Source organism: Phocoena sinus, chromosome 1, assembly GCF_008692025.1.
Source record: "Phocoena sinus isolate mPhoSin1 chromosome 1, mPhoSin1.pri, whole genome shotgun sequence".
Taxonomy (NCBI): Eukaryota; Metazoa; Chordata; class Mammalia; order Artiodactyla; family Phocoenidae; genus Phocoena; species Phocoena sinus.
The window spans coordinates 21,003,245-21,108,327 of NC_045763.1; the positions used below are offsets into that span (position 1 = coordinate 21,003,245).

The 105,083-nt window shown below is 46.5% G+C and overlaps 2 protein-coding genes across 8 annotated transcripts; both read left to right on the forward strand.

Moving 5' to 3' along the window:
• The first annotated feature begins 8,272 nt into the window (after nucleotides 1-8,272).
• Nucleotides 8,273-77,825, forward strand: ARID1A (AT-rich interaction domain 1A). 2 transcript variants are annotated; one of them, XM_032612956.1, is made up of 20 exons: nucleotides 8,273-9,784; nucleotides 34,771-34,983; nucleotides 36,288-36,740; nucleotides 37,745-37,861; nucleotides 60,604-60,844; nucleotides 61,158-61,247; nucleotides 61,796-61,963; nucleotides 62,680-62,992; nucleotides 64,589-64,734; nucleotides 64,822-64,931; nucleotides 66,116-66,325; nucleotides 69,001-69,208; nucleotides 70,692-70,824; nucleotides 70,999-71,174; nucleotides 71,489-71,639; nucleotides 71,726-71,872; nucleotides 71,957-72,053; nucleotides 72,529-73,414; nucleotides 73,780-73,910; nucleotides 75,639-77,825. In XM_032612956.1, exons 1-20 carry the CDS (start codon nucleotides 8,648-8,650, stop codon nucleotides 77,367-77,369), a joined length of 6,858 nt encoding a protein of 2,285 aa, XP_032468847.1. In that variant the 5' UTR covers nucleotides 8,273-8,647; the 3' UTR covers nucleotides 77,370-77,825. The 2 variants fall into 2 exon arrangements, with proteins under 2 accessions (XP_032468847.1, XP_032468856.1); XM_032612965.1 differs by having other exon boundaries at nucleotides 71,002-71,174; nucleotides 75,639-77,769.
• Nucleotides 77,826-85,355: 7,530 nt separating this feature from the next.
• Nucleotides 85,356-98,594, forward strand: PIGV (phosphatidylinositol glycan anchor biosynthesis class V). 6 transcript variants are annotated; one of them, XM_032650758.1, is made up of 5 exons: nucleotides 85,356-85,414; nucleotides 86,422-86,511; nucleotides 88,645-88,779; nucleotides 91,944-93,065; nucleotides 94,568-98,594. In XM_032650758.1, exons 3-5 carry the CDS (start codon nucleotides 88,702-88,704, stop codon nucleotides 94,847-94,849), a joined length of 1,482 nt encoding a protein of 493 aa, XP_032506649.1. In that variant the 5' UTR covers nucleotides 85,356-85,414; nucleotides 86,422-86,511; nucleotides 88,645-88,701; the 3' UTR covers nucleotides 94,850-98,594. The 6 variants fall into 6 exon arrangements, with proteins under 6 accessions (XP_032506649.1, XP_032506660.1, XP_032506641.1 ...); XM_032650769.1 differs by having other exon boundaries at nucleotides 85,390-85,414; nucleotides 86,427-86,511; XM_032650750.1 differs by lacking the exon at nucleotides 85,356-85,414 and adding an exon at nucleotides 85,429-85,875.
• The last annotated feature ends 6,489 nt before the right edge of the window (nucleotides 98,595-105,083 follow it).

Genomic DNA, 105,083 nt, shown 5'->3' on the forward strand with positions numbered 1-105,083 from the left:
AGTCTTGACTTAGAATGAAAGCCTGGACCTTTGTCTCAAATATTGAGATACTATCAAATTGTAGGCTCTTTGCCTTGAATATTAGGTAGGTTATCCTCCTTTAACTCTTGTCTTCTGTTTCTTCATCCTCCACCCCCAATCACTCCCAAGACGAACATCTCTAACAGAGTTTTCAATGTCTTTGTAGTACTTCATTCCTGTAAATTCCTTCTTCTCCATGTTTTTGTTCTGTTTTATGTAGTTTGGAAAACGACAGTGTAGAATATGTTTGGTATAACCCTAGTCCTGGCCAGCATTTTTCATCCCTTTTAAAAAAATATATATTATATATATATAAATATATATATATATACACACACACACACGGGTGTGTGTGTGTGTGTTCTGCGGTTGAAAGTATAGAACTAAAAACTTTATTTATTTATTTATTTAGGCCACACCTTGCAGCATGAAGGATCTTAGCTCCCCGACCAGGGACCAAACCTTTGCCCCCTGCAGTGGAAGCATAGAGTCTTAACCACTGGACCACCAGGGAATTCCCTAGAAGTAAAAACTTTAAATAAAATAGAGGGCTTCCCTGATGGCGCAGTGGTTAAGAATGGCCTGACAATTCAGGGGACATGGGTTTGATCCCTGGTCCGGGAAGATCCCACATGCTGTGGAGCAGCTAAGCCTGTGCACCACGACTACTGAGCCTGCGTTCTAGAGCCCGTGAGCCATAACTACTGAAGCCCACACGCCTAGAGCCCGTGCTCCACAACAAGAGAAGCCACTGCAATGAGAAGCCCGCGCACTGCAACGAAGAGTAGTCCCCACTCGCAGCAACCAGAGAAAGCCCGCGCACGGCGACGAAGACCCAATGCAGCCAAAAATAGATAAATAAATTAAAAATAAAAAAGAAAATGTTTCTTGTATTGTTCCTGTTAAGCATTTCTCATATTTTGGCATCACACACCAAAACATGATGTCAGAGGTGTGGGGTGGGGGGGGGAGCAGGTAGGGGTGAGGGAAAGATCAGGTTAGATAGTACAATGTGTGCAGTGGTGAAGAATTTACTAAATTTAATTAATCTTCAATTAGCAGATCACTGAGGATATGAATCACTCACTGGCAGTCAAAAGGTGATGTCAGTGAATGGTTATGGCTCAGCATGACTGCTTCTGTTTGCTCCTGTATTTACTCCTAGCACTATTGCTACTGCAGGGCTCTCCTATGAATTTTTTTTTTTTTTTTTTTTTGCGGTACGTGGGCCTCTCCTATGAATTTTATTGTGGGACTTTAGAAATGTCTACTGCCAAGGATAGCATTAATAAGTATTCCAGTTGATAGAGCAAGGAACAAGTTTCTTAATGAAGTTTATAAATATGGCTTTGGACTGATCTTATTGGCAATAGTCATACTATTAATTTCTAGTTGAAAGAATAAGATGCTCACAGGAGTACTGAGCCTAAGTAGAAGACTCATTTTGGTGGAAATTGGGTTAGAACAGCACATGCAACTCAAGGATTGCTGAAGAAGGGCAGGTGCATAAAGTTGCTTCATCATGAAAGGTGACTATTCAACGTGGAGACTGAGCGCCCTTGGTTAAATTTATAAAACAGTTTCTGCCTAAACTCTCTGTAATAGTTACCAATTGTGCTAATAATGGATTACAAAAGTCCTCAGTAGCCAATCAGGTTGTGATCTCCTTACTTCTAAGCATCTTCCTAGAGACTATCTTATGAAGGTTATGTAGTATCTCAATCTTCCTATGATTGCATCTTGGAAACACTGGCTGCTAGTTCATAAAAAACCAGAGAGTATGTACAGAGTCAACTAGAATCCTTCTTTTCTAGATACTTTGGACTTCCAACTTTAGCTGGGCTAAAGTGGAACAACATGAGCCATGAACTCCAGGCTTTTCTGGACAGAGTGCCATATTTTTAAGTAACCGTGATTGACGGTTATGGGAAAAAAAATACTTAAATGGGCTCTTGGACTTTGTTCTGAGGTCAAAAGGGACCACATTAAAAAATGTGTATTCTATATCCTGATCTTGGTGTTTGGGGCAAAAATAGTGCCTGATGTTGTGTGATATTGTGTATTCTTTTGTTTGAACATAGTCTGTAGATGGACTCTATTGGTGAAAACACACCGTGGTGGAGAGGAATGTGTGTGTGTGTGTGTGTGTGTGTGTTTCAGTGCTGTTTTTATTTATTTTTATTTTTTATTTTTTTTGCAGTACGCGGGCCTCTCACTGTTGTGGCCTCTCCCGTTGCGGAGCACAGGCTCCTATGTGCAGGCTCAGCGGCCATGGCTCACGGGCCCAGCCGCTCCACGGCATGTGGGATCTTGCCGGACCGGGGCACGAACCCGTGTCCCCCGCATGGGCAGGCGGACTCTCAACCACTGTGCCACCAGGGAAGCCCTCAGTGCTGTTTTTAAATGGCCTGTTGGGTAGGCTTGATGAAATGTGTTAGGTTATTTCACCTTTGTCTCCTGTTCTCTCCCTCCACAGTAAGACTGGAAGAACAACACACTTATACCCAAGCCTCCAGTAGTCTCTTTGGAAGGGTAGGCCAATTAGAACCAAACTGCTGGTCCCCACCCCCAGCCACTCTGGTAGGTTCTGAATCCAGTTTCAGTGTTGTTAAATTTCAGGGCAGAAAGTGATAATTTGGAAGAGTGCCAAAACCCACTGTAATTTTTCCTGGCAGCTTTCCCTTGGTGTCATTGGTAAGTTCTGCCTTTCACTGGAGTACCGCACCACTACTACTACAGTACCTCTCAGCAGACATTTTCATTTGGTCCACTTTTATCTTTGGAAGAAGCCGTTTTTCAGTAGGGATAGACGGATTTACACTCTATTAAAGCTAGTCAGAATGCATTCCCTTAAGGGTCATTCACTTCCTGCCTTATGCTTAATAAGTTCCCTTGGATTTTCCTTGATGCTTACATAAAAAGCCTGGGATGATCATGCTGGAGTATTCTCTTGAGGCGGCTGTGTTGCACACTTGCTGTTTTAGGCTCCTATCCTGTTTCACAGGACTGCATGCCTACCTCCCTCCATTTTGTCAGTGCTCACTGGGTTTTTCCTTCTCTTTCCACCTCTCTTCTACAGACTTGTGTTGGAGCAAAAGACTCCATTCCAGATCCGTTCCAGAGTTACTATGAGAAACTTCCCCACTCTCTGACTTTTTTTTCCTATCTCAGTAAAATGGCAGTGTAAGAAAGCTCTATGCAATCAGGGCTGAAAGAAATACCCAGCTAGAATATTTGATTTTCCTTCTGATTTTCTTCTCTACTCTCAACTTTCAAAAATTTCCCCTACAATCATTTTACATGTGTGAAATTCTCTAGATTGGTTTTAAAGAATAAAGCAGAACAAATGCAGCCTGGATTGGTTTACTATGGGAAGTCAAAGAAAACAGACTTTTACTGTTCCTGAGCAATACCTTCAATATTAAGATTGGTGACCTTAACTTTCCTTCGTAGTGTTGTTAGTGTTTAGCTCTCCAGATCCAAAAACAGCTTTGTGTAATACGTACCAAACACAAAATTGTCGTGTCTCTTCTGATGGACTGTAAAGTGGCTTTCAAGCTTCTTTGTAAGTAGGTTTTTCATATCTGCACTATTTTTGTGTCAGTTGGTGAACACAAACCTTCAGTGAGGCTCAGCAGAAATGCCCAAATTCCTGATCTGCCCAGTGGTTTTATAAAACTCCAGTATGGGTTGGTTTGTTTGTCTATAAAATATTATTAATAGTTTTACTCTATCTTCCACAAAAGAATCGTCAACAAGCTCACCAATGAGATAAGTGGTTAAGGAAAATGTATATATTAGCGTGTGAGAGAGCTTGTGCTTTTTCCGTCATGTTAGATTGACTCTGGGTGCTTGCTTTGTTTGAAACCCACCACAAACCAAACTAGCCTGGACCTTTATTTATTTTATTTTATTTTAGATTTCAGTTTTGGGGTAGGTGATGGTGAGGGTAATTCTTATTTTATATTGGTACAAAAAAAGCAAGTTGACTTATACCTAAGGGTTTTTTTGCAGAGCTACTCTTCTGGTGAAAAAAAAAAAGCCTCATTCAGAAATTAACATTTCTCAAAATGTGTTCCTTATTCTGAAATGTAAATTCCTTCAAATTGTTTATTTTAAAACTCTGAGATGAATGGAAGAAGGATCTAGACAAGGAGTTGTTGAGCGCCCACCATGCTTGATACCTCTGGGGTTGCTCCTTTGGAATTCTAGGTGCTGGGCAAGCGCAATTTTACCTGGGCTGTTGAGCGCCATTCGGACTCCATTCCATTTTTCTCCGTGGCGATCCAGTTCGTATCTTACAGCTCCCGCCTGGAAGCCGGTAATGTAATGAATTGCCTTGACTCTTGCTTCAATCCACTTTCCTCGCTTAATATGCAGTCCAAAGTTTTGCAGCTCGCTGTCAGATGGTACTGCTAGACTTTCACACTGCTCCCAAAGCCTACGCTGGGGCTGTTTCAGAACACAGAGTTACAAACTTTAAGAAACAGACAGCTCCAGACGGAAGTCCACGCCAGGCTTTGAGCTCTGCTTCTGGCTTCCGTCAACTGACATAGTTGCCCTTTTGCTCAAACTCGCAGCTCCAGTTCGCACTCGGGAGAGCTCCGCTGGGTATCTGCTCGCTTCGGCGCGGCGGGGACGCGTGTGAGGCTACGAGCTGGCGCTCCACGTATTTCGCCGCGCCTTAGTTCAGAACCGAGGCAAACCTTCACTTGGGTCCCTGGGCTTAAACGTCTTCCTTCAAAAAGAGTGGGGAAAGGAAGGAGCCGGGCCCGATCTTTTGTTTGTTTGTTGAATTTTGTATTTCGGACACTTGGGAAGCAAATTGCCAGAGAGGAAGGGCTGTCCTCCCTGCAAACGTTTCCCTCTCTTAGCAAACCCTCCAGGCCTCGGTTCCACATTTTGCAGTTGACTGCGTGGATTTTAATAGGCTGTTCCCTTATTCTCGGGCCCAATCCATGCACACTGTGTAGCCAGATAAAATGAGAGCACATTTTCTGCCATTTTCAGTCGGTTTGTCCTGGCAGCCCTGCCCCCTTCCTTGGCTGCGGCAGCCGCGGGAGTTAATGCTGCGCGCAGAAAACTCCGCCTGATCCTCCGGGCCGGAGATCCAGTCCACGTTTGCCAGGTGCCGTGCGGTAGGGGACGGCGATAAGAACTCTCTTGTGACGGAGCGAGCGAGACTTTAGTCCGGTTTCCATGTCAACGATACAGTCCATATTTGCCATCAGGCTGTTGGTGGCAAAGGAGCTTTCGTGCGGATAGCGCTGTCCTAGTCCTAGTTCTCCAATCGGCGCCGGGATTCCTGAGCTGCCTAGGTGTGGGGTTAAAAGGCAGGGGCCGTGGAGGAGAAAACTCCACCAGCGGGAGGACCCACAGCTCCAAACCCGGGTCTCGGAGCTCGGGCCAGCCACGTGCCCTGTTCCTCCCCTCCCCCCCTTTCCCGCAGCCATTACCCCTAGGGAAAGCTGATGGGCCAGTTTCTAAGAAAGTTCCCGTCAACTCGGGATAGTGATGTGGGGCTCTAAGGGTAGGGGTGGAAGAGGACCCTGAAGGATTTGAGATTAAAAAAAAAAAAAGTGGGAAAGGAGAAATCCGACATTACTACCTCCTCCAACCCAGGTGGAGAGATTTTTTGCGCACTTTATTGCTAGACAAAAATGGTGGCTGTTTTCAAAACAGCCTGCCCACGTGTCGGACAGGGATTTTGGCACTTTCCAAATTTCACAGCCATTGAAGAAAGGGGATGAGGGCTTCCTCTGGAGACAAATTCATTCTGGCTTCCAGATTTTCACTGGGCTCCAGGTTTCTCATTATCCTCCACCTCTGAGGGAAATGGCAGGGTAATTGCATGTAAAAAATTCCTCATTTGTGTGCAGGACTCAGGACTGTTTGCCAGCTCAGAGGCAGTAGATTAAATGGCCAAGCTCCATTTAAGAGGCAGCCTATAATCTGGTTTCTAGGACTGAATGCACTGGGCGAGTTGTTGCCCCTGAGGACTGTGAGTGAAAGGAGGGCACTGGTCCATTCCAGTCAGTCAGATCCTGGTAGGCCGGTTTGGTTCTTGGCTTGGGGGGAAAGAAAACACCAGTAGGAAGTTTTTGCTTTTTTAGTGTAAGATGCTCTTAGGTTTTCTTGGGGGTAAGAATGAGTTCAGGTTTTCGGAATTATTCACAGTGACCAGTGGCATGGCCAAAACTCCAGGGGCCTGCAGAATCTGGAAGTTCTAAGGTAATGGTTCTGTGGCCATGAAGTCTCCATTTACAGACTCTAAGGGGGAAAAAGGCCCTGGTGTCTAGTGACTAGCTGGCTTGGCCTCTCCCAAGGCAGCCTTGGGCTTGGTGAGGAGCTGGAATCCCCTCTGGCTTTTGTAGCCTGTCATGTCAGAGCATTCCAAGTCAGCCAGAGGAGGAAAAGGCTGCTGCTGGGGTTCAGTGGGGCCTGTGGATCTAGAATTTTCTATGTATGCCTGTAGCTCAATCAGCATCTCTTAGAATGTAATGGTAAACTTTGATGATTCTTTACAGTGTAGGACAGAAAACAAATTTGGGTTGCATCTGTTTTCTAAGTGACCTCTTAGACTGCACCTTTTCTCTCTTTAAGGCGAAAATAGTTTCCTCCATTTGGTCATCCCTCTTCTGCAGTGGTTTCTTTGAACACTTAGGTTCCTCCAGTCCCTGAAGCCTCTTCTGTGATCTGTTTACAGTTTTACAGGTACTGTCTTTGGAGACTGGGGCTCTTGATCATTGTGGGCAAAGGTGGTGCTTGTGTTCTCCCGCTAGAAGGCTGTCATATGCCCTCAAAGTAGCTTCAGTGGTGACTATTTTAAGTCAGTGTTGAGATGACCAGCTTTGATCTCAAACCCATTCTGATGTTCTGATCACATTGTTGAATATGGCACAACTTGACCACTGTTTTTTTTTTTTTAATTAATTAAAAAATTTTTGTCTGCATTGGGTCTTTGTTGCCGTGCACGGGCTTTCTCTAGTTGCCATGAGTGGGGGCTACTCTTTGTTGCGGTGCGCGGGCTTCTCATTGCTGTGGCTTCTCCTGTTGTGGAGCACGGGTTCTAGGCACGCGGGCTTCAGTAGTTGTGGCTCACGGGTGTAGTTGCTCTGCGGATGTGGGATCTTGCCCGGTCAGGGCTCAAACCTGTGTCCCCTGCATTGGCAGGCGGATTCTTAACCACTGTGCCACCAGGGAAGCCCGTGACCACTGTTTTTTGTTTGTTTTTAATGCTAAGTAGTTAGGGGCAGCTGTGGGGACTCTGCTGCTTTTTAAAGCCACCCTCCTCTGCTCTGACTTTAAGTGACAGGGCAGTCCCCTACACTCTGTCTTGATTCTGTAAAATGGAGATAATAGACCTCATGCCCCCAGGGCCTGTGAGGACTGGCTAATGAGGGCAGAGGAGTGGGAAAACGGAAAGTCTAAAACAATGATCTGTCATTCCATGCAGCTTGCAAAGGGGATAAACTGTAAGACTCAGCTGGTTCTTTGGAGCGGGTTTGTAAAAGGTTTTGAAGAAGAAAAGTGCTGTAGAGGTGCTAAGTAGCAGCCAAGAGACCAGGCCCGCTGCCAGGGGGTCAGGCCTGGGCCGAGGCGGCCGCGGTCTCGGGCTCAGGCCAATTTTGCAGCCCCAAGTAAACTTCACGGTTGCCCGCTCCCCTACGCGCGGCCTGGAGGGGACCGACCTGGGTAGGAACGCCAGGAGGGAGGCGGCGCAGGCTCCGGAGAGGCGCGAGCTCCGGGCCGGGTTTTCCCCGAAGCCTTCGGCGGCGGCGCTGCCGAGCGAAAGCGGCAGAGGGCCTGCCGCCGCCGCGGCTGGTTCTCTCCCCTCCTCCTTTGTGAAGGGACGGGAGCGAGTCCGTTCCACGGCCTGCGCCCGCTCCGCGCTCCGCTCCGGGTTTGCCAGGCGGCCGCGACGGCGCTGGGTAAAATGGCAGTGCTGAGCCTCGTGTCGGAGTGAGGGGGACTCGGAGGAGAGTGGGGCGCTCTAGCCGCTCAGTCCGGCCGCCCGCCCGCTCGCCCGCCCGCTGCCGCGCAGCAACCTCAGCCCGCGCCGCGGCCGGGGAGGGGAGGCAGGGCGCCCGGCCCGGCCTACGCTCCGACTCTATCTCCCGGCGCCTGGGCTGCTGCCGCGCGCCCTCCAGCCCGCCCGTCCCGGGTCCCCCTCCCCCCGCTCCCTCCCTCCCTCCCCGCCCCCTCCCCCTCGCTTGCCTCCCTCCCTCCCTCCCTCCTCCTTTCTCCGGCAGCAGAAAGCGGAGAGTCACAGCGGGGCCAGGCCCTGGGGAGCGGAGCCTCCGCCGCCCCCCTCATTCCCAGGCAAGGGCTTGGGGGGAATGAGCCGGGAGAGCCGGGTCCCGAGCCTACAGAGCCGGGAGCAGCTGAGCCGCCGGCGCCTCGGCCGCCGCCGCCTCCTCCTCCTCCGCCGCCGCCAGCCCGGAGCCTGAGCCGGCGGGGCGGGGGGGAGAGGAGCGAGCGAGCGCAGCGCAGCAGCGGAGCCCCGCGAGGCCCGCCCGGGCGAGTGGGGAGGGCAGCCCGGGGGATTCGGCCCCGGGGCGGGGTGGGAGGGGGAAAGAAGACGAAGACAGGGCCGGGTCTCTCTGCGGACGAGACAGCGGGGATCATGGCCGCGCAGGTCGCCCCCGCCGCCGCCAGCAGCCTGGGCAACCCGCCGCCGCCGCCCTCGGAGCTGAAGAAAGCGGAGCAGCAGCAGCGGGAGGAGGCGGGGGGCGAGGCGGCGGCGGTAGCGGCCGAGCGCGGGGAAATGAAGGCAGCCGCCGGGCAGGAAAGCGAGGGCCCCGCCGTGGGGCCGCCGCAGCCACTGGGAAAAGAGCTGCAGGACGGGGCTGAGAGCAATGGGGGTGGCGGCGGCGGCGGAGCCGGCGGCGGTGGCGGGCCCGGCGCGGAGCCGGACCTGAAGAACTCGAACGGGAACGCGGGCCCTAGGCCCGCCCTGAACAATAACCTCACGGAGCCGCCCGGCGGCGGTGGTGGCGGCAGCAGCGACGGGGTGGGGGCGCCTCCTCACTCAGCCGCGGCCGCCTTGCCGCCCCCAGCCTACGGCTTCGGGCAACCCTACGGCCGGAGCCCGTCTGCCGTCGCCGCCGCGGCGGCCGCCGTCTTCCACCAACAACATGGCGGACAACAAAGCCCTGGCCTGGCAGCGCTGCAGAGCGGCGGCGGCGGCGGGGGCCTGGAGCCCTACGCGGGGCCCCAGCAGAACTCGCACGACCACGGCTTCCCCAACCACCAGTACAACTCCTACTACCCCAACCGCAGCGCCTACCCCCCGCCCCCCCAGGCCTACGCGCTGAGCTCCCCGAGAGGTGGCACTCCGGGGTCCGGCGCGGCGGCGGCCGCCGGCTCCAAGCCGCCTCCCTCCTCCAGCGCCTCCGCCTCCTCGTCGTCTTCGTCCTTCGCTCAGCAGCGCTTCGGGGCCATGGGGGGAGGCGGCCCCACAGCGGCCGGAGGGGGAACCCCCCAGCCCACCGCCACCCCCACCCTCAACCAACTGCTCACGTCGCCCAGCTCGGCCCGGGGCTACCAGGGCTACCCCGGGGGCGACTACGGCGGCGGGCCCCAGGACGGGGGCGCTGGCAAGGGCCCGGCGGACATGGCCTCGCAGTGCTGGGGGGCTGCTGCTGCGGCGGCGGCGGCGGCGGCGGCCGCCTCGGGAGGAGCCCAACAAAGGAGCCACCACGCGCCCATGAGCCCCGGGAGCAGCGGCGGCGGGGGTCAGCCGCTCGCCCGGACCCCGCAGGTACACGGCTGAGTGGGGAGGGGCCTGGGGCGAGCGGGGTCATGGGAGTGGGGGGGCGGCGGCGGGGAGCAGGCCACAGCCGTGGGCTACCCCCAGTCCGGGGCCCCCACTGCTGGGGAGCTGCCATTGTCTCGCTCTTCCCTCTTAAAATGGCTGCCTGTCTGCCTTACTCTCTTTCCCTCCTTCAGCCTTTGTGTGGGGCTTTCCCTGAGGTGTCTGCTCCCCTTCTCCCTCTACCCTGGTGCCTTCCAGCTCTGGGAGTCTCCCAGGGGGTGCGAAGCAGAGTGTGCGGGAAAGGGCCCGGCCCGGGGTGACGGGGTGCTGGGGGGTCAGGTTAGGGGTATAGGCAGTGCTAGGAGGTCTGGAGTTGAGTGAACAGTTATTTGCTCACCTGCCGCTCCTCTCTGCTCCTCCCCCCACCGCCCACCTTCTTCTAGGCCGGTCCCCATCTGTGTTTTCAAGGAGGGGCCCCTCGGGCTCGGGGGGACCTCGAGGGAGGGCAGGGGCCTGCTTGGGAGCAGCTAGAGGCCGGCTGCGGTCCACCCAGGGCAGCCCGGGCCGTCTCCTGTCTTAGTCTCCGTCGGCCCTGTGGCCTGGGCTTCTCCCTGGAAGTGCTGGTAAACAGCTGAGTGATTGGAGTAGTAAGTGCAGATTGCTTTGGTTTGGGATTTGAATTATGGAGGTAAAATCCTTCTGTCAAAGCCAGGAGACAGTTGGTCTTAGGTTGACATCCTATCTGTGATCTGATTGGCTCCCCATCTCCTGCTCTTGGCCATTTATAATTGCCTCTGATGTAATGGTACAACAATCCTGATGAGCTCATAAACTTTTACACTCTGCTTTTCTACCAGTGATAACCCAAACCATCGCTGCCACTATCTGCCTTTTATTCCAGAGCTGAAATTGGCTGTGACCTTGAGGAGGGAGGTTTAAGCAGCAATACTGTATCAGCAGGAGCAGAGTCCCAGACAGGCTGCCCTTGTTACATTGTGCCCGAAACAAAAGAGGAGGCAGTGGCATTTTGCTTGTACCTTGGATTTATTTTGCTTGTTATGTTTTATGCAGACTGAAATAGATTCTGTGTTGTCAGAACAGTAGCTGAGTTTTTCTCTACAATGGGTTTGCTGTTTGTTTTGGTTTTGTGACTTTCCTGATGGTATAAATGACTTCTTTGATGGCTCTGTAGATGCGTTTGTCTTGAGTAATTTTGACCCTGTTCGCTTTGCAGAACTGATATTATTTTACTGACCTTTTTATTGAGTGGCAAATGTGGGAACTTTATCAGAGGGGGTAGGAAAAAACTTTGAGAACTGAAAGCTTTCTGAAAGAGAATTTCATATTTAGGTGTACTGTTTTAAGGAAGGCTGGCCTCATTATTTGTTTACATGTTAACACTTTCTTTTGTTAATTGAACTTGGGGAGAGCAGATCAATTTAAAGGGAAGGACATCTTTTTTGATCTTGAGAGGGGCTGTTTCTTAAAGGCTTGGCTTGGTGAAATTTATCATTTGTTCCTGGAAATATCAAAAAGCCTAGTTTTCTATTTTGTCATCATTCATTTTACAGCTTTGAAATAGAGGTCAACCAGTTTTTTTCTTTGCATTTTAAGTTCCATTTATTTCTGTCTTCCAAGATAACAAAGATATGACCTACAATGATACTTAAGACTTGCTTAGAAATTACAAGTTTTAGGTGTGTTTTTATGTATTCTGTTTTATTTTGCCCTTCCTCTTCATCATGTTCTGTCTTCAGTGCTTTGGCCAGGAATATTGGGTATTCTTTGGAGTCATCTATCTTTTCAAAGCAGAAAAAAGTCTTCCTTCATGTCTGCCCCTCTCCCAGCAGTACCCAGTTGTACCTTTGTCCTATGAGATTTTGTTCACATTTTGTTCACTTCGGCGGCCTAATTAGATGTATTCCCTCCCCATCTTAGAACTGCTTTTCTACTCTTACGTTGAGCTGGGAATTTTGAAAATATTTATGTCAGGTAGCAGGTTTAGAGGTCTGTGCCTTGACTCTGTGTCTTCCATGATGTTATACATCTGGGCAAGAAATAGGGGAATTTTAAATTAGATTCCTAGTGTCTGGAGGAGAAATTTTGTCTTAGAACATCTTCTCTCTGGGTCATTCTATAGTTTATCTCTTTTCCCTCATTTTTTCCCTTTTGAGGGTGAGGGGGAAAGGAGGCTAAGAAATTTACTATTCTTAAACCATCAGATGAAATAATTTGGGGTAAGTCAAGGCTCATTTAAAAACAAAAATTAATTTGAATTCTTTCAGCTTGGGGATATTCAAGCAAATTCTTTTTTTTTTTTTTTTTTTTTTGGTAAAACCAATTTTTGCCGTATAGTAATTTCTGTTTTTCAGTCATTAAATATTTGAGCACTTTCTATGTACTAGGCACTATGGTCTGTGCTGGATAAATGGTAGGAAAGTAGATACAGTCCCTGTTTGGAAGCTTGTCTGTGCTGCCTTTGTGCAAATTTTCTTATTCCCTTTTAACATTAACAGGCCTAGCACTTCACACAACATAGATTCCTGTAGGATTTCAGTTCAGTTACCTGTTCTCCTGAGACCCAGAGCATGGGCTGGTGAGCATTCACTTGTAGAGGAGACAGTGCAACTTCCAGTTTTGTGGGTTGCTTCATGTGTGTCATCTAGATGAAGGTTGTAGGTAGGTAGATTTCGTTCTGAATTCCTTTTTGCTACTTAAGGTTAAACTACTTGTCAGACCACGATGCCCTATTCTTAAGCATTCTTAAATAATAAGATCTTGGTTTGTTCTCTTCTTTCCCTAACTCAGTCGTGAATTAAGAGTTTTTTGCAAGTGTTTCACTTTGTTATAAGGCAGAAACTAACACACCATTGTAAAGCAATTATACTCTAATAAAGATGTTGGAAGAAAAAGTTTTTGCAGGGACTTGATTAACACAGCTAAGGTGGTAATGTTCATTTGACTGAATCTTAGGTATGTGTGTGTATTGTGGCTCTGTCTTTTCACAGGAGCTGGTTGGATCCCATCAAACAAACTTTTCCTTTATGCCTTTCCATAAGTAGTATTGTATCTCAAGGTGTTGAATCCTGCTACTGATGAAATACTTTTCAGTCACCTATGTTCTTGAACCTCGTGTAAAGCTTTTTTTTTTTTTAGCTGTAGTACCTTGAGCTGGTAGACTACGCTCATCAAAGTAAAAAATCCAATAGAATATGTAGTCCAGGATCAAGGTGGATTTGATTGTAGAAGCTTGGCTGTTAGTTCCTGCTATGGAAATATCAAATGATATTTCCGACTCCTGGGAAACAAATACAGGAATCCTGGGCTTATGGGAATGCCTACTGGCAGAAATTCTGGGCTGGCTGAAACACAGGACTCTTGGAGCTCTCTCAAGTAGGAGGGATCAGGAAAACCACACTGAGACGGCACTTAGTTGTGAGGGCTTCATGTTTCTCTGCTTTCCATGAGAGAACTGGGCTGATGAAGGTTGGGATGATGGTGAGAGAAGAGAGAAAGCAGTCAGGACCAAGGCTGGCTTCTTTGTATTGGGCCCTGTGGGGATTTTTTAAGGTTCCTTCCCTTGTGTGTGGCACAGAGTAACCATGACAAGTGGCACCTGCTGTAACAAGATGATTTGGATTGCATTAAATATTCATATGTTAGATTGACTCCTGTAGGGTGTGAAGTCTACAGTCACCCTTTTGCAAAGTTAGCGAACCTTATTGTGTGTATGTACGTATGTATGTATATATTTATGGCTGCGTTGGTCTGCGTACGGGCTTTCTCTAGTTGCGGCAAGCAGGGGCTGCACTTCCTTGCGGTGTGTGGGCTTCTCATTTCGGTGGCTTCTCTTGCTGTGGAGCACACGCTCTAGGTGCTTGGGCTTCAGTAGTTGCAGCACGCGGGCTCTAGAGCGCAGGCTTGGTAGTTCTGGCTCACAGGCTTAGTTGCCCCATGGCATGTGGGATCTTCCTGGACCAGGGATTGAAGCTATGTCTCCTGCATCAGCAGGCGGATTCTTAACCACTGCGCCCCAGGGAAGTCCCAGTGAACCTTTTTTAAAACGTGGAAATAAGCTAACAAAGTAATGGTCAGGGTCTTTTCCCATTCCCATCCCCCAAAGTTTGTATTGATTGGCGTCAAATCCCAAAATTCTAGAAGCAACTGAAGCATGCAAATATGGCTAAAATATGGCATTCAAAATGAATTGGCACTAAATAGTTCTTTCCTGCCAGTGAGATGGGATGATACCTTGGTCTCTGAAATGGAGTCCTGATTCCCTTGGCTTTCATTTCTGGGTTTTTCCCTGTTTAGATAGGTCATTATCATTACTGATGTGCATCGAGTTGTGTGTGGTATAGTAGTGAGCAGTAAAGAGTGCAGGAGTCAGAAGGAAGAGGAGCTTTGGTTCCAGATGCAGCTCTGGATTAAGCTGTGTGACTTTGGGCAGGGCATTTGCCTTCTCTGTTTCATTTTCTCTTCGCTGGTAAAGCAAAGCTGGTGAACTGCATAACCTTCTCTGATGCTACACATCTGTCTGTGCTTCCATACGTGGCTTGTTAGGAGGGCAGCTTCTTCCTGTACCTTTTTCAACAGGGATCCTGAGACCATCTTTCTTTCCCTGGGCTCAAGGAACTCAAGTCTGTTTTCTCTTGAGGACTTACAGGAACAAGATCTAAATAGTTGGGTGCCACTGTGGTCTGTGGCCCTTCACAGAAAAGGCCCTACCAGATTGTTTTGCTTTGAGACTGTTAATCTGGTTGTCATTAGTCATTCCACCTGGCTGGTGGTATTAATACACTAAACAGTAATTGAAAAATTAGACTTCATTAGAGCAAGACTTGAAAAATAGTTCCTTCAGAATCTCCATGAGGGGATTTTGGCTAGATTAGGGAGGGGGTGAGGAGTGGATATTCATAAATTCAGCATTAACACTGTTTCTTTGGTGGGGGGTGGATAGGAAGGTGGGGAGAGGTAGTATTAAGCTCTCCAGACTCTTCTGGTGTTTGGGCAGTTCTAGGTCTGGTTTGGGCAGTTGGTTGTAATCTGAGTGCCTGAACTTGCCCTGTAAGTTTTGCTGAGAGAGGAGCAAAAGTTCCTGAGACTGGAACAGGAACAGGAAAAGCTAAGCGTCTCAGGGTCAGCTTCATAGGTGTATTGCCATTTCTCATACCCCTGTTGCTTTTTTAAAACTATGTTGTGTGGTTTGCAGTTGGTCCTGGAAATGCTGTTCTTTCGGCTGTTCTCCAGTATACCAGAATTTCCAATTTTTCTCCTCCTGGTTTAGTAGTTAAAAAGTGTAATTTAGGCATCTTAGAGGTGTGCTAGAAGGAAGCTTCCCTTTATGAAAGAGGGAAAAAGGTAGAGGGAAAGGTGTTTGATAATTCTTTGCTTGACACAGCAGCTTCTTCTCTCTGAAGGAGCCAAGTGTTTCAGAGCTTTGTGTAAATACTTGCTGAGCTGTCAATATGTACCCAGGAGGTTTCTATAGTAAGATGTAAACGGCTCTATAGAATGTTTGACAGGCAAATTAATAAACAGTTTTCAAGCAAAGATAATGCTAGTTTCTTCTCACATGGTGGAATAAAATAACATTGGAGAAAAAGACTTGGGGGTAGGGAAGAGAGGGTAATGCTGGGGGGTAGAGGTGGGGGTGGAGAGCATGGAGATGAGAAGAAATGATCTAAAAGAGGTTTGAAGTGAAAAGATGATGCCCTGGAAGAGAAACCTCCCTGGTTCTGGCTCCATGCTGAGTTCAGGGCACGTGGAGCCCTGTTTAAAATCAGTTGCAGTTTCAGAGTGAAAATAAACAGAAGTTTGGAAAGAAGGTCCTAATTTTCAGTTAGTGAACTAAGTGTGCTCCTAAAGCTTGCTTTATGAGACTGTGAGTTTTAAATTTAAAGCATTGTTCTTTCAGAACGTTTCTGTAGTTTGGTGAGATGTTTTTAGGGTTGGGTTTGCATTTTTGGAATACCAAAAAGGAAAAAAAGATACTACTACTTCAGTGCTGTCCTCAGCCTCTGTTCTGCTTTGGCTTGCAGGATTATAAGCCCACTCCTGCAAGGGCCAGGTTTAATTTTTTTTTAATTAATTAATTTATTAATTTATTTTTGGCTGCATTGGGTCTCCGTTGCTGCGTGCAGGCTTTCTCTAGTTGTGGTGAGAGGGGGCTACTCTTCATTGTGGTGCGCGGGCTCCTCACTGTGGTGGCTTCTCTTGTTAGGGAGCACGGGCTCTAGGCGCTCGGGCTTCAGTAGTTGTGGCACGTGGGCTCAGTAGTTGTGGCTTACGGGCTTAGTTGCACCAGGCTTAGTGGGATCTTCCTGGACCAGGGCTCGAACCCGTGTCCCCTCCTGCATTGGCAGGCGATTTTTAACCACTGTGCCACCAGGGAAGCCCGGGCTGGGTTTAATTTATATAGCTTTTACTGGACTCCTGTGCATCACTTATTTTTTGTTTGTTTGTTTTTGTTTTTGTTTGTGGTACGCGGGGGGCCTCTCACCGCTGTGGCCTCTCCCGCTGCAGAGCACAGGCTCCGGACGCGCAGGCTCAGCGGCCATGGCTCACGGACCCAGCCGCTCCGCGGCATGTGGGATCCTCCCGGACCGGGGCATGAACCCGTGTCCCCTGCATCGGCAGGCGGACTCTCAACCACTGCGCCACCAGGGAAGCCCCATCACTTATTTTTATATTAAAATTAATGCCCCAGGTTCCTGGGTCATTACAGTGTTTGCGGAGTCGCTAAGTCCTGCCTGAAGGGTTATGTGAGTAGATTCAATCTTTGTTTTTAAAATTGCCATTTTAGGATTAAAAACGTTTCTGGTTCTTCTGGTAAAACATTCTTTTTATGGAGGAGGAGGTATTTTAGAAGTGTTTTATCTGTCTGCCTATGGTACTCTCCCTTGGTAGCCTTGTGAGATGACCGGATTTACTTTCTCAAAGTCTCTTTTTAAACGTAATCCACTGACTCTGACACCAGTGTTCTTCACAAGAAGTGTTCTTTAGACCAGAGTCCTGGAAGTGCCTTTTTGACTCAGCATAGTAGTAGGGAGTATGAATGTAATTATGGCCCTGACCATAATTTTTAGTTAGGTTCAGCTAACTCACCAAAGGCTATCAGCTTGTTTTAAAACAAGATACAAAAACTTGGGTTGACACTGACATTGATTGCCCAGGCCTTTCCCCAGTATGGTGGTAGGGAGGGTATTAGAACTTCAGGCTTGTTGCTGAGAGGATGATTTCTAGCTCAGGGGGGTCTGGAGATTCAAATGGGGGTGGGATGTAGCTCTTTGTGAACATACCTACTAGATACTAGGGAGGGACTTAAAAGATAGAGGCAATATCTGCTTCAGAGGAATTTAGTTTTCTTGGGAAGCATGCTTACGTGTACACATTTGGAAAACTTGCAAAGCAGGGTTTTACAAATGGATACAGACCAAACTAAGTGTATGGGCTGAAGGAATCTGAGAATAAGGAGCAATGACATTTGGGCAGAGTAAACCTGGGACAGCTTTCCAGAGGCAGTGATTTGTGAAGTTAAATGTCCAAGAAGGCGAAAGTTAAAATATTAATTTGCTTCTTCATAATGCTACTCTGAGTTTCATGGGCTTTATAGAATTCAAGTTACACATCCATCCCCAGACCTGTAGTTGTCTCATTCTGGTGACTTTGAGAATTTGGACTGTAACCAGTTCCATGAAAGAGAGTGGTTTCAGGGTCTTAGTGGTTCCTGTGGTTATGTGGGGCCTTTAGTACAACCTGCCAAGTTCTTGGCTAGTTCAGAGGCCCTTTTGTAGTAATTTTGGGTTTGGAAGGTTGTGTCACCTTCAGAGTTGTGTGCCCTGGACAACTCTACAGTGATAGTCGTTCAACTTTGGTTAGAGAGCCTGAGTTTTTTCTTTTTCGGCAAAGTTAATTGACCTTTCTTAAAACAGGAGCCATGAGGTACCTGTCTGGACTCAGGCTGCTGCTGTTTCTGAAGGTTTGGGAGCTGTGCTCAAGCTGAGTTGCTTGGATCAGACCTTATATTGAGGGTTGTTGGGTGGGTAAGCCTGCACATACGCAGTTTGCCCATCTGTTCACAGAAATGGTCTTTAATATTGTTTTTGATTAGGTTGGCTGTGGCCAAGAAGCTCATAAATGCTGCAAACACATGCTCATTCCTTATGGGAGCCTCTGAAATGTAGTGATTTTGGTTTCTCTTTACCTTCTAGTCCATGTGTGATTGGATCACATGTGATTTCTGGCACTTTTCAAATGGTAAGTGGATGCTTAACAACTGAAGATGCTTGGAGGGTCCAGTACCAGGCTACTACAGTGCTTCCACCTGGAAGAGGAGGGTAGGTTACACTGTTCCAGTATAAGGATATGGAGTCTTGAATACAGATTCTAGTTTGGAAATATCTCTTCCACCATCTTTACCTTGCCATTCTGGCATTTTGCAAAAGTGAGTTTCCAGTAACTCAGAATTGGGCACAGTGGTTCCAGCAAGTGTGTAGGGGCTTGAGATGAACTCCTTAGTCAGTCCAGGTTTTAAGAATCCAAGTTGGGGTGAATGTTGACTTAACTGCCTTGAGTATTCTTCCCTGAACTTGCTCTTCCCCCTATTTAAATGGATGGCATTAGTATTTATTGAATTTGAAGGGACATCTGAGTGAACTTTTATTTTTGTCAGTCATTTGTGCATACTAGAAGATGGTCTTGGGACAGGTTGAGTCTGTATTTCCCAGTGGCTTCTGCATTTTCTAAGGGTGGACTGCAGTGGGAAGAAGTCTAATGCCAAGAATGCATTCCAACATGCTGCAGAGTAGGAAATTTGATCCCTAAAATGTTGACTTAGTGTTGGTTATGGTACATATTAGAAATCACTCAGTAATCCAGGACAGATTTTTGTCATCCTCCAGGAAGTTAATGTTGGTATGAAATACTAAGGGGCTTTGGGCACTGGGCTGTGCGCTCTGCAGGCCCAGAGTGCTGCTTGAATATGAAGAGGAAATGTGCCATGTGCGTTTTTTTTTCTCTTTTGCATTTGGGCTTCCTTATGGCTTCATTGCTTCTGGGTTCGTAAGTCTGCAATGTTAGGTATTAGACTTCCTCCTCCCTTGGCACTGGCACGTTCATGATTTTTTTGTGGCTCATCACCAGCAGCCAAGATTTTTGTATGCTTTTCCCTCTTAAACTTGTTAGCTTTCAGCTTGCTTGTTTATAGACGTCTCTGTTAAAAGGAACTCCCCCCTCAAGATCTAGCACCAGCATGACGGCAGCAGGGGAGTTTAGGGATTGGTGTGATATTTGAAAACCCATTTGCTGTGCGCTTAGTGTCTTTATTTTGCCTCCTGTTTTCCTTGAGGTCACAACTTGCATGAGTGCATCTGGGTCCAGCTGTTTATTCTCAACTGACTGGTGCCTGGTGTACTTTGACTTTAAGAAGAGTGTGAGTTCAGCCACGTGGTAGAGGATTAAAGGCTACATCGTGCTGGGTGCTTCCTTTAAGAGGAAACAGATATGTCTTTGGGCTCTTCTTGCCCAGTGATTTCCCCTCTCTCTTGGGTAGACCTTATTACAGCTTTCTGTTGTTCTTAGAGAACAAATCACCTGAGCAGAATGCTGGGAATTGGTTGCTCTTTGTTACTACATCTTTTCTGGTGAATACAGATGGCTTTGTCTCTTGCCTTTTGGACAAGATTCTGTTCTGGTTGGAAGGTGATGGAGTTTCATGGCATTAGTTTAGGAGTGTGAAACTCTTGATTCACATTCGGATAACCTGCCTTTCGTTTCCAGACTTCTAACTTTTTACCTGTTTAGGAATCTGGGCTGCCAAAGATATTAATAAGGATTTGGGGATCAATTCTATAGGTAGTTTGTCCACAACTTTGTCCTGGGCCAGGGGTAGGCCAGGGACCTCACTGAGTTCCCTGTTTTCAAGTGATGCTGTGTTGGGGGTGAATATTAATGATAATTACCATGTAGTTGAGTACTTGCTATGTGCCAAGCACTATGCTTGGGTCTGTCCATGAATTTCTTTATTTAATCTTCACAATCATGAGAGGTGGGTTCTAGAGTTATTCCTCCCACTTTACAGATGAGGAAGTAGAGTAAGAATGAGAAATTCGCCCTAGGACAAAAAACTAGTAAAAGGTAGGGTTTAGGTTTGAATCAAGGTTTGTCTGATTCTCCAGAGCTGTGTAACATTATAAGATACTAAGTTTGCTTCTCCAAAATAAATTATTCAAGCACTAGACCTTGTTGGGACATTATTTTTTGCAATAATCTAGAACTCTTTTTTAAAAAAACTATTTAGTTATTTAGGCTGTGCCAGGTCTTCATTGCGGCATGCGAGACCTTCAGTTGCAGCGTGCATGTGGGATCTAGTTCCCCGACCAGGGATGGAACCCGGGCCCCCTGCATTGGGAGCTCAGATTCTTAGCCACTGGACCACGAAGGAAGTCCCTAGAACTCTTAAATGGGGTGAAAGACTGAAAAGCCTTTAGTTACAGTTTGACATTATGCCTAGATTTCTGTCCCATCCATCTCTTCCATTTAGAATTTTATTTAGGTTTTTGATGAATGTCTATATGATCCCGATGGTAAGAATTGGCAGGATTTGGTCCTTAGGCCCTTTTCTCTTTGAGAGTGGGGATAGAGGTAGGATTCAGGCTCAAAGATAGAGCCCTTCACTTTGACCTAAATGAGAGTAACTTGCATTATGAAAATATTTGCAGAGTGATTTTACTTTCTAGAACTTGGAGCACTCACTGGAGAGATGAGGATTATTGTCTCAGTTTTCCACTTCAGGGAAGTGAACACGTAAAGGTTAAGTGCCTCACACAGTTTCATGTCAGAGTCAGCTCTAAAAGCGAGGTTTAAAGTTCCCTTAGGCTGTGTGACTTGAGGCAAGTCACTTCTCTGAATCTGTATCCTCAACTGTATGATAAGGAAAAATATCTACTTGCAGCTGTAGTAAACATTAAATAACATATATGTAAGTATTACTTGTTATCCAATAAAATTCGAACACAGCTCCTAGTTGGTAGAGGCCCCTGCTTGAGAGGGGGATAGAATTGTTAAAGACAAACAGCGTTAGTCTGTGCTGAATTAAAAGCTATCCCATAGTTTTTATCTGGGCCCATAGCATTTTTACCTGGGCCCTGTTTAGAAATGCAAATACTCATCCAGACGTACTGAATCCAAAACTCTGGCAGTATGTTTTAACAAAACCTCCAGGCCACTATAATGCACACTCAAGTTTGAGAACTACTGGATTTATGCTCAGCTAGGCTACAGAATATATCTGAAATACCTGAGGGGCTTCTTCCAAATTATACCAAAGGCTAATGTTCCAGATGCATCTGCCCGTCCCATGATGTTGAAAGTGTGTTATTGGTTGGAGAAAAGGTTAAAAGTGCTAGGGGTTGGGGGAGAAGAAAGAAAGTACTTTTGAGATGGATCTTCTATACAGTAATGACACACTCTGTTTGTTTATAGGACCTAGGGACTCCCTGCCCTCCATTTCTCTTTTAGCTCTTTGGTGGCGTAGCATGAGGATGGTTCTGGTTTGATGAAGGTGGAAAAGCTCATTTTAGGGTGGTGGCCTCCAAGTATGACCAGTTGATAAAACTGCCCAAAAAAGTCATTCTTGAAAATGCGCCTCAGAGGCTAGTATTTGAAACCTTAATTAAATGCCATGATATCCTTTCTGCTCGTTGATGGCCAGCTGATCTGAGAATCTGGTGGTCTCTGAGTATAGACCATTCTTAATGACTTTCCTCTGTCTCTCATCCTCCACCCCTCAGTGCCCCAGTGGCCACCTTGAGTTTTGCTGTGATTCCTTTCTTTGTGTCCCTTGTTGTGAAGTCCTAGTAAATAAACCCTCTAAGAAGACTCCTGACAAGTTACCCCATCTCTGAAGTGTATGAGGTCTCTTCGAGGAATGGACATTTGAGCCAAAACCTGTCTGTCCCTAGTTGTATGACTTAATAAGGATTGTGCTTGGCACAGAGATGGAAGTTACAGAAATGGTCAGATAATAAACATTAATAATGCAAAGACCAAGTGGAGAACCAGTGTTGTAGTTCATGGGGGCTTTCTGAAAACCTGATGTGGTTTCTCAGTCCTTCCCATTAAAAACATGTTTCCTGTACCAGACCTCTTTTCCCTCCTGCCTGAGAAGGGAAGCTGTGATCACTGTGACCTGGCTGCGATGAAGGCAGAGGCTTCCAGGAGGCAGTATGCTGACAGTTTGATCTGTGATTTGATATTTGTATGTACAGACAATACTCTGGTAGTCATATGTTCCGTGTGTGTGTTTTTGTGTTCTAGACTCACTTTATCATCCCTCTGCCATTCAGCTTTATTTTCTCTCTGTTCTTGTTTTTTTCCTTTTTCATTCTTTCCTTTGGTTTCTAACTGTTAGTAGAATGCAAAGCACATGGAGACTTCAGTAGCTTTAACACACCAGAGCTGACAAAATGTCTTAAGAGAACCGGAGAGGCAATTTATACCACTTTCAGATCAACATCGTTTCAGTGAAGATTCCTGGTATCTGCTTACCTCTGTTGGAATGGCCTGGCTAACTAGAGGCAGGACGTGTCTTTGTCTAATAAACTAAGAAACAGAAGTTTCCTAGATGATCTCTCCCTCTTCTCTTTTCTCACCTTATTGCCTTTGGTCTGGAGACTTTCTTAGCCCTCCTTAATCTGTTTTGGAGGATCTGTTGGTCTAAGACAGATTTGTAACATTCTTGTTTTTCTTTCTAGTCTGTGATTTGAATCTTCTGCTTTCCCAGTGCAGCTTTGAATTGGCTTCTTCAAAACCCCTACATAAAACCTCAAGTGACCAATATGTGGTCTCATTATGGTATTTTGGGTTAAAATAAAATGAGATTGAGATTGCCTTATTCAAGGCACACAGAATTTCCCTTTGGTAAATGTGTCTGGGTGAGTGAACACAGCAATCTCAAAAGAGTGTATGAGCCAAAACAGACTTGGGGTGGGGTACGGATAAATATTAGCTAGATTTCCATAGCTTAGCGTGACAAGTATTCATCGCAATTTGATTATACTGGCCACAGATAGCAGGAAAGACAGCTGGTAACTTTGGTCTAGTCTCACGCATTTCTCGTATAAATGATGAAGCCAGGGTCTTCAGTACACATTTGTGTGGACAGTGGTGTAGAGGAGGGGAGGTTGGTACCAATGTACTTTTGGAGCTCTGAAAAGAATAGGAGAATCTATAGTACTCTATGGCTTTTCATTCAGGGAACTGCTGACCTTAAAAAAGCCTGAGGATTTGGAAGCATCTATAATCTTAATAAGGTAGGCTGTGCACTTGGCCGTTCTTTAACGTATTTTATTGTGCCTGTTATAGTGGACATAGGGGGACCAAGGGAAAGGCTGGCATTTTTGGAAAGTGGTCCAGGGCAGCCCTAGGAATTAATGAAAGTGCCATGGCTGCTGCTTCTCAGTGTCTTTATCAAAATATAGTACTTGATTGGATTGATTACAATCAAAGCATGATGGCAAACAGATTCCCCTACTGCATGTGAATCAAGTTCCTACAGCTAAGTGATGTCACAGATACCTTTTTTAGTATAGAAGGAAAAACTTGGGCAGAATGTAAAACTGTGCACTTAGAGATTTAGAACCTTTTTATATGACCCATGCCAGACCAAGTTTGGAGTTACAGATAAAGTAAAAGGAACGGGGGAAAAGAGAGCTTTTTAAAGGAGAAGGCAAGGAGGCCTTCAAGTTTTTTGGCTAGAAGCAGGTTTTGCCTTTGCCTTTTTTGTCTATTTTTGAGCAGTTATCTGTAAAGCAATTTAACATATGGAAGAGGGAGTAGTATTTTAGAAACTAGGTCAAAAGAACTAGGTGTGATTTAGAAGTGTTGTCTTTACTGAAAAGTTGATATATACTCTCCTGGGTAAAGCTCTGTTTGAAAGGCTATATGCCCCTTGCCTCTCCATGTATCCCTTAAGTGTACCATATCAATTCCTGATAAATGACAAATAGGTAGGGAAGAAAATGTCTAAACCTACTTAGTGCTTCATTCTTAACCTACTCAGTTGGGCTGCGGTCCATCCACAATAAGGTCCTTTCCCTAGTAGAAGCACCAAAGGATGGTTTGTGGGAGGAAATACTTTTTTCTGATGTCAACCCATAACACCTCGTGTGGGTAGTCAGGTCTGTATATTGTTAAGTTTTTAATTATTAAGCATATACTGGAAGGCAAGTATACCAACCTGTTTTCCTTGTATACCATCAGGTTTTCTTGGACTTTGATCATATGCCCCATTTCTCAAGAATTTTCAGGATAAGAACTTGTTTTTTAGCTCACTTAATTGTCCGGTCCTGTTACTGAAATATTGTCTAATTTAAAGCATACAATAGTTGGGACTTGCCAGTGTAAGAAATCTTGTGGCAAAACTTCTTTTGAAAAACCTGTGAGTACCTGCCTACCATTTGGCAGTTGCTTACAGTAATGTAACAGCTACTTAAGGAGCTTCTACAGTGTATCAGGCAACAGGGTTCATAATGCCATGGAGTACTTTCTAGTAGGGAAAGATATATATAAATAATCACAAATAACTATATAATTATAATTGTATTAATGCACTGGGGAAGTACCGCCTTCAGTAAATTATTTTCCAACTATTTCATAAAGTAAATTTTGATTTATGATTACCTTGGCTAGTGGGTGACTTCGTACTGTTGAGCTCTTGGGATACGTGCCAGTCAGTTCTGATTCCCTTTCCCATCACTGCTCCAGGGTCAATTGTTACAGGAAATTCTCCATCTCAGACTGGACTTGTAATGGGCTAGAGTCCATTATTTCTCAGTGAGGCTCTTCTTTGTGTGGAGATGCATTGCAGGACATTTGGCATCCTGCTCCCCAGGTAATAAATGCCGGTAATACCACAGAATCGCTGTGATAACCTAAAAGGCACTTTCGTACATTGGTTTCCAAACACTTCTCAGGGGCTAGTATTGCCCTGGTTGAAAACCGTCGGGCTTTACTGTCAGGATTCTTGGAAGGAGCTATTGAACAAATTCCTTTGGGAGAACAGACTGAAAGTAGGTAGAGCTTGAGAACTGGACTGGTCAACCCTTTTGGTGTCTAACTTGTGTGTGTGTTTAAATTTTCTTTATTTTAAAAAAATATTTATTTATTTTTGGCTGCGTTGGGTCTTCGTTGCTGTACATGGGGGCTACTCTTCGTTGCAGTGCACCGAAGTCGTCTTATTGCGGTGGCTTCTCTTTGTTGCAGAGCACAGGCTCTAGGCACGTGGCCTCAGTAGTTGTGGCACACAGGGTTAGTTGCTCCGCGGCATGTGGGATCTTCCTGGATCAGGGCTCGAACCCATGTCCCCTGCATTGGCAGGTGAATTTTTTTTTTTTCTTTTTTGCGGTACGCGGGCCTCTCACTGTTGTGGCCTCTCCTGTTGCGGAGCACAGGCTCCGGACGCGCAAGCTCAGCGGCCATGGCTCACGGGCCTAGCCACCCTTCGGCATGTGGGATCTTCCCGGACCGGGGCACAAACCCGTGTCCCCTGCATCGGCAGGCGGACTCTCAACCGCTGCGCCACCAGGGAAGCCCGGCAGGCGGATTCTTAACCACTGCACCACCAGGGAAGTCCTGTAGTATTCTTGTTTTTTAAGTGGGTATTTTGAAACTGCTTTCAGCTCCATTCTGCTTTTTCTCCTATTGAGTATGGAGAGAGGGAAGTAATTTATTTGATTGTTAGTTAACTTCTAGTTGACCACTTTGGGTTTCTGGTCTTGAGTGTGTGGGACCAGACCTGGGTCTGGTTTCTAAGCTTTATTGCTTAGAAATTTGGAACTTGTGTAGGATGATAATAGCTAACATTTTGGGTGCTGGAGGTTATAGCAATCAAACACAGACACATACCTTGTATTCTAGCCTTGTAGCTTATACTAGTCTAGGATATAGACTTTAAACAAGATAAATAAGTAAACTTTGGTATATAGTATGCTTAGTGATATGTGCTCAGGAGCAAAGTTAATCAGGGATCAACTATTAGGAAGTGTGCAGGATTGAAATCTTAAATGGGTACCAGGGGAGGCCAAAGTGAAGGGATACTTGATGTGAGAGAGCTGTACTGATACCTGAGAGAAGAAAGAGTATTCCAGGTGGAGAGATCAGTGAATACAAAGACTCTGAGGCTGGAGCATGTCCAGCTGGTTTGAAGAACAATGTTTTGTTTCGTTTTAATGTGTTAACTTATTCAACCCTGAGGGTGCTACTGCTGCCGTCTCTATTCTGTTGATGTAGAAACTGAGGGACAGAGAAGTTGAAGGCATTGTGGAGGCAGAGCTCTTAGGACTTACTGTGTTGAACCAAAGCGTTTCCTCTCAGCATGAAAGAGGTTAGGAATTGCCAAGACCTCTAGAATTCCACTTTCTCTTTCACAGTCCCCTTTCTTTTCCTCTTTTAAAGTAGGAAAGTTTGTTTTACACACGGATGTCTACCTTCCCGGAGTTTATGTTCTAGTCTAGGATGCAGACAGTGAACAAGGTAAATAAGTAAAGCATATAGTATTGTTAGTAATAGGTGGTCAGGTGAACAAGGCAGTTGGGGATTAAGTATAAGAATTTGGGAAATCTTGGCTTTGAGAATGCTGCTTATTTGGGAATCTGAGGTCCGTTCCTAGTTTTTCTCTATTGGCCAGGCACTGCCCTCTTCAGACCATAGGTTGGCTAAGGAAGCTGAACGTGATTCTGAGTTCTAGGGTCATTCTGTGCTGGAGATGGGAGGAGATTTGGAGGGAGGCCATGCAGCCCAAATGCTCCCAGACTGGACATGAGAATTGCCCGAGGAGATTCCTGGCCCCATCCCAGAGCTGCTGATTCAGAATCTAGAGGGCGGGATTCAAGTGTGTAGCTGAAGAGGTTAGGTACAGCCTGATTAGTGCCTACCCCTCTCTCCCCAGTTGATCAGAGAACTGGGATTGAAACTCAGGCATTGTCTTAGTCTATCTAGTGTACTCTTTTCACCGTGTTGTAATGCTGTCTTACTCTTGAGATTAAAAAGTTGTAAACAGGGGGATGTTTAATTTTATCAAATGGCATTTCATTCTTGTTTAATCATTGTCTTGGGGCCTTACTGTTTTATATATTATATACCTGGGTTTTAAGTAGTACCTGAAGAATTCTTTCTCAAGAAGGTATGTGTCTTTCTTAGAGGCTTTTGTAATTCATTGGAAATTGGGAGAAATTGGTTAGCTAAGTTTGGTCTTCCGAAAAAGGGATCATCATTTTTGGAAGAGCACTTTCTCTTTGAAAGGTGGCTAATGAAAGTGCTCTGGATGAGAAGAACTTTATCATTTGTTGGGGAATTTATTACTTTAATGCTCTACTTGCTTTATTTGAAGAGCTCTTTCAGGACCCAGCGAAGAAATAAAGAAATGCCAGCCACCTGGTTGTGGTTTTTCTGTCACGCCTCTTCTGGGGGACAGCTGCGAGGTGGTTATTACGGTTGGCTCTCATAGTTTGTTTGAGTTTTGTGGAAGATTCAGTGACCTTTCCCCATTCGGTCTCTTTTTTCTACCCTTAGTGAGTTTTTTTTCTGATTTTCTGGTCTGGAAAGATGGAGCACAGTAGCCTAAATACCTCTGAGCCAGGGAGAGAGCCAGGCATCTTGTGTTGTTCTCTATCACATTAGAGACAGTGTGGGTTGGAAGGTCCTGAGTCTGTTGTCAGGTTGCAGCCCCTCCTAGGAGTTCAGTCAGCTTGATGCTTCAGGTCATGTCTTTGAAATGGGCTCTTAAGGCTGCAAAGGGGAATGTGCCCTGATCTTCAAGAATCGTTTCTGTAAACAGAATGGGGTAGATAGAACTTTTAATTGACTTTGGGTTTTTTATTTATATTCAACTTGGACACTTACGGAACGCTGAAAGAATTTTTTAAAAAACTGTCTCTTTCAGGTGGTAGTTGTAAACTAGTTGTTGGTAATTCCTCTCTCACCATAGGCATATGGCCAGTTTGTTGAGAACTGGAATGAACTAGAGCTAAAATGAAAGAATTGTTTTCAGTCTCTTGTGAAGTAGAAAAATGGGGTGTGATTCTCAGGTTATGAATGATAAGAAACATAGGCTGAGTGGGTTGATCTCCTGGGTCAGGTGTTGGTATATCTGATGAGAGATTTTTATTTTCTTATCATCAGTATAGCTTCAGGAAATCAGTGATGTCTCTGGTGAGGCCAAATAGGAAGTGAAGAATCTCTTGTTATCCTGGGTCACATAAACAGTGGGCACATGACTGTTTAAATGCAAAACAAAATGAAGGGAAGGAATCTCCTTATTTTAGGAGGCAGGGTCTGGGGATAGAACTAAATGCAGGTTTCTGGGCAGTTTTTCCTTGATTGGGGTTGGGCCCCTAGACCAGTCTTCAAAGCCATGAAGTGTACTGGAGGAGTGAGAAAAAACAGGATGAGGATACAGATGTCTGTGTGGCTGGGGAGGGGGGCACTGTGAGAATGATTTATGCTGGTCAGCTCACGTGTATCGGGGTGCAAAGGGTGGTTCTCTCTATGGAATCTACTCTGTCCTTCCTCAGATCTGAGTGTGGGGCCACGTGGAGCTTGCGGGAAGCTGAGAGCACGTTGGTTGGGAGAGGCCTTAACTTTTGTATTTATCCCTCCCTGGAATGCTCCTCAGTAGGGGAGCGTCCCATAGGGAAACTGGATCAACAGCTGCCGCCTGTCCCTGTAATCACAGGAAGCCGAGGCTGGGTGCCTTTGTATGGGAGCTCCACAGCCAGACAATAGTTTGTGCTGGCGGGGCCATGTGGCGAGTCACGTGACCTGGGGCTGTTTTCTGCCGGGGTCCTTACCCATCTGTTCTTTCGGCTCTTTCTGGGTTATCAGGCGCCAGTCCAAGTCCTCCCAGGCAGCCAGCTTCATGGCCAGAGATTCCGAGCACTAACCTTCCTGGCAGGGGTGGTGCGGCTTCCGCGTTTATGCAGATTAGCCATGTGTTTCTCACTTCAAGGCGTTCCACAGGAAAAGCCTTTTCCTGTGTTTGGCTCTCAGTGGGCGGTTCCCAGCTTACTGTACTGGGACTCAGCAAGCAGCAGGCGTGCACGAGAGGGATCACAGTACACTGGCCCCCTCCCATTCCACCTCCAGTGCTACGTCACCACAACACAACCGCTCGAGCTCTCATACTGTTGGTGTCATTCATTCGGTGCCAAGATTGCTTTAAAAAATTCCCTTGGCCCCAGTTCAAACAGGAGTACAGCTGGGATGTGTTAGATTTTAGGCAGTCTGCCCTCAATTTGAGATGAGTTATAAATAGCAGTGCCGACTTCCTTAACTACCGCTCTCTGAGGTAAAATGCAGGTTAATTACTGTGGGAATCAATTAGGTGGTTCTTTTGGTTAAAGAGCCAGGGATGCTTTTTTTAATTGTTGTTATTAAAAGTCATACAACAAATCTGGCCAGGAATAAATTGAAAGCGCAATGAGTAAGAAATAATATTCTAGGTTTCTACTAGCCTCAACTAGTTGGCATTTAGGGTGACAGGACAAGTGGTAGTCAGGACTTCTGCTTTCTGATGGACACATTTTTGGCAGCCCGGTCCATCTCTCTCCAGTCATGTTCTTGCTGGTCCTTGGGTACCAAATCTGGCTCCTTTGGTTTGCTACACGGTCACTTCCTTTCTGCATCTTTGGATTGGGACTGAAGCCTGGAACTTTCCTCAGTTGGACTTTTATTTCAAGAAAATTAAGAAGTTTCTCTTTCCTGGTGCCACTGCATGTGGTGTGGTGCATTTTGGTGAACAGTATCTCTCACTTTGAAGTTGGAGTCCCTGTCCCCGCCTTCTCTGCTCTCTTCTCCATCAGTTGTGATCAGAAGTTGGAGAATTTGAAGTCCAGTGTGTTATATCTCAGCAACCCCTTAGGTCGTTATGGCTTTCCTTGGTGCAATAAGAAGTTGTAAGGGATTCCATTAGCCCTCTGATCTGGAGGGGCTTTTAATTCCATTTGCTTAGAGCAGGGAAACTCTGTGCAAGTGGTTAGTCTGTAAGCTGTTTGTTCTGAATATATTCAAAGGGACCAGCCTGCTAGGCATCCTTGCCTTTGATGCCTAGGGAAACTGCAACTTTTGATGCATTTCATTTGGCAGGCAGTTTGTAACACGTCCAGTGATCTGGAAAGAGATAAGTGGTGAATAGAGATGGGGGTTTTCTTATGGCTCTTTTCCTCTTTTTTATTTTTATTTTTTATGAATGCAGGAGAGTATATAGCAGGGGGCCCGACTTCCCTGATCAAGGGGGCAGCATTTTCCTCTCAATTATGTGTCTTTGTGGCAGAGCCTTTGCTTTTGAAGTGTAATCACAGTAATCTACTCCTGTGGTTTCCCATTGAAGGGATTTCCTCTCTGTCTTTCCCAGAGAGGAATCTCTGGCTCTTTGGTGTTTCCCATCCTCTGCCTCTTCCTTGGTGCCTGCAGACTGCTGATACTGGTTTTTCTATCTTGTATGTAGTAGGGATTTTTCTCGGCTGAAATTGCTACTTTCCAAAAAAACTGATTAGTGAAGATTTAAGGCCCCTTCTCTGTTATGAAAGATTGGAAGATGACATTTCATCTATAACTGCAAATCACAAATCTTTCACAATGGTTTTAAATGTCAGAAGTGTGAGTTCAGTCCCTGCCTACCTCCCCTTCCGATATGAGCAGATGTTTAACTTTGACATGAGACCAGAGTAATCTGGTTGAACCGAATATATTTTAGTTGCTAGGCTGTGTATTCCGTTTATTATAACTCTTTAGTGAAGGGAAGGGGTCAGAAATCTGATGTCCAGGAAAGGGAAATGTCTTAATCTCATTTTTTAGAATAAGAATTTTTTTTTTTTTGCGGTACGCGGGCCTCTCACCGTTGTGGCCTCTCCCGTTGTGGGGCACAGGCTCCGGACGTGCAGCCTCAGCGGCCATGGCTCACAGGCCCAGCCGCTCCACGGCATGTGGGATCTTCCCGGACCGGGGCACGAACCCATGTCCCCTGCATTGGCAGGCGGACTCTCAACCACTGCGCCACCAGGGAAGCCCTAGAATAAGAATTTTTTTAACTTGCGTTTATTTTTAGTCTGCAAGGAATTTCTAAAGTAATGGAAGAATCCTTGAACCCTTTAGTAGCTGTCCTCAATTGGGAGTGCAGGCACCCTGATGTGAGACATGGGGCGGGGGTGGTGAGTAGGGGGGAGTAACTTGCCTTTAGCCTTTTGTTTTTAAGCAGTGTGTTTGTGGATGCCTGTGTGGTTTGAAGACCTCTCTGGTTATAGGAGAGGCACTTAAGGATGGCACTTAAGAGTCTCCTCAGAGCTGTGCTCATTCTTCCTTGACTGTTTGTTCTACCCTCCCCTTTGCTTTTTCAGTTCAGTCCCCATTTTTTTCTGCCCTCAAAGTCATAACCTGGTTTAGGGTTTAGGGGTGTCCCTGGCCCTTTGGCTAGGTGGTTTAATCTAGGCTTTCTTCCCATAGTATCCCCTACCCACTTGTTAAAGTAGGGCAGCCTGGCACAGTGAAGTTCCTGAGCCCTAGTTCTGCACTTGGGGTCTTTCGGGGGACTTTGAAGATAAAATACCTGATCTCCGATTGCTGAGAACTTAGTCTCGAGAGATGCAGTCAGTTAGCTGGACAACTAAGTGCTAAACCTATGATTCTGACTGATTTTACAATAGGACATTTAGAAGTGTGAAAGAACAGAATGTGCTAAAGAAGTGGGAAGTGGCTTCATGTTGAAGGGTTGGGTTTCTGCTGGTGGAAGCCATTGTGGACAGGAGGGCGTGGCAGGGTACTATTGCGTAGAGCTGGACACGTGGGAAGTCTGGCATGAGGCTGAAAAATGCGGAGAACTGGAGCACTGTGGCACATTTTAGAGCCAGGCAGAAGCACTATTTATCATTATTGATAATAGCTACTATTCATTGGGTGTTTAAGTACCAGGCACTGTGTGAAGTGTGTTATGTGCATTTTATGTTTTTTTTGTTTTTGTTTTTTGGCTGTGTTGGGTCTTTGATGGTGCACGTGGGCCTTCTCTGGTTGCGGTGAGTGGGAGCTACTCTTCGTCGCGGTGCGCAGGCTTCTCTTGTTGCGGAGCATGGGCTCTAGGCGTGCGGGCTTCAGTAGTTGTGGTACATGGGCTCTAGAGCACAGGCTCAGTAGTTGTGACGCACGGGCTTAGTTGCTCCGCAGCATGTGGGATCTTCCTGGACCAGGGCTCGAACCCGTGTCCCCTGCATTGGCAGGTGGATTCTTAACCACTGCGTCACCTGGGAAGCCCCAGTTATGTGCATTTTAGTTAAAGAATTGATGTGCTCAAGGTCAGTGACAAGAGTTAGGATTTGAACCCAAGTCTGTCGATTTATTACTTTCTTTGCTCTTTCTATTTGATACTGTACATGATGTGGTAGGTAGGAAGTTTGGGGCTGTTGTTGAGCAGGGGGAGGTGAAAATGATTTGTGAGTATTGCTCTAGAACTGTGCGATCCAATATAACCACCGGCTGCATGTGGTTATCTGAATTTAAAGTATATAAAAAGAATTCAGTTCCTAAGTCACACTAGGCATATTTCAAGTACTTAATAGTCACACAACACAGAAAATTTTATGGGGCAGTGTTTCTCTAGATCACTGGTTCTCAGCTAGTAATATATATTAGAACTAGGGAACTTCCTGGCAATCCAGTGGTTAGGACTTGGCGCTTTCACTGCCGTGGCCTGGGTTCAATCCCTGGTTGGGGAACTAAGAACTAAGATCCCACAAGCCATGCATTGCCACACACACACACACACGCACGCACAGACACACACACGAATCATCCAAGGATCTTAAGGGGTTTAGGGGGAGGGAGCCCAAGCCTTTCTAGACTCGCTAAATTGGAATCTCTAGGGAGAGGCCCAGGCATTTGTGCAGCTTCTCACATCTGATCGGTAGCTGTGGTTAATAGCTGCTGCTCTAGAAGCTCCGTAGTAACCATGGTAATGACTGCCCCTTGTGTGTTGAGGAGATCTAGACTGACAGAGATACCCAGAGTGGGCTGGTCTCTGTTCAGCAAATGTAGTCTCTTCACCTGGGGGCCACGTGGACAGCAGCTGCAGTCTAGGATAAGATGAGGATCTCCTTGTTATTTGCGGCATGATGTGTCTGTGTAAGCCCCTGAGGTCTTTGTAGGAGAGAATGGTGATGTTTTGGCTCCATTGCCAGGTGTATCTGGGGAAGACCACATGCTATTTATTACTCACTAGTTTGATTGTTGAATTTGAACTTCCTAAACAGGCCCAAAAGAATCCACGTGGCTCCAAAGTTATGATCGGGAATGTTATTGGAGCTTCTGATACAGAGGCAGGTCTGGGCAAAAATTGTTTAGTTATGATTGTTGGAAATAGCACTTTAATGATATTGACATGTAGTAGTGATTTGGGACACGGTTTTACTATGATTCTCGTAGTTTGGAAACTTGGGAGGTTTCAGTGTTTACCTTTTAAGGTGAGATTTCAGCTGCAGCCTAAAAGAGAACTTCGTTTCTGCTTTTTTTCGGTTAATATTTAGAAGAATAGTCTCTGTGGCTTTTTATCTTAGCCATTTTCCTCATGACAGCTCGACTTCTTCATTATTATAAAACACTTAGGTAGTGTGCTGCAAAAAAAAAAAAAATTAGAATAATTTATTAATTATAGAATAATAGAACCAGAAGGGAGCCTAGGTGTAATCTAGGCCAGTGGTTCTTAAAGTATGGTGGTCCCTGGACCAGCAGCATCAGTATCACCTGGGAACTGCTATAAATGCATATCTTAGGCCCACCCCTCAACCTACAGAATCGTACCCTGGGGATGGGTCCCAGCAGTGTGTGTTTTAACAAGCCCTCCGGGTGATTCTGATGCATTCTGAAGTTTGAGAACCACTGAATTCCTTAATACCTACTCCCCATCCCCAATTTAAGATTCAGTTTTCAAGTTTTACGTCAGGTGCAGGCCTACTTGGCAACTTGGGTGTATCTATTTAAGTGCTTAGAGATACTCCTTCCCTTCTCACCACCAGTAGATATAGGTAGGCATCTCTGGGAGGGGAAAGTGTGCTGGGCCTCTGTTCTACGTAGCTCCAGTAAGATAAAATTATGTCAGAAAGTGAATGAGTTGACTGATCCTGTTGCACCACAAAGAGCTGGAAGTTATGTTTGTAGCCAAATACCTATGAGCTTTGAGGTTCCATTATTGGTACCTCTGCATCTTGTTTTTTAGAGAGACATAATCTCTACCTGCCTTATACCCTCAAGCTCTTGAATATTAAAGGAGGTGAACTTTTCAGTTGAATTGTACAAGGCTCTAAATAAATTCAGGGTCACAATTCCCTCAACAACTGTAACTTAGCTATGATACCCAGTTGGAAGAAAGCATAAATTTAAGTCCTCGTGCCATAGCACAAATGGGCTCTGGATGTGCAAGGAAATAAGTTGCCACTGTTTAAAGAATAAAAACATCTAGAGGCTTGTGTATTTGAATTCCCTACCACAGTATTAAAGCATCAGTTCTGGTGTTATTTTTTTTTTTTTTTTTTTTTTTTTTTTTTTTTTTGAGTTCTGGTGTTATTGAACAGGATCATGGCAGAGTATAGCAGCACCATCCCCTCCCAACTGAAGGGCCTTTGTTCTCATTTTTCTGTACCATAGAGTACGTGTATTCATTGCTCCACACCTGGCCCGTTCCTTGGATCTCAAGTAGTACCACACTTATAAAGTAGTATATAGCCTAGAAGATGCTTTCACAAACCGGTGGTGTTTCCATTTTACATATGACAAAATCAAGGTTCTGAGGAAGGTTAAATGACTTGCTCAAGGGTTATTGGGTCTATACCATTACTTTATTTCATAGTAACTGTTTTCCTTTGTGGCATACAGACCTGTATGCCAAGGTTTGTGTTCATATTGGCTAGAGGACATCAAAGCTTCAGGTTAATGAAATGCTCTTTATTTTGTAGCCATCCAGTCCAATGGATCAGATGGGCAAGATGAGACCTCAGCCATATGGCGGGACTAACCCATACTCGCAACAACAGGGACCTCCATCAGGACCGCAGCAAGGACATGGGTACCCAGGGCAGCCATATGGGTCCCAGACCCCGCAGCGGTACCCGATGACCATGCAGGGCCGAGCGCAGAGTACCATGGGCAGCCTCTCTTATGCACAGCAGGTAGATGTTGACTCCGATTACCTCAATCCTTGTTGCTGTCCAAGATCTGGTCTTCAGCTATAGAATCAGAATGTGTCTTTGGCTTCCAAACCTCTTGAAAGGAACATAGGCCAGCTGACTCAGTTAGTTTCACTGTGCTATGTACAAGGCCAAGGTTGTGGTCACCATCGCATGTGTGTGCTTGAAGGAAAACTGCTCCCTGGCCACCTGCTATACGTATCTGTCTTCTTTGACCTGGCTGGCCTGCTTGTACCCACTGAATGGCGATCTCTGAAGGAAGTGGGAAGAAAGAAAAAGGCAGTGGCTGAGCACCAATCAATCCACTGCTACCAAGAAAAACCGCTCATACCATGTGCCCTGGGGAGAGAAGAGGCCCTTCATGTTCTCAAGGCCTTCAACATACAGCTGTCTGGTTTAAAGTGAATGTTTAGAAGGGACTGGGAGTAGCAGGAAAAGGGAAGATTGAGCAGTAAAGATGCTAACAGTGCTATTGCAGATGCTAAGATTTTACTCATCTCCTTTTATCTGACCATCCGCACCATCATCTTTTTATTGCCATTTTTTGTTTTGACAGCATTTTCTACCATTTATATGTGAGTGATATTCATACCGAAAATGGTGAGGGATAGAATATAAGACGTAACTTTACTTCTAAGACTTGAAAGCAAAGTATGCCCTTATATAAAATCACTTCTTTTTTTTCAATGAGAAAATGGAGGAGAGTTGGGAAGGATGTTATTGGTCTTTTTTTACCCCCTCCTTGCCAGATATATCCCTGGTGCCTAGAGTAGTGCCTGGTAACAAGTAAGCAAGTAGGCTGTCAGATACTTTTTGAATGAAGACTAAATGAAAAAGAGAACCAGGGTAGTTTAGTGATTGGCATACCATCTGGCTTACTAAACCCTAGGTTTTCAGTCGGCTGAGCCAGGCTGCTCTTGACTCTTCGTTGTGGCTAGGATACAGATTCCTAGCGCTTATAAAAACAGTCTAGGCCATGATAAAAAGAGTAGACTCATTGGTGAAAACAGCTGTTCTTGAACTCTTGTAAGTTGACCAGATTTTTATTAAATAGTGTAAATTTTCTGCGAATGAATGTAATCCACTTAAGAACAAACCAACTAGGAACCCAGCCTGGCTGTCCTTCCTGGCTCAGTTTAACAGGGTTGGTAGAAAAACCCTGGGCTTTCTAAATGTGAGGCTTGGCTTGCCGGCTTTGTATACCCATCTTCAGGGCATGGCTTCTGACATAATCACCTTTCTTCATCCGGAAGGGTCAGTGCTAAAAGTATCCTTTCCTTTTACAGATTCCACCTTATGGACAGCCAGGCCCCAGCGGGTATGGTCAGCAGGGCCAGGCTCCATATTACAACCAGCAAAGCCCTCACCCCCAGCAGCAGCAGCAGCCCTACTCCCAGCAGCCACCATCCCAGACCCCTCACGCCCAGCCTTCATATCAGCAGCAGCCTCAGTCTCAGCCACCGCAGCTCCAGTCCTCTCAGCCTCCGTATTCCCAGCAGCCATCCCAGCCCCCCCATCAGCAGTCCCCAACCCCGTACCCCACCCAGCAGTCTACCACCCAGCAGCACCCCCAGAGCCAGCCCCCCTACTCACAGCCGCAGGCACAGTCTCCTTACCAGCAGCCGCCACCTCAGCAGCCAGCATCCTCGACGCTTTCCCAGCAGGCTGCGTACCCTCAGCCCCAGTCTCAGCAGTCACAGCAAACTGCCTATTCTCAGCAGCGCTTCCCTCCACCACAGGTAAGAGGCCCCTTCCTCATGCCCTTCCCTACGTGTGACCGCAGACTTTGGGGGCTGGTGTCATGAGAACTTTGCCTTACAAAATTGGTTCTCTAATTGAAACTAATAAAGATATAACTGCATAAAAACCTGTAGCTCTCCATACTCATGAAATAGGGCAATGGAAAGTTGCATAGGCAGAAAAGAAATAAAGATAATGGGACTGATTTTTTTTTTTTTTTCTTTTTTTTTAACTCAGAATTCAGAACTTGAGCATCCAAGTTAGTTTGGTCTTTTTTAAAACAGTCGCTTTGGGAGGCTGTACTGTACATTCATCCAACTGCCATTCCATTCTGCTATTGCTCAAAATATTTTGGAGCCCTTCATTTGAAACTGCTGTCAGAGCTGACATCACATTCTTTAGAATAGTCTCAGTGGTAGCAAATCTCTTATTTTTTTGAGAGTGGATTTGATTTTGGGAAATAGCTAAAATTCATCTGTAGCCATGTCTATGAACAAGGTAGGTGATAAAGTCTAAATAACAACTTGGGCTTTATTCTTTAAGGAGCAGAAAGAGGAGAATGACTGAGTGATGACAGGTCCATTAAAGATTTTGTGCATTGATGGCATTGTTGGAATAAATATCTTTAAAGGAAGCAGTACTCATTTTAATGCAGAGGTCCTAGCGTGAGTTTTTTGTTGGTGTTTTTGAATCAGGTGGTCTCATTCCTTGATAGATATAACTTGTAGTTAGCTAGACTTTAGCATTTATCCCCAAGTAACAGCTTTCTGTGGGTGGTGATAAATGGTCAAGAGTGCCATCAGAGAGTCTTATGTCCACTGTTGACATTCTTAAGAGCCACAACTTGTTTTTTTCTGCCTTTGGGTAATATTGTGTGTGATTGGGCAGTCTCTCACACCTAGCTTCCCCTGTTGAAGAGAGTCCCATAGGCCTTTCATCATGAAGCAAGCTTGCCTGGTTTATCAATACCAAGCTCTCACAGCTTTTGTTTTTCTTGTTTTAGGAGTTATCTCAAGATTCATTTGGGTCTCAGGCGTCCTCAGCCCCCTCAATGACCTCCAGTAAGGGAGGGCAAGAAGATATGAACCTGAGTCTTCAGTCAAGACCTTCAAGCTTGCCTGTGAGTATTTCTGCCACCCTCTAAAAGATGATGGGGGCAGAGAGAAAAGCAAAGAAAACCAGTTTCTGATTGGATGTTTTGGTGGTATTGAGCTAAATGAATGATGAGCTATTCCTTGAATTCAGGCTCAAAATTCTGAATAGGAATTTATGGACTGACCTTATAGAATGTCTGTTTTGGTTGCCTGCCCAGGGAGGAATATGTGTGTGATCTCTGTTTAGAGATCTAAACACTGTTTTAAAGTTTTTTTGTTTGTTCATCTTACTTTGAGGGCGTAATTTTTAGGTGTTTGTCTGAGCGGTAAGCTAGGAGGTAGGATCTGGGGTGCATTCAGCATGGATTGTCACATTGAGCATGACGGAGTAAAAGCAGATTTTCTAGTTGTTGTTTTGTGTGAATAGGTGCTTTTGTCTAGTAGAGTTTTTGGTGCCCAGGTGCTTGGTTAGTGTTTATAGAATGGACTGACAGTATCCTGAGAAAGACAGTGTGGTTTGCTGATTAAGAGCTTGGGCTCTACACTCAGAGTTCCTGGGTCTGCATTTTGACTCTGCCGCTAACTCTGGATCCTTGAGCAAGTCACTTAACCTCTCCGTGCCTTAGTTTTTGCATCCGTAAAATGAAACTCTTTAAGTACCCACTTCATGGAGAGGTTAATATTAAATAAGTTTATATAAAGAGAGTACTGGTGCTTGTAGGTGCTCCATAAATGTCAGCTGTTATCATCATCATCTTAGAGGGACTATACTTGATACTCAAAGGCAGTTAACACCAACCATTAAATAGCAGGCTGGTTCTGGGAACATTTACCTTTCGTCTTAGCTCTGCCGGTACACGTAGGCAAGTCACTTAGGCTGGGCACAGGAATAAAATGGGATGTTCTGAAATCTAGTAAGACTGCAGGTAGCAAACCTTCCATTACAAATCTGGCTTCGGTTTAGGAAATGGAAATTCAGCCACAGATGCAAATAAGATTCTTTTGAAATTTTGATTCTACTTGGATTTGAAGCTTGTCTCTTCATTTATTCTGACTTTGGAGAAAATGGTTTTGGGATCTTTAAGGAATAGGTGGGAGGCAGGAACTCACTTCATCGTGAAGCCTCCATGGCTTCCCTTGAAGATCTCTGAGCCATAACCTTAGTAGGGCAAGGTCTGTGGAGTCCCTCAGCACCTGTAATTCAGGCTTCCCAGGCCAGGATGAATAGCTATTGTCAGATGGGACTTCGGAGACTGTTGACTTTCTCAGCTGAGGAATTGGGGGAGGAAGTGTCTGAATAAGGCAATCACTCTTTGTTCCCTTCTCATTAATGTCTGTTGCAATCCTTTTCTGCATCCTGAACTTCACTGGAATGTGCTTTTTAACCTGATTCAGTCAGAACTGTGTAACCACTCCCTCATCATCTACGGTCTGTAGCTGAATCTGGGTGAGGTACACAATATTGTGGCAAGAATCCAAATCGGTGGATTTCTACCAGTGCTGTAAGTTGCTCCTCATCAAAAAGTTTCTGCTTGTTTCTAGTGACCTTTTGATTGGACTGTATTTGATAGTTTTTAGTCCTGAGAAACCTAGCATACAAACATGTTGTGTGTCTTTTGAGGGTTGAGGGCCTTATACTGTTGAATCCAAGAGCTTGATTTGACCTTCTGAAGTGAAGACACTGGTAGCCTCTTGGGCCCAGGAGAGGGTTGTCCCTGGGTTAGCCTATCACAAGAAGCATTCCCAAGTTCAGGCTTCTACTGTAGATTCATACAAATGGGTCATTTGCTTTGTAGTAGAAACTCCATGTGAGAGGTGAGCAGGCTGGGTTATTGGCATCTTGTTTGTTGAATTGCTTTTTATCCCTCTGCTACTTGGACAAAGGAACAAAAGGTGGTTTACTCTTCGAAATTTTGGTTTGATGCCAGATTTGCCTAGCCAGGCTGGGGAAATAGTCACATCTGAAGAAGGGAGAAGGCTGGATTCCCTGCAAGGGGCCCACTCCTTTCTGTAGCAGGTGTGTTAAGGGAGCCCTAAGTTCGCCCGTGAATCCCTCCACTCAGCACGTGTTTGTTTGGCTCCAGAGCAGATGCTGTGCTGACTGGAGGGCAGCCCCATCAGTGTTCCACATCCCTCTTTTCAATCATTCGCCTTTCTGGCTTAGCCCTAAAGGCATTACGATTGTGACCCTTGACTTAAAGGCTCAGTATGGTTTCTGATCCTGATTATTACAAAAATTAGATTTTGAGGAGTTTTTGCTCAGCTATTAATGCCAAACCATTTAGCTACTATTATCCTGATTATGTTATCCCTCTATTAAAACCTCTCAATTATTTTTCATTAATCTTAGAATAAAATCCAAAATCCTTATTATTACAAAGGCTATTCTCCGCCCCCCTCCCCGCCCTCCCTTTCTGACTTAGTAGGTCTGGAGTGAGGTCTCAGAATTTGCATTTCTAACAAATTCTTGATGCTGCTAGACCAAGGATGGCACTTTGAGAACCTCTGCTTCATCCTTTTTTGCTCTCTGCCCTCTCAGTTTCTGTAAGGCCCCATGCCTTTTCTGCTTCCAGCCCCTTGCACACAATCTTCCCTTTGCCTAATACACTTTTCCTCCTAACTTTTCCCGTTCATATTTCAGACTACATTTTCAAGATCATTTCCTCAGAAAACTCCTTCCTAATCAAGCTTCAAAACTCAGCTTAAGGGGCTTCCCTGGTGGCGCAGTGGTTGAGAGTCCGCCTGCCAATGCAGGGGACGCGGGTTCGTGCCCCAGTCCGGGAGGATCCCATGTGCCGCGGAGCAGCTGGGCCCGTGAGCCATGGCCGCGGAGCCTGCGTGTCTGGAGCCTGTGCTCCGCAACGGGAGAGGCCACGACAGTGAGAGGCCCGCGTACGGCAAAAAAAAAAAAAAAAAAAAAAAAAAATCTCAGCGTAAATAACTTCTATGATGCCTTCACTGACTTCAGACAGTTTTTAAAATGAATTAATTAATTAGATTGTGCTGGGTCTTAGTTGCGGCAGGCAGGCTCCTTCGTTGTGGCAGGTGAACTCTTAGTTGCAGCATGCAAGTGAGATCTAGTTCCCTGACCCGGGATTGAATCTGGACCCCCTGTACTGTGCCACCAGCGAAGTCCCTAAAGGTGGTTTTTATTTTATTATTTTAAAAGCCTGCAATATTGAAGATATATGAAAAGGTATAAAAAATAATTAGTTGCCTGAGTACCCATCTTTAGAAACCAAACCTTGCTGGAACAGGTAAAAGCACCTTATATAGCCCAATGGGATCACTTCCCTACCCTTGTGCCCAGAGAAGCACTATCCTGTATCTGAGGGTTTTTTGCTCCATCTTGCTAGAGTATTTTGCTGATACTTCTACGTTGTTGGGTCTTTTCCACTAGACAGAAAGCTCTTGGAGGGTAGGCACTGTGCCCATAACACGTATCGCATTATACCCAAAACCAGTGGTTCTCTACCTTGGCTGCATGTTAGAATTACCTGGGAAGCAAATGATCTTTAAAACCAATGGCCAGGGTTCACAGAGTTCTGATTTGTTTGATATGGGGTGAGGCTTGGGCTTTGGTATGCTTAGAAGCTGTCCTGGGTGATTCTGATTTACAGCCCCTGTAGAGATCCACTAGTCCAAACTATGTCAGGTTCCTTTACTGTAATAGACCATCTTAGTGCCCATGCTTCTTGTCAGTGCTTATCTCAAGGGTAATTTCAGTTACTTATTCCAAGCTTAGTGAGGGTAGACTTGCTTTGTCTTGCTCAATGCTATCATAGTGCCTGGCATATAGTAGGTTCCAACTCATTGAACAAATAAACCTGAGCAGGTTCATTGATCATCCAAAAAGTGTATGGCTGACAGGGGACAGCGTGACCATATTACCAGATTGTTGTTTTCACTGCTAGTGCAAAGCGGTTATCACAGACTGATATGGGAATGCCCAAACTTCATTTTAGAGGATAGATTAATTTATTTGTGCTGCCTGACAGTGGCCTTAGGAAGAAATGGGGTTGGGGTTTGTCATTATCTTATAGCTACCACTTCACCTTATGTTAAGAAGGTCCTTGGGACTTCCCTGCTGGCGGTCCAGTGGTCAAGACTCAGTGCTTCCATTGCAGGGGGCACGGTTCAATCCCTGGTCAGGGGAAGTAAGATCCTGCATGCCACACGGTGCAGCCAAAAAAAATAAAAGAAAGAAAGAAGGTTCTTGTAAGGGGTGGGTGAGCAAATCTCTAGGTGTTTCATTAAGTCTTCAGTTTTCTTTATTTTGGGTCAAAATCTGTAAGGGAGTCATCTGTAAATTGGTTTCTGACTTTTGATTATAGTCATTTTTGAGAATGACTTGGAGTTGCATCTTGAAAAGCTTCTATTTAAGTGATTCATTCAAGTGTATGTGGTTTCCTTGGAGTAATGACTGCTTCCCAAATTTTTCTTACTGCAGCACATTTGTAAATTTACATGTTAGTCTTGAAAGTGTACCTGGGATAGAGTTTCCATTCAGTGGTGCAAAATGGATATAGGATTAAAAGCCTTGATCTGGTAGAGGTTAGCTGTATCACTGCTTCTCAAACTTCAGCATGCATTAGGAATCATCTGGAGATCAATTAGAACAAGATTACTGACCTCTACCCAGAGAGATTCTGATTCAGTAGTTGTGGGGTAGGACCCAAGAATTTGCATTTCTAAGAAGCTCTCAGGTGGTGCTGTAGTTCTAAAGACCATACTTGAATAACAATGAGCTTTGGTAGTCCTTTGAAAAGGGAAGAAAAAAATGACTAGACTAGGAAGCCACAGTGGCAACTTGAATAAGAGTGGTGGTGACTTACACTGTCGTTTGACTCTTGATGATCTGGAGGGAAGACTGCGGGTTGAAAATGAAGGAGGGGAGAACTTGGGAGAGACAGACTGCCTGCAGCTGTGCCCCCTGCAGTTTATTCCGAGGTTAGGGCAGCCCTTGCGTTGCCAACACACCCTGGGAGCTCTCAGCTCTGTGTCACTGATTGCTGGATCCCTTGTATAAGTTGTTCACCAAATCCTAGTCTACCTCAGAAATGGCTTTTAAATCCCTTGTCCTTCCTCGTTCGTTGCCTTTCTTTCAGGCCCCCATTATCTCTCACCAGGTGTTTTGCTACAGAGTCCTAACCTGTTTCTTTTCCTTCCAAGTCTGTCCTCAACATAATCACCAGAGTGATCATCTTAAAAAATCAAACTTGGCAAGTTACACTATTGTTCTAAAACCTCTGGGTACTTGTTGCCTATAGGTTTAAGCCCAAGTGTGACATACAAGTTCCTTTGTGATCTGGAGGATTGAGGATATTTTAAAAAGAAAAAGAAAAGTAGGTAAGTTCCCTGTCTTACCTGTAAAACCTGGCACCCTGTTTGCTGTGGTTGTCATATAGGAGGCAGAATACACATTAGACAAGGGTTGAACTTTGATGACTTCTGAGGTAATCTGAGCTCTTAAGTCGGTGAGTCTGAGTATGACATGGTTGCAACCCTCAAGGATCCTCCTCTGTTTCATTAGTAAAATAGATGGAAGAATGTGTGCCTGAATGTTACAGTGAGTGCTATCAGGGCTTGGTGAACTCAGTGATCCATTTATGTCTAAATAGTAGAGGGAAGACATCATGGCAGAAGTTTAGTTAGAATGAACTAGGTATGGATGTATTGGGGTGGTTGCAAAGGAAAGTACAGCCTGAGCAGAGGCTTGGTGGGGGTGGGATGCAGTGTGGATGACACTTAAGAGGGGCTGGTCAGGATCAGGCTTCCCGGGGTGGGGAGTAACAAACAGGATGGAAAGCTAGATCACAGGGGCTGGAGCCCTGGTAGGATAAGGGAGCCATTTGGATCTTATCTCATAGGCCTGCAGATATGTAATTAGGGCAATTACATGATGAAATTAATGTTTTACAAAAATGATCCATTGGTGTGTAGTATAGTTTGAAAAGGGGATAGTCTGCAAGCAAGGGGATAAGTTAAACTGTTGAAATAGTTCTGGTATTCAGTGGAGTTCTACCCCTCTGTCTCATTTACATAACCACCTAGTCTTAGTTGTGAGATGCACAGGAAAGAATCTAGAACTGAGAATAAGTGCATTCTACTGGCTGGAAAATTTAACCATGTTGTATACTGGGTTGGGGCGGGGGTGGGGGGATCTCATTGACGGAAATAGAAAGGTTAATAGGAAAACTCATCTTTGAGGAGAAGTTAAGTTCCATATAGTGAGATATGGAAAAACAAATGCTTAGTTACTAGTTGGAGATAGGAGACTGAAACTTGGGTAAGAGCTGAGTCTGGATAGAACTTGAGAGTTGTCTGCATAGTGGTTAATAGTTAAACCATGGAATGAAGTTAAACCATGGAATAGTTAAACCACCCAGACCATGCAGCATGGAGAGAGGAGCCAGATGGAGCCCTGGACAATGCCTGTGGTCACTGAGTAGAAGCACCCAACACGTAGCTGGAGAGATTGGAGGGGGACCAGGATCGTGTCATATTTCCATATTTCTGGAAGCCAAGGAAGGGACAAAGATGGTGTGCATCTAAAGTATTTTCAAGGAATATAAAGTTAGATTTGTCATGAAGCAGGTTACTGGAATACTTCTGAGGTAGAGAGAAAACCTAATTTCTGAGGGCTGGAGGGAAGGAAATGAGCAAGGGAAAGGTGTAAGGGTAACGAGCACCCTCGAAAGGCATGGAAAGGGAGGCAGCTGAGTCGGCCTGAATTCCTAAGCTTCATCTCAAGACCCACATGTGTATAAAGCAGATAGATACAGAATGGTGACGTTGCTGGCAGAACATTAGGAAGGTATAAACAGGCACATCTTTCAGGAGTTGCGAGAGAAGGGAATCAGGGACACTGGGTTAGCTTAAAAGGGACACTATATATCCTTGACTGAAAATGTCTCAGACACTGCCATTGAAGATCTCAACCATATTTGTTTGCTCTGGTTAGATAGGAGTGGAAGTTGTTGATGCCAGGAGTGAGGTGAACTGGAGTAGGATTTTTTTTTTTTTTTTTTTTTTTGCTATACGCGGGCCTCTCACTGTTGTGGCCTCTCCCGTTGCAGAGCACAGGCTCCGGATGCGCAGGCTCAGCAGCCATGGCTCATGGGCCCAGCCGCTCCACGGCATGTGGGATCCTCCCGGACCGGGGCACGAACCCGTGTCCCCTGCATCGGCAGGCGGACTCTCAACCACTGCACCACCAGGGAAGCCCAGGAGTAGGATTTTTAATGTCTGTTAAATTATCTAAAGATACTGTTGTATCACTTGGGTTTCCAAGCCCTTCTTTAGATTTCTGCTTAACAACAAAGTAGCTATTAGCACTCATGCTTTACTACTGTGATGTTCTCAAATCATTTGAGAGCTTGGGTTATAGTGATCTGGAAAGAGGAAATGGGAGGGAACTCTTGTAGAATCTGAATCTTAGAGGACAGGAGTGAAGCCAGGAAAGGATCTACAGCCAAAACGAATCTTCCTGGAAAGGCAGGAATTGAAATGTATTAAGTTGAATAATCACTTCTATTTTACATAAGAAGAAACTAAGGCTCGGAATTGGGATTTGAATCCAGTTTTTCTCTGATATTTTAGATGAAATATTTCCTTTAGCATCCCACCCAGCAGAGGAAAGTCATGGACAATCTGATTCTCTCTTAATGTTTAGCCAAAAGCCTGAACCCTTTGTCATTTAACATTTACTAGAATTGTCCTAAAAGAAGAGTATAAATGTATTTCCATTTCCCTTTTTTGCTCAGACCTGCCTGTGATGGAGGCATAGATGAGTTGTGAACTGAAGGCACAGGGAGGAGTGGGAGAGGGAAGATGGCCAAATCTATAGGTCAGGCCTGCTGGAGGTACTAACCAACTGGGGAATCACCTCAAACTGAAAAGTTGACAAAAGTGTTTCTTTGGTTTCCTTGTGTTGTATGGGAGCCTGCTCTGTCTGTGCCTTTTTAAAAATTTTTTAAGTCTATTTTTAAAAAATATTTATTTATTTATTTATTTGCCTGCGTTGGGTCTTCATTGCTATGCACGGGCTTTCTCTAGCTGCGGCCAGCGGGGGCTGCTCTTCGTTGTGGTGTGTGGGCTTCTCATTGCGGTGGCTTCTCTTGTTGGGGAGCACGGGCTCTAGGCCTGTGGGCTTCAAGTAGTTGAGGCACGCAGGCTCAGTAGTTGTGGTTCACGGGCTTAGTTGCTCCGTGGCATGTGGGATCTTCCCGGAACAGGGATAGGACCAGTGTCCCCTGCATTGGCAGGTGGATTCTTAACCACTGCGCCACCAGGGAAGTCCCTGTGCCTTTTTTTTAAAGCAGTGTCCTGATTAATGCTAAAACTTTAATCAGTTAGATCCTTGGTACTGGGGGAAATGTGGTCCATTATCTAGCAGCACAGATATCACCTGGGAGCTTGCAAGAAATGCAGATTCTTGGGCCCCATACTAGCTTTATTGAATCCAACACTGTTAACAAGATCTCCAGGTGATTCATGTGTCTTATGGTTCTGAAGCAAGGAGGAGTTAGACCCTGAAAGCTGAGAGTAATATTTTCAAATAAAATATCATGCCAGAGACTTTGGAATACAATAAATTTTACCGTGTCTAGTAAACCAGTTGTTTTGTGGGTGCTCTGGGGGCCCTGACTCCCTGTGCCTACAGTCCAGACACTATTATGGGGCCATCTACAGCTCCCAGCATACCTCTGCAACCTCATCTCTGGCCACTCGCGTGTGCCTTAAGCTCCTCACAAGCCGTTGTCCTTCCTGCCATTGTCCTTTTGCTTAAGGTGTGCGTGTGATCTCTGCTTCCCCCCCACCCCCAACCTTTTTTTTTTTTTTTTTTTAAGCCCAGCAAACTTCTACTTTGGCTTCAAAACCTAGCTGTGAAAATGCCTTCTCTGGGACTTCTTCCCATTTTCTTCATGTTGACGTAGCATTATGCTGGTACTTCTGCTTGAGTACTCAGGCCTGTGTCTAATACCTGTGTCAGGCAAATACTTAGTAAACCTTTGTTGACTAGCCCCTAGGTTCTTGCTACCTACCTGATCTTGGGGACCAGCTTTTTGTTGTCTAGGTTTATTGGTGAGGGGCAGGGGGGCGGAATGACAGAAATTCTCTAAAGGCTTAAAAAACTGGAATGTTTGTGAAGGATTTTAATTTTACACTGTTAGTGTTTCCTTTCATCACATTTCATGGTAAAAGGAGGCAGGACCAACGGTTTTTGCCTAGGTTTTCGATGGCTTAATTTTAAAGGGATAACAGAAATGTCACTAGCAATTTTGGTACCCAGAGAAGCTGGGCCATTCTGAGGTTGGTGACCTGTTTTCTTTATATCTGACTGAGTATCTATGCTTGCTCCCCTTGAATTGTAATCCAGGTGCTCTTAGAAAGTCTCATAAAGGAAATCCCCACCCCCTCTCACATATCTGCCCAGACTGCTCAGAGCAGCATGTACCCTGTGCAAGTAGCTGTCCCTTCTCTAGAACGCCGGTTCTCTGGCAGGACTAGCCAATCTGCTTCTCCATCTTAGTCACGCTGCTTTGGCCCTGATACTGCCTGGCGCCTGCTGGAGCCTGTGCTGCTTGCAGCAGATTACTGTATGCTTGTTCCTGGGCCCATTTCCTGTTTCTATTCTAGTTGCTGGTGGCTCAGCTCTGCTTCCTGCCTGTGTGTCTCACACAGATTCCTCTTGCTGGAACCTTTTGTTTTCTTCAGAACAACTTCATTCTGAAAACTAACTGAGCCTTAGGTCTAGTGTTATGGCTCCTGGGCGCAGTTAGCGTTACTGAGGACTGGTGGGAAGTACCCCATCCCCACCAAGCATATCACTTCGATTTGACCTTGTTTTTCAGTTTGTCCCCAGTCCTGCTACAGGAAGCTGGTGGTTCTACTTCAACCAGAAATTGGTATAAGAAGATAAACTGGGATCTTGTAGGCCAAATGTATCTTCACTTATTAGCAGTGCAGGGCTGTCAGGACTGTTGTGTCCTGGTTCTTTACCACCTGGAGTATGTAAAACATACTTCCTGCTGCTGAGGAAGACATTGGTACCCTTTCTAGCCCAAGCCCGGAGAATACTTATTTGGGCTTGGGCAGGTAATGCTATCTCAGCAGAGTAAAAGCTTAACAGAGAATATAGGGATGGAAAGGAAAGCATGTGCTGACTCAACCTTCCAACTTATGTGAGCAGTTCAACACCCCTCAGAGCTCAGAGTGGGAGGGAGAAAGTACAGGAAGGTTGTAAAAAAGGAAGAAGTGAAGGAGGTTGTCTTGGGCAAATGTATTTTAAAGTTCTAGGCTTCCCCATCTTGCCCATTTTTCCCCAGAAGACTCTGACTCAGGGAATATGCTTTGTGAATAATTCTCTTCTTTCTCCTTCACAACTACTCTCTTGGGATCATCTGACAGTACTGTGTCAGATAGAGTGATTTCTACACTGAACCTAGGCCATGCTAAACCCTAGGTATGTTTAATAGAGAAGTATTTAATATAGGGAATTGGACTTAAAAATTGTTAGGAGGATTGAGGGAGCATGCTCTAGGCTCATCCTCCAGGAATTGGGATCTAGACCTAGATTTGACCCACCACGGGAACTCCTGCTTGTGAGTCACTATCAGATTGAGGGCTCTAAATCTGCTGTCTAGGGATCAGTAAGCTGGAATCAAGAAGCAGCAGCTGCTGCTACCAGAACCAGCACCCAGTTAACTGGGAGATGAAACCAAAATGCGCCTGTAGAAACAAGTGAAGGAGACAGAAGTATGATCACTGCCATACTTTGATCTAATCTTGAGTCTGATTCTAATTAGCAGAACCTGAATTATAGCCAAAACCCATCTGCAGGGATTCTGGGAAATGTAGTTTTTAGCTTTTTAATCTCTGCAATTAGGAAAAGAGTAGAATGAAGTTAGCATGAGCTACTCCACAGAATATTCACCACACTTAACACAAACACCACCATCCCCCCTCACCCCACTCTTTACATATATGAGGAATCCAAGACCCAAAAAAGTTAAAGGACTTGACCAAGGTCATTCAGTAAATGAGAACATGGGCTTCCCTAATAGTGAAAACCCATTGCTTTTACTATTAGGACAAACTCCTATAAAGGGTGAGTAAAAAGCTCCTTTAAGGGAAGGAAGAGTGCCATATTCAGAAAACAGACTTTGGGGGCTTCCCTGGTGGCACAGTGGTTAAGAATCTGCCTGCCAATGCAGGGGCACGGTGCGAGCCCTGGTCCGGGAAGATCCCACATGCCACGGAGCAACTAAGCCCGTGCGCCACAACTACTGACCCTGTGCTCTAGAGCCCGTGAGCCACAACTACTGAGCCCGCATGCCTAGAGCCTGTGCTCCGCAGCAAAGAGAAGCCACCGCAATGAGTAGCCCGCACACCGCAACAAAGAGTAGCCCCTGCTCGCCGCAACTAGAGAAAGCCCGCGCACAGCAACGAAGACCCAACGCAGCCAAAAAAAAAAAAAAAAAAATACATTAATTAATTAAAGAAAAAAAGAAAACAGACTTTGTCTTCCATATTCTCTTCTCTTTGAGGAAAGGGAAGGAGGAGGTATGGAGAGATGTGGGGTTGAGACTTCTAGGCAAAGGTAGTGATACTGTAGCTTCTGGATTTGGGTCTCTCCTCCATAGGAAGATGTAGGAAGCATTTACTATGGAAGGAAGAAGCCTCAAAAACTAGAATTTCTTGAAATTCCTGAGTCACCGTATGGATGAACTCAGTTGCCTAGGTGACAGTAGCTTTCCTCCATCTATCTCCCCTTCTCCTTCTCTCTTGTTGGTGCTTTTATAACCTGCAGAGCTGTCTGGGAGACTACCTTGGTGAAGTACATGCCCCAGTTCTGCCATTGTCCTTCTCCAAGAAGACCAAACAAAATCCAAAAGCTAGCCCCTAGATTTGGGATTGTGAAGCTGTTTCTTGTCTGTCTGGGGAAGGTGGGTGAGGGGTAGCTTGGACTTTCTGAACAAAGTCCTCCTAGAAATGCTATATTTACAAAAACCACTAGGGCCCCCCTGCACCAGAGTGAGAATCTTGGTCCAGAGAGGAGGGCCCATGGGTGTGAACTATGTTAACATACCTGATAAAGCAAGCATGGAATCAGCTCTGTTGTCTTTTTCTCATATTTCTAAGATATTTGATGTTCTACCTGAAAGTTGTGATGAAACTGGTATGTGATCTAGTGCTGTCCCTTTGGGGGCCAGTGCTTGATCTCTTGCTCCATCTACTTCCATGGCCAGAACCTATTTCTCCTCCCTGGTGTCAGCATGGAATTGGCTGGTATTGTGATGTAATCTCTGATTGCTGTGAGGCGGAGCTCATCTCCAGGCTGTTAGCTTGCTTCCCATTGACCTTTCCCCAAGGGAACTAAGAAGCCGTGCCTTGTTGAAGGTGGGAACTAGAGGTTGAAGGTTCAGACTGAGAGCAAATCTGTCCCTTAAGGCCAGCTTTGTTGTGGGAGGAATATTGACGGTTGTTTACTGAGGTGAGTGAAGGTAGTTTCCTGATATTTGAGGGAAGGTAGGAGAGAAACCAAGTTCCAAATAAATTCACTGCATCTGTATTCAGAGGAACTGTCATCAAGAATATTCGTTCTTTTCCTTCCTCGTCTTTTGCTTTTAGGACTTGACTATGTCTTTCCCTGTGTACAGAGTTGTTGTTGTTTTTTTTTTGGTTTTAAAGGCCTTCAGGGCTGTCTTTTCTGGTTTAGGATTCTATCCATTCCCCACTCTCAGATTTCTTTGTTCCACCCCCTCCCCCCAAATCTTTGGATTTTATCTAGACCCGTAGGTCATGGTAGGGAAGACCACTGGCAAATATAAATTTAGGCCTCTAAATATCAAACCAAGGAGGCCATCCAGCCCCCTAGACCTTGGTCTACGCTGTGTTAAGCACAGTGCCAACTTTACCTTCCCTACTTGTGCACGTTACGTCCTCCTTGCTTTCTGGTCGCTGTATTTCTGAGGAGCAGCCAAATGAGGTGAAGCCTAAGGCAGTACCCCTCCCCCTTACACTTCTCAGATCTAGAATTCTGCCGTCTTTTCCTCTCCCCTTTTTCCTGTTCTCCTTACTCAAGTTCTAGGATCCAAGCTGATGATCATGGTGGAACACGGTCTGTGTGGTTGGCCTTCTTGACAGGGAATGCAAGCTTGGAGAAAGTTGGGGGTTCTTAACTTCTTTGTCTTCTGTAGCTTTACAGTGCTCATTTCCTGCTGGGGTTAGAATAGCCCTATTCCATAAATATGCACGGATCTTGACTGCTCTAACTCAGGCCCAGCTCTGACCTAGTTTCATTTTTTTTCAGATTTGAGTCTTAGCAGCTAGTGACCCTTACAACACTGTACACTTTTGGCCAAGAGGTGGTTTCTGGCTAGATGAGACATTCTCTAATGAGAAATGCCTAAGTGAGAAGAAACCTTGGCAGGGGAGGGGTATGTGTCAGAAGGCTGGTCAGGTAGGTAACATGGGTATTATACAGACGTGGTGGGGTCTGTGACAAACTAGAAAGCGAGGTTTCAATCGATCAGCACCTCTGGGAGTTCTAGGATCTATTCTTTTCACAAGTTGGGAACTTGGATTTTTTTATGTAAAACATCTGAATTATTAGAAAGGTCTCATGGGGATGTTGGGCAATGGATTAAAAGGTTCTCTGGGGCCTGTGGGTCTGCCCCTGCAGCTTGTGGATTGCCCAGGTAGCTTTGGTTCCCTTGAGCTGGTGCTTACAATTTTTCTGGGTTTAGGGGCCAGCTGTGGGAAACACCATCTATCCGTTGCCAACTCTTATTGTGTTTTTGGTGTTTGTTTTATTGGCTTGGGGAGGGGGAAGTGCAAGGGAGATGTTGAGCAGAAGCACTCAATGTGATTAAACCTCTAGCCGAGCAGATCTGTGGGAGCAGAGTATCGACCCCTGGAAAATCAATGGCTGCTGCAGTGGCCGAGCTGCTGTTTGAAGGGGCACCCACTGCAGGAATGCTGGCAGCCCAACACTCTTTCTTCTCCCCACTTTTTACCTCAGCAGCGCCCTCAGCCTCCACCCAAAGGGTCAGACCTACGTCAAGAGATTTTGCTGAGGTGGATTAGAACAGCAGGTTCTTGTTTTTTGTAATTAGATTGAAATTTCTCCAGTGATACAGAGCCCCACCTCCCGACAGCCTCCTTGCCCTACGTTCCTTCCCTGCACTGCAGTTCTATCAAGAGCTCTTATCAAGTGGCTGAGGCCCTTTCAGGATTGCACTTCTCAGTCTTAGGCAGGAGAGTCAGTTCCCTTGATGACAACACCCAAGAGTCCCTCCTTCATTGTGGAGGTCTGGAGTGGAGGTGTGCAGGGTTAGGGTGGGGGAATGACTATTAAAGGAAAGAGACTAATAGAGATTGGGTCCAAAGAGGATGCTTTTGAGTAATATTTATCAAGCATTTATAGTCTTTTGTGTGCCTGGCATTTTTCTGGTCACTAATAACATAGGAGAATATAGCTCCTAAGGCTAATGAGGAAAAAGGCAGAAAGAGCACCGTACCATCAGTCCTGAACACTGGGTCTAGAGGACCTTGAAGGGACTCTGGGCTCTGCCTGCGGAGCGAGCGTGAGGGGTCAGGGTAGTTACACTGTGATTGTGGAGGCTTTGCCCCCACAAAGCTGTTCTCATCTTTGAAGATCCCAAGGCAGAAAACAATTAGTCTGTAGTTGATACACCTATAGTGCAACTTCAAGCAACTGTTCTTCCCACCCAGTTCTCTTTGGTGGCTGGGAAATGGGCTCCCCTGTTGTGTTAGAGGAGAGCTCTGTTGCCCCATTGTTGGAGCGCGGCTGTGGGCAGGGGGTTGACGCTTGCTTGGCACATGCCCCAGAAGGGAGTAGTTTGGGAGTTGGGGCTCCTAAACAAGACCCAGTTGTCCTGCACTTTGCAACAGTGGCTGCAGGGCCGGGTGAGGAAGAAAGTGTGAAATTATCCGAGATGAGGCCGACTGGAGGCTAGGAGTGTTTTGACTTCTCTCTCTGGGCCACACCCTTATGCTTGATAATAGGATTAGGGCCCAGGAGTACCTGCAGAGAGAGATCAGACACCTACTTTCAAGGGACTTAACTTCCTGCTTATCTCCCTAGATTCTAAGTCACTCTCTCCTCCCTCCTCACCCCTGTACATTGAGTATCCTTCTAAGGACCCAGAGGAGAGGAAAAGTACTATACCCTTTAGTATAGAAAAAGTAGGTTTAAATTAAGTGAGTTATAGGTGACAGGGCTGACTTGAAATAACCATGAAAGGAAGAGTGATTTATAAGGAAGAGTGGCTAGGAAAGAGAGGAACACATAGCATTGTAGACTTGTAGAGTTGGATTATCTAGTTTTATTCTTTCCTTCTGCAGAAGAACTAAGTGATACCTAGTGAGGTTAGCCTCTTAGAGTCATGTAGCTAATCACCCGGTGTGTCTGGAGACAGACTGTTGTTGCCTCACCTTGTTTGGAGCGTGGAGCCTAGCCTTTGATAGTGGCAAACTTCCACCTTAATGGTGGAAAGAGTGCAGGCTTTGGAATCGAAAATACGGGTTTAGACCCAGTTCTTCTGTTTAACAGCTTTCTCTCCTTGGGTAAGTCATTTAACTGCTGAGCCTCTTGCTGCTTTGTTAAAATGGGGATGGTACCTACCTCAGAAGATGGTGAGAGTGAAATGTGAGACAGCCACGCACCTTAGGGTTGAACACACGATAGTCACATATTCGTGTCCGTTCTGAATCCCTTAAAGAGGGAGACACGAAGGGACTTGGCTTTTATTCCTTTTTCCAACATCCTTTGAATTTGGAGATTTGGTCTCCCAGAGCTTTCTTTATGAAATTTGTTGAGTATATTTAGGGGATTTCGTCATGGAAGTGGGCCCCTGAAAAGCATTCTGGAGACAAGAAAAGTCTGACCTTTCTCTACTGTGCATTTCCCACCAGGCAGCCAGAGGGTACCAAGAAGAAATGATTCATTATCGCCAAAATAAAAGCTTGTAGAAAAAGAGAAGTGGGAGTTTGGTGAGGGGTTTTTGGGAACTTGGGGTGGGGGGGTTAAGAAATAAGAGTTCTCTGAGCCTTTCCCAGAGCAGTTTCTTCTATTCCACACAGTGAGTGTAGTCCAGGCAGGAGATGGTGCTTGGTCCTAAGCTGCAAGGATAGTTGCCAGCCTCTGTGTCTTTTCTTTCCCCTTCCTTACCACCTGCTTAAATCCTGACTTGGAAGTAAGAGGCAGCCTCTTCTGTGTGTTGATTCGTTCTTGGCATTTCCACCAGCACCGCTACCGCTAGCCTGCTCTCAAGGGAGGGATGGCATTTAGTCTCTTGGACTAAGACCACTTATTAGAACAACAGAGCCAGCAGTCCTGTAACTCTGGAGTCCCTTCTAGCCTGGGTGGGTCAGATCGCCCATCTTTCCATTTAGCAAAGACTGAGGAGAAAAAAGAGAGAATTATTGTACTGAATATTTTTTTGTGAGTGTATGATAGAGGTAGCCTCTTCCTCCCCTGACCCTTGACAAATATGTTGCTTAAAGAAGGCGTGATGAAAAATCAGCTCTCCCCAAAATTTATTTGCCTTAAGTAGTTCTGAAGTAATTAAGTTTGTCTTTTTCCTTGAAGTTTGTTAAAACTATTGCCTCCGTTCCTACCATCTGCCTTTCATCAAAGTTAAGTTTCCCAACCTCTTCTGTGTTCTTCAGGATTTCCTCCCATTCTTCAGCCTGGGAGCAGCCTCCCACAGGGACCGTGGATCTGTTAGGTTGGGCAAGTATGTGTGTAGAATTTACCTGGGGCGGATGGTTTCCCTGCCAGTAGTCAGCACAACTTGGCAAAAGCTCTTCACAACTGAAAGAATATGAGGACTCCATCTGGGGGTTAACAAAAGCTCTATTTCTCGAGGATTCAGCCAAATTTATGAGAAAACCCTGAATCTGAGCATTGCTATGAGCTTGTTCTTTAGACTTCCTTATTGATGTTGCTTAATCTGTTCAGCAAAATGAGCTGATGTCATCCTTGTGAGTCTCTGTCAGAAGATTGTTTAACCCCCCCCCCACCCTTCTGGTATCTTTCTGCTTGAAAGTGTACTTAATCAGGCAGCCAGTTCATGTTAGAATTTGTAGCTCTTCCTGTGAGAGCACTGCAAACACCCCCAACCCCACCCCACCCCACACACACACCCAGTGAGGTGTGGACTGTGTGATTTGGGGCATGGTTTTGTTGTGGTGTGAAGAGGTGTTAGCTGCTGAGTTCTGTTTGTCAGCAGAGCCTGACAGACCCATGCTGGCACTCGCTGGGGCTGGGCAACCAATCACAGCTGGAACAGTTATCGTCATGGAATCCCTATGGGCTTCCTCTATCAGGTCACATCCCAAAATAACATTGGGCAGTATTTCAAGTGAAGAAATGAAGGCTTTCGGGGCTGTAGCCAGCCTGGAGTGTGAGATTCTGTGTGAAATAGTTGGACCTGCTCCAGCGCTTTTGATCTGCATGGTAGATGAGCAATAAGATGCATGAAACACGTTGGAAACACGTGAGGAAATTCTCCCTGGCCCTGCTGCTTCCTTGGAACTGGCAGGGCACTGAGTGGGCTGATCCTCACCTCCTATCTCTCAGCAGGATTATGCTTGGAGGAATGCAAGCCCGGGAAAAGAGGTCTTTCCACTTACAGGGCATTGCTGCAATTCTTTCAGCAGTCCTCCTAGAAGACACCTGTTAGGTGGACTCTTTTGGGAGAACTGAGAACCTGAGTCCTGAAATGCTGAAGGTCGCCCCACCAGGGAGAGAGAATAGGGGCTTGGACTGATTGAACTTTGTGTGATGTGTGTGCTGTAGAAAGCCGAACTTGTTAGGCACATTGAAGTCTGACTCAACAACCAGACATCCGGCTTTTTGTGGAACAAAAGACCTGAAAAACTGGCTTTTTGTAGGGTAGAAAGCAGAGGTGTGTCCTGTGCAAGAAAAGGACGTGGAGTTCAGAGCAATATCTGTTCATGTAGGTAGAGGAGGGAGACTTCTTTTGGAGTCTTCTGCTTTTACCACTCCCTCTCATTTCCCAATAAAAACATTTACTGTGATTAGCCGCTCAGATTGATGGGTGTGTCTTACATCTTATACTGCTGTGTGTAGGTAGTTGTATCCCTCATTCAGGGTATTGCTGCTGGTATTGCATTTTCCATATGGCCCTGACTATATGGTGCCGGTAGAGTTTCTTGCAGATGCCCCAGACTCAGATTTGTCACAGACTCAGATTTGTCCAGTCCTTTTCGTCGTATAAATGAGAAAACGGAAGCCCATCTTGTTGCTAGCTTGCCCAAGGTCACAACTGATAAGTACCAAGAGCTGGGCTTTGGTCTCCTAACTCAAGGTTATGATGCTTTTTCCTCAGTCTATATAGTATCACAGCGTAGTGGAAAGAGAAAGAACATGGGCTTTGGGGTTCAGCAGATCTGGGTTCAAAGTCTGATTTCTGCCACTTCCTGGCTGGATGGCCTGGGCACGTAACCCCGTCTCTGAGCACCCGCTTGCTCCTTTTCCACATGTTGGTGGTGGTAGTACCTGCTTCCAAGAATTGTAGAAAATTAAGTAACTCCATAAAATGCCTGACACATTGTAGATGCTCAAATGATAGTTATTGTTAGTATTAATATAAGTGATCTGTTCCTTCCTATGCTAACATTCTGGTTCTTAATATCTTTTTAAATTCCCCCCCATGCTGACCAGTTGCCCTCTGATGAAAATGACAGTTTGAGAGACTGGCTTCAAACCAACCAAATGAGAGAGATAAGAAGATTAATGCTGATTCTTCCCCTACGGTTACTCTGTGCCCGGGCATCCCAGCCCAGGTGGACTGCTGTTGACAGTGGTTTACTTAGTACTTTTTCTCTGCGAAGCTCAGGGCACTTTACCAAAACTGACAGCTCTCCTCAGAATGCCTCTGTGAAGGAAGCCACCACATTGCCACCACAGGTGCCTCCAGGGTGCTGAGAGCCCAACCCCAGGGGCTGCCAGTGGTTTTTTTCAGGCTCCTGGGATCCCTCAGGTGGGCTAGGACGTTTGCTTGTGTATCTGTGGAGAGCCTGGTTTTTAACAGATGTGTGGCTGAAAGAGCATCTGTAGGCCCCGCCCTGACCCCATAGCAGCGGTTGTTGGGTTGGTGGGGTTTTTTCCTTTTTATTTTTTTTATTGATATATATTTGATATACAATATTATATTAGTTTCAGGTGTACAGTATAACGATTCAGTATTTGTATATATTGTGAAATGAGTAACACAATGAGTCTAGGTAACATCGTCACCTGTATAGTTACAGAATATTTTTTTCTTGTGATGAGAACTTTTAAAGTGTTTCAGATATACAGTTTTATTAACTTTAGTCACCATACTGTACATTACACCCCCATGGCTTATTTATTTTATAACAGGAAGTTTGTACCTTTTAACCCCCTTGTCTGATTTCTCCCCCACCACCTCTGGCCACCACCAGTCTTCTCTGTGAGCTTGGTTTTTGTTCTGTTTTGTTTTAGATTCCACATGTAAGTGAGATCATACAGTACTTATCTTTCTCTGTTTGACTTATTTCACTTAGCATAGTGCACTCAAGGTTCATCCATGCTGTCACAAATGGCAAGATTTCATCCTTTTTTATGACTGAATAATAATATTCCTGTGTGTGTGTGTGTGTGTGTGTGTGTGTGTGTACACCACATTTTGTTTATCCATTCATCTGTCATTGGACATTTAGGTTGCTTTCATGCCTTGGCTATCATAAATAATGCTACAGTGTACATGGGGGTGCATCTATCTTTTCAAGTTAGTGTTTTGGTTTTCTTTGGATAAATACCCAGAAGTGGAATTGCTGAATCATGTGGTAGTTCCTTTTTTTTTTTTTTTTTTTTTTTTTTTTGAGGGACCTCCATACTGTTTTCCATAGTGGCTGCACCAATTTATATTCCCACCAGCAGTGCACGAGGGTTCCCTTTTTTCCACATCCTTGCCAATACTTGTTTCTTTTCGTCTTTTTGTTAACAGCCATCCTAACAGACGTGAGGCTTATTGTGGTTTTGAATTGCATTTTCCTGATGGTTAGTGATGTTGAACATCCTCTTTTTTTTTCCTCCTCAGTTCCTCAGAAGGTCTCCAAGGATATACACCAGATGGAATAGGGATTCCTCTATTGAAGGCAGCAGAAAGAGAGCAAAGGGGACTTTTAAGTTTACCTATACTGTCTCAACTGTTTTTACCATGAGAATGTTCATGTTTTACTTGTTTAATCAAAGACAGAAATGTTTAAAACATTTAATTTTTCAAGACCATTTGAAGAGTTCTTGTCTTATGGATAGACCTTCAATTCCTGTTCTGTTCCAAAGTATGCTGATTTCTTTTTCCTCTAAGCAAGTAGCTCTTATTAGTAGAAGCTGGTGGTTTGGTAAGGAATGGAGAGACAGTAGGAGGGAATGCTGAGGAAAGCTACTGGTCCCTAAAACAGAGCATTGGGCTGTGGTTTCTGTTATAAACCAGGGCTTAACAAGTGGCTTTCAAGGCCTTTTCTGGCCTACACAGTTGGCTCCTCTTGTCATCTTGCTGCCTCTTTGAGTTTACTCTCCTTGGTTCAGAAGCTCGGTGTCCCTGGTACAGCTTAGCCCTTAACGTGGGAAAGGAATCCTCCTCTCTTGGGATGAATCTAGGGCTCTTCATAGCTCCAGGTACTTTAATCCTTTGAGACGAAAGAGGCCCTTTGGTGTTACCTAGAGGAGGGCTTCTTGAGTTCTCTTCCATGCTGGGACTAATTCTAGTTGCAGTTTGTGAAAGCATGCTATGGTGTACTGGGTCTGCTTCTTGTAGGAAAGCTAGCATTTTCTGACTTCTCAGCTAACACTGAGAGCTGAACACAGACACAAATGCACACCTACCTACTTGCCTTGCCTTCAAGGCAAGCTTTGTTCCCACAGAACTCAGCAGAAATACTCCCAGTCTAGTGAAGTAACCAACTGGTTTGCAAAGGTCCAACCAACCTGGATACTTAGGGGAGAGCCTAAGAGGTGCTCTTTGATCTCCAGTGTTACTGTCCGACTCCAGGGTCAGAATCACCTTGAACTGATCTCTCCAAGGTGAGCTTGTTGTGGGAATAGGAATAGACTCAAATCAGGCCATTTTGGATTTCCTTCCTCTTCAGCTGTGTCTCTTTAAGAGAACTCTTTTTCTTAACTATTTGAGTATTAGGGTTTTCACAGACCTGAGCGTGTACCGAAAGCTTTCATTCTTCCTTCAAGGTACGGTTAGTTCCCAGCCTGAAGTTAATGCGTGATGTTGAGCCCATGGTATTGCTAGAGAGTGAACTTGGGGCTGGGAGTGGGTTGGGGGCGCGCTTCCTGGGGTGAATATTTTTATTTTTTTGGTGCGCCACGCGGCATGGGGGATCTTAGTTCCCTGACCAGGGATTGAACCCACACCCCCTGCAGTGGAAGTGTGGAATCTTAACCACTGGACTGCCAGGGAAGTCCCTTTTTCTATTTTTAAATATTTTTCATATTGAGCTCCTGATTGCTAATCTTGGGGTTTACTGACCTAGAATGAACTCTTTACCGATTAATTCAAGACAAGCACAACCTCCAAATAAATACCAAATTCTCATTGAAAAACTTAAAACTAGGGGAAAAAACTGGGTTTGTTCAGTTGGCAAACATTTGTTCATCCCTGTTGTTGGCCAGGTGTTAGGAATGTAGTCCCAGACCCTCTTGGCAGTTAAAGAATTGTCTGTGCAATATATCCCTTTCTTACCTCCTACCCCTTATGTTTTAAAGTATGGTAACTTGGAGTGAGTTCTTGGTAAATGTAGGTTATAATAATTTGATGGAGAGGGGATCTGTGAATGTTGCCCAAACTTGTTAACATTTTCTTATAGCTCCTGATGCTGTCCTGGCAGTGTTTTGTTAAGTTTCCCCGTTGGAAAAGAACTAAAGGCTCGCTGAAAGAGCTGCTCTCTTATGACTGTAGAAGTTGGGGCTGGGAAAGAAGATGAAAGTACTACACGTGCTTCTGGTAGATAGACCAGAAGATAGACCAGATAGACCAGCAAACTATAGCTTGTGGGCTAGTTACTTTTAAAAATTAATTAATTAATGGCTCTGTTGGGTCTTCGTTGCTGCGTGTGGGGGCTACTCTCGTCGCGGTGTGCGGGCTTCTCGTTGCGGTGGCTTCTCTTGTTGCGGAGCACGGGCTCTAGGCGTGCGGGCTTCAGTAGTTGTGGCGCATGGGCTCAGTAGTTGTGGCTCACGAGCTCAGTAGTTGTGGCTCGCGGGCTCTAGAGCGCAGGCTCAGTAGTTGTGGCGCATGGGCTCAGTTGCTCCGCGGCATGTGGGATCTTCCCGGACCAGGGCTCGAACCCGTGTCCCCTGCATTGGCGGGCGGATTCTTAACTACTGCGCCACCAGGGAAGTCCCTAGTTACTTGTTTTTATAAATAATGTTTTGTTAGAACACAGTCACATCCATTTGTTTATGTGTTGTCTGTGACTGCTTCTGCACACTGGTGGCAGAGTTGAATAGTTGTGACAAAGACTATGTGGCCTTTAGAGTCTAAAGTATTTCCTCTCTGGCCCTTAATAGAGAGCTTGCTGTATGTAAGCTATAGTATCACGACTGCATAAATGTGTGCAGTATGTTTACTTCGGGTTGTTTAAGAAAAATGTTGATCATGTAGTAGGATTGTTGAAAAAAGAATCTTTCTGCCTAATACTGCTAATCCATGTCCTTGTGTGTATGTTCCAGGATCTGTCTGGTTCAATAGACGATCTCCCCATGGGGACAGAAGGAGCTCTGAGCCCTGGAGTGAGCACATCAGGGATTTCAAGCAGCCAAGGGGAGCAGAGTAATCCAGCTCAGTCTCCTTTTTCTCCCCATACCTCCCCTCACCTGCCTGGCATCCGAGGCCCCTCCCCGTCCCCAGTTGGCTCTCCTGCCAGTGTTGCTCAGTCTCGCTCAGGACCACTCTCGCCTGCTGCAGTGCCAGGTACCCACGAGTGCTGACCTTTGGGGAAAGGGAAAGAGGACTGGCCCCCAGCAATATTAGGGAGCCCCAGCCTTCCACTGGCAGAGAGTTTCCCTTCAGCATTTGAAGAAGGGAGATGGGAGCCCCTTTGCTGGATCCTTTTGTGAATGGGATACTGGGAGGTTCTTGGCCTTCTCAGAAGCCATTTCCAGTTCTAACTTGACCTTCTGGCTAGAATTTCCAGGCTATGGAATTCTAGTTGCGGCAGAATTCTAATTGGAATTCTAGTTCCAATTAGTCATAATTGGCTTACTTCTTTCTCTGTCTGGAGCAGGCAACCAGATGCCACCTCGGCCACCCAGTGGCCAGTCGGACAGCATCATGCATCCTTCTATGAACCAATCAAGCATTGCCCAAGATCGAGGTGAGAGGCTGGGCTTCAAGGGAGGGGGGAGCAGGGCAGAGGCCGACCTTTGATTGATTACCTGTGCAACAGCTTTTGGAGAACTGTATGACCATGAAGCTTAGGACAATCTCAGCAGCAGGTTGTGAAGTTAGGATGGGCTTGGCCATCTTGGTGTCTCCAGAATTATGTTCCCCCACAGTCATTCTTTGTTGGTCATGTGTTTTGATGGATTTCCCCCCTACATTGTGCCTAATTTGGTCAGCAAATACTAAATACTCAGCGTTGAATCTTTACCCTTTAAGTCCTGCCTCTTTTTGGGGGGAGAGGGGGGGTCATTGCTGTTTGTTTTTTCAAACCTCCATTTACTAGAAACAGTTGGCATGCCCTGGTTAATGGCTGTGTCACTTTTGAGTGTGCCTAAAAGAGCACACAATTTATACAGCAAATAAGAGCCCCCGTGCAAGTATTTGCTAAAGAAAACGTAGATGGTGAAGTCCTAGGGTAAGGGAGAGCATTTGTTCCCATTGTATTGAGGTACTAACTTTATGGACACTACCCACAAATAGGTTACATGCAGAGGAATCCCCAGATGCCCCAGTACAGTTCCCCCCAGCCCGGGTCGGCCTTATCTCCACGTCAGCCTTCTGGAGGACAGATGCACACAGGCATGGGCTCCTACCAGCAGAACTCCATGGGGAGCTATGGTCCCCAGGGAAGTCAGTACGGCCCACAGGGTGAGTATACTACCGTAGGAGTACATGGAGGTGAGACGAGAAAAGAGTTCCTTGTTTGATATGCTGCTCTCTGGGTTATTAGAGTAGAACTGTCCTTTGCCTTAAGTCCACCAAGGCCAGGCCCTAAAGTAGGGCAGGACTGCCATCATGGGAAAGTCCCTGAATATCTCTGAGCCTCTGTTTCATCTCTAAAATGGGGATGAGGTATTTAGCCCAAGACTGAGCACAGACACTTAGTAAATGGTAATTATTGGTTATTAAACTTTTTTGAGTAAATTAGTCCTACTAGAGTAGATCTTTGCTCAAAATCAGCCCTAGGTGGATCTAAAGCTGAATTTCTTAAACAGAGCATGGAAGATGAGTATGTAGAAAGGAAAGAATTCTGGGAGTTGAAGGGCCTGGATAGCAGCATAGCCAGCCTTGCCTGCCAGACAGCCTTGCTCTGTGCTGTGCTGTCCTTAAGATAAGGGGACGACTGAGGCCTGCCTTTAAATACTCCTGGGCCCCCCCACCCTGACTTTTTTTGTTTTTAAATGGATCATGAAGTTTTGTTGTTGTTGTTGTTTAAAGAGACCATGAAATTGGTCTCTTTCCAGACCAAATATTGAACGATTCCCATTTTTTGTTATCTTCGGAGTTTTAGAGTTGAGTGTTATTAGTGAGTTGCTAGTGAGTCACTAACCAAGTCTCTGCATCTTCTCTCCTTCCCCTCCCAGGAGGCTACCCCAGGCAGCCAAACTATAATGCCTTGCCCAATGCTAACTACCCCAGTGCAGGCATGGCTGGAAGCATGAACCCTATGGGTGCTGGAGGTCAGATGCATGGGCAGCCTGGCATCCCACCTTATGGCACACTCCCTCCAGGGAGAATGAGTCATGCCTCCATGGGCAACCGGCCTTATGGCCCTAACATGGCCAATATGCCACCTCAGGTTGGGTCAGGGATGTGTCCCCCACCAGGGGGCATGAACCGGAAAACTCAAGAAACTGCTGTCGCCATGCACGTTGCTGCCAACTCTATCCAGAACAGGTAAGGCCTGGGAAGTGAAGAGGGAGGGTATCAGTGCTAGGAAGCTCATTGTAGAGTCATTTAGGTTGTTGAGATACTTCTGGACCTAAATCATGTTATCTTGGTAAATGTGCATTTTATTGAGAGCTCTTTAGAAAACCAGGTTTCTTTACAGTGAAAAATATAGCAGGAATGCTGATTTGTAAGCATCTTAGATCGGTATCAAATTTCACATGACCAGATATCATATGTAAAGAACTTTATAAAGTATACATTATTTTGATTAGTAAAATAAGTCTTCAGAGTTTATTTCTTCTGCCAGTCTAGCTTCTTGGTTTCCAAAAGGATTTTTTTTTAATGCAATTTTATTTATTTGTTTATTTATTTTTGGCTGCGTTGGCTCTTTGTTGCTGCATGCGGGCTTTCTCTGTTTGCGATGAATGGGGACTACTCTTCGTTGCGGTGCCCAGGCTTCTCATTGTGGTGGCTTCTCTTGTTGTGGAGCACGGGCTCTAGGCGCGCAGGCTTCAGTAGTTGTGGCACGTGGGCTCAGTAGTTGTGGCTTGCAGGCTCTAGAGTGCAGGCTCAGTAGTTGTGGTGCACGGGCTTAGTTGCTCCGCAGCATGTGGGATCTTCCTGGACCAGGGCTTGAACCCATGCCCCCTGCACTGGCAGGCGGATTCTTAACCACTGCGCCACCAGGGCAGCCCTCCAAAAGGATTTTTAATGATTCACATGATTTGGATCTACGATGTAAGAAATGGAGGGTGGTGAGGTTGTGGTTTGCCATTTCTCCTACTCTTCTGTGTGGTCCTGTGTATTTGACTCTGGTGCAAAAGTGTAGAAGGCTCGTGTGATTTGATTTAATGACTTCAAGATTTATCTCTTCTTCCTTGGTCACTGACTTCAGTGACTGTGATTCTGCTGTTTTTGAAGACTCTGTCTGTGTACCCCATTGTTGGTGCCTACAGTTCTTAAAGTGACTCTTACTGGAATGTTGAACCATGGTAGAATAGGGTGATTGACTATAAAGAGGTGGATTTGGTTCCCTGGTGGCCTAGTGTTTAGGATTCTGGGCTTTCACCTCCGTGGCCGTGGTTCAGTCCTTGGTCAGGGAACTGAGATCCTGCAAACCATGCAACACGGCCAAAAAATAAGTAAATAAGGGTTTTTTGAGGTATAATTTTAAAAATAAAATAAAAAGAATGCAAAGCCCCTCCAGGTGCCATGCTAGAGTAATAAAATTGAGCATTTAATCTAGGCCTTTTGCCCTAGTGAGGGCCCTTAAATGGAAACACAGCTTGACCTTGGAGATGCCTTAAAAGGAGGCAGTATTTAAGAGGCACCGTAAGACTCCATTCTTCAAGGAGTGTATCCTTTAAAATTGAGCTATGAGTTCCTTTTGGGAGCTTGCACCCTCTTAGAACCGTTTGTGGGTGGTAGAAGATAAGAATATTTCTGTGCATGGTTGTGGTTTGCGGGAGCCATAAACTTTTTCCTTGTAAGCCTAACTAGATGATCTTGGCTCACACAGCCCTATTTAGCTCAAGTCCAAATCTGAAAGCTTAGTGTCTCTAACTCTTGTCTCTCTCTCACACTTTGCATCTTCTTCCTCAGGCCACCAGGCTACCCCAATATGAATCAAGGGGGCATAATGGGAACTGGACCTCCCTATGGACAAGGGATTAATAGTATGGCTGGCATGATCAACCCTCAGGGACCCCCATATCCGATGGGTGGAACCATGGCTAACAATTCAGCAGGTAAGTCCTAGTCATTGTTCACCCCAGGGATTTCTTCCAAAGTGATCTTCATGTCACAAACCTATTGGACTTTTTTCTCTTTTATAGGGATGGCAGCCAGCCCAGAGATGATGGGTCTTGGGGATGTCAAGTTAACTCCAGCCACCAAAATGAACAACAAGGCAGATGGGACACCCAAGACGGAATCTAAATCCAAGGTAATGATTTATATCTTGACCCCTCAACTTTCTGTCCCATCCTTTCAGTGATAGGAAGGAAAAAGAAGAGAGGGGATCAGATTCCAGCCTTTTATGACACCAACTAGATAATCTTGGAAAAGGGTGCTGTCGCCTCTTCTTACCATGAAGGGTCCCAGGATAATAGTTCACTGAATTGGGTTTGAGTTAGCCTAAGGGGTCCTAACGTAAATAACATGTTCTCACAGCTGTCTGATATGGAGGAAATGCCAGACCTGCAGAGTAGAATTCTCTGCATTGCTCTCTCTGAAACTGTGACCCCTGTCCTTATGCATTGATAGATGGTGTATGCCATGGGGGACTAGTTCTTCTCTTCCTGGACCTTACTCAGAACAGCAGGAATGGTTGGTGTCCTACGTTCTATAAAGTGGGAGACGAGGCAGGTGGGGTTTTGGGTCCTTGGCCTCTCTTAGATTGGTCCTGAGTGTGCTGTTGGTTGGGCTGTGTGGCATTTTGGGGACCTGCTCAGTATTTAAGTCATTTAAATTATTTCGGCCCTTTGTCATACCTCATTTTCCCTATCTTATAAAGTAGGGGAAATCAAAATCATAACTGCCACCTCTTGTGGACGTTCACCTCTGGCTTCCAGACCCTTTTAGTCATCATCCTCATGTCTTGGATAGGATATCCAAAGCCATTCAAGCAGGACCCTTCCTTTCTTGAGAGGAGGAAGAGTTGGCTTTCATTTTAGTCAGTTGTCTCAAGGTCATGTTTTGTGTTTCTTGAGTTCTCTGGAACAGTCTGTAAAAGTGTGTCCAGGCTCCTGGGTAGTAGTATGGGAGTAGTGACATGGATGTCAGGTGGACAAGGGTTTGACTCTCAGTCCTGCTACTTAAAAGCTATGAGATCTCAGGCATGGCCTCCTTGTGCCTGCTACCTTATCTTTTAAGAGAAGGATAATTTATAATACCTAATGTGTAAAGGCCTCTAGCACAGCACTCAATACATAACACATAGGCAGTGTTAGCTTTCTTTCTTTATAGGAACGTCTATCTCCCTTTTGGTTTTTGTGAAGGCAGTGCAGATGTTAGTGACCACCCCAGAATGAGAAGCTTTACCACTGCTCTAATCAAGGGATTTCTAAGACCCCTAGCATAGGCTTTGAATCTGACCAGTTCCTAAGAATCTTGACCTGCCCCTTTCAGAAATCCAGTTCTTCTACTACAACCAATGAGAAGATCACCAAGTTGTATGAGCTGGGTGGTGAGCCTGAGAGGAAGATGTGGGTGGACCGTTATCTGGCCTTCACGGAGGAGAAGGCCATGGGCATGACAAATCTGCCTGCTGTGGGTAGGAAACCTCTGGACCTGTACCGCCTCTATGTGTCTGTGAAGGAAATTGGTGGATTGACTCAGGTGAGTGCCTGGCACTTGGCTTCCCCTGTGGTTTCAACAAGCCTCTCTCTAGGTACTCAGTGGCATCACTGGTGCCATGCATCCCACAGGCACATCACCCTCTCCTGCTGCTCTCTGAGTCACATACTGACAGACCAGGGAGCTCGGGCCTTCCAGAAGATAAGGCAAAGGGAGGAGGCTGAGAACTCCGTGGGTAGTGTAAAGTATTAGCATTAACTTACCATGTGTCCAGAGTCCCCCTGGGTTGCAAAAATCGGGCAAGTCTGTGGGCATTCTGATTCCATGGCAGGCAGTTTGGAGTAGTAGACAAGGGCAAGGTTCAGGGATGGGTCTGGAAAAAAAAAAAAGAGATGGGTCTGGTTTTGAATTCTTTCATAGCCACTTACGATATATGTGACCTTAATTGAGGTATATAACTACTCTGAGCCCTCGTTTTTCTTATTTGTAATGTAGGGACAGTGTGTATCCTGTTAAGACTGTCGAAAGCTGGGGATAATCAAACAGAGCTTTCAGCAAGATTTCTGTCACATAAATTGGTCTACAGTATGGTACAAGGGAAGCCAGAGTGGTTGCTGATCCTTTCATTCTAGGAAGCTTCCCAATGGAGATGGGATTTCAGGAGCTATTAAATAGAAATCGTTCATGAAGGAAGAAGTAGGTGGGAAATTGTGTTTAGTCGCTCTGTATGGGAGACTTAAGTGATTGGGTTAATCTCCACTGGAAACCTCTGAACTGAGCACCACCCTGAGCCTTGCGCCTGCCCTAATAACTTGTATCTTTGTTTTACACTCAGCCCAGGAGTCAAACAGGTGAGGCAACGCTGGCAGACAGCCCACTGTGCCTTGCAAACTTTCCTCCTATGTATGTTCTGTAGTCATCATACCAGGAGCCTGCTATTGGATCTGAGTGTGTGGCTGAGCTCAGGGGGAGGCGTCGTGGGGAGGGGTGTATTCCAAACCTTCTAAATCAGAAGAGAAAACAGCTGTCACCAGCAGAAAAGAAAATGATTGGAATGAAGCCAACCAACAGTCAGTTATGAATTCCTTCTCCCTCAGGCTTTGTTCCCCTCCCCCACAAAAGGAAAACAAAATAAAACAAGACACGTGCACACCACCACATAACGAGCGTGGGAAGCTGAGCCACAGCAGGCTTCTGAGGTGACCCTGGGTTCATTCCTGCCGTTCTCCCTGGTATTGAGCTCTCGTAGTCAGGGCTCTTCTACCTGAAGGGAAAGGGGGCATTGGGTTAGGTTTGGCACACTGTTGATTGTGTGGGCTTCTGGGTTCACTGGATCTAAAATGAGGTATAGAGGGAATCCCAAAGCCTGGGTCTGTCTTCCAGTTTGCAAAAGGTTGCCAACCTTTTAGATGCAGTGATGTGATTGAACTCTAAAGACAGAGTTCAGAGGAGAAAGAGTGCTGTTACGAGTTAGTCTGTGAAGGCTCCAAGAAGGCAAAAGATGAGACCTGAGCTTTTCTGAAGGATTAGTAGGGTTTAGGTAGAGGGCGGGGGAGGAGGGAGGCAGTTGACTGGCCCAGCTGGCATGCTGATGGGAAAGAGTCTGGAGTATACCCTACCAGTGCCACCTCCAACCTTCAAGACTCTGCTCAGATATTGCCTGCTCTAGGAAGTGTTCATCTAGGTTGTTCCTTTCTTTGCTTCCTTATCACTCTTCTCTGGTGTCACAGGTACCAGACCAGCAGGTATCAAAACATATTGAACTCCCTGTGGATTGGGACTGGAAAGCCAGTGTTTCTAGCCTTGAGAGACAGGCTTATCACATGGTGGATGAATAAACATAAGAATACATGAAGGGGACTTCCCTGGTGGTCCAGTGGTTCAGACTCCACGCTTCCACTGCAGGGGGCATGGGATCCTTCCCTGGTTGGGGAACTAAGATCCCGCATGCTGCGCAGAGCGGCCAAAAAAAGGAATACGTGAAGGAGGAGACCTGCCTGGCTAAAGCAGACAGACCAAGTGTAGGGACTGGGGGACTGGTCTTGATCAGTGTGTGCTGAAGCTGAGAGGAGGCAGAACTGTAGGCCGGCCGCTGGGAAGGGGCAAAGGAGTCATAGGGTCTGAAGCATCTCCCAGACAATCAAGACAGTGACTGCTGAGGGAAAGGGGCTTGTAGTTATATGTCCTTGAGATGCAGGGAGCAGTGACGCAGAGTATCAAATTTGGAAGGAGCCCCACACTGAGAAAAAAAATCAGATATGAAAACCCCCAGTTTGACAAAGTAAAAGTCAAGTAGCGTGGTCGTTGATATTGCCACACGTCTCCATTTTATAAAATGTTAGTTTTTATCAGTTCATTTAAAATATGATTTGGATCTGATGGTGATTTGCACATCATTTCTCAGCAGTACACTTGTGTAAAGCAAAGCCCATACCTTCTGAATTCCATTCTCTCTAATAGTGGTGTAAGGTTTGCCCTATTTTGAATAAGCACTGTCTGACAGTTGCAGTGATCTGTGGATAAAACCTGCTGAGGGTAGAGGGAAGCCATGGATTTAATGTTTATTGTGGACTCTCCACCAAGCAAGGTTAACTTTTGTGGTTAACAGAACTGTGATATCACAAGATGAGTACCTGGTAGCCTGATGAGGTTTGGGGTATGTGGGCAGGAAGACCAGATGGAAGATGTACCCCCAACTCTCCTGGTTGGTTGTACAGGTCAACAAGAACAAAAAATGGCGGGAACTTGCGACCAACCTCAATGTCGGCACCTCAAGCAGTGCTGCCAGCTCCTTGAAAAAGCAGTACATCCAATGTCTCTATGCCTTTGAGTGCAAGATCGAACGGGGAGAAGACCCTCCCCCAGACATCTTTGCAGCTGCTGATTCCAAGAAGTCCCAGCCCAAGATCCAGCCTCCCTCTCCTGGTAAGGATTGGGTGAGCAGCCTCACCAAGGCTCACCCTTCAAGGGTAGCATTCAATGGACTTGACACGGGGAGTGGGAAGGGTAAGCTGGGACGAAGTGAGAGAGTGGCACGGACATATATACACTACCAAATGTAAAATAGATAGCTAGTGGGAAGCAGCCACATTGCACAGGGAGATCAGCTCGGCGCTTTGTGACCACCTAGAGGGGTGGGAGAGGGAGGGTGGGAAGGAAGAGATATGGGGATATATGTATATGTATAGCTGATTCACTTTGTTATACAGCAGCAACTAACACAACATTGTAAAGCAATTATACTCCAATAAAGATGTTTTTAAAAAATGAAAACAATAAAAGGGGTAGCATTCAGGGTCCAGGTTCCTTATTCACCAGTGCCTGCCACCAGGGATGTGTGCTTTGCCTTGTCCTACCGCAGAGCTTAACAGGTTGGCAGACTAAAGAGCGGGCAGTGGCGACTCCCTTGGGAGATAGTTTGCAGCAGCCCTTAAGTTTTAATTTTCATTGTGCACCTGGCGTCTTGCCAAATGTTTGTAAACTAGTGAGTGGGAGGGACACCAAAGGAGTCGGGAAATCTGACAAATAGCAGTGAGGCAGGGCCATCTGGGAGCTTTGGCTCACTGATGTCAGCGCCTTAGAATGCAGCTCAGACTAGAGCCCTGAATTCCCCAGGGAGCTGAGATGGTAATGAATGGGGAGGAGGGGGTGGGGAGGGAACATGAATGGCGCTCTCTGCTGGGAGTGCCTCTGCCCACCCTGCTTTCTGAGAGGAGGATGGGGCCTGGACAAGCATAGGGAGGGAAGAAGGCCAGGGCTCCTAGAAGGTGGGTGTAAACACATGCGCCCTGGTGTTGACCTCTGAGGGTATAGTGAGTGCCTGAGATGACTCATCGGCTGGGGAGGCCTAATCGGTGGGGTGTCTGCTGCTGGGAATGGCAGCTAATGGAAACGTTAACTGTGGGTAGTTCTGTGCTCACCAGCTTAAGGGAACATTTGAAACTGCACAGTGCCACTGGGTTAGATGCTTGAGAATAGGAGTTCCTAGGCTGCTGCAGTGTTCTGCAGGTTTGGGGCAAGATGGAACCTCCCCATCTAGCATTCCAGGGCCTCTTACTGGGAGCTTGTGTGCCAGCATAACAATGTGTAATAGGTTAGGTAGGGTCCTTGGGGGAAGTAAAGAAAAGTAGTCAGGGAAGCTGACAGACTCAAGGAATCAACAGCATGTTGATGGCATCGCCACACCACTCCTGGTCTCCAAATGTGAACAGCAGCAAAAAGCGATAGCGCTCTCGGATTTCCTTCTTTATTACTGGCCTTGCAGATCCTCTCTTGAGAAGGGTTATTTAGGTCTTAAAGAACCCTAGTTCTAGCCTTATAATGATCTGCTTCAAAGAGATCCTAGGGCATTTGTGTGTTGCTGTGAGAGTTAAACACTTTCCTGCTCACCCTGCATCTCTGTCCACAGCGGGATCAGGGTCAATGCAGGGGCCACAGACACCTCAGTCAACCAGCAGTTCCATGGCAGAAGGGGGAGACCTGAAGCCACCAACTCCAGCATCCACACCACACAGCCAGATCCCCCCCTTGCCAGGCATGAGGTAAGGCCTGGAGCAGGGACAGGTGGTTTGGGGGATCCTGGACAGATGTGCACGAGCTCCTGTGCAGCCCAGGGCGGTCCCTGCTCTGCCTGTCCAGCCAGTGACTCCCGTGTGCCTTGCATTATTGGAGGAATTCCTTTATTTGGGGTCTAATTGGCTTTCCTCACTCTGGAGCAGGAGCAATTCGGTCGGGATCCAGGACGCCTTTCCTGACGGAAGTGACCCCACATTCCAAAAGCGGAATTCCATGACTCCAAACCCTGGGTACCAGCCCAGTATGAATACCTCTGACATGATGGGGCGCATGTCCTACGAGCCAAATAAGGATCCTTATGGCAGCATGAGGAAAGGTGACCAACTGCTGTTTGCCTTACCTCCTTGAGGACGGGGAATTGCGGGGGCGGGGGGTAGACTTGAGAGTGATTTAAGGTTTCTTGTCGAGCCATCCTCCCTTCTTGTCTCCCTCTCCCTGGCCTCACCTTGTCATCCCTTTATAAGTGTGTCTTCTTTGTTGGTTGGGGCCGTTTTAGATCTCTGTTAAAGACCTGGTAGTTGGAACAAACCTGAGCTCTGAAGAGGGCCTGGGTCTTTGGGGCAGGCAAGGTATAGGCTGCTAGGCCCACTGACGAACCAGTTTGCTCATCGTCTTCCCTTTTGCTCTTAGCTCCGGGGAGTGATCCCTTCATGTCCTCAGGTCAGGGCCCTAACGGCGGGATGGGGGACCCCTACAGTCGAGCTGCCGGCCCTGGGCTGGGAAATGTGGCGATGGGACCGCGACAGCACTATCCCTATGGAGGTCCTTATGACAGAGTGAGGTAAGCACGCCCCACCTCCCACCCCTGTCCCACACCAGCACCCCACAGCTATCATGGACTCAACCTGCTTCTCCAATTTTGTTTAGGACGGAGCCCGGAATAGGACCCGAGGGAAACATGGGCACTGCAGCCCCACAGCCGAATCTCATGCCTTCCAACCCAGACTCGGGGATGTATTCTCCTAGCCGTTACCCCGCACAGCCGCAGCCGCAGCCGCAGCCGCAGCAGCAACGGTAGGTGAAGCCTGGTCTCAGTGCCACTGTGGCTCAGGCTTCCCCACTTCCCACCCTGATCCTCTGTTTCTCTCCTTCCTGCAGACATGATTCCTATGGCAATCAGTTCTCCGCTCAAGGCACCCCTTCCAGCAGCCCCTTCCCCAGCCAGCAGACCACGATGTATCAGCAGCAGCAGCAGGTGAGGAGGGTAGCGGGTGAGCTGACACACGGGTTCCCCCGAGAGCCAGTTAGAAGGCTAAGTTGTGTGGTCTGCGAAGCCCACTTTAGATTCTTTGGTGTTCTTCTCCCACCCCGACGGCTGCTTCTGTCTGAAGAGCCAGGCCCTCAGTCTCTTCCCTGTTTGGAGTCTAGTCCCGTCTCTAGTTCTCCAAAAGGGTTAGAAACAGGCCTTATTTTGAGTTTTGAACTTTTCCACATTTTTCTACTTAGAGCAAGGGAGAGCCAGAGGGAATAGAGAATGATTCTTGCTTTCAGAAACAAGTTCAAAAGATAACTCATAAAGGTGATTCCTTTGTTCCCTTGGAGTCTGTGTCCTCTCTTCTAGAGGGGCAGAAGTAAGCCCAGCAGGTGTCTGGTGTAGCATCTGGGCAGCTGTGGGTCTTGTGTCCCTGAGTGCAGAGTATTAACCTTTCCTGTGCTTGTCCCCGTCTTAGAATTACAAGCGGCCGATGGATGGCACATACGGCCCTCCTGCCAAGAGGCACGAAGGGGAGATGTACAGTGTGCCATACAGCACGGGGCAGGGGCAGCCCCAGCAGCAGCAGTTGCCCCCAGCCCAGCCCCAGCCTGCCAGCCAGCAACAAGCTGCTCAGCCTTCCCCTCAGCAAGATGTGTACAACCAGTACGGCAATGCCTATCCTGCCACTGCTGCTACTGAGCGCCGACCGGCAGGCGGCCCCCAGAACCAGTTTCCATTCCAGTTTGGCCGAGACCGTGTCTCAGCACCCCCTGGCTCCAGTGCCCAACAGAACATGCCACCGCAGATGATGGGCGGCCCCATACAGGCATCGGCTGAGGTTGCTCAGCAAGGCACCATGTGGCAGGGGCGTAATGACATGACCTACAGTTACGCCAACAGGCAGAGCACGGGCTCTGCCCCGCAAGGTGCTGCCTATCATGGCGTGAACCGAACAGATGAAATGCTGCACACGGATCAGAGAGCCAACCATGAAGGCCCATGGCCTTCCCATGGCACACGCCAGCCCCCATATGGTCCTTCTGCCCCCGTGCCCCCCATGACAAGGCCCCCTCCATCCAACTACCAGCCCCCACCGAGCATGCAGAATCACATTCCTCAGGTATCCAGCCCTGCTCCCCTGCCCCGGCCAATGGAGAACCGCACCTCTCCTAGCAAGTCTCCGTTCCTGCACTCCGGGATGAAGATGCAGAAGGCGGGTCCCCCGGTACCTGCCTCACACATAGCAGCTGCCCCTGTGCAGCCCCCTATGATTCGGCGGGACATCACCTTCCCACCTGGCTCTGTCGAAGCCACACAGCCTGTGTTGAAGCAGAGGAGGCGGCTCACGATGAAAGACATCGGTAAGGAGACCTCCTTGATTGGGTTGCTTAATCTGCCTCTTCACATCTTGTTCATTGTGCTCTCTTCATCCTGATGTTCTGGATGAATTAAAGTCTGGTCCAGTGTTGACTAAAGTAGAGCCAGAGAACTTTGGGTAAGGAAGAAATCAGCTGATGTCAGGCTTCACTAAAGGAACTGCCACACAGTGGTGTCCTAAGAGAGCCCAGACGCCATGAGGGGCAGGTGTGTGTCATCTCCCAGATTGGAACTGCCTCTCACCATGTGTTCTCTTCAGAGTAGCCTGACTGATGAGCCAGCTCTGGGGTGGGGGGTGCCTCCTGCCAACCTGGGCTTGGTGGATGGACGACGTGGAGGTTTATTTCAGGAACCCCGGAGGCATGGCGGGTAATGATGTCCCTCAAGTCTGGGCTGCTGGCAGAGAGCACGTGGGCATTAGACACCATTAACATCCTGCTGTATGATGACAACAGCATCATGACTTTCAACCTCAGTCAGGTGAGTACAGGTGCCCGGGGAAGATTGGGAGGGCCTGGGATCTTCTTGAAGGAGATGATGCTAAGTGACCAGGGAATTAAGCCATCCCTGGCCAACATGGTCTCCTTTCTCTCACTTGCTGTCTGATACCTCCTGTGCCAGTACTTTGCCACCAGCCGTGGGCCTAGAATACTGAGAACAATAATTGTGTAATTTAGTCAATCAGGATTGACTTCAAAGGGAGAAACTTGTTGGTATTGGTAAGAAATGCAGATTCTGTTGATGTCAGTGAGGACACCATATTTTTTAGACTACCAAGAAGAACCTGTTGTCTGTCAGTGAGTAGAGCAGTTTCTTTATTTTCCCTTTCTTTCTTCATCCACTCCGAATAGAAGAGGTCTTTCTTGATCCCATTTTTCCTAAGGTGTAGACTGGGAAGGGTAAAGAAGTGCATGCTGCTGGGCGGGGCTGGGGGGGGCAGTTAATGTAGAGGTGGTTTTCCAGACCTTTTCTCCATAGACACGCACCTGGCGTTCTCTCAGCTGGGCAGAGTTCCTGCTGCGCTGTCCGGCTCTTGCTTTTGATCGTCCTCAGCACCTGCCAGCCCCTCTGCTAAGGAGCGGACTAGGGGAGCTTTGTTACTAATAGTTCCCATTTACTGTGCCCTCACTTTGTGCTAGGTACTTCATATTTTCTTTTGTGTCATCCTCACTGCAGCCTTCTGAGGCAGATGTGGCCTCTTAGAGATGAGTAAATAGGCTCAGAGTCTTATCTTTGCCCAGGTTCACACAGCTGTTAGCAGTCTTTCTGAATCCAAAGCCTGCTTCCCATGAGAAAGAAAAGGAACAAATATTGATTGAGCAATTTCCATAAGCCAGGCACTTGACATATTCCATTTAGACGTTAGAACAACCCGGTAAAGTTTAGGAATGTGCATCATTTTCGGTGGAAAGATAGGAAAGCTACAGCTCAGAGAGTTCCTGGAAAAGCCAGAATCCGGACCTGGGTCTTTTTTTAAGTATAAAGTCCTATTTTTTCCTTTCTGCTATATTCTTCAGCCAGAGATTAATCTGACTGGAGATTAATGTTTTCTGCTGGGAGTAGTAAATGGCCTGTACAGAATCTAAGCTGAAATTTGGGTCTGTCTAGCACCAGCTTGGAACAGTGTTTAGAGAATATAAGCCTCATCCCACTCATTATGTTACATGATGCACAGAGGTCCAGCCTCCTGGAAAAGTTGGGGAGCTTGGGGAAGAGAGCAAATGAACATCTGTCCACCCTGCATTGTGTTGGAAGGTGTTATCCCACCATTCCTAGCCTTGGGCTCCACTTGGCAGTGGGATGTAGAGAGTGTCCTAAGAGGGACAATGGCAGTGACCAACGGGTAGGAAACTGGGCCTGGTGAAGAGAAGCAGAAATTGGTTGAGAAAGGTGAGGCTGAGAGGTGGGTGGCACTGGTAGGTGAGGTGCAGGGTTGCTGGTCAGTGGTCCATCTGCTGAAGCAGGCTTGTGTGAAGATTGTTTGGGCAGAAGGAAGAATTTTGTGCTAAGCAGAGGAGAGTTCAAATGACTTGCTTTGTGGAGAGCCTTTGGGAAAGGAGAACTCTGACTCTCCCAGTGATACAGACATCTGACCTAGAAGGGAAGAGGGGAGATTAGATAGAAGGCCTTGGCAGGCCTCTCAAGTCAAGGATTCTCTTCTTAGCCCACTTTTCTCGCTGAATTTACTTCCTGTTCTTTCTCTTCTAGCTCCCAGGGTTGCTAGAGCTCCTTGTGGAATATTTCCGACGTTGCCTGATTGAGATCTTTGGCATTTTAAAGGAGTATGAGGTGGGTGACCCAGGACAGAGAACACTACTGGACCCTGGGAGATTCAGCAAAGCGTCTAGTCCAGCTCCTATGGAGGGGGTGGAGGAGGAAGACCTTCTAGGTCCCAAACTAGAGGAGGAAGAAGAGGAGGACGTAATTGAAAATGATGAGGAGATGGCCTTTGCGGGCAAGGACAAAGCCGCCTCAGAGAATAGTGAGGAGAAACTGATTAGTAAGTTTGACAGGCTTCCAGTAAAGATCGTGCAAAAGAATGACCCGTTCGTGGTGGACTGCTCAGATAAGCTTGGGCGCGTGCAGGAGTTCGACAGTGGCTTGCTGCACTGGCGGATTGGTGGGGGGGACACCACTGAGCATATCCAGACCCACTTTGAGAGCAAAACAGAGCTGCTGCCTTCCCGGCCTCATGTACCCTGCCCACCAGTCACTCGGAAGTATGTCACAGCAGTAGAGGGTACACCAGGGACAACAGAGCAGGAGGGCCCCCCGACTGATGGCCCTCCAGAAAAACGGATCACAGCCACTATGGATGACATGTTGTCCACCCGGTCTAGCACACTGACCGAGGAGGGAGCTAAGAGTGTAGAGGCCACCAAGGAAAGCAGCAAGTTTCCATTTGGCATCAGCCCAGCACAGAGCCATCGGAACATCAAGATCCTAGAGGATGAACCCCACAGTAAAGATGAGACCCCACTGTGTACCCTTCTGGACTGGCAGGATTCCCTTGCCAAACGCTGCGTCTGTGTCTCCAATACCATCCGAAGTCTGTCATTTGTGCCAGGCAACGACTTTGAGATGTCCAAGCACCCGGGGCTGCTGCTGATCCTGGGCAAGCTGATCCTTCTGCACCACAAGCACCCGGAACGGAAGCAGGCGCCACTGACTTACGAGAAGGAGGAGGAGCAGGACCAAGGGGTGAGCTGCAACAAAGTGGAGTGGTGGTGGGACTGCTTGGAGATGCTTCGGGAAAACACCTTGGTCACGCTCGCCAACATTTCGGGGCAGTTGGACCTCTCCCCATACCCCGAGAGCATTTGCCTGCCTGTCCTGGATGGACTCCTACACTGGGCAGTCTGCCCTTCAGCTGAAGCCCAGGACCCCTTCTCCACCCTGGGCCCCAACGCCGTCCTCTCCCCACAGAGACTGGTCTTGGAAACCCTCAGCAAACTCAGCATCCAGGACAACAATGTGGACCTGATCCTGGCCACACCCCCCTTCAGCCGCCTGGAGAAGTTGTACAGCACCATGGTGCGCTTCCTCAGTGACCGGAAGAACCCGGTGTGCCGGGAGATGGCTGTGGTACTGCTAGCCAACCTGGCGCAGGGTGACAGCCTGGCGGCCCGTGCCATTGCAGTGCAGAAAGGCAGCATCGGCAACCTCCTGGGCTTCCTGGAGGATAGCCTTGCTGCCACACAGTTCCAGCAGAGCCAGGCCAGCCTGCTCCACATGCAGAACCCGCCCTTTGAGCCAACTAGTGTGGACATGATGCGACGGGCTGCCCGTGCGCTGCTGGCCCTGGCCAAGGTGGACGAGAACCACTCGGAGTTCACGCTGTATGAGTCACGGCTGTTGGACATCTCGGTATCACCGTTGATGAACTCATTGGTTTCACAAGTCATTTGCGATGTACTGTTTTTGATTGGCCAGTCATGACAGCCGTGGGACACCTCCCTCCCTGTGTGCGTGTGCGTGTGTGGAGAACTTAGAAACTGACTGTTGCCCTTTATTTATGCAAAACCACCTCAGAATCCAGTTTACCCTGTGCTGTCCAGCTTCTCCCTTGGAAAAAAAGTCTCTCCTATTTCTCTTTTCTCTTCCTTCTCGCCCCTTCTTCCTCCCGATCTTTCTATTCCCTGTCCTCACTTTACTCCCCTCAGGACCCTGCCCTATTTGAAAAGACAAAGCTCTGCCTACATAGAAGACTTTTTATTTTAACCAAAGTTACTGTCGTTTACAGTGAGTTTGGGGAAAAAAAAATAAAAATAAAAATGGCTTTCCCAGTCCTTGCATCAAGGGGATGCCACATTTCATAATGTTTTTAATGGTTAAAAAAAACAAAACAAAAAAAAACAAAAAAAAAAAGGAAAAAAAAAAACAAAAAAAAAACCCTGAAGGACAAAAATGGTGACTGCTGAACTGTGTATGGTTTATTGTTGTACATTCACAATCTTGCAGGAACCGAGAAGTTCGCAGTTGTGGACAAACCCTGTTCACTGGAGAGGCCTGTGCAGTAGAGTGTAGACCCTTTCATGTACTGTACTGTACACCTGATACTGTAAACATACTGTAATAATAATGTCTCACATGGAAACAAGAGAAAACGCTGGGTCAGCAGCAAGCTGTAGTTTTTAAAAATGTTTTTAGTTAAACGTTGAGGAGAAAAAAAAAAAAAAGGCTTTTCCCCCAAAGTATCATGTGTGAACCTACAACACCCTGACCTCTTTCTCTCCTCCTTGATTGTATGAATAACCCTGAGATCACCTCTTAGAACTGGTTTTAACCTTTAGCTGCAGCGGCTGCGCTGCCACGTGTGTATATATATGACGTTGTACATTGCACATACCCTTGGATCCCCACAGTTTGGACCCCCTCCCAGCTACCCCTTTATAGTATGACGAGTTAACAAGTTGGTGACCTGCACAAAGCGAGACACAGCTATTTAATCTCTTGCCAGACATCGCCCCTCTTGGTGCGATGCTGTACAGGTCTCTGTAAAAAGTCCTTGCTGTCTCAGCAGCCAATCAACTTATAGTTTATTTTTTTCTGGGTTTTTGTTTTGTTTTGTTTTCTTTCTAATCGAGGTGTGAAAAAGTTCTAGGTTCAGTTGAAGTTCCTGATGAAGAAACACAATTGAGATTTTTTCAGTGATAAAATCTGCATATTTGTATTTCAAACAATGTAGCTAAAACTTGATGTAAATTCCTCCTTTTTTCCTTTTTTGGCTTAATGAATATCATTTATTCAGTATGAAATCTTTATACTATATGTTCCACGTGTTAAGAATAAATGTACATTAAATCTTGGTAAGACGTTTGTGAAGCTTTTTATTTTTGAACTGTTTAAAATCTTGACCCTTTTGGGGGTGTTGGGGAGCTGGTCCTATCCTTGCGAGTCCCCCTTGGTATACTCTCTCCCTAAATGGTGGCATCCTGGACCCTGTCATTTCTGCACCATATTCACTTGACCTTCCACAGTGTAAGTCTGACTTTAAGAAAGCTCTAGAGATGATTTTACCTGCAGAAGAAGTTCTAGGCATAAAAAGCTTGTTAGCCTCTTGAAGTAAAGTGGGTTTAAGTAGCCAAAGAAATTGATGATACTCTAGGAAAAAACTTTTGGAAATAGTTGGCAAAGGGAGGATCTCCGTTTTTCTTAGAAATATTTTAAAAGACCATTATCTGGAGTCAGCCTCCAACTTAACCATTTATTTCTCCAGACCAGCTCTCTTCCCTGATTCCAGATTAGAGCATTCAGCTGCCTTTTTAAAAAAATGTTTAATCTATTTATCTGTCTATTTATTTATTTATTTATGGCTGCGTTGGGTCTGTTGCTGCGCGTGGGCTTTCCCTAGTTGCGGCGAGCAGGGGCCACTATTCATCGTGGTGCACGGGCTTCTCATCGCGGTGGCTTCTCTTGTTGCAAAGCATGGGCTGTAGGCGCACGGGCTTCAGTAGTTGTGGCTCATGGGCTTTAGAGCGCAGGCCCAGTAGTTGTGGCGTGTGGGCCGAGTTGCTCCATGGCATGTGGGATCTTCCCGGACCAGGGCTTGAATTCGTGTCCCCTGCATTGGCAGGCGGATCCCTAACCACTGTGCCACCAGGGTAGCCCTCAGCTGCCTTCTTGACATCTCTGCTTGAAAGTTTAATATGAATATGCCTAAGATGCCCTGTCTTCCCCTAGAAACCTGCTTCTCCCATAGTTTTCTCAGGAAATGGCAACTCCCATCGCTTGGCCAAAAACATCCTTGACTCCTTTCATTTCCACATCCAGTCTGTTAGCTCTCTTCAAAAAATAATCCTCAGTCCAGCTACTACCGCTGTAGTTCAAGACACCATCGTATCTTTCTTGAACTCAAAATATCCTCCAAACTGGCCTCCCTGCTTCTGCTTTGCCTGGTGTTTGAACCTATTTTCAACATAGCAACCAGAATGCTCCCTTTAAAACCTAAGGTCAGAATCCTTCAGTGCTTCAGCCTTACTCTGAGTAAAAGTCCAGATCCTTGTAATGACCTACAATGGCCCTCAGTTATCTTACCGTTACCTCTTTGGTCTTCTCTCTTCTCCATTGCTTGTTCCACCATACAGAGCTGTTAATCGCCAGATAAAACGGCATGGCTCAAGTCCTCATCTCCTTCAGGTCTTTGCTCAAATATCAGCTCAGTGAATCTTTCCCTGGCCACCTTATTTAAAATAGCAATCTGGGACTTCCCTGGTGGTCCAGTGGTTGAGACTCTGTGCTTCCACTGCAGGGGGCACGGGTCTGATCCCTGGTTGGGGAATCTCTGCATGCCGCGTGGTGCGGCCAAAAAAAATAATAAGATAGCAATCTGTTCCCCTGCCTCATTTCCCTTCTCTGCTTGATTTTTCTTTATAGCACTTTTTACCATCTGGCTTACTGTATATTGTACTTACCTACTGTCTTCCACTGTAATTAACGTAAGTTCTCTGAGGGCAGGGGGTTTATTTGGTTCATTGCTATATCCCTGTCCTACAGAACAGCCTGGCACATAGTAGCCACTTACTAAGTAGCTGCTGAATGAAATGGTAGATGTTGGCCAGATGCAGTTACATTCATAAGGCTAATGTTGCAATATATAGCTTCTCTATCCAGAAACAGTAACAGAGAAAATGCTATTATTGTGGACACTTAGAAGCAAAACAAGACAAAAGGTTTCTATCGGGTACCTACTTGTGTACCAGACATAGTACATCAAATAATTCCACAACAGTCCCATGCCTGTGAAGTCAGTATTCTAGCTCCCGTTTTACAGCTGAGGAAAGCAGCTTGTTTGAGTTCACATACAAAGGTCCCCCTGACTCCAAGGCCCGAGTTCTTCCTAATGCACCACACTCCCCCTCCTTCCTGGGTTGGAGAACAACCAGGAGTAACTGGACCCAGCTGTGGAGCACAGCAGGCAAGTTTCGTTTTTTGCTGTGTTTAGCATGAGGTAAGATTGTCCCAGGAATTTCAGTCAAGTGTCCATCAAACTAAGTGTGGTTGTTAATATTTGGGTCAGGGACAGGAATGACTAATTCATACTTCTCCATTGAGAGAGGGGGAAATAGAGACAATTGGCTAACGTTTGTCAACTAAAATGCCTTCCTAGGACTCTTCTGGAAAAAACGAAATGGCAAGCTTTTCATATCTATATTTTGGTGAGTAATACTGCTCTTGGCTATTTTTGCTCTGGGCTTCTGAAACTCCAATTTCTAGTCAAGAAACTGCATTTCTGGGCTGTGTGTGGAGCATTGCCTAGGAGTTTGGTTTCCTGGGTTCTTTTCATCTGCTCTCCTGCAATGCAGGAGGAGCCTAGCCTGGTGTCCAGTTTCTGACTGGAGTTACCGCAGGCCGAAAGGGCTGCTAGCCACTGAGCTGTGAGTAATTTGCTTTTGAGAAGTAAATAGAACCTCGCTGGTAGAGAACCCAGGGGTGTGGCCAGTAAGTAGTTCTTTTCCCAGGCTCCTCCCTCCCCAGCCCCGCAAGTGACCGTAACCTTCTTTCAAGGCTGGAGAGCAGCCAAGTCCAGCCTAAACAATACTCTCAACCTCATTGGCTCTTTTGCCTTGCGGCCACTACCACCCCCAAGTGGCTAAGGCCCTTCCCACTGGGCCTCTCGGTGGGGGTCAAGGTTTTCTAACTACCGAAAGGCAAACACCGAAGAATGGGTGAAAAACACCTAGTATCCGTGGCCTTTAAATGATCAGCATTTTGGCTCCTGAAATTGGGAGGAAGGGTGGGGTCCTTGTCCCCCGGTTGGATGGGCATCAGTGATATGTATGGCCAGAGCCAAAAAGGATGTCCAAGACCTGATTGGTGCCACCCCTAGTTTCAGCATGGATTTAAGTGTCATCCAGCATCCTTGGAAACTGCCAACGAATGCCCACGAAAAGAATCCGCACGAAAAGAAGTAGCATAAAGTTTCGGTAAGGTACAGCTGCCTGTCATCACAGGCATTAGCCCTGTCTGCTAACAGCTGGCCGTGACAGAATCAGAGGCCAGTGTGCTCACATTTTGTCCCATAATGGCCTGGCCTCAAAGCCAAGATCAGGATCAGCTACTCCGTCATTCCCCTAAGATTAGGACCACGGAAAGTTTGGTGTCTGGAAGCTGAGTTACTGGCCAAGGCCATCTCCAGATGTGGCAGCAGAGCAAAGCAGCTACAGAGAAAAATGAGTCGTCAGGTTGCTCCAGGGAAGTGAGTGCTCCATGAGAACTCCCAAACTTCCTTCACATCTTCAGTGGGAAAATCACTTGCTCCCCTTTTTGTTCAGGGAGTTGTAACAGTGCACCTTTTTTTAAAATAAAATATTTATTTATTTAGTTTTGGTTGCGTCGGGTCTTAGTTGTGGCACGTCGGATGTTTCATTGCGGCGCACGGGCTTCTCTCTAGCTGTGGCGTGCGTGCTTCAGAGTGTGTGGGCTCTGTAGTTGCGGCACTCAGGCTCTCTAGTTGTGGCGTGTGGGCATAGTTGCCCCACGGCATGTGGGATCTTAGTTCCCCAATCAGGGATTCAACCCGTGTCCCCTGCCTTGGAAGGCGGATTCTTAACCACTGGACCACCAGGGAAGCCCCTAACAGCTCATGTTTATCAAGCACTTTGTGCCAAGCACTATAAAATCCATAAGGTAGATGATACTATCATCTCCATGAGGACAAGGACTGTGTCTGTCTTGCTTAGTGTTACAGCCTCATCCCCGTCACATAGTAGGCACTGCTATTTCGTTGAACAAATCAAAAAGATAAAACTGTAATTTAATGGAGGAAAGAGTAGGTAGGAGCTGTTAAGACTTGGTGTGCCTTATGTAGAATTCTCGGCATAGCCCGTAAAGACTCTTAGTTGTGTGGGAAAAAAAAGGAAGAGAGGGAAACAGGTAAACCTGAGAAAGCTACTGTGGGATGGTAAAAAACAAAACAAAACAGCCAGGGAGGCTGAAGACCTGAATTCAAATCCCACCTCTGCCCCTAGCTGTGTAACTTCAGGCCAGTCACTTCTTCCCGAGCCTTAGTTCCCTCATCCATAAAATGCAGGTATCAGGTTAAACAAACGGATTTATTCACTAGTTCCTTACTGAGTACACACAATGTGCAAGGCATTGTTCTAAGTGCTAAGTTCACTTTGGTGAACAAGGCCCCTGCTCTCATAGAGCTTCCATTCCCTAAGAGGAAGACAGACAATGAAATGAGGAAAATTCATGGACAGGACAACCAGGTGATAATAAGTGCTGTGATGAAAGCAGAACAGTGATGGGATAGTACAGAGTGGCAGTTGTGGCTGGGTAGACAGAGAAAGCTTCTCCAAGGAGGTGACGTTTCAGCCGAGACCTGAATATAGTGCGTTGGCCAAAGAGTGGTCGGCAGTGAAGCATTTCAAACAGGGGAAACAGCAAGAGCAGAGCCAGGCAAGTTCAGAAACAGAAATGCTGTCTCTTACATTCTAGGAGTCTAGAAACAGCGATGCACTGCTTACGTTGTTTAATTCGGTCCGGGATTTGTATTATGAAACCGTTTCTTGGTGGTGTGGCATATTTGCTTCTTTATGGAAGTGTTTGGGCGGTGTAGAATCTTTTGGGAGCCCTGGGATACGTCCCTGTCTCTCCAGCTCTCCCACAGTGCTGGCCGCTCAGCTGGCTCCCTGTGTAGATGCAGGCTCCATTTTAGCTGCAGACTCTAAAAGCAGACTGGAGAGAGCTGCCTCCTCCACTACTTACTCACAGCCTTGAAGGCCCAGAACCCCTCCCACCCCACCTAGTCCTCTTCCATTCTGACAAGCCAGAGCGTTGAGAGCACAAGATTCAGCTTCCTTGTTTTCCAGTTGGAGCAGCAGCCAGAAAATGAAACAGGAAACAGAGCGGAAGAGAAGGGGGGTGGGTAGTAGAGAAGGAAAGGAAGGAGAGATTGCAAGAAAGTAGGGCTGAAGAGCTGGACGAAGTTCTACCTCTAAAGGGTGACAGTTGAGCTTTTAAAAAACATCCTGATGTGTCAAAAGAGACCCCTGTCCTTTTTACAAACAGATTTTTGAGGCAATTTGGTGTGAACAGAGGGAACCTAAAGAATGCATGTCTTTTTCCCTTGTGAATCCACAAAGGAAGGATAGTTCATTTCTCAGTTTTGTCTCTGCAAACACAGCACTGCTTGGAGCCTCACAGACTTCTAGAGATTCAAGCCACAACCTTAGGCCCCAGGCACGAGTGTGCCCCACGGCTCTGCCGATTCACTCACATCCCTCCGGAGCTGAGAACAAGGGTATGTCACCGAAAAACCTGGGGTTCTAAACTCCATTTTCCCCCTTCTCCTTCAACACACCACAGCTAAAACGTGATTTATCCACCTTACACACAACAAATACCTGAGGGCAGTTGAGGTCCCAGGGCCTGAAATGAGCTATAAAGAATCAAAAGGCACAGTCCCTGGCCCCCAGAGAACTGCTGTGGATTCGCTGTCTTCGCCTGGAGCGAGAGCAACCACCTCTTTTGTTCCCACCCACAGTAGTAGCTGTTGCGGAAGATAAAGCCCTCCCTCCGCCAGGGCTGTGGCCAGAGGCTAACCCAGACCCTAGCTTCGTTTGGAGGGCAGATAACTGAAACCACAGGCGGCTTTGGAATCCTGAGAAACGAGAAATCCACCAACGGAGAAGGATTTATTATCTATTTCCTTTAAGGAGGGTGCAAAGCTGTTCTAACAGTTTCCGTTACAGTGTTCCCAACTGGCCGCTCCTCCCGAACAGACAGTTCTGTTCAGTTAGCTTCTTCCTTTCTTCTGCTTTTTTGGGCCCACTTTCTACGAAAGAGAAACTGCTTGAGTAAGGAAGGAGAAAAGAGTCCTGGGGGGTCGTTCTCTGAAGTTTCCTTCACCGCCCTCGTCAGCCACGGGAGGTGGGGCTGCGGGCTGCAGCAGGAGCGAAGGTCCCGAGCAGCCGGAGGAGGGGAAAGTCGGGGGGAACCCCCACTTTCTTCACGCCCAGGACGCAGGGGCCCGCTCCTGGCCACAGAAGCCCCAAGCAGGCTTTTCTTTCCCTTCAGAGAACAGCTATTTTGTGCTAGGCCCTGTACTGAGCTGTTGTTGCCTGACAGCAGGGAAAGTGCGGCTCTGCCTTCCGTTTAGAGGCCGCGGGGCGGCCCCCAACTCCGAGGGCCTTGGCCCACACGGGAACTCAGTGGATGTTGGTGGGGTGCAACTGGGGCAAGAGCACCGACTCGGAGACAGCAGCCCCAAGCGGACTAACTGAAGGCGGGGGGAAGGGGCTGAGGAACCCCTGGTGTCACCAAAGCGGGAAAGTGCCAAAGCGGAGGAGAGCGGAGGATCCGGCTTACGCCATCCACTCCCCGCTCGCCCGGACTCAACATGGCCGCTGCGGCGGGGGGCGGGGCAGCTCCGAGTCCCGGCAGGAGCGGGGCGGGGCCGCCATCAACGGAGCCAGTACGCAGGCGCGGCCGCTCGGGGCCCCGGATGGAGGAACTGTGGTTCGGGCCCCGCCTGGGAGGTAGAGACCGGCGAGCGCTGGGGATCCGGCGCCAGCTTGGGAGCCTAGGAGTTCTGGGAGGAGGGAAGTTGTCAAACGGAGGCCGAGGGAAATGAGGCGGAGGCCGCCGAGAAGCGAGGAGCCCCGCCCCTCCGCCATAGCGGCCTCCCAGGGCCGCCTCTTCCGTTACAGCCTCCCGCCCTCCTCTGCCTTCCGGCCCTAGGCCGGGCCGGGCCTCGCCGGCCCCCTCGGGAGTAACCTCTGAGCCGTGGCCCCTTTGGGGAGAGGAGATGCCCAATCCCCTCTTGGGACTGTGTCCGAAAGGAAAGGGCTAGAACGGGCTTCGGACCCGCCTAGGCTGGCAGAAGGCGGCCCCTGCCTCGCGGCGGCCAGCAAGACCTCTGGTCCTGAGGACCCTGGGTCCGAACACCACCACCCACCCCGCGCCCGCTCCCGAGGACGTTAGTCTTACAGCCCAGGATGTGAGTCCTGGGCTCCGATTCAACAGGTTTTCCTATCTGCTCAGATAGGGCCCTCCCTGCCCTAAGCGTAGCCAGCAAGAGCATGCGCTGTCACTGGACAAGTCCTGGGCTGGGAGTTGGGAGACCCTGGTTGTAATTCTGGCTCTGAAAGAGCGCATCCCCTTTGGCAGGAGTGACGGCTGGTGGAAAGATTGATGTTTCAGACAAAAAAAAAAAAAAAAAAATTCTCCTTAAATATAGCCTTGGGAGTGCCACTTGACCCCAGTGAGCCTCAGTTTCCACATCCATAAAATGGCGATGGTAATTACACAGGGTCTAATGAGATCTCTGACGTAAAAACTCTGGAGAGTCTTATTACTCACCTCTCTGGGGCATATTTATCTCACGGGAAAATAGAGTAAAACTAGTTGCTCTGTAAGTGTCCTGCCAGTTCAGAGGGCCTGTGATTTCGTAAACGGGTTGTTGGGAAGTGAAGCCCGCAATTAGCTGAGAGGGAGAGTTCACTGGCTTTATTTTTGTTTTCACATGGTTTACCTGTAAACTAAGTGTAGGCTACAAGTCGTCTGTGATCGCTGGGTCTAGAGCTTGACTCTGGAGAAAGGAAAGGAAGAATGGAAGCCTGGTGAAGAGGCAGAGGTGGGTTCCGTGCTTTTCTTTTCCCAACTCTTCTGCATGTGGGTGGGAAATGAAGGAAGGGAAAAAGTGAATTCACCCTCGGATGGAGAACCAGCGGCCGTGTAAGGTCGGCTGTGCTTGTTTCTACGATTCCTCTCGATTCGGCGAGTCAGATGTTGGCAGTGTTGGGGGGATTTCAAAAGCTTGCCTTTGAACTGAATTTTGATGAGCAAACCGGTGTGGCGTTTGTGGCCCCTCCCTTCCTCCAGGCCTCCTGGTGATGGAGTAAGCAACAGGCGCCCCCTTGTGCTGAGAGGAAAGAGAACTGTTGCTTATGGCCAGTTTTCTGGAGAAATTGTATTTTCCTGTGGCTTCTGTGACTTTGTCGTTTTGCTCTCAACATGAGATATGGTGGGAGGAGTACTCGGAGCAGGGATTTTATATCCAGAGCCAATGAACTGGTGAAGCCATATCCAGTGCTTACTACTTCCACTCAATTAGAACACAGGCTTAAAATGCTTGTTTGTAGTGCTAGGCCCTGGGGATATAGTTGGGAGCAAGATAGACAAAGCCCCTGCCCTCATAAACAACCTAAATAAGCAATAGCAATAAAGACGACAAGGCAGAGTGTAATGAGAGCGTATCACATAGTCTAGTGAGAGTCAGAGAATTCCAGAAACAAGTGATAACCTAAAGGTTTGATAGGTGTTAGCCAGATAGGAGAAGGAAGAAAAGTCTTCCAGGCCTCCCTGTTAATTTCTCAGTTCTAGTGTTTTTTCCTTTAGCGTTAGTTCTTCACCCCAAGTTGATGAGCTGCCTCTGATGCTCTTGCCCTTCCTTCTGATTTCTGACTGGTTCCGTAGGAGCCATTGCTACTTCTTTTAGCACAAGGAATTGTTAAAAAAAAAAAAAAAAAAAAAAAGCCTTAAAGTGCATTCCTTCCCTCAGAATGGCTTTGCAGTTGTTTATACATTGCTGCCATTCCAACAAAGAGATGGGAAATAACAGTTTTCCCCATCCCTAGTAGTCGACTCTGTCGTCCCCCTAAGTTTGTTTTAGCAATGTGAGCTGGCTGAAGTCCTGCTGAGTGGTGGTTTTCTTTTCCTTCTCCACTTAATTTAACAGACCAGCTGAACACACATCAGAGAGCTTAACTAGAGTGTGTAGTCATTATGGTCTTCCAGTTCAGTTCTATGCCCCACTTTTGGGACTCTGGTTTGGGACCTAGTTTATTATTCTGGGCAACAGAGAAAGGGCACACACTAAATAACGGCAACCACAATGTAGATTTGGTACTACTTCTTCACACTTCAGTCCATTTCACCATCGTGACCATTTCATGAGACAGGCAAAATAGTCCGATCTCATTTTTTAAAATTAATTAATTAATTTATTATAAATTTATTTATTTATCTTTGGTTGCATTGGTCTTTGTTGCTGTGCGCGGGCTTTAGTTGCTGTGCGTGGGCTTTAGTTGCTGTGAGCAGGGGCTACTCTTCTTTGTGGTGCGCGGGCTTCTTATTGCGGTGGCTTCTCATGTTGCAGAGCACGGGCTCTAGGCGCATGGGCTTCAGTAGTTGTGGCACGCAGGCTTCAGTTGTTGTGGCACGCAGGCTCAGTAGCTGTGGCTCACGGGCTCTAGAGCACAGGCTCAGTATTTAGGGAACGTGGGCTTAGTTGCTCTGCGGCATGTGGGATCTTCCCGGACCAGGGTTCGAACCCGTGTCCTCTGCATTGGCAGGCGGATTCTTAAGCACTGTGGCACCAGGAAAGTCCCCCGGTCTCATTTTATACACAGAGAACTGAAACTTAGAAGAACAAAATGAGAACTTATGAACGACAAAGTCAGGACTTGAACCCAGGTCTTTAGTTCCTGGATAGGGGCACTCAACAGGCTTTTAAAGGTTTTCTGTGAGCGTAGCTTTCCAGCTCCATGCCTATCTGTGTGGAACTTCCCCTACAAGAACACAGTGCTTCAGAGTGACACCAAGAGGTCCCATCTGCCTTTGAGATGCTTTTTCCTCATCTGGAAAGTAAGGTGGTTAAGTCTGCCATAGTAGTCCTGAAGCAGGGGTGATGTTTTCATGAAGAATGCTTTCAAGAATTTACTTTCTGCGCATGTGTGACGTTTCCTCCTTGGGTTTTGGCGTTTAGAAGCCTGAGGGAGTTCAGCCCTGGCAGCAGCCCCCCTGAATTCCTGGTGGTGAGAGGATGTGGCCCCTGGACACATCCCGGAAAGAGGTCCTGGGGTTTGCAGTCAGCTGCCGTGTCCTGACTCTGGTGCTGCAGGTCAGTCTCTGATCTTTTGTCCTGAACATGCCATTGCCACATGACTGGGCTAGACATTAAGAATAGGCCTCATCTTCTTTCCCTTTCCCAGATGCGCCCCCCGCCCCCAACCATGTGGTTAGAACTATAGAGACCTAGACCACATAGCTGAAAAGTGGGCAGGACTCTTAGATATGACCTATTAATCTCTTGTTTTATATTTATTTATTTAGATCTATTAATCTCTTATTTTACACATGAAGTAGCTGAGGCCCAGAAAGGATAAATGGCTTCCTTAAAGTCACAAGGCAAGTTAGAGAAGGACCAGAATCAGACCCCAGGTTTCCTTACTCTTGGGCTAGTGGTCTTTCCAGCAGACCATGATGTTCTGTAACCAGAACAGGTGTGTTCTGGTTTAGGGTGTGACAGCTCAAAGCGTTGCCCTGGGTCCCCTGACCGGGAGACTGAGCGTTGCATCAGTCAGTTGAGTGGGAGAGAGGTGGCACTGTCCTGAGACCCTCTGTGTATATTTGTTTAGTCCGCAGTGTCTCCTGCTCTTCCCCCAGCTGTGTCCCCTTGCTGTCTCACCCACACACAACCCGCAGAGTGCATTTTGCAATTCCCTGTCCCCTCCAAGGCTGCCCTTGATACATATTTTAATCAAATTTCAGGTATATATGAACTATGTATGGTGCCTAGCGCAGTGCCCAGTGCTTAGTAGGTCTTCAGTATCTGTTATTGTTGAATGTATGTCAACACCCTAGGGATGTTCTATTAGCATATTATATGTGCCTCTCATCACAAGCACATTCTCTCTGAGGCTCATCGGTGGTTCCTTTGTGGAAAACTCCTTTTTTCTCTCCTCCCCCACTATATGAGGCATAACAGCCTCTGCTGGGTCCCAGGTTTAGTTAGAAGTGTCTTCAACTCGGAGACTAGGGCTGTTACCTGTGACTGTCACTCCTGTCCCACTTGTTTTCACTGTTTGAAGTGGCCTCATAAAGAAACTGACCGAAAAAGGAAAGAGCCTTAAAAATGAGGTTATGGAAAACTGACTTGCTGATGGCTTTGAACCAGCATCAGCTGAATGATTGACAGAACTAAGGGAGCAATACTGAGACTCGGCATCTGGGATAGGGTGCCGGGACAGCTGGGTTCTAATTCAGATGGTGATTTGGAAACAAGTATGTTTCCTCTATACTGTTCGCTCAACCAACCAAATTTTATTAAGTTCCTGCCCTGGTCAAAGAACTATGCTAGGTGGGAGTATAAAAAGTCACGATCTCTCTTCCCTTAAGTAGCTGACCAAATCTAACGGGGCAAAAAGACATTTAATAATAATGCTATTGCATTATCCTCCCCTCCCCCCCTTCCAGCTTTAAAGCTCACGCCATCAGGTTATACCCCAGTTACCCTTTGTTGTTGCTGTCATCTCTGTTAGCGACAGCTCATTCCTCCTCATTCCTTGAAGGTTTTAGCTCCTGATTCACTGTTACTCTTTCCAGCACTACTGTATATTTCTTGGTGGTTTCAATATTAGTAAAGCTGATACATCTAACCACTATCTCCTATCTTCCCAGTTCACTCCCTCCACTACCCCAGTTCTAACGATTCTTCCACTCCCTCAGGACTTATCCATTGATTCTACCACGGTTTCACTGTCCCTCACCTACCTCATGGCTTCAGCTCCACTTCTTACCCAGCTTAGATTCCATGGTCCACCATGCATACACGTACAACTCACTCGCTCCCTTCCCCCTATGTCTTAATCACAAGACAAAAGCCCAGCCATGGTTAAATTCAATTCTGTGTCTACTCCACGCATGCATCTGCCCAGAGAAAAGCACACAGCTGTGTTAACTAGTCTCTTTGTATTCAATATCATTAACCCAAGTGAGTCCTTATTGCTGCCTGGCAATCTTAGTGTATTTCCCTGGTCCAGTCGCTCACCCATTCTCTCAAACTTTTCTGCACATCAGAATCAGCTGGGAGAGCTAAAAACAATCTAAACGGCCAGGCTGTACCCCATATTGGTTAAGTCATCAATGTTGTAGCAGGAGGGAAACCCAGGCATCAGTATTTTTGAAACTCCTTGGGCGATTCCAGTGCACAGCCTATTTTGAGAACTAGGGTCATAGATGACTTATTTTACACATTTTCCTCTTAAGTCTCTAGCACCTTTTCCCCAGCTTGTTTTCCTGAGTGAAAATTCAGAAAAGTAGAAGCAATAAGAAGTAACCTTCTGAATACTTCCACCACAGTCATCAGCATACCTACATCTGCACCTCTGTGCCTTCACTACTGAAGGGTGGATGAACTGTCTGTCTCCTCTCTAAGGCCAGTTCCACCTCCCAAGCAGATTCCATCCCCTTTTGCCTGCTCCAGCAATTCTTCCCTTTCTCGCCTGCATACTCAGTGGTTTCCTTTCCACTGGATATTCCCATTGGCAAACAAATACTTACCTCCCACCTTTGGAAAAAAAAACAAGATTTCTCTTGACCCCACAATGTCATTCACCTACTACCCCATTTCTCTGCTTCCCTTTACAGGAAAACTCCTCCAAACCGTTGTCTGTATCTACTGTCTCGCTTCTCCCCTTCTCTGCTGAACCCAGTCCAGGCAGTCTACTCTCTCCTCCACTCCACTGAAGTAGCTCTTGTCAAAGTCACCAATGACATTCCCATTGCTAAAGCCAGTGGTCAGTTTTCAGTCCCCATCTTACTTGACCTATCAGCAACATTTAAGAGCCGATCACTCCTTTGCTTTACTTGGTTCTATGACACCATGCTCTCCTGGTTTCCTCCCTACCTCGCTGACCTTCCTTCTTTACCTTTATTGCTAGATCCTCACTCTCTTCCGAGCCTCTAAATGTTGACATGTCTGAGGCCCAGTCCTCAGATCTCTTCTTTTCTCTATCTGCACTTCTTCCCTGGGTGATCTCATTCAGTCTCACACCTTTTAATATCATCCATACACTTATGACTCCCAAATTTATATCTCTAGCCCTGATTGCTCTCCTGACCCTCAGACCCATATATCTCATTGCCTCGTTGACCTCTGCACTGGAATGTCCATCTCAAACTTAACTTGTGATTCTTCCCCAACATGTCTGTTCCTCCTCATTTTATTAAATGCTAATGCTTCCACTGGCTCAACCAAAATCCTAGTTCTCCTTCATCCCACAGGCTCTCTTCAATGCCATCATCCCAGACCATCATGCGGAAGCCTTCTCACCTCCTCGCCTCGCCCCCTCCGGCTCTGTGGACCAACTTGTGGAAAGTCTCCTGGGCGGCCTGTCTCACTGGGATGCTGAACACTTCCTGTTCATTGCTGAGCATGGCTACCTGTATGAGCACAACTTTGCCTTCTTCCCCGGTTTCCCCCTGGTCCTGTTGGTGGGGACTGAATTGCTGAGACCCCTGTGGGGGCTACTGAGCCTACGGAGCTGCCTGCTAATCTCAGTAGCATCGCTCAATTCCTTGTTCTCCGTGCTGGCCGCACTTGCGCTTCATGACCTGGGCTGTCTGGTTTTGCGCTGTCCCCGCCAGGCTTTTTATGGAGCGCTGCTCTTCTGCCTCAGCCCCGCCAATGTCTTCCTGGCGGCTGGCTACTCAGAAGCTTTGTTTGCCCTCCTGACATTCAGCGCCCTGGGGCAGCTGGAAAGGGGCCGAAGCTGGACTAGTGGACTCCTCTTTGCCCTTGCCACTGGTGTGCGCTCCAACGGGCTGGTCAACATTGGCTTCCTCGTGCATTCTCAGTGCCGAGGCTTTTTCTCTTCTCTCATGGTGCGGAATCCTCTGAGACAGCTCTTGAAGCTGATGGGCTCTGTGTTCCTGTCAGTGCTCACACTTAGCCTTCCCTTTGTCCTCTTTCAATATTACGCCTATACCCAGTTCTGTCTGCCAGGCCCAGCCTACCCCATTCCTAAGCCCTTGCTGCAGTTAGCTGTGGACAAGGGCTACCGAATCGTAGAGGGAAATGAGCCGCCTTGGTGCTCCTGGGAACTTCCCCTAATATACAGCTACATCCAGGATATCTATTGGAATGTTGGCTTTTTGAGATACTATGAACTCAAGCAGGTGCCCAATTTTCTACTGGCTGCACCAGTGGCTATACTGGTTGCCTGGGCAACTTGGACATATGTGACCACTCATCCTTGGCTCTGCCTTACACTTGGGATGCAAAGGAGCAAGAACGGAGAGACCCCAGAGAAGCCTGAGCCTGGGTTCCTCAGTCCTCGGGTGTTCGTGTACCTGGTCCACGCTGCAGCGCTGCTGCTGTTTGGCGGTCTGTGCATGCATGTTCAGGTGAGGTGGACTCCTGGCTGGGAAAAGGTGGGAACACGGGCCAAACCCCTCAGTCGGGGACAGGGAAGACCTTTAACTTCTCCCATTTGAGTGACTTGTACCCCATTTATTCATTCAACAACTATTTGGGGGGTGTTTTTAGTCTGAGTCCCTGGGTCAGATCACTGAGGTTAGAACATAAATAAGTTAAGATTGCTGCCCTAGTAGGTCCTATGGTCAAAATGGAGAGACAGACATTTAACGGCTTAAATTATAGTATGGTGGGATGGAATTGGAGATATTTTTGAGGTATAGTACTGTGGAAGCACAGAGGAAAAAGTAGCTAACTGGCTGAAGGAGGTGAGGAGGGCATCATATTTAGGCTGGGTCCTGAAGAGTAAGAAGGAATTCCATTTAAGAAGCAGAGGAAGAACATTCTGGGCAAATGGAAGGGCATGTGCGAAGACAACGAGAGTTGTGAAAGGACCTGATCTGACTGAGTTATAGGAATAGCACAGAGGGTATCTCTGGGACCTTCCCCTAACATACAACTATACCCAGAATGTCTGCTTGAATGTCGACTTTCTGAGGTACTCTGAGCTCTGGCAGGTGCTCCATTTTCAGAGCGGCTCTCTTGTGCAATGTTTGGTTGGTGGGGAGGATAGAGAGGGATGGGAAGGGTTTGATCATACATTCGATTTTTTTTGGTTCCTGGTTGTGGCCCCAGGTCCACCATAAACCCTGAGGAAGTCTTTTTGTCTCCATGCTGGCCACTCCTCAGCAGTTTCTGCCTCTTGGAGGCGCACATTGGCTGTTTGTAAAGTTCTCTGAGCTATGTGACTAAGAGGCACAGGGGAAATAGAAAGGAGCACTCTGTGTTTGTAGCTGGATGAGCTAGTAGAGTGAGTGCCAGTGAAGCTTAGAGTTTCAAGGATAGATGAGGGGGGGCCATTTGGAGACCTGGCTCTGAACTTCCCTAGAAGGACAGTGTTGAACCACAGGATCCCCTGCCCCCTTTCTCCGCTTTGCCATCCCCATGGGATGAGGGAACCGTTTCAGGGGGCAGGGGATCAGAGTCCTGGCCCTGGGCTAAAAGTGGACCCCACAGACTTTTTTTTTTTTTTTGGCCATGCCGCGTGGCACGTGGGATCTTAGTTCCCCAACCAGGGATCGAATCCACGCCCCCTGCGTTGGAAGCACGGAATCTTAACCACTGGACTGCCAGGGAAGTCCCCTGACCAGCCGCACCCCCCCCATAGAATTTTTAGTATCAGTTGGCCCAGTATTGTGGTAATTAGTGAGTAGCCATGTTCATTTGTAACACTGCAGTCACCTGGCTGGCGTCATGCACAGCTTTATAAGGCAGATCCTAAACTCTGCTGCATGAATGTCTTTTCCAGTGTCATACATTTGTAGTCTTAGAGCCACAGCTCACCCAGCAGCAGGGAAGTCCCAGGCTCATCCAATTTGAGGCAGTGACATTCCAGTAAATGTGTGGGTTTTCCCCCTCTTACGATTTCCAGGTTCTCACCAGGTTTTTATGCTCCTCCACTCCTATTGTGTACTGGTTTTCAGCTCACTTGCTTCAAGATCAAGAACCACTGCTGAGATCCCTAGAGACTGTGCCTTGGAAGCCTCTTTCAGGGGACTCCCCACCAGGACAAAAGGTCCCCAGAAACTCTATCATGGGACTCTTGTACAACTGGAAAACTTGTTCTCTGGTCACACGATGCATTCTAGGCTACTTCCTGACTTACTGGCTCCTGGGACTACTCCTGCATTGCAACTTCCTACCTTGGACATGACTTGGAGACTTAGGGGACAGGCTTGAAGCAGACTTAACCAGGGTCTGAAAGTACAAATACATGCTGGGGCTGCCTGTGCTGCCCTGGAACCCTTACTCTGCCTGTTAGAACCTCTCTCTCCTTGAAGGTTGGTTAGGAATGGGAGAAGTGTGAGCCTCTAGAGAGGCACCTTCTGGTCCTGGCTATGGCAGATTTTAGGGTAGTAACTATTTTCTCTGTAAATGAAGAAATCTTATTCCAGGTCTAAAGCATACCTGGATCTGTCTTGTCAATCAGCCATAGCAGAGATAGTCTTAAACTTACCACCTACCCACATGTAAATTTAAATGTAAATTATTTAAATGTGAATTTCATCAAAGGCTGTAGCTGACAAGCTGGTCATAGTCCACACAGTGATGGCGGAGGCCTGGACAGTGTAGCCTAAGTACAATGGGACCATCTTTTCTAAATGGGACATTGTTTCTGATTATTTTTTTCATTTGTTCACTTATTTATATGAAAAACCTTACGAAGATAGGCAAATTAAACAACTTTTGATTATATCTGCAATTAATTACCTTTTTACTTTTTAAATTATTTTATTTTGTTTTACTGGCTGCACGGCTTGCGGGAGCTTAGTTCCCTGACCAGGGATTAAACCCGGTCCACAGCAGTGAAAGCACCGAGCTGGACCACCAGTGAATTCCCATAAATTACCCTTTTAAAAAAATAATACAAATTAAGGGCTGAGACCCTGCCACATACTCTGCATCCACCCTTCATTTGGATATTAAAGGTCAATTGAGGCAAAAAAAATTAATACAAGTTACTTGGGGGAAAAAAGTCATGGTAAGAAGAACATTGCATGAGGAGGCAGGAGGCCTGGATTCTGGTCCTCTCAGTAAAGCCCCACTTACCAGCTGTGTGACCTTGGGAGAGTTTTCAGAGCCTTAGTTACCTCTTCTGAAGCTAGGGGAAAATTACATTATCCTACTGGAAAAAATATCCAGTTCTCCTCTTTTCAGCACTCTGAGGAGTAATTTCAGTGACGTTTCCTCTGAAGGAGGAAGAGCAGTGACACTTGGCAAATAAGGCTCCCCTGTCCTGTGTAAGTAAGCCTGCCCAGGGGCAACTAAATGTTCAATGTGTGAGCAGTGACTGGTTTTCCTGCCCTGCCCGAGTGCCTGTGCTTTCTTGATTGGTAGGTAAGGGTCAGATGAGCCAACACAGCAGCAGGAATTGACAAATTGTAGGTAAGTCCAGGGTTGAATGAAATGGTATCTTCCTGGCCCCCATTTGGTAATGGGCTTGACTCTATAATTGTAGTAAAATCTTGACCCCTGCTGAGCTATTTTTTCTCATTCTTTGAGCCAGGTAAGAGGCTCTGCATCATCACCACTCTTTCCCCGTTTGAGCCAAAAATTCCAACAAGCAGAAACTTCGAAATAGATGGATTGACACGCTCCCTCTGACCATGACTGAAAGTTAAACTTGCCAGCTGAAGGGAAGCTCCTGGCTGAGCCCCAGCACCCTCTATTGGAGCTCCTAGTCAGCCTGGCCAATAAGCATTTCCCATCCATCGCCCCAGCTTTAGCACAGCTGAGAGAATTTGGTCCAGAGTCAAGTGCTTCTGAAAATGTACACACAGATCGGGACAGCCCTCTGCCTTCTGCCAAGACACCCGAGTGCCCTTCTTGGCAAAAGATGATCACCCCTGCCCTAGTGTCCCTCCAGTTGGCAGAAACTGTTCCCTCCCTCCTCACCCACAGCTGCAAATCTGGGGACTTCCACCCTGTGTGCAGGAAGCGTTGAGGGCCTGATTCAGCTCTTTATTGCAGAGGTAGGAGTACTAGATTGTTTGCGCTCATGGATTGACCTCTTTGCCTCTTTTGGGGGGGATAATCAGAGCTGATTGTTTCCCTACTGGAAGAGGTGACTCAAACTCCGCAGGGTAGGGGGTGATTTCACTGCTTTGGCAGTCTCAGCTTAACGTTACTAGATCTCGTCACCCCCAGAAACAAGTGATTTCAAGGACCGGAAACCCTATAAATGCGAACCTCTCATTTCTCAACTAATACCAAGGAACTAAATCACTCTGGTATTTTGCAAAGACCATTCTGGTTACAGCCGATCATAGAGGAGTTAAGTGAGGACCGCAGCTAGGTGGACGTACCTGGTGTGACCTGGAGATGGACACAGTTTTCTCTCTGACCTTGGAGGGATCTAGTTCTCTAAGGAGCTAAGGAATGGGCTGATTTTATGGCCAGCAGCTGTCCTTTTACTATCCTATTAACAGCCTTTAATAACCTTCAAGAGGGATATGAAGGGCCCAAGGCAGGAAGCTTCCTGTTTACCCTGAGGTCTAACAATGCTGCAGCTGGGTTGGGCGTCTACAATTTCAGAGAAAAGTCATTTCCTTCTGAGACCCAGCTAAAACAGAAACCAGACGCTTTATGTACCTAGAAGTAGATGCTTTTTTGTTCTTTAATGAAGGTGGGAGGAGAGGGAGCGTTTGACATGGCTTTACCAGTCCCCCTGAAAAAAAAAAAATCACTTTTCTTGAACAGACCCTCTCACCCTCCTCCAAAAAATGTAGTGTGTGCAGGCTCGTGGGATTTGCAACTGATTGATTCTTTCAGCAATTGTTTAGTATTGCCTGTTTTAGGGGTCTAAAGAAGACTCGCCCTGCTTCCTGTCCTCAAATAGCTGCCTGATAGAGTTTCTAGCAGAAACACAGGAACGTTAATCAAGGAAAAAACTAATAAATTCTGGGGAATGAAGAGATACTTTAACTTCTTGCTCAATATTCTCTACTTGAACTTTTTATGGTGAGGATGAATTAAACTTTTACTTGTATGCTTGGGAAAAGGTAAGTGTGGTACAGAGTAAGTTCTCTGTAAATTCACACAAGATAGAGATCCCTCCCAGCTTGGAATACTTGAAAAGACTTTGTAGGGAATGGCCTTTGAGTTGGACTTTGAAGGACAGTAGGATTTGAAGTTAAGGGCAGAGAATGAATATAGGAAGCAGGAAATAGAACAGGACAGGGAGAGCTCAGTTTGAGTGGAACTGAGGTATTGTCATTTGGTCTAAGCATTGAAATCAGCCCCAAGCCCAGCTCCACTGTGTACTAGCTGTGTAAAGGTGAGCCAGATACTGAATCTCTAGGCCTCTGTTCACTCATCTGTAAAACATGGATAACACTATCTACCTCATAGATATGAATAATAATATTATCTATCTCAGAGTTAAGTGAGTTAAATGAAAAATGTTTAGAACAGTACTAACAAAAGAATAGCTGCATTTTGGACATGTTGAGTTTACAATGCCATCAGCACATTCATATGCCAGGAAATGTGGACCAGGAGACTAGGAGAGGGGTCAGGGAGCCATCCACACAGACATGATAAGTATAGCAGCCATGATATTGGATGAGATTGTCAACAAGAAAAAATGTAGAGAGAGAAGGAGGGCCTGTAAAACCTTGAGCAAGTGACTCAGCTTCTCTAAACCTGTTTTCTCATCTCTAAAATGGGGGTGACATCACTTACCACACAGAGTAGTTATGAAGATTAAATGAGATAAAGCGCTAGCATAGCACGTAGCACATAGTAAGAACTTAATGAATGGTAGCTATTTTTTATCATTATCATTGTCATCGTTGTTATCGTCGTTGTCATTAAAAAACCAGAAACAAATATTATCTGCTGTACACAACATTGTAAATCAACTATACTTCAATAAAAAAAAATTTTTTTTAATTGCCTTTCTTTTTAAGGCTGAATAATATTCCATTGTATGTATATACCACATTTTGTTTATCCATTCGTCTGTTGAGGGGTGTACTTGGATAGCTCCACCTTTTGGCTATTGCGAATAATGCTGCTGTGAACATTGGTGTACAAATACCTGTTCGAGTCCCTGTTTTCAATTCTTTGGGGTATATACCCAGAAGTATATATTGCTGGATCATATGTTAATTCTATGTTGTTGTTGTTTTTTAGGAACTGCTATACTGTTTTCCACAGCATTTGCATCATTTTGTATTCCCAGTAGCAGTGCACGAGGATCTAAATTTCTCTACATCCTCACCAACACTTATTTTCCTTTTTCTTTCCTTCTTCTTCTCTTTTTTTAAAATACTAGCCATCCTAGTGGGTGTGAAGTTGTATCTCACTGTAGTTTTGATTTGCATTTCCCTAATGATTAGTGATGTTGAGCATCTTTTTATAAAGTGCTTATTGGCCATTTGTGTACCTTTGGAGAAATGTCTATTCAGATCCTTTGCCCTTTATTTATTTATTTTTTTTGGCCTCACCACGTGGCATGCAGGATCTTAGTTCCCTGGCCGGGGATGAACCTGCGCCCCCTGCAGTGGAAGCGCGGAATCTTAACCACTGGACTGCCAGGGAAGTCCCCCTTTGCCCTTTTTTTTTTTTTGGCTGCTTTGGGTCTTCATTGCTGCACGCAGGCTTTCTCTAGTTGTGGTAAGCAGGGGCTACTGTTCACTGCGGTGCGCGGGCTTCTCATTGCGGTGGCTTCTCTTGTTGCGGAGCGTGGGCTCTAGGCGTGTGGGCTTCAGTAGTTGTGGCACATGGGCTCAGCAGTTGTGGCTCGCGGGCTCTAGAGTGCAGGCTCAGTAGTTGTGGCTCACGGGCCTAGTTGCTCCGCGGCATGTGGGATCTTCCCGGACCAGGGCTCGAACCCATGTTCCCCGCATTGGCAGGTGGATTCTTAACCACTGTGCCACCAGGGAAGGCCAGGTCTAACATTCTTACACATGTGAATATCCAGTTTTCCCAACACCATTTATTGAAAACACTGTCCTTTCCTCATTGAAAGGTCTTGGAGGTCTTGTCAGAATCTTTTGACCGTATATGCAAGGGTTTATTTCTAGGCTCTCTATTCTATTCCATTGATCTATATGCCTTTCTTTATACCAGTACCACACTGTTTTGATTACTGTAGATTTGTAGTAAGTTTTGAAAACAGGAGGTATGAGACCTCCAATTTTATTCTTCTTGTACAAAACTGCTTTGGCTATTCAGGGTCCCTTGAGGTTTCATATTAAATTTAGGTAGTCAAAGCTTTTTTCTTTTTTCTTTTGGGTTCATAATTTCTTTGGCAATACAGTTACCTCAAAATATTTTTGGAGGTGGGCTTCCCTGGTGGCACAGTGGTTGAGAGTCCGCCTGCCGATGCAGGGGACACAGGTTCGTGCCCCGGTCTGGGAAGATCCCACATACCGCAGAGCGGCTGGGCCTGTGAGCCATGGCTGCTGAGCCTGCGCGTCCAGAGCCTGTGCTCCGCAACGGGAGAGGCCACAACAGTGAGAGGCCCGCGTACCGCAAAAAACAAACAAACAAACAAGCAAACAAAAAACAAACAAAAAAAATCTTTGGAGGGACTTCCCTTGGCACAGTGGTTCAGACTCCGCACTCCCAAAGCAGAGGGCTCGGGTTCGGTCCCTGGTCAGGGCACTAGATCCCACAGGCATGCCACAACTAAGAGTTCGCATGCCACAACTAAGGATCCCACGTGCTGCAACTAAGAAGCCCACATGCCGCAACTAAGGAGCTGGCAAACTGCAACTAAGGAACCCTTGAGCCACAACTAAGGAGCTCCCCTGCTGCAACTAAGACCTGGCGCAACCAAATAAATAAATAATAAAAATATTTTAAACTTTTTTTTTTTTTTTTTGCGGTATGCGGGCCTCTCACTGCTGTGGCCTCTCCCGTTGTGGAGCACAGGCTCCGGACGCGCAGACTCTGGCCATGGCTCACGGGCCGAGCTGCTCCGCGGCATGTGGGATCTTCCCGGACCGGGGCACGAACCCGTGTCCCCTGCATCGGCAGGCGGACTCTCAACCACTGAGCCACCCGGGAAGCCCTAAAAATATTTTAAAAAAAGAGACAACATTGTAAATGCACTTTACTCCAATAAAAAATAAATATTAGGGACTTCCCTGGTGGTGCAGTGGTTAAGAATCCACCTGTCAGTGCAGGGGATACGGGTTCAAGCCCTGAACCAGGAAGATCCCACATGCCACGGAGCAACTAAGCCTGTGCGCCACAACTACTGAGACTGTGCTCTAGAGCCTGTGAGCCACAACTACTGAGCCTGAGTGCCACATCTACTGAAGCCCACACACCTAGAGTCCGAGCTCTGCAACAAGAGAAGCTACCACAATGAGAAGCCCACACACTGCAACAAAGAGTAGCCCCCACTCGCCGCAACAAGAGAAAGCCTATGTGCAGCAACAGAGACCCAACGCAGCCAAAAATAAATAAATTTATTTAAAAAAAAAATAAACATTACATTAAAAAAAAAGAAGTAATGAGTCACAAGCTTTAAAGATATATATATATTTTTGGTATATAAGTCAGAATTCTCCAGAGAAACATAACCAATTAGATGTACGTGTGTGTGTGTCTGTATCTATATGTATGTATGTGTCTATATACATAGAGATTTTAATGAATTGGCTCATATGATTGTGGAGGCTGGCAAGTCCACAATCTGCTGGGTAGGCCAGCAGCTGGAGACCCAGTGGAAGAGCTGATGTTATAATTTGAGTCTGAAGGCAGTCTACTAGCAGAATTACCTCTTTCTCAGGGAAAGTCAGTCCTTTTTCTATTAAGACCTTCAACTGATTGGATGAGACCCACTCAATTTATGGAGGATAATCTGCTTTTACTCAAGTCTACTGTTTTAAATGTTACTCTCATCTGAAGAAAAACCTTCACAGAAACATCTAGATTATTTGACCAAATATCTGTGTACTGTGGCCTAGCCAAGTTGACACACAAAATTAACACAACAGATTTCTGCTCTATTTGCTTCTAGTCAGATCCATGTGACACTAACCACACTCAAGTTCTTTCCTAGATAGAATTCTCAAGCTGATATATTTATATCCTCATCACCCACTTGCCTCACTCTCAGCGTAATAGTGAAGTCATATGAAGTAAGTGGAAAGGCCACACTCTTCACCTGATATTTGCCTTAGAGGTAATCACATCTTTCACCTCATGTTGTTCAAGACATTTTTTGATCTTATACAATTTGTAGTCAAGAAGCAGTCATCTTTTCTGACACTGAAAGGCCCATCATTTTTGGACTTTCTCCATTTCCCTTTCACCTCGGCTTGAAAATCAGCTAATTTTCACCTAATTTCACCTCTTTCTTCTAATACTTTATAAAGACACTTGTGCTAGTTATTAAGTTATTGTCTCAGCTCCAAATCCACCCTTCTACTTTCTACTATGAGATAGTAGAGCAGGGACTCTGCAAATCACTTTTCTGCTGTTAGCTGACTCTACTTTGGGCTCTGCCAATAGGGGCCACTAGAGGGCGATAGTGAGGTCACAGGAGGAAGAAAGGACTCCTTTCTTCCTTCTGCTTCCTGTTCGTGTGAGGTCACCCTAGCAATGCTCCTTCACCCCAGCAGCAGCATTGCCTTCCTATAGCAACAGCTGAATCCACTTTTCAGTTTTTCCCAAAAGTTACAAACTCAGCTTCATGGTGTCCCAGTCAGAGACACCAAGCACCATCTTGATAGCACCTCTTTCTCAGAAGTGTTGGTCCCTCCTCTAAGTACAGAGACACCAGACACCAGCACTAGACTTAGAGGTCTGAGTTTCAGCTTTGTAGGGCCCCTCTTCTTCTTCTTTTTTTTGGCTGCGCCACACAGCATGCGGGATCTTAGGTCCCCAACCAGGGATCAAACCTGCACCCCCTGCAGTGGAAGCAGAGTCTTAACCACTGGACCGCCAGGGAAGTCCAGGGCTCGTCTTCTAAGTTTTAGTAATTCCAAACTCTTTCCTTTGTTCTCCTAGCCCTAGGAGTTATAGATGCTTCCTGCTGTTGCTGCCTTCATAGTATCTGTTTTCTTTTCATCCTTTTAGTTATCTAGTTAACAACTTTATACCTAGTTAACCATTCTAACCATACTTTATGTTAGATTTTCCCCAATGACTGGTGTGGTTTCTGTCTCATTGGCGGGACGCTGACTGACACAGAAATTGGTGCTAGGAGGGGTCCCAGGAAACAGACCTCAAAAGATGGGATTAGGGAACTGGTCCGGTTGTGTCATTGGGTTTGAATGTGCTAAAGCTGCTTGTCAATGAGAAACGTGATGCCGCTAATCCACGGCATGCCGTGGCGACATGATTAATTAAATTATCACCTGTGGTTATTTGTGATGAAGTGCCAACTAAAAAGCAAGTGCCTTGGGGGCCCAAGTGGTTGTTGCACCTGACTGTTATGGCAGTGATGATGACTTACAGGGACTTTGTATGGGAAGAATTCTGAGTGCATCAGAGTCCTTGCAGAAAGAAAATGACAAGCTTCGGTCTTTAGATTTTTTTGATGTGGACAATTTTTTTAAGTCTTTATTGAATTTGTTACAATATTGCTTCTGTTTTATGTTTTGTTTTTTTTTGGCTGCGAGGCATGTGGGATCTTAGCTCCCTGACCAGGGATCAAACCCACACCCCTTGCATTGGAAGGCGAAATCTTAACCACTGGGCTGCCATGGAAGTCCCAAGCTTGGGTCTTTAAACTCTCGGCTCAAGACATGGTCAGAGAGTCACAGAGCTTCCATGATAGCCATAAAATAATCTCTTATTTCTTGTAGCCACCAGCCTTATTTGCTACAAATAAAACAAAAATATGGTGCATGTTGTAGAATTTCATCAGTTGAATTCAGTCTGACTAAGCCTTTACTGTGATTGAGAAGAAGTGGGACCCTAAAACTTGGAATGGAGACATGTGGTTTGACTCTCTTCTAGGTTCTCAGAGTCTCCTCCATTCTGCTAGCAGATGGAAAGGAGAGCGGAGATCAGCACTTGAGAGTTTTATGGGACAGTCTGTCACTTCCACTCATATTCCATCAGCCAGGATTCAGTACCTCTCTGTAAGAGAGGCTGGGAACTGTGGGTTTTGGTGAGAATGGGTAGTGTATGCCACACTAAATGGGTCACTAGTGACATTTAAGATAGAATTCTTAGGGGAGTTGTAAAAGGTTAAGAAATGATTAAGTGACAGAGAAGTGGTAGCTACTTTTTAATAAGAGTGGCTAATGAGGGAGAAAAAGATAAACCTGAAGCTCGAGTGAGGAGGTAGCCAACACGGAAAGCAGTTTCTGTTGTTGGTTTTTTAGTTTAGTTTTGCATTTTAATTGATAAAGGAGAATTGAGATGCATTTGTAGTCTCAGAGAACAGGAAGAGAGATAGGACATGAGTGGAGGGTTGGCCATAGGACAGAATGAGGCCCACATCTTTAAGATGAGAGGAAAGGATTGATACAAATAGAAATTATGAGGTCGAGAGGAGGGTCGCTAACAGTCAAGCAGGATAGTTTTGGTTTCTGTAAAGTGACAAGGAGCAAGAATTAGGGTTGCAAGAAGATCCAGTTGAGGTGGGACAGGAATCTGTATTTGAACCAGTATGTCCAGTTTTGTGAATTTGTTCCACAGCCAAAGAGCAAGAGGGGGGAAGTCCACAATATGGTTCACTCCAAGGTGGGGCTCATCAAATCCAGAATCTTTGGCACCAAGGGCATGGTTCTATGGCCTCTGTCATGTGTAAAAATGACAGAACCTTGAGGTCATTGTTGCTGTCTTTCTACCCCTCTGCATCGTGTATTCTGACTTCTTACTCTCTCCTATCCTAGTCTCCAGCTCTCTCTTTTCCTATACTTTTCCTTAGGTTTTCCAGTAACCCCAGTGCGGTGGACAGACCCTAAGGTGAGCCTCAGTGATTCCTGCCTGCTGGTATTCACACTTTTGTGTGATCCTCTTGAGTTCAAGTGGGACCTGTGATTTTCTTCTAACCTATAAAATATGGTGAAGGTATTGGGCTGCCACTCCCATTACATATACGTTACGTTATGTAAAACTCTGTGTTAGCAGACTGGGGCTAGAGATTCTCCTTGTGGGCTTGATGAAGTAAGAGGCCATGTTGTAGAAGCCCACGTGGCAAGGAACTGTGGTAACCTCAAGGAACTGCAGATGGCCTCTGAAACCTCAGGGAGGCCTCTGGGTGACAGCCAGGCCCTCAGTCAGACAGTCACAAGGAAATAAGTTCTGCCCACAAAGCCTGAGTGGGTTTGCAGGTATTTTCTTCCCCAGTTGAGTCCCCAGATGAGCATGCAGCCTTGCTGACATCTTGATTGCAACCTTCTGAGACTAAGCAAAGGGCTCAGCTAAGCAGTCCCAGTGCTCCTGACCTGGAACCTGTGAGATATAACGTG

Coding starts and splice junctions, on each gene's coding strand:
- ARID1A (XM_032612956.1), top strand. CDS start 8,648: ATGGCCGCGCAGGTCGCCCCCGCCGCCGCCAGCAGCCTGGGCAACCCG. Junction 9,785..34,770: donor CGCTCGCCCGGACCCCGCAG/GTACACGGCTGA, acceptor TTTATTTTGTAG/CCATCCAGTCCAATGGATCA. Junction 69,209..70,691: donor GATCCAGCCTCCCTCTCCTG/GTAAGGATTGGG, acceptor CTCTGTCCACAG/CGGGATCAGGGTCAATGCAG.
- PIGV (XM_032650758.1), top strand. CDS start 88,702: ATGTGGCCCCTGGACACATCCCGGAAAGAGGTCCTGGGGTTTGCAGTC. Junction 88,780..91,943: donor TCCTGACTCTGGTGCTGCAG/GTCAGTCTCTGA, acceptor TTCATCCCACAG/GCTCTCTTCAATGCCATCAT. Junction 93,066..94,567: donor GTCTGTGCATGCATGTTCAG/GTGAGGTGGACT, acceptor TACGATTTCCAG/GTTCTCACCAGGTTTTTATG.